This window comes from Cnephaeus nilssonii, assembly GCF_951640355.1.
Source record: "Cnephaeus nilssonii genome assembly, chromosome: 2".
Taxonomy (NCBI): Eukaryota; Metazoa; Chordata; class Mammalia; order Chiroptera; family Vespertilionidae; genus Cnephaeus; species Cnephaeus nilssonii.
In genome coordinates, this window is record NC_137073.1 from 32,974,197 (window position 1) to 33,087,766 (window position 113,570).

The following is a 113,570-nucleotide window of genomic DNA, read 5'->3' on the forward strand; positions in this document are numbered from 1 at the left end:
ACTGCTGCTCGTCAGGGGTCCGCTGGAATTCCGTGCCCTGGGCATCCCCAGCACTGCCTGCGAACATGACGCGTGGAACAGGGACACACGTGTTCTGAGTTTCCCCTCCGTTCCCATCCCTGCTCATCGTCCTCTGGACTTCCCTTACAGAACACGCATTCAGAGATGAAATGATTAAGACTTTCCAAACAGCAGAGCGTTTAACCAAGCGTGGAGCCCTTCGGAGCACGAGGCCCTGTGTGGCCCGAGAAGCCAGGCCTGCCAAAGGGAGCAAATTTGCTCATCCGCCCGATTACACATCCAGCCCCAGGACTGCGTTTTTCTGCCAGAACCCTACGGGCCAGCCCAGGACTGCCTGGGGCCCCCACCTGAGGCCGGTCAGAGTCATTACCCCGAGCCTGGCCTCCCTGGCTCAGGGGCCCGAGCTTCTGCTTCCAGGGCCCGTTTGCTATCCTGCCTCCCCTCCCCAACCTCCTCCGGCCCGGAAGCCAGAAACCGGCCTCCCCTCCCCTGCTGCTCATGATCTGTGCGACCTTGGGTGGGCACCTCCCCGCTCTGAGGCTCAGACAAAGGCGGTGCCATGGGCTCCCTGACTCGCTCCGTGAGCTCACCATCAGGTGGGGGGCCGGGGGTGGGGGGGCGGGCGGGGGCAGCTGTCCTCTCTCAGCCACCTCTTTGCCATACTTGGGGACATTTTGGGGAACTGTCAGTGTGTGTGGTCACGCAGATTTCACTGTCCCTGGGCCTGGGGCAGCCTCGCCCCCTTCCCAAGTGGGGTGTTCATCCCCTCCCCCCCCGGCGCATTGGTTTCCTTCCCATTTGGAGTTTCACTGGCACAGCCGTATGTTCGGCGCTGGCACTGTGTTTGTATTTAGGTCAGGCCTGTTTTAACTCCTCTGGGACTGGTGCCGGGCTGCGACCGCCTTCCCTTCCGGGGCTGACACAGAAGCACTGGGTTGGTTCAGCCCAGCTGGGCTGCTGAGAGTTTGGGGAGGTGGTAGAGGGAGGGAGGAAAAAGGCAGGAAGGGAGAGGTGGCTTCAGCCCCCAAACTCTGGCCCCTCTGCGTCCCCTTCACCCTGTCCCTCCCTGGTGGAGACCCCTGGCCCACACACCGAGCTGCAGGGGAGGGGATGCAGCTGGTGCTCCCCAAGGTGCAGTGTGACTGTGGCAGGTGACACCCTCCCCTGCCTCAGTTTCCTCCCCGGTGTCATGAAGGACTGCTTTGATGACGTCAGCCAGCCTGTCTAGGTCCTTGTGTCTGTGTGGTACTGCCACTTGCTGGCTGTGTGACCCGGTAAAGTTACAAAACCTCTCTGTGTCCAAATGGCCCCAGCTGCCAAGCGGGGATAAAAATAGGACCAATCTCCAGAGGCTGTGGGGAGGAGACAGAGGCACGTGTAGGTGGTCACATGGCCCCTGCCCGGTGGCCCGGGGACTTCTCGGCAGGAGGTAACGTGCCGATGATGTTGTATTTGTTACTGGTCATCCACGAAAGGTGCCCCTCACCTGCCAGCCCTCCTCGGCCCAGGCTGAGCCGTAGAGGCCGGTGCTCATTGACATTCTGACCGCCCGGATCTGTCCCCAGCCTGAGTAAACCGACCCTGCGTCTATCGCCAGATCTGGTAATTAATACCCTGGACGGCTTTTATTGGAATGAAGCGGGACCTGCACATGACTTGCTTTTTAATTAATAACCAGCCTCCGCCCCACTCGCCTCTCCTCTCCCCGTTGTCCTTGAGGACAGGCTGGGGTGGGGCCCAGAGTTGCCCAGGCCTGTTCTACTACCTCTGGCGGGAGGGGTGCAGGGCAGGCACAAGAAGGCGGCCTTGGTCATTCCCCCACATATACCCCAAATCTTCCCTGTGCAGACCGGAAGAGGCAGCTCTGAGTGGGGCCAGGACGGGGGCGGCGGGGGGGGGGGGGGTTGGGGGGAGAGGTGTCCAGATGTGGCCCCTGAACTCAGGGAGCAAGTAGCTCAGGGTGGCCAGACCACAGACACATCGATACCAAGAGCAGGTGCTATGGGAGAAGTCTCTGGAAGGACAGAGCCAGAAATAGCCAGCTTGGCCTGGAGGCACTGGGGAGGTGCCTTTGAGCTAATGCCTGAGAGATGGCTGTAGCCAGGCCGGCGTGGCTCGGTGGTTGAGCGTTGATCTATGCACCAGGAGGTCACGGTTCGATTCCCAGTCAGGGCACATGCCTGGGTTGTGGGCTCGATCTCCAGCTGTGGGTGTGCAGGAGGCCGCCGATCAATGATTCTCTCTCATCATTGATGTTTCTATCTCTCTCTCCTCCCTTCCTCTCTGAAGTCAATAAAAATATATTTAAAAAAAGGAAGATGGCCGTAGCCTTCCTGGTGGAAAAGAGGAGGCACTGCTGTTCCAGGTAGCAGGAATGGCTATGCAAAGGCTCAGAGGCTCAGAGTCCAGAGTCGGGGCGCGGCCGGGCTGATCAGAATGGGTGTTACCTCAGCTCGAGCAATGGGGAGCTCTGGGGGCAGGTGGGAGATGAGAAGACCAGGCAGGAGGGGCCTGAGCACAGGGCTGAGAGCCTGGCTTTATCGTGAAGGCCACGGGCTGGGTACACACAGAGGAGCGATGTGGTCAGATCGGAGTTTTAGAATCACTGCTCAGGGGTCCAGTGTAGGAAGGGGACTAGTGGGAGCAGGACCCCTGGCTGTTAGAGCTGGGGTCCACGATCAGGCTGTGAGGCCTGCTCACCCCACCGGGGGCCCAGGAACCTGGACCTTCTTAGGGCAGAGAGCCGGCAGCCTCCCTCCACTCCCAAACTTGTCGCCTTCCTCCTGCTGTTTTTAAGGTAGCACCTTGCTGAGATTCAAATGAGCATCTCTAGCCTGGCTTCTTTGCATAATTTCCTTCCGTTAACACTTCCCAGAGGCCAAAGAAGACAGCACAGCCCCCACGTGGGGACCCCTCACCCTGGAGGGAGAGGAGCACACCCCATCTTCGATGAGTGCCCTTGGGTGGGCCCCTGGCACCTACGGGCCTCGCTTTCCCGCTTTTTGAAGTGAGGGAGCTGGCAGCGTGCCCCCTGCCCACTCCTGGCACAGAAGCCACACACGGTCCCCTCTCCTCCCCGCACACGTGGGAGGGTGATGGACCTGCTCAAAGCGGAGAAAACCGCGACCCAGAGGAAGGAGGGCTTCTCAGTATCACTCAGGGCTTTGGTGGCGGGACGAGACCTGGTCCTTTCATTTCACACAGTAGGGGCTCCTGCGCTCCACAGGCTCCCGGTCATTGGGGAGATCAGACACCACTCCCTCCCTCCGCCAATGGGAAAACGATGAAAGGAAAAGTGAGGCAAGCAGGGTCACAGTCCCCGAGGGCCGGGGCAGCCAGGAAGCCTTTCCTCTTTGTCCCCCAGGTCTCAGCCCTGACTTGCCTCCTCCAAGAAGTCTTCCCAGATCTTCCGGTTCTTTGAGCTACTTTGTCCCTTGCTGTCCATGTTGCCCACCATCACCTGATCCCCTTAGGCAGCCCTCTTCTCCCAGGATCCTCTGCTCTCCGCCCTGGGCCAAGGCCTCCCTGAGGGCAGGGATGGCATCCCTTTGCTCAGGGCCTTCCTGCCTCCTAGTCCCCTGTGTGGCTCAGCAAACAGGGCTGGCTGACCCTGCACGCCTGCCTTTCCAACACCTGTCAGGACACGCCACGTGCGCTGGCCACGCGAGTGAGCGCCTGGTCCGTGGGCGCTGACACGCCACCCGTTCCTCGGTTGGGCTCACGTCTCTTTTTGGCAGACAATTCCTGCCCCGCAGGGCTGTTTATTGCCGGTGCTCAGGAGGCATTTGGGGACTGCGGTCACTTTGCCTCAGGTCCAGGTCTCCTCACCGGAAAGTGAGAATTCACACGCGTTTTAGGGAGCGCCTGCTCTGCGCAGGGCACAGCGACAGACCCTGGGACCCACAGAGGAAGCCGAGCTGACCATCCCCGTCCTCTTGACACCTGTTTGGTTGGGAGCCGGGCACATCTAGGAATAAATGGCAGGTGATGAGATTGATGCTCTGCGGAGGGCAGGTAACAGGACGTGGGGACCTGGGGATGGGGGGGACACTAGTGTGTGAGCGGGACCTAAATGATGGGGGGAGGGAAAAGCCTGAGCACCACCCAGGAGACAGAGCAGCACTTTGTCCAGCTTGATCCAAATGCGGGAGAAACGGCAGGAAGGGGAAGTGGGAAGGACCCTGAAGTGGGGGGGCTCAGCTGTAATGTTGGGGGGACATGGCATAGTTCGTGGCGCTTTTACCCACGCGGCTGAGGCTGTTCCCAACCTGAAGTCACCCGCCTGACTCTGTGGCTCTGCCCGAGGGCGATGTCTGGCCCCAGGTGAGTGCCTAAATGCCATGGGGACCCTCAACCGTTAAGGAGTGGGAGCTGGTGACCTAACCCCCAGCTGCCCCCATTCGGGGGGACAGTCCTGAGGCACGCTGTCCCAGCTTCCAGAGGGTCCCTAACAAGACTGGGCCCCAAAGGTCCCCCCCTCGCTAACGCATTCTTCGCTGACTTTCCTCCCTGTCCCACCCCTCACGGGCACCCTAGTGTCACCTCCCAATCACTTGCACCCAAACCTTTGGGGAATCCAAGTGAAGACAGCCAGACTGCCCTCTTTCCCTGGGATTGACTGGGTCAGGAAGGGAAGAGACATTGCAGACAGGGTGGGAGAAGCAGCCCAAGGGGGCGGGGCCGCAGGAGCCAGGGGCAGGCTGGTGTCTGCTGCGGTAAGGTGGAGATGCCCCAGACGTGAGGGTCTGAGGGAAATGGTGGCATCTTCACCCCTTCACTCATTCAGTGCTCTGGACTGCACCTCGTTTCAGAGAGGACTTAGAGCCCCTTTTAACCACATATATTTAACACTCACGTCGCTTAGTGTCATTCTGCACATTATAAAGCGACTCTGTCCCATGCAGGGTTTTTAAGGCCACCACTTCAGCCTCCCGTTGTGCACACAGAGGCTCAGTGTTAACGTTGCTGGCTTGTCTGGCACCCCTGCCCAGACCAAAGCCATCCTCTCTGGTCTCTGTTGGGTGTATGAGGGGAAGTTTCATGTACTGGGTTTTTATCATTTTCTTATTGATTTGTAAGAGTTCTTTACATATGATAGATCCCAATCCTTTGTGAGTTGTCTGTGCTGCAAATCTTTTCCCAAACTCAGACTTATTTTTCATTTTGTTTTCAATATTTACTTATTTATTAATAGAATTTAAATATTTTATTTATTAGGAGTTTTAGATTTTAATTTAGTCACATTGTCAATAGTTGCCTTTAACATTTGTGCCTTTTTATATCTTGTTTCAGAAAAACTTTCTATGGCCAATTCTGTTGGTGGTGTCCAATATCCATTCTACTCATCTTCCTTAGTGACAAAATTCCAGGTTTTATCTGAACATATTGCACTTAGCTGTAAGACTACATTTCCCAGTCTCCTTTCCAGCTGGGTGTGCCATTGGACGGACATCTGACCAATGGGATGTGAATAAAAGTGTTTTGTGAGGCTTCCAGGACAGTCCCTCCCTCGCCTTCCTCATTCTGCCACCCAGGAGGTAAATGTGATGGTTGGAGCTCCAGCAGGCATCTTGTACTCTGCGGTGATTTCTGCATGAAAGCAATATGCTGATAATGGCAGGGCAGAAAGTCAGAAGCCTATTTCTTTTTAATTTTATTTTAGAGAGAAAGGAAGGGAGAGGGATAGAGAGACAGAAATACTGATGAGAGAGAGAGAGACATTGATTGGCTGCCTCATTCATGCCCTACTGGGGATGGAGCCTATAACCTGGGCCTGGGCCTTGACAGGGAATCAAACTGTGTCCTTCTGGTTCATAGGTTGATGCTCAAACACTGGGCCACACTGGTCGGGCTAGAAGCCTATTTCATTCTTTCTTTCTTTCTTTTTTTTTTTTTTTAAATTATTGATTTCTTACAGAGAGGAAGAGAGAGGGATAGAGAGTTAGAAACATCGAAGAAAGGGAAACACCAATCAGCTGCCTCCTGCACACCTCCTACCGGGGATGTGCCCCCAACCAAGGTACATGCCCCTGACTGGAATGGAACCTGGGACCTTTCAGTCCGCAGGCCGACGCTCCATCCACTGAGCCAAACCGGTTTCGGCTAGAAGCCTATTTCTGGATATCACTGTGAACCAGTCCTAACAGTTTTTCTGGTTTTGTTGTTGTTGCCTACCTCTAGAATGATCACACCTGAGATAGAAATGATCATAAATAAGAGAGGACTTACTTAAGCCACTACTGCTTTGCGTTTTCCAATCTAATACACTTCCCTATTTTACATTTTCTTTAAAAGTGTCACAACCTTGCCCAGCCGGTGCCACTCAGTGATTGAGTGTTCACCCATGCACCCAGAGGTCGCTGGTTCGATTTCCACTCAGGGCACATGCCTGGCTTGCAGGCTTAGTCCCCAGCAGAGGGCATGCAGGAGGCAGCCAATAGATGCTGATGTTCCTCTCTCCCTTCCTCTCTCTCTAAAAATCAATAAAAACATATTTTTAAAAAAGTTTCACAATTTTACTTTTTACACATAGCTCTTTAACTCCTCTGGAGTTGATTTTTGCTTATGTGGGAGGTGGGAATCTAATTTTATTCTTTTCCCATATGTACAGCTAATTGTCTTAGCATCATTTATTGAATAGTCCAAAACAAAATAGAAGGTATTTTGGAATAAATTTAGTAAAATTTGTTCAAGACCTTTATAGATAACATTGTAAAATTAACTTAGGGATGCAAATTTTTAAAATGTTTAGATAAATAGAAAGACGTACCATGCTCATGGATGGGAAGATAATTCTTCCCTGAATCCATTTATAAATTCAATACCTCCTCAATCAAATCCTGCTGTGGGTTTTTCAAATGATATATGAAAAGACAAAAACAAAAAACAACAAGTTAGGAAATGAGGGAGAATAAGGGCAGGAAGATAAGATGAAGTCAGAGGTGAGGGCCGGTATATTTGTCAGAGGTGAGCCACACATTTTCCATTGAAACTTTTGGCAACTGATGCACAGAGGGGAACGTGATGAGTTTTTATTTAAAAGATAAAAACATGTCATTACCAGATAAAGAGCTGTTCCTGGGATTGGTGGAAGGATTGGGGGGTGATGGCTAAGGGGCACAAGGTTTCTTTCTGGGGTGATGAAAATATCCTAAAATTGATTGTGGTGTTTGCACAACTCTGGGACGACACGAAAAACCTTTGGATTGTATGGCATGTGAGTCATATCTCAAGAAAGCTGTTAAAAAAATAAAAGGGGGACAAAGAAGAACACACAGGAAGGCGTCATCGGGGCCTGGGTGTGAGCGAGGGACTTCCTGGCAAGCCCTCCGCGATAAACTGGCTCTAACTCAGGCCCGGGAACGCAGTGGGCCATTACCTAAAAGTCTGTAAAATCTAAGCATTTCCTGGTCCCGAGCTGGGATGGTGCGTCTGAGCCCTCTGATGGCCGTGACTAGCAGGCAGGCCCGCCCGGGGCCAGGCCTCGGGAGAGCCTCTCCTCTCCTTGGTTTGTTAAAGAACTGGTTTTGAGGCATTACATACAGAAACATACACAAACCTTCCGTGGGGACTTCACAAACTGAACAGTCCCGAGTAACTGGCACCCAGGTCAGGAAACAGAAAGTGCCAGGCCCCCAGAAGTCCCCTCACACCTTCTGCTGGGCATCGGCTTGGAGGAAAAGTACCTGGACCTCCAACGGCACAGATACCATTGTCTGTTATATTCTGTAGCCACGTGAATCCTGGCAGCTCTCAACTGTCTATAGCTGGGGGTGGAAGTGGGGGAAAGAGCTGGACAAGCTTAACAGAGGGACATCCCAGGGGGTCTTGGTGACCAGGGTTGGTCCTGGCAGGAAAGTGCTGGGACAGGATATCGTACTGGAGGCTCCTGGTACCCTCCTGGCATAGTCTGCCTTGACTCCATTGGCGATGGGTATCAGAGACCACAGATCCTAAAACATGCAGGGTCTGGAGGAAGCCTGGGTGCGTGAGATTTTAGGCAACCACGTGCTTCAGTAAATCAAAGACACTTACCCTCCTTGGGTCTCATTTGCTCATCTGTGAAACAGGGTTGATGATATAGAACATGGGCTACATGTGTAAGGACTGAATGTCTAGACAATTAAGAAGAAGTAATGACTGAGAAAAAATAAGGATTTTAAACTAAGAAAAATCAAATGCCAGCAAAGACTTAAAATCAAGAACTTTCTTTTTTTAAAAAAAAGGTATTTTATTGATATTTTACAGAGAGGAAGGGAGAGGGATAGAGAGTTAGAAACATCGATGAGAGAGAAGAAACATCGATCAGCTGCCTCCTGCACACCCCCTACTGGGGATGTGCCCAAAACCTAGGTACATGCTCTTGACCGGAATCGAACCTGGGACCCTTCAGTCCACAGGTTGACGCTCTATCCACTGAGCCAAACCGGTTAGGGCAGAACTTTCTTTTTAAATAATGAAAAAATGTTAACATGAAAGAAATAAAAGACTAGGACCAATGAGATGACAACTTTAAAATATAAAGATGAGGAAAAGTAATCTGTAATGCAAAGTTAAAATTAGCCAATACAAAATGAAAATAAAAAACCAGAAAGTTGGGCTTACAAATTACCCTTAACAAGAGATCAAAGTTAAGAGGCTTAAAATATTGATAAAATAAAGTGACAAAATGAATGTAATTTAATTTAGAAGATCAAAGCCTAAAGGCTGAGAGTTAGAGACTAAACAAAGGAAGGTTAAAGATGTAAGAGTTTAAGAAGTTTTGGAGGACCACCCATGAGATGAAGAGGGATTTTCAAGAGGACAGGACTGTGTATGAAAAACTGACATTAAGAATGAAGACAATTATGTTTATCTTCTAAGTAAGAATTAAACTTCAAAGACAAGAGAAAACCTATTTTACAGGAAACAATAGCAAAAAGCTTGAAGATTACAGATATAGATGGTCAAATAAACTCAGATTACAAAAAAAAACGAGGTCAATTATGTGACTAGTAAAAGGCTACCAGAGAAGGAATTAAAAAAAAATTTTTTAAATTGATTTCAGAGAAGAAGGGAGAGGGATAGAGAGATAGAAACACCAATGATGAGAGAGGATCATTGATCGGCTGCCTCCACACTGGGATTGAGCCTGCAACCCAGGCATGTGCCCTGACTGGGAATTGAACCGTGACCTCCCGGTTCATAGGTCGACGCTCAACCACTGAGCCACAGCAGCCAGGCATTTATTTATTTGTTTATTTATTTATTTTAGAATGGTGGGCCAATATAGGAATGTTTGGAGCTTAGGGAAGATGGCAAAGAAGAGGACAAGATAGAAAGTTGTGTGTGTGTGTGTGTGTGTGTGTGTGTTGTGGTTACTGGAAAGGCTTCTCTGAGGATATGGTGTTTGGGCCAGGATCTGAGGGCTGAGCCAAGAGAAGGGGGCTGGGGTACCCCAGGGAGGTCCAGGCTGGAGGGTGGTGGCGAAGGATATAATGCAATCCAGGGGTGCACCTATTGAGGGGGAGATGAAGACATCCCTGATAAATTTCAGGCTCCAGCCTTCTGGGAAATCAGATCCCAAGTTGTCTGCGTGGGTCAGAGGGAAGGGCGGCCCCTGCAGCTGGGGAAGGGAGGCTGTAAGAGGCTGTAGGGGCGTCTAGATGGATGTTGGGGCAGCTGGTGAGATAGCAGGTCCCTTCCTCCTTGGTATGTTTGAGGGAAAGAGCAGAGAGCTTTGCAGAAAGTTTGCCCAAGTTTCCAGAGAAGATTCTAGAACTAAGTCTTTTGTTTTTTTAATTCTCACCCAAGGACATTAGAGAGAGGAGGGGGGGGGGAGAGAAAGAGAGAGGTGAGAGAAACATCCATCAGTTGCCTTTACTGGGGATGGAATCTGCAACTCAAGTATGTGCCCTGACTAGGAATGAAACCAGAAACCTTTCGATGCACAGGACGACACTCAACCAACTGAGCCACCCCAGCCAGGCCTGAATTAAGGCTTTTGGTTGTTTACCCCATACAGGAGGTTATTTGCCTTCTGAATTTTACACCAGACCCCAAACTGCTGTCTTTTGACATTTTCAGTCACTCCTGGGGAGAAGAGGGGCCAGGGTGAGTGCCCAGAGCTGGGGTTGGCCAGGGGGACATGAAGATAGAGTTTATGACAGAGATCCACGCCCAGGAGGCAGCCCAGGGAGGGGAGCAGATTCTGGAGTCGGGAGGGGCATACCAAGACCCCAGGTCAGGCGCCCTCAAACTACGGCCCGCGGGCCACATGCAGGTGTTTCTGCAGTTTTGTTTTTTTACTTCAATATAAGATATGTGCAGTGTGCATAGGAATTTGTTCATAGTTTTTTTTTAAACTATAGTCCGGCCCTCCAACTGTCTGAGGGACAGTGAACTGGCCCCCTGTTTAAAAAGTTTGAGGACCCCTGCCCCAGGTCCTGCAGGGTGGGGAGGCCACCATGCTGGGAGGAGGGATACTGGGTCAAAACCTGGTCTATGGGGTCCTGGTGATGGAATGAAAACCCACCCTCTATTTGGCCTCTGTCCCAGTGCATACTCATGTACAGGCGGGGACCAAGTCTGGGAGGCCACAGGGACAGTGAGCTCTAGGGCTACGAGCTCGGATGCCTGGGTCCCCATCTGGTTCTGGCCTGTGAACTTAGTCAGACGCCATCTGCGCTGTGGGCCTCTCTCCCCTCTGCATCTATGGATGGTGGCTTGATACACAGCGGTGAGAGGGCTGAGGGCGACACCTGGTGGTGAGTTGAAAGCATCACAAGCGAGGCTTGGCTGATGAATCACCTTGGAGCCCCCGATGCCTGTTCCACCCTCCAGCTTCACCCCCAGTTCCCTAGGAGGAGAAGGCCAGGGCGTCTCAATGGACCTAGATGGTCCAACCGATGTCTCCCAGGGCAGGCAGAGCAAAGAAGGGAAATGGACAAGAGAGGTCCCAGTGTCTGAGACAGCCGGCCCTCCGTGAGATCGACCCTGCGTTGTGGGGAGGGAATGAGGCATTTGATGGCCAGGACCCCATGCAATGCGTTTCACTGTCCTGACCATACCGGAGGCGGGAAGCAGGGGCTCAGGGAAGTTTAAGGGTCTGGCGAACGTCATAAACCAGGAAAGTGGCTGAGCTGGCATTCAAACCAAGATCGTCTCATTCTTAAGCCTGATCAGGTGCCTTTCCCGTGGGTCCCAAGGGGCGCCCTCCAAGGGCCAGTGAGCATCGGGCAGAGCTGTGCTGAGGACACCCCACTCTTCACTGCAGTCCACAGCGACTCAGTGCCACAGCTGAACACTGCGGCTCCAAGGTCTACTTAGTCTTCCCTGGGAGGGACCTGCCTGAGCCATCCCCGGAGGGGTGACGGTGCCCCACATTTCCCCCTGTGACCCTCCCCTCACCTGGGGATCGCACCCCACGTTGCAGATGAGGAAACGGAGGCCGTGCCCAGGGCCACAGGTGGGCTAGTGAGTCAGGGGTGGAACCTGGGCCGCAGCGGCTGCATAGCACTGCCCCTTGAGGATGAAGGCAAGGCCCTGTCAGCCAGCTAAGGCCCCCCACCCCCTCAGGCGGCTCACCCCATCAGGAGTATAAAAGGGGGTGCTGATGAGGAAGAATCAGAGGAGGGCTGCTTCGGAGCAGCATTTCTCAACCAGGCCCGGCTGACCTTCTGAGCTGGATGATTCATTGTTCTGGGGGGATCTGTCCTGTGGATTGCAGGCCACGAAGGAGCATCCTGGTCTCTACCCACTAGGTGCCAGTAGCATCCCCCAGTCGTGAGCACCCAAGGTGTCTGGAGACATTGCCAATGTCCCCAGGGGAAAGGCAGGTTGGGTTTAGATCCCCCGGCTTGGAGAGAGCTGTGTCCCACCCGGGGCGTGAGGTTGCCACCTCCCGACTAAAGCCGTGTAGGTGGGGCTTTAAGAAGACCCCCTTGGAGAGCTCATTATGCTTTCCTCGAAGTTGGGGGACACAGTGGACAGGTGTCCAATATTTTAGGTCGTGAATTGAGACTATGCTTGCAATCAAAGTGACCTTGGTACTCTGACCTTTGAGTGCCTGCTGAGGTGGAGGGGTCTGCCCAGGCTCTGGGGCAGGAGCACCCCCACTTGAACAGGTTTCGTGACAAATTGGAGACAGAAATAAAGTTGTGTTATGATTCTATCCTGTGAGTTCTGCTTGGATCTTTAGCTTTCACGTTCTGCAAATGTTAAGGAAACGTGCCTAAGCATGGATTTCTTTTTATTTATAATGCTCGTGATTCTTTGTATTTCACGTTTACACCTTTTGTCAATTCTGGTAATTTCTCAGGTGTTTCCTCTTTAAACAATTCTTCTGTTCAATTCTATTTTCTTTTGGAATCCAATTAGACACATATAAGCCTTTCTTTTATTCTCTTTGTCTCCTATTTATTCAGCGAATATTTATTGAGCACTATGCCAAGCACTCTTGTGGATCTTTCCTTTTTTAAAAATTGGATTGAGAGAGAGAGAGAGAGGAAGAGAGAGAAAGAGAAATATTGATTTGTTGTTCCACTTATTTATGTATTCATTGGTTGATTCTTGTATGTGCCTTGAACCCACAACCTTGGCACATGGGGACGATGGTCTAACCAACTGAGCTACTCGGCCAGGGGTTCCTTGTGGATCTTAACCAGTCTTTTCCATCTTTTACCTCTAGGTAATCTTTTCCGATCTAGCTCTAGTTTTCCAATTTCCCAACAGCTTTGTTTAATCTTTTGCTTTAAATATCTATTGAATTTTAATTTCAGTAATGAGATTTTCCATTTTAGAATTTCTAATTAGATATTTTCAAGCCAGTCTGGTCTTCTTTCTTTTCTTAATAGTATCATGTTTCCTTGCCCCTGTCTTTAATTCAATCTTATTTCCTTAAACCTCAAAGATAAGCATTTTGTATTTTGTATTAAATAATCCCCGTATCTGAAACACTGTTTCTCCTGGCTTTTGCTTTGTGTATGGAGTTTTGGATTGTGAGCTTATGTTCGGTGGGAGTGCTGGAGGCCAGGGATGAGGGCACATTCCTTCAGAGGGGGTTGCACTGGCTTCTGCCAGGTGCTCTGTACCGGGACCACTTGAAAGTCATTTGCCTGCTTATTGTTTCCTGAATCACCCCAAGGGCATAGTCAGACTCCAATCTCTTACGGGGCTTGGCTTGTTAGAAAGTCTGTGAACCGCCCCCCGCCCCCCCCCCCCCCCCCCCCGCACCCAGAGATTAGGCCAAGACACTCAAGTTTCCTTGTCACCTGCCTTGGCCAGGGCAAAGCTTTTCTAGTCCATACTTGTAAGGAGGTTGTAGCTCTGTCGTTTTTGACTTTCGCAGGAGTCTTGGTTCCAGTTTTCCAAAGCCCAGTCGTCGGAGCCCCTTGTGGCTGCAAAATCCCCAGCCTTGGGGTTTCCGATGTGGGCAACAGCCTGGGCAGCCACCGCTCACGAATCAGCTTACCACTCCGGCTTCCAGCCTTGGTTTTCAGCCCTTGGGGATTTCCTGTGCTTGCCTGCAGGCTCAGCATGTGCTTAACAGCATGTGTGGTATATTTCATCTGGCACATTGTATCAGGAGAAGTTATATCGAGGTGTTTTTAAAAATGAAGTTTAGCCTGCTACATTGCCCGACACAGAAACCTCACCACGCCTTCAGGCACACGTGTGTGATTCTGGATTCTGTGGTCGACTGTTTTCGGAAGTTCCGTCTTTGCTCCGAGTCTCCCAAATGCCTTCCCCTCCTTTGTTCTGTGGTGTCTTTCCAGGTCCACACTGCTGAGGTTTGTCCCGCTCTCTCCTGACTCTCTGGGAGCAGCTCGGTCCGTGCAGACAGACAGAGTGAGGGCTCTGTTTGCCCAGCCCTCTGTCCAGCCTTTGGTTCCCAGGGGGAGCCTGCGTGGCAGACTTCAGGGTGTGCCTTCGCCTGGCCTCCCGGCCTGGCACCTCCTGTGGGGCTGCCATGGTGCTGGCCTCCCGCCCCAGCACACGTGGAGTTAGTTCCCGAGGTCTGGATCAGGGGACCCAGAGGCTTGATTAATGTCGCCAGACCTCCCAGGTCCTAGCGTCAGGCTGTCTGTCCATCTTACTGTACAGTGTTATTGGGAACCTTCATCGTTTCCTATGTCTCCATGGATAGAGTGCACAATATTTCTAACCCAGCTGTGTATCAAGAGAAGAACAGATAAAGACAAATACGGTATGCTCTCACTTATATTCGGAATCTTAAAACAACCCCAAAACAACCAAACCACAGACACAGAGAAGAGATTGGCGGTTGCCAGATGTGTGGGGTGGAGGGTGAGCGGAATGGGTGAAGGGGATCAGAGAGTACAAACTTCTAGTTACAAAATAAATGTCATGGGATCTAATGTACAGCATGGTGACTACAGTTAATAACGCCATATTGTACATTTGAAAGTTGCTAAGAGAATGGACCTTGGAGTTCCCATTACAAGAAAACACACACAACTGTGACTAGATGAGGTAATGGATGTAAACGAGACTTACCGTGGTGATCATTTCACAATATATACAAATGGGCAATCATTATGCTGTACACTTAAAACTAACATAATGTTCCGTGTTAATCATACCGCAACTTAAAAAATGACAAACAATGCCAAAGGGTGGAGAATAGGTGACTAAGCTGTGGTATACTATCCAATGGAATACCACACAGCAGTGAGAAGAGAACGGATTATTACTACACACAAGAAAGAGGTGGATCTCAGACGTGCAATGTGACCCCAAACAGCACACAAGCAGCACTCGCCTATGAGGACAGAGGCAGAAATAATCGTCAATCGTAATGGGGCGGCCTGAAATAATTGCGTTTCGGCTCCTGCTTATTTCTTGGGGAGAAGGGGTGAGTATGGGCTGGGCGGGGCATAAAGGAACCTGCTTGGAGTTGGAAATGTTCTTTTTTTTCCATCTTAGCGGTGATTCCACTGGTTCACACTCAGATTCATCAATCTGGGCACAAAGTTTTTGCACTTAGTTTATGGAAATTAATCCTCAATAAGAAAAAAATTTAAAAAGTATTATAAAATATTCCTAACACCCCCCAAATTATGAAGGATCATTCCTGTACAAAACATTTAAAAATAACGACCTCAGTGCGGGGACACCCCCTGAAGTCCTAGGTGTTGCTGGCTCTCTCCCGCTCCATCCATCTTTGTGTTTATTACTTTGGAAAGTCAGCAGACGCTGCGTGGTGGGTTCTCCACTAACCTGGGAGTCATTGTTTCTTTTATTTGAAACTAGAGGCCCGATGCATGAAGATTTGTGTAAGAATGGGCCTTCCTTCCCCTGGCTGCTAGCACCGCCTTCACTCTGGCCGGAGCTGCCTTCCGCCTTTCCATGCTGCCCAGAGGCCCCAAGTGGCTGGGGGTGGTGTGGAACACCTTCGTCCCACCCCACCCCCGGCCGCTCAGTGCCTGCATATGCAAATTAACCCGCCAACTTTGTTGGGTTAATTTGTATTCTCACTCCTGATTGGCTGGTGGGTGTCACGAAGGTACGGTCATGTTTCTCTTTTATTAGTGTAGATTTTATGGTCAGTTTATGAAGTTTGATGATGAATGTTATGAGAAGAATATTCTCCTAAAATTATTTTTTTCTCAGGAAAAAAAGAACAGAAAATAAAGACCCTCTCAACATAGCCTCAGAAGCCGTGCCATCGACCTGCCGATGGGGACGGGCCATTGTTTACTCTGATCAGCAGGATTGTAGCCTGGACCATCCTCCTCGCCCTCTCGCTCCAAGTCACCCGTTTCCTGGCACAAAGCCGCATCGTCCTCCACTGTCTGCAGCACCTCCTAAAACTGGGTATCAGGTGGGTGAAACTCATGATCTGTTTTATTTATTTATTTATAATATATTTTTATTGATTTCAGAAAGGAAGGGAAGTGAGAGAGAGAAACATCAATGATGAGAGAGAATCATCAACTGGCTGCCTCCTGCACTGGATTCAAGCCTGCAACCTCTGGGTTCATGAGTCGATGCTCAACCGCTGAGCCACGCTGGCCAGGCGGTCATGATCTGTTTTGAATCGCTGTTTCCCACCTAATTACTTTTTTCCTTCTTGTTCTTCTTCCACTCACTTCTTTTTTAATTTCCAAGAGTCCTGCATCAAACCTGGCCTTCCAGCTTTAGAAATCGTCAATCGTAATGGGGCGGCCTGAAATAATTGCATTTCGGTTCCTGCTTCCTTTCCATTCTGTAGCTGCCTTTTTTCTTCTGGTTTCTATTTAATCTACTATTGCATTGAATTTTCTTGCACAGCCGGCATTGAAGTAAAGATCATCACCCTGCGAGGGTTTCTGCTGCCCATAGGGCTCATTTAAAAATGTCTGAGACGTCTTGTCTTCTGGATTCCATTCTAGAGAATATTGTGTAAAAGGGGAATGCAGCGGGGTATTTTTCACTGCATGTCAACTTGAGTGTGATCTGGACAGCTTTGTCATTAGATGTCAGAGGAATGGTGAAGCTGGGGGATTTCTTGGTAATTCCAGATAAGGACACTGTCAAAACCCTCTTCGCTCACCCCCTCACATCCTTACAGCATCCCAGAGAACTAGAGCAGGCCTGGAGCTGGAGGGAGGCAAGGCGAGCAAACCCCAGAGCCTCCAGCTCACGGCGCTGCTCCCCGCCGGAATGTGGCATGGTGGCCCTCACTGCTGCCCGTGGATGGCCTGGACACCACGGCGGGACCGCGGCCACGGGCTCAGAGCCAGGCCAAGTCCACTGAACACCAGCCCTTGCTGCATTTGACTCCCTCATAATTTTTTTTAAATTACTTTTTATTAAAAATTATTTTCCAAAAGGAGCATTGTGTCTTAATTTCCTCCTCAGCTTCACTGAGATATAATTGACACATAATACCGTATAAGTTTAAGGTGTACAATATGATGATTTGATATATGTATATGTTGTGAAATGATTACCATCCCTATAACTTTTTTTAAAATTTGTTTTTTATTGATTTTTTTTTTTTTAGAGAGAGAAGAAGGGAGAGGGAGAGAGAGATAGAAACATCAATGAGATATAAACATCAATGGGCTGCCTCCTGCACATCCCTCCCCCCAACTGGGGATTGAGCCTGAAACCTGGGCATGTGCCCTGACCAGGAATCGAACTGGTGACCTCTTGGTGCATGGGTCAATGCTCAACCACTGAGCCACACTGGCTGGGCATCATCCCTGTAGCTTTTAAATCAAGTGATATCAAAAAGATTCACTTGGGAGACCTAATGTACAACATGAGGACTATAGTTAATAGTATTGTATTGTATGCCTGAAATTTGCGAAGAGAGTAGATCTCAAGTATTCTCACCACACCAAAAAATAGTAACTATGATGTGTTTAATTAGCTCGATTGTGGTAATTATTTCACAATATATACATACTAGAGGCCCAGTCTGCACCCTCTCCAATCTGGGACCCCTTGGGGGATGTCCGACTGCCTCTCACAATTCGGGACTGCTGGCTCCTAACTGCTCACCTGCCTGCCTGCCTGATTGCCCCTAACCCCTCTGCTTGCCTGCCTGATTGCCCCTAACCACCTCTGCCTGCTGGCCTGATTGCCCCTAACTGCCTCTTCCTCGCCCCGCACCCGGGACCCAGGATTCCCTCCTCTGGCCAGTCGCAGGCACCCAGAACCCCAGGCTTCCCTCCTTCTGGCTGGCCACAGGCACCCAGGACCCTGGCTGGCTTCGCCTGGGCTGGCCACAGCCGCAGGGGACTGTGGGCAGGCGGCTTTGCCCGGGCTGCAGCCGTAGGCGCTGGCACTCAGGACCGCAGGGTGGGTGGCTTGTCCCTCTCCCGGGTCTCAGCCCCAGCACTGGCACCTGGGACCGTGGGGCATGCGGCTTGTCCCTATCCTGGGCCGCAGCCTGGCTGGTCCCCATTCCTCTCTCGTGAGCTCATTTGTGCCTGGCTGGTCCCCATTCCTCTCTCCCCAGTGTTGAGTGTCTGAGCCGTTAAGGCGTGACCGTGTGAGGGCGTGACAACCATTTGCATATTAGCTCTTTATTATATAGGACTAGAGGCCCAGTGCATGAAATTTGTGCTTGGGAGGAGGGTGTCCCTCAGCCCGGCCTGGACCCTCTCCAATCTGGGACCCTTCTCACAATCCGGGACTGCTGGCTCCTAACCGCTCGCCTGCCTGCCTGCCTGATTGCCCCTAACTGCTTCTGCCTGCCAGCCTGATCGCCCCCTAACCACTCCCCTGCTAGCCTGATTGACACCTAACTGCTCCCCTACCGGCCTGATCGCCCCCAACTGCCCTCCCCTGCAGGCCTGGTTGCCCCCAACTGCCCTCCCTTGCTGGCCTGACCTTGCCCCCAACTGCCCTCCCCTGCCGGCCTGATCACCCACAACTGCCCTCCCCTGCTGGCCTGTTAGCCTCCCCTGCAGGCCATCTTGTGATGGCCATCTTGTGGTGACCATCTTGTGATGATGTGAGGGCATCACACGAGGGCACGAGGACCACCTAGGCTTTTATTAGTATAGATATTAAAATATTGAATTAAACATATATAATTTTTTATTTGTAAATTATACCTCAATGAAGCTGGGAAAAAAGCAAATGATAGGTAGTGGCAAATAAAAAAAGAAAAATGGCCCTAGCCAGTTTGGCTCAGTGGATAGAGCATCAGCCTTTGGACTGAAGAGTCCCGAGTTCAATTCAGGTCAAGGGCACATACCCCAGTTGTGGGCTCAATCCCCAGTGGGGACCATTCATGAGGCTGCCGATCAATGATTCTCTCTCATCATTGATGTTTCTATCTCTCTCTTCTTCTCCCTTCCTCTCTGAAATCAATAAAAATATTTTTTAAAAATTAAAAATGGTATATATACATATAATGGAATATTATTCAGCCTTAAAAGGAAATCCTGCCATTTGTGACAACATGGATGGACCTTGAGGACATTATACTAAGTGAACGAAGCCAGTAACAAAAGGACAAATAGACTGTGATTCCACTTATGTGAAAATATACAGTATTCAAACTTATAGACACAGAAAGTAGAATGGTGGTTAACAGGGGTGAGGTGGGGAGTAGAGAGCTGTTGTTTAATAGGTACAGAGTTTCAGTGCTGCAAGATGAAGACATTCTAGAGATCGGTTACAAAACCGTGTGAGCATAGTTAACACTAGTGAACTGTACACTTTTAAATTGTTAAGACACAGCCCAGCCGGTGTGGCTCAGTGGTTGAGCGTTGACCTATGAATCAGGAGGTCATGGTTTGATTCCCAATCAGGACAGATGCCTGGGTTGTGTGCTGAATCCTCAGTAGGGGACATGCAGGAGGCAACCAATCAGTGATTCTTATTGATATTTCTCTCTCTCTCCTTCTTTAAATTTTTTTTTTTTAAGAAAAAAAGAGGTTAAGATGTGTTGCACAGTGGTTAGAGCATTGGCCCAAGCACCATAAGGTCCCGGGTTTGATTCCTGGCCAAGGGCATGTACCTGGGTTGTGGGTTTGCTCCCCACCCCCGGTGGGGGTGCATGCAGGAGGCAACTAGCTGATGTTTTTCTCTCACATTGATGTTTCTCTCTCCCCGCTCCCCCCTCTCTGTCTCTCTCTCCCCCTCTCTTCCTCCCTTCCACTCTCTCTGAAAAAGCATTGGAAAAAAACACCCTCAGGTGAGGATTAAAATGGCTAAGGCATTAAATCTATGTTGTGTGATATTTACAATTAAAAATGAAAAAATAAAATATTCATTCACCCCCTGCCCAGCCCGCCTCAGTTACTGAAATGGTTCCTGGTACCCACCCCCTTTTTTTTTCTGTTAACATGATAAATTGCATCAATTGATTCCCCCCCCCCCTAAGAGGTTATCTGAATAAATGAAAATATGCACATATCATTATTAGCAAAGATTCTAAAACAGTTTGGTGTTAATATTAACAAATCTCACTCTTTCCACAATCTTACTGGCACACACGTGGATACATGGCAATTATCATCATGTACACTTTCTTTTCTTTTAAAAAAAACAACTTACAGAGGTGAAAATTACGTAACATAAAATCAGTCATTTAAAGGAGGCACCCAGTGGCATTCAGCACATTCCTCACGTTGTGCAACCACCGCCTCTGTCTAGCTCCAAAGCATCAGTGGGCAGTTTCTCTCCATTTCCCCTTCCTTCAGCCCCGGCAACCAGCAACCTGCTTCCTGTCTGTGCTGTATCTGTTCTGGACATTTCCTATAAATGGAATCATATGGGACGCGGCCTCTCGTGTCTGGCTTCTTGCACTTAGCATAATGTGTTGGAGGTTTATCCACATGGTAGGCGGATCAGTACTTCATTCCTTTCTATGGCCAAATGACGTTAATTGTGTGAACGATTTACACGTATCCCTTCCTCCGCCGAGGGACATCCGTGCCGTTCGCACTTCCTGGCTATTGTGACTGCGGCTGCTGTGAGCAGCTGTGCACACGTCTTTGTGTGGACACTGGAGAACCCTACGCTCATCGGCGTAGTGGTCATCGCTGGTGATGAATGACCCAGGAGCAGGCTCCCCTGGCACGGTGCGCTGGAGGGCACGTCACCCCTGCACGTCACCCCAGTCTACTCATGAGAAAACACCAGACAAACCGAACTGAGGGACGTGCAACAACATCGCTGCTGGGTGCCCTTCAGATGCGTCCGGCTGTGAGAGACCAGGAAGGCCCGAGAAGCTGCTCCAGATTGGAGGTGGAGGAGAGGGATGCATGCGTGCCGTGTGGGATCCTCGATGGGATCCCGGGACAGCAGAGGGACGTCGGAGGAAACACTAATGGAACCCAAAGCGTGTGCTTTCGCCAGGTGTACCCTATCCATGTCCGTTTTCTAGTTCGGGTCACTCAGCTGTGGTGGTGCCAGAGAGGAACGTGAGGGGAAGGTGGTGAAGGGTACACAGGAATTACACTATTTTTGCAATTCTTTTAAGTCGGAAGTTATCCGAAAATTTAAAAATTAGAAGAGTCAACGCAGGGCTGGTGTGGGGACACCTGTCCGAGTGGCCGGCTCCGAGCCCCATCCCAGCGTAAGGCAAGCCCTGACCTGCGGGCGGCTCCTGAGCTGTCAGTGCCGGGGTGCCTGGGCAGGGGCGAGGGGCTGCGCCCAGCTCCCGGGCTCCTTCCACGTTGTGTGAGCAATCTGCCGACGCCCGACGGACTGTCGAGGGGCCCACCACGCTGGGCTGAGCCGTTGGTCCAAGGGCTTCTCTGGGACCCCGACCCACGTGGCGGCCAGTCCATCTCGCCCATCCTTCGGACCCCACCTGCCTGAGATGGGTTTTGTGTTTTCCATTCCACAAGCAAGCGGAGCAGTGGGCCTGGCCTGCACGGCCAGAGCGTGGCAGGCTGGCTGGACCCGGTGTCCAGTGCCAGCTCTTACCAGGGGGATCCTGGCAGAGACGCCTCCCCCAGGGTGACCGCTCTGAAGGGTGGCGCTGCCCTCCAGGCCTTTGGTTTTGTCCACACCTCCCTGCAGCGGCCCACACCACAGGCCTGGGGCTTCCGCCTGGCGGCCGGAGCCGTGGAAGGTGCTCTGGGTGGTGGACTGTCATGGCCACCTCGCGCCCCTCCCCCCCTCGGAGGCCTCCCCTCCTTCCTGGTGCTTCCCTTCACCCTGTGCCTCCTGGATGCGCTCCCTGGGCAGACGGCTCAGGAAGCTCCTTCCGTGGGATCCAAGCCCGTGGCCACCTGGCCTCCAGTTTCTGGCCCTCAGCCTTGGTGACAGCAGGGAGGCCCTGCCCACCTGAGAGGCAGCCCCCTCCCCCTACGGCAGTCCTGCCTACTCCCCTGCTCCGTCCTCCCCCACCCAGCACCCTTTTCACAGAGTCCTCCCCCACCCAGCACCCTTTTCACAGAGCCCTCCCCCACCCAGCACCCTTTTCACAGAGTCCTCCCCCACCCAGCACCCTTTTCACAGAGTCCTCCCCCACCCAGCACCCTTTTCACAGAGTCCTCCCCCACCCAGCACCCTTTTCACAGAGTCCTCCCCCACCCAGCACCCTTTTCACAGAGTCCTCCCCCACCCAGCACCCTTTTCACAGAAGCTGACGCGGAGTCAGACCGCTGGCCTGGGAGCCACACGTGGGCAGGGGCCTGGCTCTTCTCTGACCGCAGCCCCTGGCCCGGAGTTCCCACGAACTCGAGCTAATTCTCTCTCCTGCATCAAGCAGTCCCTGGGGGGGGGGGGGGGGGGTGCGGGGGCATATTTGGTGTCATCACCTCAAGTGACTGGACTCAGTGCCTCGGGTGAAAGAAACCACAGGCCACCATGGTGTTTGGTCTGAAGAGGAGAGAACCTTGTTCGCAGCAGCTCTTTGAATTGCAAATGCTGTGCTGGTAAGAAAGTTCTGGAAGGACAGAGACCATTTATATTCAAGGCAGCAGAAGCCCAGAGAATGGGGCACTGTTTAAATCCATCTTGTGATGGATGCTGTGTTGATCGCACTCCATTCCTACCCGCTCTGCACTCCCTCCCTCCTGGCTGTGCCCAGGGCTGGCCTCTCGCCTGCCCGCCCGCCTGCCCGCCTGCCCACCTCCCCACCCCCCCATCCCCCACCCCCCACCCCGCCCGGACCCCTGGCCTTGGCTTCGGGTTTAACTAACAGGAGAGGCATCAGGAGGGCAGGAGGAGGCCAGGGTGTTTCCTCTTCCAGCTCCTTGGGCCACCCCACTGCTGGAGTCCCCCCACAGCTGCAACGTTGGCCCCATTCCAGTCACAGCCCCTCTGCTTTGCCCTTTGGGTAGGAATGGCTCCCCAGAGTCCTTTGTGGGTTTCCTTAGTCCTGTCCACACCTGCACACACGGCCCTTCCCTTCAGGTCCTGTCCCCCCCTGAGGTCCCACTGCTCGTGCCGGGACGGTGCCCTGAGAAATGGCCCGGTGCTCCTGGACCCTCAGCTGGGAGCCTCGAGGGCCTGCTCCGTCTCCCGGGGAGGCCACCCCAAGGGCAAAGCCTGTAAGTGGACCACAGGCTGCAGACGCTGACTGCTCCTGTGATCTACAGACAGCTTGCTGTAGGACAGAACGAGCTCCGAACTGGAAAGTGTCCTCACCTGACTCAGCAAGCTGGTGTTGGCTGACCCATCACTATTTCGCACATTGGGAGATTTTTCTTTTCTTGCAGGCCCACTCATACCTCTAACAGATTCAAGTTCAAACCTCCGCCTCTCAAAGAACTGCTGCAAACAAGATCCTTTCAAGGCCCAGATTCAAACCCAAACAAGGCAGCTCAGCCCCGGATGTCTTCAACACCAGGCCCTCTGAGGTCCTCACCAGCCATCCACACCCGAGTCCAATCGGCAGGCAGCCCACCAGAAGCAGGACCGAGACCAACTCCTGGCACCAGCGTGCCCACCAGCTGGGAGAGGCTGGGAGCCCAGGGCACCCACAGAGAAGCAGACAACGGCACAGGTCCTGGACCTCAGTCACAAGCTTTATTGTCTCGAGCACGGACTTGCCACACTTCAACAATTCCACTTTGGGGAGGGGAGGGCGTGGGGGGGACTTGGCAGGGAATGGCTGAGTCCACACGGGTCAGGCGGACATGCTCACTGGAAACTTCTTTGATAACCTGCCCCCTGCAAACCCATCCGGGGCTCAGCCCTCCGGTGTGGGCCTTTGGCTGTTAGTAGACTAATCAGCGCCTCCTTGGGGAGGCCGCTGCCTGAATTTGCTGGAAAGAGTAGTATTAACTCTGGGTTAGGCCACTAAAGCATCGCTCCTACTGTTGTTAATAAAACAGCATGCGAGAGCTACCAAAAGCCAACGGGGAGGGGAGGGGGCTGATGGGACAAACTGGCTGCCCGCCCCCACAATGGCAAGGTTGATGGCAAGGTCGTGAGCACCACCCACCTGCACCTGGGAGCACTTGCAGGCTCCCTGGGCAGACTGCACACCCGTCCTGGTGCACCTTGGGAACGCCATGAAGGGGCGCTAGGCTCCGCCTGTACCCCCCAGCAGTGGTGCTGCGGCACAAGGCCATGGCCTGCGGGCCCTCCAGCTCTAGAGGCGGGCACTGCTGGACCACAGCTGGCTTCTCCTGCCACACACAGGCCTGGAGAGACTCAGCAGGGCTCCAGGTGCTGAGCTTTGTCTTGCCAACTATATGCCTTGGGTTCCCTTTCTGGAGACGAGGCTTAAAAGGCTCCGGGCCGGTGCCTGGTAAGATTGAAAGGGGCTGTTGGTGCCTGTGCATTCTGATGCCTGTGCCTGACACACACACATCCATGAACGCTCACTGCGTGCCTGGGTGTGTGTGTGCACTGCCAGGTTGCAGGAATGTCTGTGGTGTGTGCGGCCACTACCTTGCCTGGCCTGGGGCTCAGTCCTGGAACCCAAGTGTGTGCGCCTGTGTGGCCTGAGCATGGCTGATGCAAACACCCCACCTGCATGGCCGTGTGTGACCCCTGTGAGTGTGCGTGAGTCAAGGGTCAGTGGGTGTGTCCGTCAGGGTGCGCACAAGTGCACCTGCAGGTGGGAGGCCCAGTTTTGGGACGGCTGGTCAGCCCAGGGGACACCGAATTACCGACCAGTTAAAAGATGCCTGGACCACTGGTCTGAACGCCCCTGCAGCCACCCTGCCCCAGCTCCAAGCCAGGTCGATGTGGGGGTGAGGACAGGGGCTCCCACTTTCCTAATACTGTGCTCCTGGCCTTGGCGGCCACCGTCTGGCCAGCAGCTTGGAGTTGTGTATGTTGGTGTTGGGGGGAAAGGACCTTGCACCCCAACACCTTGAACCTGGGACTCGCTGGGCAGACAGGCTAGGGGAGCTTGTACCAGTGCGTGAAGGAGGCTCACGATGTGGGGACGAGCAGCCCTGGGCACTGCCTTGCCAGGAAGTGGCTGCAGAAAAGGGGGTCCTCAGTGGCTCCTGAGGCCCGGGCGTCGCTCCTTGGTGCCTGCAAGGAGACGCTGGGCCTCCTCTGACCCTTTCCTGGGACAATGGCTCTCCGGGATCCGAGGGGGACCCTGGAGAAGGAAGGGAAGAAAGGGAGGGGAGGGACGTGCTCAGGGTGCCAAGATGGTCCCCAGCAGCTCGTTCTGGGGAGCGGGCTGGTCGGACAGCCTCAGCCTCCCCACACGAATTCCAGAAACTGCTGGGTGTCCTGGCGTCGGGGCTGCAGGTTCCGGGCCAGGTCAGGGCGGTACCGCTCTCTGTGGAAGTTCGTGCTTGAGGAAGCCTCCTGGTCCGGCAGGGGGTTGGGGGTGGGGATTGTCCAGACGGTAGGTACATTATTGTTACAAATACTGTTCTTGTCTCCAAAGTAACAGTCCTGGCCGCTGCCTGGAGGGGGCGCCACTGGGGCAGAAAAGAGTGGCTCTGGTGTGGACGGGGCTGCTCCATGATGGCCCTCAGGGTCAGTGCTTGTCCTGGAGAGAGCAAGGGCTTGATCAGCAAGTGGCAGAGGGGAGGAGGTAAAAAAGGAGGGGCTGGGGGAGGAGAACCCACCAGTGCCAGGTAGAGGGAACAGCATGGGCAAAGGCCCTGGGGTAGAAAAAAGTCTCTTTGCTGTGTGTTGCAGAATGGTGAGATAAGAGGTAGGGTGGGAGCTGCTTAGGGGAAGTTGAGGAGAAGAGGCAAGAGCAGGTGGGTTTGCAGAGCCCTGAGTTCCTGTGTGGAGGCTGGATCCAAGAAAATAAAAATTGGTGGCGAGACTCCAAGCCCTGGTTTTCATGTCTGCAAACTGGGATGACCCCTGTGCCTCAAAGGGTTGATGAAGCCACACAAGGGTTGGCTATCAGCACCCTGACACTCCCCCCTACAGCTCTGTGCCCCTCCCCACCCATTTCTCTCTTTGGCCCTTGGCAGGTTCTATGTCCAAGGTTCTATCTCCAGGGGAGCACGTGTGCCCAGGGGTTCTCCTGTCTGGGGTGGAGGACACTCCAGCCTCTCTTGCCCGAGGTCACATGGCAAACCAGGGACAGAGCCAGTGCTGGGCTCTCCCCACCTATTAGGCTGGCATCTGGGCCCCAGGTGGGTGCCCGTAACACTGTGGGCAAAAGCAGGTGTTAACTGTGGGGTGGGGCCACCAGGCACCCTCTTAAAACACAACCGTCTAGCAAAGACATGACAATCACAGGGGTCACAGGCCCCTTTAGGCCCACAAAGTTCTAGAAAACCAATTTTATACCCATAATGTTATAAAACATAGGCTTAACAGATTGCTTAAGAAAGAGAGAACATGCTTATGTTTAAAATATTCAGTGAAAAATACAGGAGGTGAAATTGAATATAGTGTGAGACTTACTCAATTAAAATGATGTATGTGCTGCTTTGCCACCATCACAGTAAAGATTGGCTCAGGCTAGAGTCATCCCCGGATGCTAATTCCAGGGGAGGGGTTCAGTGAGGAGAGGGTATTCACATGGCCCTACTGTCTCCACAGCCTGATTGTTAAAAAACAGCCAATAACTATGCAGCAGAGAAATCAGATAACTCCTTGATGAGGTGATCGCAATTCACATCAGGAGGGAAGGGCAGATGGGCATCATGTCCCCAGTCGGGATGCCAAAAGCACGGCATTGATGAAGTGTTCCCGCCCGAGATGCAGGACCTGGCTCAGATCACAGGGACCCACCAGCAAACCTCAAATGAGGAATCTTCTATTTAATAAAGCGGGGGGGGGGGGGGGGCATGCAGTAGGCAGCTGATTGATATTCCTCTCACATTGGTTTCTCTCACTCTCCCTTCCTCTCTCTTTAAAAATCAATACAAATATACACTGAGTGGCCAGATTATTATGATCTCTGATCACATAATAATCTGGCCACTCAGTGTGTGTGTGTGTGTGTGTGTGTGTGTGTGTGTGTATGTGTGTGTGTGTGTGTGTATGAGGCCTGGTGCATGAATTCGTGCATGGGTGGGGTCCGGCCAGCCTTGCTGGTGGGGGGGGGGGGGGTGGGGGCAGGGCCTGGGCGGTTGGCCGGCCTGCCTGCTGGTTGAACTCCTGGTTTGAGGGGACAATTTGCATATTAGCCTTTTATTATATAGGCTATACACTGAGTGGCCAAATTATTATGCATTCAGAGATCATAATAATCTGGCCACTCAGTGTATATATTTCCAAAAGGAGTGGGGACTATATTTCAAAACTGCCAATGTCATAAAAATCAAAGAGAAATCGAGAACATGTTCCAGATGAAAGGAGACTAACGAGACATAACAGCTAAATGCAATAAGCTAACTTAACCTGTGAAGAATCCTGTACAGAGGGGAAAATGAGTATGGAGGGTAGAGTGGATATAAATCTTAGATCAACGTTCCATTTGCTGAAATTGATAACTGTACTGTTGTTATGTATAATCATGTCCTTTTACTCAGGAAATACAGACCCAAGTGTTAAGGGCCAAGACATGCAATTACACTAAAATGGTTCAGAAAAAAACTACAGGCATTACTACACACACAGCTACACATACAGAGCAAGAGATGAAACACACAGGGCAACATGCTTACAATGCAATGTGGGAAAGGACAGATGACATGCTAGGTACTATTTTTATTCTTGCAATTTTTTGGTAATTTTGAAATGATTTCCAACTGAAGTTAATGTTTACACACATGCATATACATATACATACACATATAACAGCTTCTCATTATTCACAGTAGTTATGTTCTATAAAGTCATCACCTGCGCTGAATTAGCGAATACCGAGCCACTGCTCCCGGCGGAAATATGGGTTTAGGTTCCCTCAAACCTCTGATCAGGACGTTTTAGTCAACTGGTCATACATAACCATGTTTTGTGTGTGATTCTGTGTGAAGACATCTTATTTAACACATGCTGTTGACTCATTAACAACTCAAGGCCAACAGTACAGCAGGTCTTTGAATAACATCGTTTTGTTCTAATGGTGACGGGGAAAAAATCGATTCTTGGCCGGGACCACTGTGTGTGTGACATTCGCACATCCTCCCCATGTCTGCATGGGTTTCCTCTGGGGACTCTGGCTTCCCCCGACATTCCAAAGACCTGCATGTGAGGTAAACCGGCGTGCCCACACTGTCCCCGTCCGCGTGGGTGTGGGTGTGAGTGGCCCTGTGATGGAAGGGCGTCCTGTGCACGTGGGTCCCACCTTGTGCCCTGAGCTGCTGGGAGACACCCAGCCACCTGTGACCCTGAACTGGAATAAGCAGGCTGGAATAAAATGATCTTACCTATTTTTATTCTTCTTAAATGTATGTATAGCTCACATTTATTTCAATGTTTAATATTAGAAGTGTTTGGGGTCTTTATTTAGAAGTTTGGTGATGTTTTTGTGACCAGAAATATGCCATGGGAACTTAACTCCTGTTTATATCAATTAGCTAATCGTAAAGCTGTTTTTGTTATATGTCATTTCGCTTAAAGTTGCAATCTCCAAGAACCCATCAGTGATCTTAAGTGAGGACTTACTGTATAATTCATGCCTGAACAAAGCTTATTTATTTTTCAAATATATTTTCATTGATTTCAGAGAGGAGGGGAGAGGGACAGAGAGAAACATCAATGATGGGAGTTACTGATCAGCTGCCTCCTGCACACTCCACACTGGGGATCGAGCCTGCAACCGGGACCTGGAATCGAACTGTGACCTCCATAGTTCATAGTTTGACACTCGACCATTGAATCACATCGTCCAGGCTGAATGAAGCTTATTTAACACACAGATTTTCTTTGTAGAGCACATAGCCATCACTTGGGGGTCACTGTAAACAGCAGAAATCACCAAGTAAAAGCACAAAAATGTGGAAAAGGTGGCACTAAATAGATTTCAAAAAGGACAGGTTTGCAGTATGAGAGCTGAAACGAGAAGGGAGAGAGCAGCCTTGTTACCCCTCGGCTGGGAACATGCAGGTCAGGCAACTCAGATTTTTCTCTGCTCTGCGCATGTCCACAAATGACCACAAAATTGTTGCAAATATTGATTTTGGGGTTATAAACACGTTTTTAGTTGCAAATTTGCGAATATGGAGTCTGTGAATAATGAGGCTTGATTGTACATATCCGTGTGCACACACACACACTTCGGAAAGCTCAGGAAGGCTACCACTTGCAAACACTAACCTTGGCCATCTCTGAGTAAGAGGGCTACTAGTATTTTCTTCTTTATGTATTTTTGTTTTTTTCTCAAAAGTTTCCCAAAAGGCATGTATTACTTTATAATAAACATTTCTTTAAAACAGGGAAACAAGGTTAAAAAGCAAGAGGAATTCTGAATCAAGATGGACTGCGTGGGTTCCTCTGTGAGAGACCCTACTGTGAAGCCTTTGCGTGATGCATCTTTGTTTGCATTTCTGGTGGCTTTTCAGGTTTTCCTGCCTGTGCAGGAGTGCAGTGGGAGTGCCACGGTGTCTCCCGGGACCAGAGAGCTCCTTACCTCTTGTTTGTGGGTCTTGTCTTGCTGGTGGATGCCGTTCGCAGAACCCGAATTGCCAATGGCCTGTAAGAGTCATGGGCAGATGCTGAGCGAGGTTCACCAGACAACAGTTCCTTGTTCGTCCACTAGATGGCGTTGTCTTCTTGATAGGATCGTTCGGGCTCCAAACTGATCAGAGCTGTTCGGAATGGGGGTCCCAGGACCCGTAGACCAAAGCTCTGGGGCAAGGTTGCGTCTCTCCCCTTGGTCTGAGATCCTCGTGGCAAAGCCATGTACCCTTGGGCGGGGGCTCTCAGAGCACATGCCTATGTCTCTCCCCCCTAGACCAGGGTTCCCAGGATCGATAGGGCTGCCTCCCCCTTCAGACTAGGTTTCCGAGGACAGGGCCGCCTTCCCCTGACGATGGGGGTTCCCAGGATAGGGCCATGCTCCATGAGGACACTGCCCACTGGCTTGCCTGGTCAGCCCAGCCCTGGCCCATGGCTCACCGGGGGCTTGTCAGGGCTGCTCCTCAGGGCCTCCATGAGCTTCTCCACCTGCTGAGCCTGGTCCAGTGCATCCCGCAGTGTGTCCTCTGTGCTCATCAGCTGGTGCTGTAGCCGCAGGAGCTCCGGTGCCGAGGACGGGTCAATGAGGGAGTAGCGCCTCTGATCCGACAGCGACTTCTCTTTGTCCTACAAGTGGCCGGAGAAAGGAGGAGCATGCGTGAGGGTGCAGTGTGCATGTGTGTTAGGGGAGGGGGAAATTCTCCTGGCCCCGCCCCACCTCTGGGCCAGGCCCCCCTCCCTCACCTGAGGGCCCCCACTGAAGCAGGCTCTGTCAGACGCTTCATGTCCTCCAAGTCGCAAAATCCAGACACCTTCCTCTTTCCTTCTTGATTCTCCCTACTCCCTCCACACTGTCTTATGTGGGTCCCTCCTCTTGACCGCCAGACCCCATCCTATAGTGACTTCTCTACTCCTCCTCCCCTACCCAGGAGGACACAGCGGCCCCACCCATGATGGTCTCTGGAGACACACCTGCCTTTACACAAACTTGCCCCCTTCCTCCTGACACTCATGTGTGAACCCCCCACTGCAGGACCCTTTTCTGGTTGATTACTTCTCTGGGTGGGGAGCTCACCAGCCTGCATAGCCCACCTTACCTCCGGACAGGTCAGATTCTTAAGACAGTATTCCTTAGCATTGCACCCCTACACGGCCACACAGCAGCCAGCACGATGCTGCTAAAGCAGCTGCCTGTGACCTCCACCAGCTGCATCACGGACCTGTGGTTCCAGGGGCTTGGCGGTTCCTGGGATGGCTCCAGGTCACCACTCTCCTGGCCTGACGGCAGGGCAGCCTCAGTCCCACCCTAGCGTTCCCTGCCCCCACATACCAGCCCAGTGAGCTTTTCACGAAGGCCCCGGATGTCATCCTTGAGTTTCTGCTCCTTGATCCGCCACTCAGCCTTGTGGACCTCACGGCTCAGGTCCCTCTCGGGCCCCGGGGAGTGGCGATTGGCTTCCAGCAACAATACCCGCAATTCGTTCAGGCTCCTGGGGGAGGGAGTTGGGGGGGCGTGCAAAGAACAGCTACAGTCACTCCCACACTCCAGCGATCTGCCAAATGCCTAGGAGACGGCCACTCTGTGGGGGAGACCGGCTATTACAACAGCACCTGCGCCAGAAGGGGCCAGAGTGGAAACATGAGGCATGAAATCATTCAACCACCGCCCAGGAGGGACCAGGATTTAGGGACGAAACACTGAAGAGGACTTGGCCTTTCCTAGAATGTTTTTAAAGTTGTTTATTTTTTTTATAAAGAGAATATTTATTTAACTAAAAAATTAAGCAAAGCAAACAAAATATTCATCCAAGGGCACCCATGAGACAAGACATTTTAAATGGCTGAAATCAGATGAGGTTTCTTTCCTATGTCAGCCCTTAACCAACTGGCAGTAGCTGCCTGGAATGCTGTGATGAGAACGATTCTCAGGCACAGCCAGGCTGTGCAGAAAAGAGTGCGGTAGTCAATGAGCAATGTCTGCAACAGGCACAGGCTTAGAGAATAGGACACACTCCTTCTAAGCCTTTCCCCTTCCCTGCAACTACTACAGAGGAGAGGGAAATTCCCTCACTAGGTGGCCATGGGTAGTTGAGAACAAAGTGGAAGTCCCTTTCCTCCTCCTTCCTGCTGTGGATGTGATGGCTGGAGCTCCAGCAGCCACTCTGCAACCATGAGGAAGAGTCCAAGAAAACCAATCACTTAGCACTGGTATTTTTAGCTACTGACAGTCATCCATGGCTACTCCCAGATTTGTTATGTGAGGAAAGCAAATCTACTGGTTAATCTGCCAAACATTCCTAGCTGATCTCCCACTCCCATCCTTAGCATCACAGGAGCGTGGAGGAGCTCATGGTGGCCTACTTCAATAAAGGAAGGCTTCAAAGAAGAGATGGGCTAAGAGCTAAGCCTCAAGCATGGACTGGACAGAGTGAAATGTCCAAAAAGAAGAAGGTAGCAATTGAGTAAGTGATGAGGGACAGAGGAAGAAATGAGCCTGTTGATAGCAGGAAGACAGACTCCTCAGAGGAGGCAAGACCGGGCTGAGCCCCGAGAATAAAATATCTGATTTGGACAGGGGAGGGTACGGGGAGCAAGACAGCAGTGGAGCCTTGCCGGAGCACCTGGCTGGCGGTGAGTGCATGCTGGGAAGGAATGTTCCCCAGTTGCACCTGTTTCACTCCCTCCTGGGAAGGGCCACATTTTCTAGAGAGGTGCTAAATTTAAAGCAAATCTAGCACAGAAAGTCCCAGTGTGTCACCAGACTTAACAGGAGGGGAAGGGAAGAGACACCATTTCCTTTATAAAAAGATGTTTGTACTTTAACAAGATTCCTTTAAATCAGAGGATGAATCTCAAATGTTTATAGGGGCTGGTAAACCATGCCCATAAGTGGGTGTAAGTAAAACAATGAAGAGGAGTGGACGACTTGGGACACGTGACCTCCCTGTCCACCGAGAGAGGGTGCAGGTACGCCCCAGCAATGACTGGTTGTTACTATGCTGGGAGTCAGCCCATTGATGTCAGATCTTCTGGAGAAATCTAGATTTTATGTGTAATCTTCTGACTTTTTAAATGTTCATCTAGGTGTTCTTTTCCCCCTAAAGCCTCATATGGGTTACACAAACCATGTCTATAAACTGGAACCAAGTGGTTCTCAAAGTGTGGCCCCTCAGGGGTCCCCAAGACTCTTTCAAGGGATCTTTGGGTCAAAATTATTTTTACTATCATTTCTCATGTGCATACAATGAATTTTTTTCTTGGGGTCACATAACATATTAATGATCTGAAAACAATATTAAAATACACTCTTTTCTAACTACAAATCACTGTGAGGCCAGATTTTCATAATATACTTCAACCAACTGCAAAGACTGAATACAAAATGTTAAACAATGCCCCTCTTTTCATTAAATATCTTTTTGTTTTGGAAAACAGTCACTTTTTATCAAAAGCATGTCATTTATGGTACATGCAATTGGTTTATTATTTTTAAATGAGTTAATAAATATTTTTACATTCCTCAGTTTTAATTTCTAATATGACAAATATAGAATAAACAAACGCAAGCTCCTTGGGAATCCTCAATAAATTTTAAGAGTTTAAAGGTAGCGATGAAGACCATTAACTTTGGGAGCCACTAGTCTTCCCTGTAAGTTCTGCTTGGAGAAAGAACTGTGTTAGGGAGGACTCTGAGGCCTCATCTGAGCTTAGCAGAGGAGAGCACAGCGACCCCTGGTGATGCCAGCTACCTATCCTACCCAGTCCATCCTTGCCCACCTCCGGAGAAGACTGGCTAATGTCAGGTGGAGTGAGGGTCAGGGCAGAGGGAAGGCAGCTGGTGGCAGGGCCAGGCAGGTCTGAGCACCCTCCCCACGGCTACGCACCGCTCCTTCCTGAGCAGCTCCTGGCTGATGAGCACCAGCTGGCCTGAGGCATCGTGGGTCTTCCGGGACACGGCCTCCAGCTCGGCCTCCAAGCGCCGCTTCTCTTTCTGGAGGATGTCCACCTTCTTCTCCCCCGACTTGCACTTGCTCTCCAGCGCTGAGGGTCAGCCAGCAGGAAAGAAGGCGGGGTCAGGATCGCCGTGGGAATCTGTCCCACCAGAGGGCCCGGGCCCAGGCAGGGAGCCAGTGTTCTCGGAGGGTGTGGGGGGGTGTTCACAGTGACACACTCCACTGAGTGGGCCTCTCAGGTCCTGCAGAGCCAGGCAGCCAGGGGCCGAGAGAACAGCTACAAGAGGCAGACCAGGACCCCGAGCACAGAGCCCGGGCCCTGGGTGGTGGGAAGCAGTCGCCCCTGAGACATTCCACTCCTGCCTGAACAAGCACAGGCTCTAGCTTCACCTCTGCCTTGGAGGAGCTGAGGTCAGCTGACCTTTTGGAACCAATTAGGCCCTGTGAACGTGATGGGAACTGGAGAGAGGTGGGGTGGGAACCGTTTCCCAGCACGGGGCCGTCTCACGGACACCACCCCTGACAATGTGGCGGACAAGCAGCAGGGCCCGTTTGTCACCACGTCACAAATTCCAGGCACCCTGCCTCACCCCAGGCTCCCCCTGTCCTCACTTCCCCTGTGCCTTGCTCTCTGCTGCAGCCCGTGCCCTCCCCCGATTCTAAAACCCTGGTATTTCCTCCAGAGGCTGGGGCGGAGAGACTGTGTCAAAGTGGCCTGAGAAACCAAAAAGTCCCGGTGGTATTTCAGAACAGCGAGGCCGCTGGCGAGAGAAGCTGGCTGGGGCCCCTGAGTCTATTATGGACCATGAAAGGGTACTATTCCCCCACTCACTGCTGTCCATGGAAGTCCAGTGTAGGTGAACTGGCCCAGGCCACCTCCTCCTCAAGGCAGAGTGTGGGCGGGCACCCGACCCAGATGCCAACCCTCTCCACGCTCCCCTGGCACGTGGCCCTGAGGAAAGCCCCCGCATCTGCCCTGCGGGAGGGAGACTTACCACTTACTTGGGCCCTGAGCATCTCAGTCTGGTTCGTCAAGGCTGTCACCTCCTTGTCCCTCTTGTTCAGCTTGTCCTGCAGGCCTAGGGGAGAAGGGAGAGGCGAGGGGCCATTAATACTCCAGGTCCAGTGCTGGGGTCCAGCGGTTGCCACCCATCCCTCTGGGTAGCTTACTCTGAATTAAAGGCTCCAGTACTGTGTGGTCTCAGGCAACTTAACTCTCAGAGTTTCCTCAAGTGAAAAATGGAGATGATAATAATGGTGCCCATGTCACAAGGTCATGTGCCTTCAATACTGGATAGACAAACCGGGCTGGTGTGGCTTGGTTTATTGAGTTCTGGGCATACCTTATTGTTTGTTTGATTTTACATTGTTTTTAAAATAGGTATAAACTACAAATGGTTGAGCGTCGATGTATGAACCAGGAAGTTGAGGTTCAATTCTCGTTCAGGGCACTTACCTGGCTGTGGATATGATCCCTGGTTGAAGCGAGAATGAAAGACAACCGATAGATGTTTCTCTCTCACATCAATGTTTCTCTCTCTCCCTTCCTCTCTCTAAGCATGTCCTTAGGTGAGGATTTAAAAAAAAAATGGCCAAGAGAATTTTGAAAGAGCAGAGTTAGGCAAGGGTAGCCTTGCCAGTAATTAAAAACCAAACAGAGCTTGGATAATTAAAACATAAGCTGCGGCCTGAGCGGTTAAGTTGGTTGGAGCATCCTCCTCCGCAGCAGAAGGTCATGGATTCAATCCCCGGTCAGGGCGGGTGTGAGAGGCAACCGATCGATGCGTCTCTCTCACATCTCTCTCTCTCCCTTCTTCCCTTTTTAAAATCAATAAAAAAATTTTTTAAAAATTATAGAATTGGCACATGAACAAATAGAAAGGTCATTGGAAAGGAATAGAAAATCCAGAAATAGAGTCAGTTACATAAGGAAAGTTAAAAATAATAAGGTTGGCAATTCAAATCAGTAGAGAAGGGGAGATAAGTTTTTCAAATATGGGGTACTCTTTTAGGAAAATATAAAAATGGATCCTTATTTCACACCTTCTAGAAGGATGAATTCTAGAGTGATCAGAGATTTAAACATAGAATAAGGAACTAAAAAGTACTAGAAGAAACCATAAGATAATTAATAAATTAATTAATAAAGACCTCCCCCCCCCACACACACACCCAAAGAAAGATAGATTTGAGAAAATCTGCAAATACCATTATAAGAAAAGCCAAACCACAACTTGGGGGATATGTTTGCAATGTCATAAATAAGGAATTTCTAAAAAACGAACAAAAAGATCACTAACAATAGGAATAAAATGGATAAAGGATGCAAGGAGACATGGAAATGGCACTTCATTCACAGTGAGAGAAAGCTAAATGGAAATTACATCAGGCAACATCTTTTACTCTTCCGATTGGCAGAGATCACAGTTTGCTGAAACATTGTTGGTGAGGCCTCTGAGGAAACACGCTTTTTTTCTTATTAAAAAAATGTTTTTTATTGATTTCAGAGCAAGGAAGTGAGAGGGAGAGAGTTAGAAACATCAATGATGAGAAAGAATCACCGACTGGCGGCCTCCTGCACGCCTCCTACTGGGGATCAAGCCTGCAACTTGGGCATGTGCCCTGACCCGGAATCAAACTGTGACCTCCCGGTTCATGGGTCAATGCTCAACCACTGAGCCATACTGGCTGGGCGAGAAACACTTTCAACCACAGCCAGTGCGAGTCAAAATTGGTTGAGCCCAAGAAGGAGGTAATTTACTGCAGCGGTGTCTGCAGCAGACAAAGACTAAAAACGACCTACACTCCATCAGCAGGAAACTGGCTAAATGATGGTAGCTCCACACAAGGGCGTATTCTGCACCACAGAAAAGAATGTAGTGATAAGGAAGAGTCTCCAAGACACATTATTAAATGGAAGAAAGTGAGGGGCCGACCAGAGTGGGAGGCATGGCACCATCTGTCACCTGTTTGCCTGTAGGTGCAGAAACGCTCTCTGCATGGGGACAGAAGCTGACCAACTTTGTGCCTTTGGGAGGGGAACAGGGGGTAGGACCCTTCACCTTATGCCCTTTGAACCACTTGTAGTTTACACCTATTTTAAAAGCAATGTAAAACCAAACAAACAAGCTATGCCCAGCACTCAATAAACCGAGCCGCAGCCCTCCTCACCTGCGGGTGGGGTGATGGCTCGTGCATGCAGAAGGCACCTCCCCCCAAATGGCGGATGACGCAAAACCAAGTGGCACCCAGCTCCAAGGCAGAACCAACCAGCCTGTCCCCAAAGCCCGTGTCCCGCCTGCCCAGCGGCCACTCACCCTCCACAGTCTCCTTCATCCTCATCTTCTCCCCTGAAATGTCGTTCGACTCAATCATCTGAAAGAAGAGGACTGTAAGGGGGACGCTCGCCTCCCCTCTCTGCCCCCAGCCCCAGCCAGCCCATCAAACTCCACGCCTACACTAATGAGGGGACTTGCTGTGGCAGGGAGCACAGACGTCCTTGAGATGACCCCCCTGACAACAGAGGACCCCTCTCTGTTCCCATCATCCCAAGGCTGCTGTGTGGCTCCCATTGAACACCTCCTACCCCTACCTCTGTGGGAAATGTTTATTATATTGATCACATATCTCCTTCCCTGGGATGCCTACAGAGGTTGGTCCTGGGAATCTGTTTCATCAACATCCAGAGGCAAGAGTCCAGCCTCTGTTTCCCTCCACAAAACAGGCATCGACTGCCCTGGGGCAGTGTGTGCAGAGCATACTCAGGGCTGGCTCCCAGAGGGACTTCAAGAAATGCTCCTTCCTTTCTCTCTAACCCTTCTTCTAAATAATAAACTCAGAAGCCGAAGATCAGGGGAAAAAAATCTGGGCAAACATCAACTGGCTCCTTACTGCTTCCTTCTCCAAAAGTCTCTGGCCTCCTGTCCAAGCTGGCTGTCCTCTGAGCTTGCCGTTTGTCAGAGTCTAACACTGCGGATCAGGATGGCACAGAGCTGAGCAGGCAGTCAACTCCATCAACCTGCCCTTCATACTTCTTCTCATACATCCCAAGCCCTGTTTTGTTCTCAGCTAGTGATAACTAAGCCCCTAGATCGTTATTTACAAACACTGCAGGGAAAATGAGGCACACACTAAAACATCTTTCTAAAATTCTCATACTTATTAGACTAAAAATCCAGTTGTACCTGGACATGAGGGTCCAGACTGAGACCCCGTGTGTGTAGAAGTCGAGAGAGGTCTTCTTGAGGTCACTACCCACGCCTCCACCCGAGGACTGTGACTGAGGAGCAGGAGGCCACCCTAGACCTCTGTCCCCATGCTCTGTGGAGCTACAGCAGCCCCAAACCTCTCCCGCTAAGGGAGTCCACGTGTGGGGTCCCGGCCTGACCCCCTCTCCCCCCCGAGAAGCCAATCAGGACGTATGCGTCTAGGCTAACCTGGGGCTCTTCCTTCCCCTCTGCCCAGGATCCTGGGAGAGCACTTCCTAGCAGAAGGGGGCCGGGAGGCTGCTACCGTGGGACCTCAAGGCATGACGGGCACCCTGTACTCGGACCTCCTGAAGACTTATTGCTGGAATGCCGAGTTCTAGTGTAAAAGTACAAGGGGAACCGGAAGCCCAAGGGGCCTGTAAAAAGGCAACGATTGTGCTGCTAGCTGTCCCTTCATATCAGACTTGACGTCTGTCATCCTGGGCACCCTCTGGCAGCCCTCTGGCACCAGGGCTGGGCACCACCTCCGCCACCGGTGGGCAGAAACCCTGGGAAGGTTACTCGTCTTGAGGTCTTGGTTGGATCATCTATGAAATGGAGCATCGACCTCGTGGGAATGAAGTTGAAATGGGGCAACATAGGGCTTGGCAGTCCCACTGGAGTGCCTTTGGGAAGGGAACCGGGGGTAGGACCCTTCACCTTCCCAGCCCCACTGGAGTGAACACAACCCACCTGGGCCTCCCTAGCCTGCTCAGCCGGGACGTCTGGATTTGGAGCAAAGCTGATACTGGTGGCAGTAGCTTCTCCAGGGCCACCCGCTCCAGCCTTCCAGACCCCACACCCGGGAGCCCCACTCTGGGAAAGTGACCACTGGACTGTGGCTCGTCTCGTTAGGACCAGCAGAAAGAGGGCGCCCTCAGGTCCCCTGGGTCAGCGCTCCAGGTGGAGATAGAACCCCGGGGATGGGCAGGGCTTGTCCACATCAAGGCCAGCCCACGGCCCAGGGGACTCTCAGCAGGACATGTGTGGGCACATCAGGGACTTGGGGACTTGGAGGAAGCCTGTTCTCTGCTCTGAGGAACATTTCTCTCCAGGCCTGGTCTGTGGGGGCCCCAGGCAGGTCAGCTCAGACCATTGTGGGTCCCCACAGTCACCGGGCCAGCTGCCCTTCTCACAGAGGGACGAGAGGCTCCCTCCTCTGAGCCTAGTGCCCCATATCTCAATGGACATGTACCTGGGGCAACGAGAATGCTTCCCTGGGCTGAAAAAAGAGGTCAGTAAACCCTAGGCCCGCCCCAGCCCGCTCTCAAGCCTGAGCTGCTGTTGCCCACGGCCCCGCACAGCCCACAAGAAGGTGCTGCGTACGTTGGCGTGCTGGGACGAGCACAGGGACTCGACAGCCTGGAGTCTGTTTTCAGCGACCAGCAGCTTCTCCCGCAGCCTCTCGGCCTCCTGCTTGCTCTGGGCCTCCGACCGCTGCAGCAGCTCGTAGTCCAGCATCTTCTTCTCGGCCAGGGAGATCTGCTCCTTGAGGAACTCGATGGCCTGCGCCTGGCCCCGGTACTCTGCGTCCAGCTTCTCCAGCTCGTGCACCCGCAGCTCGGCGTCCCGGCGCTGGTCCTGGGCCTCCTGCAGCTCCAGCCGGTGCTGGCCAGCCTGCACCTCCAGCTGGGCCCGCCAGTGCTGCTGCAGCCCGGCCAGCTCCTCCTGGGCCTCCTGCAGCTTCTGCCGCAGGCCCTCCTTCTCCTTCACGTGCATGGCGGTCTCGATGTCGTGCTTGGCGCGCAGGTTGCCCAGCTCCAGCTGGTGCTCCATCTTGATGCCCTCCATCACAGCCTTCAGCTCCCCGATCTCCTTCTGCTGGGCGCCAGGGCCCGAGTTCAGGGTGGCCTTGAGGTCCTCCAGGGACTTCTGATGGTCCGAGGCCAGTGAGTCCAGCTTGGACTTCCAGTTGTCCATGAGCCCCATGTTCTCGCTGGTGGCCTGCTGCACCTTGGCCTTGAGGTCCACCACCTCCTGTGCATACTTCTCGTTGGCGGCCCGGAGCTTCTCCACCTCAGCCTGGTAGGCCCTCAGGGCCTTCTCGTACTTGTCCCGCAGCACGCCGCTCTCCCTCTGGTGCTCCTTGCTGGCCGACAGCAGCCGCTCCCGCAGCTGCAGGGTCTCGGCGGCCTCGGGGTGGTCGGCGGGCGGCGGGCCGGAGTGCAGCAGGCACTGCTGCAGCTCCTCGATCTCGCCCCGCCGCAGGTTCAGCTCCTCCTCCAGCTGCAGCACCCGCGACTTCTCGGCCACTGTGGTCAGCTACCGGGGAGAGAGGGAGACGGTGAGCAGGCCGGCTGGAGAGCAAGGGGATGCAGCAGGGGTGCGGGGGCTTCCTCTCCACTCAAGGGCCCCAGTCCCTGCGGGGTAAGGTCATGAGAAGGGAAGGGCGTCTACTCCTACCCAAGTGTGGCTTCTCTCAGGGGCCTTGCCCACCACACCTCCCAGGAAGAGCCCCCTGACTGGTACCCCAGCGATTCAGGGACTCAACAGTCTCCACGGCACCAGGCGTGGGGCAAATTGGTGGTTAAAAAACCCACTTATTTGAGGTTACGGCTTTCTTTTAGTTCACGTTATTTTTAAAGGGCAGGGACGACAGGGAAGTTTGCAGGTCCCCCAGCGGGAATGGGTGGACTCAGGGGCTGTCTGCAGGGGGTGGCCAAAGGGCCGGCTGAATGCCTAAAGCAGAACAAAATTAATGCTCCCAGACCTGCCTCCTGAGGGAAAACTCCGAGATCAGAGGTTCCATCCTCCAAAAACCCACACCTTGATCATGTCAATGGTCACAGATTTGGAAACAAAAATACTTAAACATTTTAAATCTGTTAAAAGCTTAAACATTTTTGTTTCTGAAGCTGACCTTTATTTTTTTTTAAGATTTTAAAAAAATACGTATCTTAATGATTTTTTACAGAGAGGAAGAGAGAGGGATAGAGAGCTAGAAACATCGATGAGAGAGACACATCGATCAGCTGCTACTGGGGATGTGCCCACAACCCAGGTACATGCCCTTGACCGGAATCAAACCTGGGACCTTTCAGTCCACAGGCCGACGCTCTATCCACTGAGCCAAACCAGTTAGTTCAATGAACCTGTTTTTGTTTTTTCAATCAGGTTGAGCCCTGGGTTAAGGTGCCTGGGTGTGGAGGGGTGCAGCCTGTCAACTGCGACTGGGTCAGTTTCTGCCAGTAGCCTCTGTGCACACGCGTGTGTACTGCACAAGCACACGGTCACTGGGCAACGCTTAGTGTGCAGTGCCCTGTGCCTCCCAGATGCCCCCGCATGCGCACACTCCCTGGTGCTGAGGCCGACATGCAGAGACTGACGGCTGCTCACCCCACACCCCATGCTATTTACGCCCCAATCACTGCTCGCTGGCTGTTAGCGCCGTTGCCAGGAGAAGGGTGGCTGCACTGTCCCCTGGGCTAGGCCAGCCAGCTGTTTGGACGTGTGTCCCTGCACAGGGGGCCAGTCCCAGGACATGCACGGGCTGTGGAGGGGCCAGCTGGGCCTGGAGCCCGGACTTGGAACCAGGCCCTGGGACTTGGGGGGAACCACCCCCAAACAGAGCTTTCCCTAGCCTAGGAACCACTCCCTGGCCCATCCTATCACAGCAGCCACACCCTGGACTGACACAGAAACCCATGTCCTGGGGACACCCCTCCTCCCCCAGCCCCAGGTCCTCCAGGGGGGCCCTCCTACCACCATATTTAAGACCTTCCAGGCTAGAGAAACTGGACCTACAGCCCCCAACCTCCACCTTCGCAGCCGGGAGAAGGGAGGCATGGATAGGCTGTCTCCGTGACTGCCCGCAGGAGGCAGACCTTTCCCAAGAGACCCCTGATTTCTGAACCTGACCGAGCCTTGTCATGGCACTGCATGGGGAGGGAGGGCGGCGGAGGGTCTCACAGGACATTCCCAGCCAAGGGGACCGGCTGGGGAGCAAAGTCCCAGAGAGCCAAGCCCCCTCCTCCCCAACAGGCATCCGTGTCAGTGGAGCGGAGGCAGTGTCTGACCCTCCACTTCCCCCCTAGAACGGGCACAAAAGGGAAAAAGCAATGAGGACAGCAGCCAAGGACAGAGGAAACAATCCAACAGCGGAGCCCCCGGGGCGGCCCGGGGCAGGGCGCTGGCGGGCGGAGGCGGCAGGCGTGTTACCCTGTTGTCGGCTAATTCTCGGAGCAGGCGCTCGGCCTGCGCCTTCTCCAGTAGCAGGCTCTGCTCCAGCTCCCCAATGCGCGCGTGCTCCAGCTGTGTCTGGGTCTGGTCCACCCGTGGGGGGCGGGGGGGGGGGAGGGAGGGGGAGGGCGGAGGGCACAGGGAAAGGAAGCCGGAGGAAGAGAGAGGGAAGGAGAGAGAGAGAGGCGGCGTCATCTACCATGAACAAGACAGGAAAACAGGTCGAGGAGAGGAGGTGGCTGAGGGAAAGAGAGGAGGTCTGGTGAGGTGGGCCTGCCTCCTGCCCTCGTGTCCTGGCTGGGTTTCTTTACGGGTACCCGGGGTCCCCCTGTCACCTCCAGGTGGCCCTCCCCTTTGCAGCTCTGGGGAGGAGCCCAGCCTTCTCCCCTTCCCCACGGGGACTCAGGCACAGGATCCTGCACACAGCCCCCAGGATGGAGGAAGAGTAAATGACCCCAGGATTCCTGGCCCTCAGGAACCCACACCACCATGGTTCTCCCAGCCTGGCCTCCCTGGTGGAGGCTGAGCTGTGCCTCCCACCGCCCAGCTCCAAGCCTGTCGGTGCCCAACCCCAGGGCCCTGCAGAGACGGCCAGTCTCCCGAAAGCACAAGGGCATTTCTGTCCCAGCCTCACAACTCCCACTTCACACGCTAACAAAGCCCGGCATTCTCCGCGCACCCAGGCTGGCATTTGGGTTTCCCATAACAGATCGGTGAGCACCCAGACTAGCATGGAGGCCAGTTCATGCTAGGGAGAGGCATGGTCCTCCTTACCCTCCTGCCTGTCCCAGCCTCAGCCACGAGAAACAAGGTTAAAGCAAGTCTGGGGGGCAGTCCTGAAGAGGCAGGCTCAGCAACGCAGCACATATTTGTAAAAAGAATACACGCCGGACACCAGCAAGGCTGAAGGCAACAGTGTAAACTGGTACCTCCCGTCCCTGAAATACGTTTGCAGTTCATCAAGAACTACAGAGATGTTCATGTCCGTTGGCCTGTGACCGTATATATTTCTGTGAGTTCCTAAAAGAACTATAAAGGTCCCCTCTTTCTCTCTCAAGAGGGCAGCATGCTGCAATGCTAACAAGCAGCTACGCTCAGTCTCTTCCAGAAAATCACAGGCTGATGATGGTGCCTCATCCCAGCCTCACAGGCCATGTCCCCGTCCTCTTCTCCCTAATGGTGGGCACAGTACACCGCCCGAGACCCAGGCTAGACGGAGCATGATCATAAATGCCCTACTGGTGGCCCCACAGGCAAGGAAAAGCCATGAGCGTTACAATTTTAAGGGCAATTTCACTTGGTGTCCCCCAAGATGACTCTTCTCCATCACCTTCAGAATGTCTAGCCTCCTGGTCCATGGACTGGGGTCTTTGTTGGGGGAGCTCAGTGGAATTGCTCTGGTGCTCGATTAATTAAGGTAAATTCGATGTACTAGTAGGAGCTTGAGGGGCAGCCTCAGAGGCTAGATTTTAGGTGGGGTGGACGGTTTGGCCTTCCATTCTGCTCCAGGGACGCTGCCCAGGGCCTGTGGGGGGCCACCACACTCCTGTCTCAGTCACTGTCAGGTCCCCTGGAGTTAATGTTCTGAAAACCACCATCAAGGCCGTCTCCCCCTCCTGCGGGAGAGAGGCCACTCCAGGCAGAGAGCCTCGGCTCAGAATCGCACAACTTCGGGCAGCGCAAGGTCCAGACTCAGGCCGCTGGACCCCAGGACGGGCGCCTTTCCCGGACCAGCTGGACTCCGAGGGGAGGCGGGGTTCCTTTCCGTCAGCAACGCGGGCAGTGACGGAGACTCCTGAGATCCCTATCCTGGAGCCCTGCCTGAAGGACCTGCGGCTCATTTCCTTCTCCTCACATGGACCGTGTCACCCCCCTCCAAAGCACACAGCCACGCCTGGCACATTTTTATTATTAATTAACTGGCGAAGGAGCTTCCCCAACTGCACGAGGGGCTCCTGAAGGTCATGGGCACATGTCACCCCTCTAGATGTCCCTTCAGGCCTCGCACCAAATCCTCCTCAACCAATAGCTGATTCTGTGTTCATAAAACTGGCTCTTTCTGTCGCATGAAAATGAAAAATAACACTGAGGGGAGAGACAGGAACAAACGGAGAGATGTTTGGGACATGTTACATGTGGGCTCCTGTACTGGACTGAGTAGCATCCCCCCAGATTTCATACCCACCTGGAACCCCAGAACGTAACCTTGTTTGGAATAGGTTCTTTGCACGTGTAATTAGTTAAGATGAGGTCAGATAGATTCAGGTGGCCTGAAATCCGACGACTGGTGTCCTAATAAGAAGGTCATGAGAAGAGACGCAGGAACACACAGGGAGGGAGGCCATGCGATGAGGGAGGCAGTGAGGCAGCTACAAGCAAAAGTCATCGGGGGTTTCCAGCAACCCACCAGGGCTGGGCGGGAGGCATGGAGCATGCTCCCCGAGGCCTCCAAAGGGAATGACCCTGCCCACACCCTGATTTCAGACTTCTGGCCTCCAGAATTGTCAAAGAACAAATTAGTGTTGTTTTAAGCCACCGAGTTATAGTGATTTTTTTTCACTGCAGCCCCAGGAAAGTGCTACAGGTGCCTGTCACCTACCTGTCCTGTGGAGATGTCCGGGTGGCACGCTAGTGCAGGGCTCGGGGAAGACCCGGGGAATCATGGGCTTATTAAGGACATTTAACGTCACAGACCGGAAGCTCTCAGGGAGAGTGCGGACCAAGAGGCAAGTGAGCCTGGACTGAGCCCTTGGACAGGCCAACATCAGGGGCCAGAAGGAGGCTGAGGGTGGAATGAGGCACCTCCTGTGGTTGGGGAGTGAGGTCAGGAGGAGGACAAGCGGAGAGATGGGGTGATAGAGCTGGAAGGGGACAAGGTGTTGAGTTTTATTTTTGACTTTTAAGATGAGTGGGGATGAATGGAACTTTGGGTCAATTTGTCTTCTGGCGACCATGAATATGGTCACAATAAAAACAGCAGCAACCGGACTCTACTGCCCTTGGACTGAATTAGCTGTCAGTCATTGTCTGTCCCACCCCCTGCCTCTCCCAGCCAAGACCAATTGGATCTGGGATGGAAGCTGACCTAAAGTCAGATAGCTCATTGGCTATCCTGGGATCAATCAGATTCTCTCGAGAGGACAGCTAGTAGCTGGTGGATGCTGGAGCCTGAGTGGGGCCAGGAGGCTGGGTGGGTGGTGGGGAGAGGGAACAGATGTGCCAAGGGACATGGAGACACGTGAGAGAGACAGACAAACACGAAGCCTGACCACATACCATGAGAAGAAGGAAATCCCTGGGTGGGAGAGAACGGGCTTGGATCCTAATGCTGTTTCTGTTCCAGTTCCCTGAACTGCCTTTCCCCCGTTGACTGGAGTTGGCAGGAGGGGGGGTCTCTGTTCTTTTCACCTACAGGCACTTTTCCCAGAAGCCCACGCCAAGCCCTGCAGGAGGCAGCCACCCAGTGGGAAAGCCAGCCAAACATAACCACATAACCACATGACCTGCCCCTTGGCGAAGAGGGAAACATCCATGAGAACACCCTGACACTGGCCTGGGGCTCCTACACCACACCGTGCCCTGACACTCATCCTTTAAGCATGAGAAGGAAAACCTGCCCCAACAGGGGCAGCTGGCAGTGACCCTATGCAGATCATACATGTCCTCCCCAGCGGAGTCATCTAGGGGACAGGACAACCATTCGCACGCTTTTGCTATGCACCGGAACTTAAAAGGATCTTACTATGGCTCTTTTACAAAACCAGAAACTGCAACTTCCAACCTGAGCTCAGAATGACCTGGTGCAGTGATTCCCGAAGTGTGACCCCTCAGATCACCTGGGAGCTTGTTAGCAATCCCAGGTTCCACCCAGACCAGCTGAATGAGGCTGGGCCAGCCTTCTGTATCTGAACAAGCCACCCAGGTGATGAATTCTCAAGTTTGAGACTCACTGACCTATTCGACCTCTTCATTTTACAGTAGAGCAAACTGAGGCTCGAGAAGGGAAGAGGCTGCCCAAGGCCAGATGGGGCAGCTCGGCATGTGGGGAGGGACTGAACGCACTGCGGTATCTGCATGGTTTCGTGAGGAGGGCTGGGATGGGGAGGGGTGGGGTGCTTTACTAATTGACGTGAACACCCCCGTCCCTCAGCTTAGAAAGGGTGGGTTGGGTTGAAGAGTACAAGGTCCACCTGTGTCTAGACCACGTGTCCAGACGTTATAACAAGGAGGTGCTATAACTGGCCATCCTTCCTGGCTGCACTCAGGGGTCAGGAGTCCTGGCCCCTGGTCCCAGGGCTGCTGACTTGCTCTATTACTGGGTGAGTCCATGTGCCTTTCTGAGTCTGTTTTCCCATCTCTAATTTCTGTGACTCAACAACAAGCTAATTTTAGCCAAAATTTCACCTGGAATCTAAGATGAACTAAGGGCCCAAGGGTCACCTTTAGGCTATTGCCCAACAATGCAGGGCTGGGGAGTCCAGCCAACATGTCCTCAGGCCCAGCCCTGTGGATGCCCTGGTCCATCCCACCCAGTGGCCAACACAGCAAGCATGGCCCCTCAGGCTCCTGGAGCTGAGCCATTCCCACCTGTGACATCTGAGTCTCTCGTGACCAACCCCCTCCCCACTCTCCCGGAGTATGACCTTTGACCCTTCTTCATTTCTCCCTCAAAACCCCCAGAGCCGCTCCGAGGGGGCCTGGAATTGCTGCCTGGACCTCATGGCCATCTGCCCCACAAGTGCTGGGCCTGGGGTGCCAAGCAAGCCAGGGTGGTGCCTTTGACTGTTACCTCCAGGTCTCCCTTGGTGATGGACTCCTCCTCCACTCGGAACTGCAGGTCCTCCACCTTCCTGTGGGGGGAGAGGGAGCTGAGTGGGCTTTGCCCAGACAGGTGGGCTTCCCCAAGTCAGCAATGACAGAGATGAGGCCACAGATGGCCCAGAGTCTGAGGTCAGACCACACAGAAGGTGCTGTCCCCGTCTAGGGGACACCTGCCCAGAGCCACACGGCTGATGGGGCAGAACCTCCTGCAAACCTCCAGCCCTCCCAGCTTCCCGGCCTGTGCTCCACGCAGAGACCACCGACTTTCCTAAAATGGGAGTGCTTAATGCCACATCCCTCCTCCCCAGGGTGGCTGTGGGAATAAATTAACACAGAGTGATGCTAGTGACCACTCTGTTTTCATCACTGCAGGGGACAGACACTGCCACATGGAACAGTGGAGGGTGGGAGGTGAGGTGGGGGGAAGGCAGGGCAGGAGGGTAGGCTTTTCCCTGCTGACCCACACTCATTCACAGGCCTCAAAACTGGGGGCTAGAGTCCCAATCCCCACTGCTCCCTGATGTGGAGGGCACCACCCTCAGGGAGACACAGTCACCCACCCATGCGCAGACACCACAGGGAGACACAGGCACATTACAGCTCACAAAGCTGCTCTGACTGGGCTTCTGACAGCTCCCAGCAAACACATGAGGAAAAGAGGCCCAGAAAGGGCAAGTGACCTGCCCAGGCTCACCAGGGCAAGGCTGGGACTGTACCCAGGCCCTTCCTGAACACAAACCCCACAATGTCTTTAAGATCTGTTTTTGTTTTTAGGCAAGCAGGCGTGTTGCCATGGGAACCAGATGTGTGGGCTCTGGCAGATATAAGTAAGCTCTCCCCTCCCCAGTCAGATGGTAACAGCCTGTGGGGCACATGCCTGGCTGAAAGCCCCCAAACAGACCCATGGTGGGGGGCTGCCTACTACATGGGGGAGGGAAGGAAGCCACAGAAATCTGTGTCAGCCAGGAGACAGAGAGGCTCCTGGGCCAAGGGGAACCCTGTCCCCCAGGCGACCCAGGACCAAGCCAGGCCAGGGTACCCACAGAAAGGAAACCACAGCCCCACTAGCCACCGAGCCCGGGCAGAAAGAACCAGCGAACAATGGACAGGCTGGTGGCCTGGGACAAGTCCCTTCCCTGCCCTGAGCCTCAGTTTCTTATTGGTGACATGAATTAATACCTGCCTAGGCCCGTGGTCGGCAAACTCATTAGTCAACAGAGCCAAATATCAACAGTACGATTGAAATTTCTTTTGAGAGACAAAATTTTTAAACTTAAACTTCTAATGCCACTTCTTCAAAATAGACTCGCCCAGGCCGTGGTATTTTGTGGAAGAGCCACACTCAAGGGGCCAAAGAGCCGCAGTTTGCCGACCACGGGCCTAGGCTAATGGTAAGGCTAAGACGGTGCAGGTATAGCACTCAGCATGGGGCTGACACCAGGTGCAAGGCGTTTCAAGCATTCCTTTGCTGCTGCTTCTCTAAGCCTCAGTTTCTTGACATGTGAAATGGGAACAGCTTCTGCACAGGAGCTGGCCCAGAGGGGCGCTCCACGGACCTGAGCTGGTTCAAGGGGTGAGGGCACTGGGTCTTCCTCATGGTGCATATCTCCCTAGGGGCACGGGGCATGGCAGCCACCCCCTCCACGGGGCATTCTCCTCATGATAGGCTTCCTGAGCCGCGTGGGGCAGGAACAGTGAACCCCGTCCCCATGTGTTCAGCACCTTGCCGGGCGCTTTACTGGAATTATCGTGTAAGTCCTCCCAACAGCTTGTAGATATGGGGATCACCAGCCCACGTTACAGATGAGATGACTGAGGCCCACAGAGCTCATGCCACTAGTCCAGGTGGCACAGCCTGTAAGTGGTGGAGGCAGGATTTGGACCTGGGTCATCCTACGGAGGCGCAGAGAAAGTGTGTTCCCAGGACCAGGGCAGGGGCAGCACATACCTCCTCTCCTCCTCCAGCTGGTTGGACAGGTCTACCTTCTCCTTCCGCACGCTCTCCACCAGCAGCCGGGCCCGCTGCAGCTTCTCCTCTGCTTCTGCAACATACTGGGCCCCCAGCAAGGGCAGAACAGGGTCAGCTTCCTTCTGGGGACTGGGGGCCAAGTGGGGGAGGGGGGCAGGTAGCAGGAGTGGTGCAAGGAGTCAGGCCTGGAACCCTAGCCACTCCTGCTCCCCTGCCAGCCTTAGGTGAGCATGGACTGTGGGCCTGATGTGAGGGGTAGGCCCAGCTGCGGCCTCACCAAGTGGGAACCTCAAGTCCACCTGCCCCCATATCTAGCACCCCAATATCTGCCACCTCCCCAACTCCCAAGGGCCTAAAACACATTGTCTTGTGAAGGCCCCTGCCACAGCACACACATGAGCTTGGCTTTATTTTTTAATATGTTTTTATTGATTGCAAGAGGAAGGGAGAGGGAAAGAGAGAGAAACATCAAAGATGAGAGAGGTTCATTGATCGGCTGCCTCCTGCAGGCCCCCTATTGGGGATTGAACCTGCAACCTGGGCAAGTGCCCTTGGCTGGAATCAAACCCAGGACCCTACTGTCTGCAGGCCAATGCTCTATCCACTGAGGCAAACTGGCTAGGGCTGAACTTGGCCTTATTAAGTCCAGCACCCCAGAGAGGGGTGAGTTGGCCCCAAATGGGGGCCGTGGCCCGGGAGGGGGCTCTCATGCAGGTGACAAACATGAGGGAAGAGTAGACATGCGACAGCAGAGGACTCAAGCTGTGGGCAGGGGATTACTTCCCTGAAGCCCAACCCACGAATCTGCCAGAAAGTTCAATCTGAAACGAGGACAGGTACACACACAAAATGTGTACACGAGCATTATTCTGAAAAAGTGAGAAACTGGAAACAATTTAAACAATAGCAGGGACTGGCCACGTCAGCAAGGACACAGCCCGTGACAGACGGCAACGCAGCTGTTCAGATGGGGAAGGATTTTCCATGACCGAGGAAAGGCTCACACTGAGGAGGTAGGAAAAAGCAGGGACAGTTTATTTCCAGGTTCTTTTTTCTAACTTTGTTTTTTAAAAGATGTTTTTATTTATTTTTAGAGAGAGAGGAAGGAAGAGATAGGAACATCAATGAGAGAGAAAGATCAACACTGATCGGCTGACTCCTGCTGGGGATCAAGCTCGCAACCCAGGCATGTGCCCTGACCGGGAATCGAACCGTGACCTCTCAGTGCATGGGTCCACACTCAACCCGAGCCACACCGACCGGACTAAATCCAGCTTCTGAAAGTGTGTGAACCTATCCACGGAAGGACTTCCGCCAGTCGGAGGAGGAGTCTCTCTGCACATCCATCGTCTGCACTGAGTGTGAGTGACCTATGAGCCTGGCCTGGGGAGGCTGCCGGTGCCCCTCTGGTGCCCACTGCCCCGCCTGCCCACCCACCTGCTCATGCTGCGCCTTGAGCAGGGCGATCTCCTTCTCCACCTCGCAGATGTGGCTCGTGGCCTTGGCCACCTCCGCCCGCTCCAGGTCCCGTTCAGCCAGCAACTGCTCGATGTGCTGCTGCTTCTCCTTCAGTGCCTCTTGCAAGGCGGTCGTGCCAGAGATCTTGCGGGCGTAGCGTGAAGAGGTCTCCGTGAGCTGCAGGAGGGCATGGGTGCAGGCAGGACTCAGGGATCTGAGCACCATCCAGATAACCCACAGCTCCCCAGCAGGTGGGGGCCAAGGACCTGGACTCCCAGGGTCCTGCTCCTCCCCTGCTAGTGCCCCTGCCTACTTGTGCAGGGGGAAGCGTACTATTTCCGATTCAGGAAACTCCCCGCTCCCAGGAGAGTCACAGCTGGGGCTCTGCCTCACGGTAGGCTCCCTCGCCGGGGTCACCCTCTCCTGGGTCAGGAGGAACCTTTCATCCTAGACTGAGCTTGGATAGCAGCTCACTGCCCAGAAGGACAGCTTCACCTTTCCCCTCAGCCAGGACGCCTGTGGCAACCTTTTTGAAACCTGCACCTGTATGACCTGCCCTGCATCTGTATGACCCTCAACTCCCAGGAAAGGCTCAGGCTATTGACAAATTAGTAATATAAAAATAACAATAATGTAAATGGATCAATTTCCCTTGTTGAAAGATAGGCGCTTTCAACTTTCCTCAAAAACTCCAACCTGAGGATGCCTGGCGCTAGTGCAAGTCAGGGGCACCTGTATCCCTCTGTCCTCAATCCCCATACATACATCAGGACACCCCTCCCCAGCCCCACCCTCACCAGGCCACTGCGGCTGGGCCGGCCGCCCACGGAGGAAGCCACGGAGCTGACGGAGCTGATGGAGGAGCTGCTGGGACTGTGGGTCAGCGCGGAGACACCCATGGCCATACGCTTGGTCTTCTTGGCTTTGGCTGGGCTGGTGGATGGGAAGCCGATGCGGATCACCTTGTGGATGGGCGCGAAGAGGCCAAACTTGGGTGGGCACTGGAAGTACCTGGGGAAGCAAGAGGGACCCATGCTGGCATCATGGCTGCGGAGCCTGGAGCTTCACCTGCCCCCCCTACCTCCTCAGAACCCAGTAGAGAGGCTCATCCTTGGGGTCCAATCACCCATATCCCAAGACCAATAGAAGAGACTCCCAGAAAGGGATTAGAGTAAGTAGGGCCTGAGATTCTTTGCAGCTGAGAACAGCTGGAGCTGGGGAGGGGTGTCTAGTGTATGTATGGGGGTTGGGAACAGCTGTTGGGCATAAGATAGGCGAATAACAATTACTGAGCACATGCTCTGCCCCAGTCCCTTTTCATGAATGCTCATTTTAAGCCCCCAACCACTCTACTATTGTCTACATTTCACAGATGAAGAGACTTAGGTTCAGAGAGGTTAAGTAACTTGCTCACAGTCACACAGCTGGTCAAGTGGCAATGCTGGGCCTGGAACCTCTAGCCTGCTGGGCTCCAAAGTCGACTATGCTTGGCTCCCACACACCATTCAGAGGCCACCAGGCATATCTGCAGCCCCACTCTCATGGCTGCCCTTGGTCCACCCCAGACCCACAGAACCCTATCAATTCTCTGTCATGGAACTCCCTGAATGGAGAAGCAAAAGTGTGAGGGAGACACTGTGTGTGGTTGGGGTTGGGGCTGCCACCCAACCTGCCCCTGAAGTCAGAAAGCAGGAGTAAGTTGAGAGAAATATCGGTCTTGAAAACAGGAAGGCAAAGTATTGTTACGGAAACTCTGGGTGATCTCTTGGGATCTCTCCGGTCAAGGATTCTACACGGGACCAGGCGAGCTAGTTCTGTCCAGTTTCTGACTCACTTTGAAACGACCACCCGACCCCTCCTCTTCCTACATTAAGGTCTTTGCTCGGCTGTCCCCCAGCCTAGCATACCTTCCTTTTCAGAGCTGTCACAGACTCATCTGGGCCTCAGAAGCTAATCCAGGCACAACCAATGCAGGAACGGAGGCCATCTAGCCTGAGCCCCACATCCCTGACCCTGCTCACCCATATATCACCCAACCCCATCCCCAATGATTGAGACACAGTCTTAGACCCTCTTGACCCAGCATTCTCCACAGCCAATTCCCTTTAATTGGAGATGGCATGGAGCCTAGAACCAGTTCTGACCGCACCCTTGACTGCAGAGCTCACAGTCTGATTTCCGGTGTTGCCCAGAGAAATCCCAGGGAGGCAGGGACCACTGCTTCTCCTAGCGTTTGCCCCTGACTCTGTGTGACCTTGAGCAATGACCTCTCTGGCCTCCGTTCTCTCATCTGTAAAATGGGGATGATAGCCCCACCATCTGCCCTGCCCACTGCTGTGACAGAAGGATGGAGGCAGCATCTATACTGTGGTGTCTGGCACAGCCACCCACACACTCAACGCTGGCTTCCTCAGATGCCCCATCCTTGTCCACTGCACCCATCCCAGGCAAAGACAAGCCCCCTCCCACACTCCTGGGGGAAGCCCACCGTACCTGGTGCCCGCCACCGCCCCATCGTTCTTCCCAAGGGGCTCGTCCAGCTCCACGCCACACCACTCGCCCTTGGCAAAGTCCGTCTCCCCCACATACCGCACCACGCCAGTCTTTGTCCCGCCAACCTGTTGGCACACGGAGAGACTCAGGGCTAGAGCATACAGTGGGCATCTGGTGCAGGGACCCGGGTGCCAGGCTCACCCCACCCCTCCTTTCCAACATGCAGGAGAGAAGAGAGCCAGGGTGAGGAAGGATACAGGTGTAACCAGTACTTCTCAGGGCTTCCCCAGGCAAGAGCTCTGAGACGGACAGATAGACCTGCATTCGAACTCTGCAGTGTGAGCTTGAGCAAGTTACCTAACCTCTGAGCTTCAGCATCTTCATCTGTGAAAAGGGATTTTGTGAGGGCTAAGTGCTATGTGTGCAGTACATACTAGAGTCTCAATCCATTTTACCCTTAAAAATGAGTGTTTCAAATGGTGGTTGCCAGGGGCTGGCAGGAAGAGGGAAACGAAGAGTTATAGTTTAAGGAACAGTTTCAGGTTTGCATGATGAAAAAAACCTGTAGATCTGTTGCACGACAGCGTGAATGTACTTAACATACTGAACTGCACACTTCAAATGGTTAAGAAGGTAAATTTTCTTTTCTTTTCTTTTTTAAAATATATTTTATTGATTTTTCACAGAGAAGAAGAGAGAGGGATAGAGAGTTAGAAACATCGATGAGAGAGAAACATTGATCAGCTGCCTCCTGCACACCCCCTACTGGGGATGTGCCCGCAACCAAGGCACATGCCCTTGACCGGAATCGAACCCGGGACCTTTGAGTCCGCAGGCCGACGCTCTATCCATTGAGCCAAACCGGCTTCGGCAAGAAGGTAAATTTTCTTATGTGTATTTTACCACAGTTAAAAAGCTCACAGGATAGACTAGTAAGTGTGACTATTACTGTAAAAATAGTTAAGTTTTTTAAAAAATTAAAGTTATTTATACAAAGAGAGTCAGATACTTCTAAAGCCGCCCTGGAAGTTTCTCTACTTCTCCCCAGAAGCAAAACCTTAACTCTTTAAGCTGAACTGTTTGGTATTTTATATATTTCTAACTAACATGCTTACGTTGCTACTTTTTGCCTTTTCAGTTTTGGGTGCCATTCACTGAGTTCCCATCAAGGAAGGGGAGGTGTTAGATCCCCATCACCACTGCTTCACTCCTACTTCCGGGCTGGCCACCCTCTGCCCCCTGGTGAGGTTGGTCAGATCCGGGTTTACAGAGCTATGGCCAAGCAAACACTACTCAGGGCCCCGCTCCCCTCGGGTGGGAGCCTGGCTAGAGCACTAACAAGCCTGCCCCAGCCCCAGCCCAGCCCCAGCCCAGCCCCAGCCCCAGCGAGGGGCTGCTGCAACCTTAGTCCTCAGCTGCCTCCGGAGCGGAGTCCTCTGTCCCTTCCTGTCTTCAGCGGGATGAAACCAGGCAGGTATCCTCAGAGATGGGAGCAAAGCAGAAAGAGTGGGACAGTCTCCAGAGGGGACGGGTCTGGTGCCTGACCCCGCTCAGGCCAGCACAACCTGGGGAAGCTCACCGCCCTGAAGCCCCAGAGATTCCGCAGCGGCTCCCTCACGTGTGTGCCATGCCCCTTCTCTATTGACTATTTTTTTGAAAGTAAAATATTTAAATAGATTTCATTGATTTTTTAGAGAGAGGAAGGGAGAGTGATAAGAGAGTTGAAACATCGACAAAAGAGAAACATCGATCAGCTGCCTCCTGCACATCCCCTACTGGGGATGTGCCCGCAACCAAGGTCCATGACCTTGACTGGAATCGAATCTGGGACCCTTCAGTCTGCAGGTCGATGCTCTGCCCACTACCAGTGATGGGCAACCTTTTGAGCTTGGTGTGTCAAACTTCGCCAAAAAACTGAGCATAACTCGGGTAGCATGTCACTTTGAGGAAAAAACATTATTTCGCGATATTTATAGTTTAAATAACATAAATGTTTCATCCTCGGCATGAGGTGGCCGCGTGTCATCAGAAATGGCACTGACATGCGTGTCAGAGGTTCGCCATCACTGCGTGACTAAGCCAAACCGGCTAGGGCTCTATCTACTATTTTTATTATGCTGCCCAGGGTCAAACTGCTGTCAGGGGCAGAGCTGCGCTCACACCCAGGCGTGTACAACCCCTAAGCTACCTTCCCACTTTGCCACCTCGACACCCCCTGCTGGGTGTTGACCCAGGGGTTGTGGGGCAGGACTGGTAGAGAGAGAACCTCATTCTTCACCTCTCAGGACCCTGTTCCCGTACCTAACCAGGCCAGCTGCCAAGGGGACGCCGGGAGGGACACAGCCCTGTGGAGAACCTACTGGCCCAGTGGGGAAGAGTCGGCTGGCCAGACTGCCTGGTGGGCTGGTACACTCTGGTTATCTGCATGGTAGGTTGGCCTCGGCTGTGAGCTTTAAGATGTACTGGGAGCCTGGCCGGTGTTGCTCAGTGATTGAGTACCAACCCATGAACCAGGAGGTCATGGTTCGATTCCCAGTCAGGGCACATGCCCAGGTTGTGGGCTTGATCCCCAGTGTGGGGTATGCAGGAGGCAGCCGATCAATGATTCCCTCTCAGCATTGATGTTTCTATTTCTCTCTCCCTCTCCCTTCCTCTCTGAAATCAATAAAAACATATTATATAAAATAAAAATTAAAAAAGGTGCTGGGCGAGGGTAGCAGGTGGTTCTGGAAAGGTCCCACCCTTCTTGGGGTGCCCCTGCGGCCACTGCGTGAAGGAACGTGGTGGGCCGGAGCCTTCACCTACAAGGAGCTGCTCCACACAGACCTGCTCCAAGGACGGCCTGGCTGCCCTGCTTCGAGCCCCTGGACACTGGCCTGTGTTGCAGGCCCCCCTCACCTGAGCTGATGCCTTTCCTGGGGCAGCCACACCAAGTGACTGAGCGAGGCAGGGGCAGAAAGGTGGAGACCTTGGCTCAGCACGGGCTGCTGTGATGGACAGTCTCTCTAGAGCTCCTGATTGGCCAAGGCTCTGTCCAGCCTGCGTGCAGTCTGACTTCTCCTTCTGCCCAACCTCCCATAGATACTAAAACTCTTAATAAACATCTGCACCGCAAGCCCACTTCAGCAGCTACTTCTGGAGAACCCCACCTGTCACGGCGACCTTTCTGCCATTGACGTCTTTGGGGGTCAGAGAGCTCTCCCACCACCTCGCATCTGTCTCCACGGCTTTGGCCCTGGGGGCGCCTCCTGGAGCCACAAGCAGCTAGCCAGGCCTCCTCCTTCCTGAGACAACGTTCTCTGTTCCTTGCTAATTATACCCCACATGGTCAATGGTAGATGACCAAGACATTTCTGCTCCCCCACCAGGCTACTGGGCACACTAAAGGTGGAGGATACAGGGAACGTTCCTGGGCTGATAGGTAGAAGCCCAAAGGCCCCATCTCAGCCTTGCCCATGCCCTGCTGTGTGACTCTGAGCTAGTACTTGCCCTCTCTGAGCCTCACTGTCCTCACTCAAACAACAATCAGGCAACAATCAGGGCCTGGTGGTCTCTGCCCCAGCAGGCCCCTCTCTGAGTCAGGATCGGCTCTCACTGGTCAATGACCCTCAGGTGGGGTTGTCTTCCCAACCCCTCCTGTCACCAGGTCTCAACCTGCCCTCTCGGTTCCTGCTGCTCTGCATTTCCAACCTGGAATATCTTTTGTCTTCAATGACCTCAATCCTACACTGGTGGTTGCGTGGCTGGTCCCTGAGTCTGCCACACCAGCCATGCTGCCTCTGAAACCGACTTCCCTAAAACCCATGCAGACAGACCACCTCCTCGGCTATGGAGGGGGCAGAGGGTGGGAAAGCAAGGCAGGCCAGCCAGCCTCTGGGCCCAGCTCAGCTGCTTCCACTGCAGGTGCTGTGGGCAACTCAGGTCTCTCCGTCTGTGAAATGGGCGACTGTGAGAACAAGAGGTGACCCACGAAACCCAATGCACAGCTCCAAACAGCATCTGAAAACCGTGTCAGACAGGCACGTAACAAAACTTCCAGTGTTTGAGGAACACGGGGAAGGGGAGGCATGTTTCTCCTGTGGTCTCCAGGTCTCCCTCTCACCCTCCAGAGACCAGGCCCTCTCAGGGCTGAAGAGGAAATACATTGTGGATGTAAAGTTTTCGGCTCAGGATTCCATTCACAGCAAGCGCTTGACCAATAGAAGCCAAGGGCATTCAGGCCATCGTGAGCCACTGGCCGAGAATGCCCACCCATCAGGGAATTTAAAAAAAAAAAGTTTTTATTGATTTTCAGAGAGAGGAAGGGAGAGAGAGAGAAAAAGAAACATCAATGATGAGAGAGAATCATTGATTGGCTGCCTCCTGCACACTCCCTACTGGGGATGGAGCCACAATCAGAGCATGTGCCCTGATTAGGAATCGAACCGTGACTTCCTGGTTTATGGGTTGACACTCAGCCACTGAGCCACACCGGACAGGCCCAACACGGACTTTAATGCTGACAACAGCTAACACTTCAGAGAGGTTACACAGAGCCACCCAAGACAGATGAACTATTATCCCCATTTTACAGTCGAAGAAACTGAGGCAGAGAGGATAAAAAACTTGCCCAAGATTACTAATCTAGTACATAGACCTTATGGGGTAGTGTTGAGGCCCAAATGAAACCAGGATCCAGGGGTATCTTTAAAGCTCAGCACAACTTAATAAGCATAAATACTGTTACTTATGTTCATAAATAATGAACACAGCTCAGGCCTTTGACCCAGGTCAGAAGCAGACTTGTGGTTGGTGAAGCTAACAGCTTAGGCATCAGGGACCCTCACCTGCACTGGCCTCTTCCAAGGCCCTGACAATGCATTCATGGGAATCACATGATTTATAAAATTTGCAAAAGCAATATTTTCTCATATAGTTTTTCCTAGAGTCCCTCATCCTCAAATTGTATAGGTTCGGGCCTCTAGAGTCACCCATGTCCAGGATATAATTTTTTAACCTTTTGCATTCGGATGTCGAGTGTGACTCGACACGGTTAGCATTAGAATAAAGGAATCGAGAAAAAAGCGAGTGCAAAGGGTTAAGGGTGGGATAGGGGCTCGAAGGAGAGGTGTCAGGTGTTCACAGCAGGTCCAGGGGAGAAGCAAGGTCCAGGGTCAGCAAGCCAGCTAGGTCCTGGCAGTGCTGGACCAGCCAGGAGGACCAACCCAAGGGAAGCTGCAGGCAAGGGTGGGGTGGGGGCAGGTGAGGCCCAATCCTTGTGGTAGAAACAACCCCCTCGTTCAGATTCCTCTCCCCCACCCAGAATCCAAGGGCATCCAGGCAGGCACAGTTGATGAGTGAATAAAGGGATGAATGGCCCATCAACTCCTGGCTGAGAGTCCTGGGGAGGCTGTTTCCCAGGCTGAGCCCAGTTTCCTCATCTGTAAAACGGGGGGGATAACCCCTACCTCGTCAGGCAGAGGGGGAGGACCCACAGGGACAAGGTACAGAAAGTGCTGGGCAGGTGCCCAGCATGGGGTACACCCCCAGGAAAGCAGTGCCTCAAAGTGAGGACTCAGCCCACTCGTGGGCTGGGAACTCAATGGGGCGTCTGCTGCTACTGCGGCCAGCTCTGTGAAGGCTTGAGGTTTCAATGGGGCAATGGGTATAAACATTTCGTCTCATTCCAACCCAAATGCTCTTCCCAGAAGCCTCCAGGAGAAACCATGGCCCTGTGTGAGGTCTCTGGAGTGGGGAGGGAGGATCCCAGTGATAACTTATTGGGATCCCCACATTGGGACTCCAGAGCCTGCCAAACCCTTCCCGGCTCAGCCTTAGAGCTCCGAGCATGTGCTCCCTACCTTGAGGTGGGAAACCCCTCCACTCTCCCCCACCTCCCTGAGCACAGGAACCTCTCCCTCCACCAACTGAGACCTGTCCTTGACTCCTCAGACCCCAGGCCTGCCCGACACCCTTCAGGTAATTTTTTTATTTTTATTTTAGAAATTATCTCTTCTTTATTGCTACATTCATATAAAAAGTTTGATATTTGGGGGCTGGTAAAAGAAAGCCACACTATATTAGAAAGAAAGTTGTAGCCGAAACCGGTTTGGCTCAGTGGATGGAGCGTCGGCCTGCGGACTGAAGGGTCCCGGGTTCAATTCCGGTCAGGGGCATGTGCCTTGGTGGCGGGCACATCCCCGGTGGGGGGTGTGCAAGAGGCAGCTGATTGATGTTTTTCTCATCAATGTTTCTAGCCCTCTGTCTCTCTCCCTTCCTCTCTGTAAAAAATCAATAAAATATATTTTAAAAAAAAAAGAAAGAAAGTTGTAGGAAGTTAAAAACATATGGCTTTAGTGTTTGGAAAAGCAGTTATGAAGTGCTTCCTGGGTTCCGTATCCAGGCAATGGAAATTCTGGGTTTGGAACTCTTGGAAGTCCTCTGGGATGGTGTCACGGCAACGATACCTGAGGTTGGACCAGATGCTGTTGGCTTGGGAGAAGCAGAAGACGCCGAGCCGGCCTCCTCGCGTGGTGTGATTCCCACCTGCCCACAACCATGGTTCTTGGGTCAGCCTAGAGGTACCTGGGTCCTGGATTTGGCACAGAGGTCTTGGCCCTATCCTGTGCACCTTGCCACCCCAGCCCAGGTCTGGCTCACAGCAGGTGCCAGGAAAACACTCCCACATTCACACTACGGAAGGATGAAGCCAGATTCTGAAGGACCTGAGGGCAACTGGCCCCTCTTACTCCTGCCCCAACAGCTGGGAGTGCCGGGGAAGAGGGACCCCCGGCAGGTAGACTTGCCTAGAGAGCCCGTTGGCTCTTGTGACCCAATTCTCTCCTCCACAGCAACATGATTACTCTCCGTCACGGTTAGTTAGATATCTGAACCAACCACCCGACCCTGGGCCAGGGATCTGGAGCACTCTAGTCCCTGGCCATTTCATGATGTGGCCCAGATCAATGGATAGCATCAATAATAGCTAACATTATGGGACACTAAGTATAGGTACCATCTAAAGGCATTATACATATTAATGCATTTCAACTTATGAGGAAGGTACTATTAAAATTCCCATTTTATAGATGGGAAGACTGAGGCCCAGAAAGGTTAAGACACCTGCCCAGGGTCACACAGCGACAGTCTGCAGAGCCCACTTAACCTGTCTCCCTGGTCCCTCTGTGTGGTTCTACAAGGAGTGGGTGACCCAGCCGGGACCCCACCCGAGCCTCTTGAGTCCACTCCCTGCCAGCCCCCTTGTTCCAGCTTGCCTAGTGGGGTGCAGCAGTGGGGGGAAGGGACTCACCAGCACACGGTCTCCCAAGCGCAGGTCCTTGTCACCCCGCTTCACAGAGCCGCTGTCCGAGAGGTTGGAGCCGGACTCGTTGCCGGTCTTGACGGAGCTGTTGAGGACGCTCTCCCGAAGCGGGATAACGCGGCTGGTCAGCGGGGGGGTGGCGGTGCCCGAGTGCAGGGACAGGTTCTGGGCGGTCAGCGACTCCACCGAGTGGGTGTCGCTGCCCGAGCCCTCCGCCGTGGGCTGCCGGGTGAGCTTGGAGGGCCGCGTGAAGATGCCCTGCAGGGCCGGGCACTCGAAGTAGCGCACGCCGCCCACAGCGCCATCGTTCTTGCCCACGGGCTCGTCCAGCACCACGCCGGCCCACTGGCCGGGTGCGAACTGTGTCTCGCCCAGGTACTGCACCACACCTGGCTTCACGCCATTCACCCATACCCGCTCGCCGACCTCAAAGTCCCCCAGGAAGTCATCGCCCACCTCGGCTGCCTTCGGGCCAGGCTTCTCGGGGGCGGCGGGCGCAGCCGCAGAGGGTCCCGAGGCCTGCTTGTGCAGGGGGGAGCCTGGAGAGTGAGGAGAGAGGCAGCGGTTAGGGCTGAGTGAGAGCTGGAAGGTGCCAGTGCTGGTCACCTGACGGGGAAACTGAGGCAGGTGTGGTTGGCAGTGTGGGCTTGGGCAGGTCTCATTCTTCACGGACTTTGTGCCCCAGCAAAAGGCTATTCCTTGAGAGCTGGCCATAGCCACAGACACTTGGGGGCAAAGAAAGAGCCAGGAAAAATATCTTACTCCACCCCTAAACCTCCCCTCTGTCCTCCTCCTTCCCAAGTCTGAGCCTCAGGTTGTGCAGACCAGAACAAGTGGGAGGGAGGAGGAAGCAAGTGTGTAACCTCATTCCTAGGACTGAACGTGGGGTTCTCTGGCCTGAACTGGGTCCCCTAATCCAGTCCTCCTTACAGGAAGGAGGACCCTGAGGCTGAGAGAGACAAAGGCCTTGCCCAAGGCCACACAGCAGAGATGGGACTCAAACTCTGGGAGGGGGCCTACCTCCCAGCAGGTAGGGAAGGGAAGCAACTTGCTCAAGGTCACTCAGGAACGGACAAAGCAGAGCTGGCCCCACCAAGCTTTGTGTGTGTGTGGCTCCTGAGTCCTAGGCTCCTGGGAAGGTGGGAGCTCAGAAAGCCTTCCTGTTTGCACCTCAAGGTCCGGAGGCTGCCCCTCCTTCCTGCCGGGCCACCCTCTTCCCGCCGGACCACGCTCCTTCCTGCCGGGCCACCCTCTTCCCGCCGGGCCACCCTCCTTCCCGCCGGACCACCCTCCTTCCCGCCGGACCACCCTCCTTCCCGCCGGACCACGCATCGAGCAGAGGAGAGCTCGTCCTTCTCCTCTATTCCAGAGACGATGGCTTGTGAAACACAGACAGAGACAGGGGCAAGCAGGTGTTTCTGACACTTTCCATGGGCAGCAGCTCCAACCTGAGTCCTCCTTTCATCCAAGGCCAAGGAACCCTGGGCCCCGGACTGGCTGGATGCTGTCTCGGGGCTGGAAGCCAACCCTGAAGGACAGAGCTTCCGGGACGAGGAAGCCACACAATTCCAAGGCAGGCCCCACACACGAGGCCAAGCAAGCAGGGTCTCCCTCCGGGCTCTGGCAGCGGCGGTGGGAAAGCACGTGGCCACCCAGGCCCCAGCAGCCAGGAGGGGGGTCCTGACCAGGCGGGAAGGGACACCTCTCACCTGTGAGCTAGGCTCCGGGAGGTCAACAAGCTTTAATGCCGAATTTGATTAACATCCGAGTCATCAGACCCATTGATGGCTGCTCCGTGCACAGAGGCTGACATGCAGCAGCCCAGCTGGCCCTCACAGCTAACCCTGTGCAGTGGTTTTGTTGTCCCAGTTTTACAGCTGAGGACATGGACTCAGAGATAGCAGGTGCTTCATCTAAGCTCCCAAGCAGTAGGCAGCAGAGCCAAGCCCTGGCCAAAGGCCTCTGGCTCTTGGTGCAGGGCACTTTCAAATCATCTAAAAAACGTATACACAATGCCCAGCCCCAAACTGCCATCACCCCAAATCTTGGACTCCTCTGAATGGACCTATTTCCCAGAATCTGGCTAAACCCTACGGTTCCCTACAACCAGGAAATAATCTCATCTCTTACTTCTTCGTATGTAAGGATGTCCCCTTCCGTTTCTTGTGTAGATGAGACCGCCAAGTGGGACCCTGGTTTGGGGCCCAAGGCGCTCTTCCACGACCGAGATCCCAGGAGGCGGAGGTCACAGTGGCTGAGGGAGCAGGCCCCACCTGTGTCCCTCACCCGCACCTCTCTTCTGGGCTGTTGTGTGACGACAGGGACAGTGCCTGCCTGGTCCATGCGTGTGCCCACGAGTGCTGACTTTTGTTATTTTCATGAGAATGACTTATACAAAAAGTAAGGGGCTAGAAAAAAATTAAAAACCACAAAAGGCCCAGGCGGCAGAAGAAGGGCTTCCAGGCAGGTTCTGGTGATCTTGGGCAAGTGGCTCCACCCCTGAGTAAAATAAGGGGCTGGGGGAGGGGGGGGGTCCGAGTCCTCTGAAACTGACATAAACCACCGAGTGTAAGTCTGCTGACACAGACCCCATCCTGCCGGTTCCTTGTGCCTGGGCCGAGCTCCTGGGAGTCCTCAATCTTGATTTAGGATTTAGGACAACCCTGTACCACAAAGAGCTTCTGCTGGGACCTAGGACCCAGCAGCATGGCTGTCTTCCTCACCGGGTCAGGCAGGCACCTCCCTTAGGCGAAGCTGCTTTGAAAAGCAGGCAGAAGGGAAGAAGCCCCCTGCCCCCTCCTAACACTGCCCCAGGAGCCGGTGGGGCCCAGCAACAATGAGGTGTCAGTGTTATCAGCACTAAAACAGCAACTAGCATTTATGAAGTGCCTAGTGCATGCCCCCAATAGACTGAGTACTTTTAATATATTGCATTCTTATCTTGCAGATGAGGGAACAGAGGTTATGGAACTTGCCCAATGTTACCCAGGCAGGAGTCGGGCTCAGCCGGTCTGGCACAGCGCCCTCCCTCTCGATGACGCCCCGGCAGGGCACGCATGCCTAGCAGGTGTCAGTGCCGTCTCCGTACCCATTTCTACAACACTTCCCTGTGCCAAGGGCCTGCGTGATGCCTGTTGACTGAACAGAACGGTGGTGGTCCAGGTGAGAGCCTTCTCTACCTGTCCTTCGCTTACAGAGAGTCCCAGGTCGAAGGGAACCCAGCTATTCTTGGCAAAAGGCTGCCTACTCAGCTGTCTTCCTCCCCAGCTGTCCCGGCCCAGGCAGACCCTCAGGTAATATTTCTTCCCCACCCGCCCCTTCCAGGGGCCACAGGCCCAGGGACCAGTTGTTTCAACAGCTGCTAAAATCCAGGTCAAAGCCTGTGGCAACCGCACTCCGGCATTTTGCTCCATTTTCCCTCTTTGGCAAACCCTCATCAAATCCCCCTCTCACACTGGGGAGCGTTCAGCAGCCTGAACTTGGGGAGGCAGGGAAAACCCTTCCAGGGCCAAAAAAGAAGGAACGCTTACCTTTTGCAACAGCATTGTGCTAAGTGAAATAAGCCAGCCAGAGGAAGACAAGTGTCACATGGTCTCACTTTTATGTGGAATCTAATGAACAAAATAAAACTACGAACAAAATAGAAACAGAAGCATGGATGCATGGAAGAGACTGACAGCTGTCAGAGGGGAGGGGGCTTAGAGGGCTGGATAAAAGGTGAAGGTATTAATATATATATATATATATATACACACACACACACACACACACACACACACACACACACACACAGCAGTGTGGTGATAGACAGAAGGAAAGGGGGTGGGAGGGGAGGTGGAGGTGGGCAAAGGGGGAGAAGGGACAGAAAGAGATGCTTGGGGCGATAGCACGCAATGCAGAGTGCAGATGATGTTTTGTTGAGGTGTACACTTGAAATCTGTATGGTTTTATGAACCAATGTCGCCCCAGTAAATGTTTTTTAAAACTCACTAAAATAAACAAACAAAACAAAACATAATTTAAAAAACAAAACCCTTACAGAGTCCCCTTCCCTCCAGGGAGCCATTGTAACACACTGGCTAGGCCTGGCCAAGCCCCTTCTCTTATCTGGGCCTCAGTTTCCCCACGGGACAGCTAAGAACTGGGTCAGAATAGCCAGAGACCCGGCCAGCACTGATATTCTATGGCCCCCATCTCTCCTGGAGGAACTGCTGTGAGTACACCAGCTCTCGGACCTGGCCCCACCCCTCGGACCGGCTCTGAGGCTCTGAGGCTCTGAGGCAGGCTCTGGAAGCTCGCTGAAGCCAGGACCGGGGCCCTGCTCCCTCCAGGTTCCTGCACAGAGCAGCAGTGGTCTCAGCAAACCCCCAAGGCAGCCACAGACTTACACCTCACAGGAGCGGCTGATCCTTTCCTAGACGCAGGCATGGGGACATTTATTGCCGGTTTCAAGTTCAAAGTAGAACTTGGGTGGAAAGGGCTAATGGACATGGTGAAGAGTGACAGCAGCTGGTGGCCTGGTCCACAGAGGGTGGGAGGCCCAGATGAGAAGGCATCCTCCCCTCTTTCCACAAGGACTCAAGTCCTACCCTGCCTGGGGAAGCAGGCACAGGTCCTTTCCACACCCGCCGCATCGCAGCCACCAAGGGTGAAGAGGTCAGTGCCCCTGACTAAACAGCCAGGTACAGTATGTTTTAAAAATTCGTATGGCACACCAGTGTGCTGCAACACCCCGGTTAAAAACCACTATTCCAGAGGAAAGCTAAGAGCCCTCTTCTCTTTTTAGAGGCAAACTCCTATTCCCTTTTGGTCTTCCCTGGGAGCTGCCTCCCCATCTCTCCTCTCTCCCCCGACTGGCTCTCCAACAGAGCCCACCCGTGGCCTCCACACCCCGGCCCATAAAACTGCAGCTTCTCTTGTTGTCCTCCACTCGCCTTCCCACAATCAAGCTTTCCTCTCTCTATTTAAACGTTTATCACAAAGATCATTCATGTGCCCACTGAAGGAAAAGTAGAAAACATAGGTTAGCGATTTTTTAAAAAATTAAAGCACTTACAGTTGTATCATAGACATAACACAGTTAACGTCGTGGTGTATGTTTTCCTAGACCTTATATGTACATGCATATATACTGCATAGTTAAAAGCACAAGCGAGGCCATATATAGATATGACTTGGTCTTCTGCACTTGGAGAGGTGGGTACTCTCCCATCCGGCACCATCCAGAAGGAAGTGGCTCCGTCCGCTGAGGAGACTCTGCTTCCCAGGCCCTCCCTGACCCTCAGCTCCCGACCCCTCCCCATGGACACTGCTGGAGGGGGGCCGACAGTGCCCCTTCCCAGACCTGTGGTTGCTGTCCCTGCTGTCCCCCCTCCTCGGAAAGCGCCCTGTTTCTGTGACAGGACTGGGGGCTCTCTGCCTCTTCCACCCTGGTGGTCCTTCCCAACAGGGCAGCCTCTGTTCATTCCTCCTCCCACCTGCGTTCCAGCCAGTAGTTGCTGGTAAAGGCTTAACAACTAGCTCTCTGGGAGAAAATAAATAAATAACTCTGATTTGTAGCATTTGCCAATTTCCATGGTGTAAATTTTCCCAGCATGGCCAATTTCAAACTACCAGCATGATATCACTGGACATGGTGTTGGAAGATATAGTATTTCCACCACAGAATAAATAACCTCAAAAACACAGATATTACAAATCTTACTATTAGTGAAATAATAGCAGTATAAGGGTACAAACACTATTAGAAGTGTACCCTAGAAGTACCACTAGAAGTCATGAGTTTTGAACATTTATTACCTTTGTTTTTTAATAGAATTTATTTAATTGTAAATTTACACAATCTGCTTTAAAAAGAATAATGGCTGTGATTAACATCTGACTGGCAAAATTCCTGAAATTTCACAACTGGTCCTTGTGAGCTGGCATGGGTTGGCACTACCACACCACCAGTTCCAGCCCAGCCCACACCCTGGATGGGTGGCTCATCCAAGACCCATCTACATTCTCTCTATACCCCACAAATGAGAGATCGGAAGGGGATACAGAGAAGCACCAAGCCCCTGATAGTCTCCACTCAGAGAGCAGGTGGGGAGAGGGGGAGAGGCAGGAGAAATGGCCTCCTTCTCTGGTCAGTGCCTGGGGAACCCTGACCTACACTGTGACTATGCTCCCCATATAACCCTACCCTCTCCTGAAGCTTCAGCTACTGCCTGTAACTGACATGCTTCTGCTTTTTAAAAGACACCAGTAAATCCTCCTTGTAAAAGATCTAAATGACGCCGGAAGATATAGAATGAAGTTGGGCCCTAATTGCACTCTCCAGCTCAGAGTCCTCCCCTGGATACCAGACCTGCCCACCTAGCAGCTGCCTCCTCCAGGATGTCCCCCAGCATCTCACTCGACATCCTGAACCAAAGGACCCCCCTCTCTAAGAGCTCTTCCTCTGCCCTCCCATCTCGGAAGTGCCCCCTACCCCTTCATTTACTCAGGCCCAGACCTTCACTGCTCCTTCCCCTCCTACCCCAACAAGCCAGTTACCCATCAAGATCCAGCAATTCCACAGAGGAAACAACTCCTAAGTCCACATTTCTGTCTAGGGCAGTGATGGGCAACCTTTTGAGCTTGGTGTGTCAAACTTTGCCAAAAAACTGAGCATAACTCGGGTAGTGTGTCACTTTGAGGAAAAAACTAACTCCAAGACTCTAGTCGCAAATGTTTCATCCTCAGGAGCAGCAAATGTTTTACCCTCGGCATGCGGCCACGTGTCATCAGAAACGGCTACGGGTGTCAGTGCTGACACGCGTATCATAGGTTCGCCATCACTGGTCTAGGATCTCAAAGGCCCCTCCCAAGATCAGGCCCTTGAGAGTTCACACCTGGCTCAGCACAGCAACCTCCAAAATGGTCTCCCAGCCTCTGGTCGCCCCCCTTTGCTCCAGGCCCTCCTCCAAAGCCTTGAGAGGGAGGCCTCTGCAAGGCAAATCTAACCACGCATCAGCCCTCCACCCCGTCCATTTGAAATCTTTGGATACAGATCACTTTTTATGTCACCTTTTTGCTTTTGTAATGCTACTTTTGTAATAAAATACAATAACAGTGAAATACAATGTTTTCAAGAAGGAAAACTAAAATAAGGAAGGTAATCTGTGCCCCGTTTCCCAATGAAATAATTTAGAAAGTAAAAAACTAACTCCCCGTCTTGTCATTCACAAAGCCCACAAAAAACAAAACCTGAATCTAAGTGCCCCAAAAGAGGGGACCGGGGGAGCAGTGATGTAAATTATCAAGTCACCTTTAAAAATCATTCTCGCAAGGAAACGTGTTTCTGATGTGATGCTTGATGAGAAAGCAAGGTTTCAGAGTGCCTCAACACATAGCACTGAGGCACGAATGCCTGGGGCTGGGGGGATGGAACACAGGGACAGGACAGAAAGGAAGCAATTTGAAAAAGCACAAGCAGGGGCTTCGCAGGAACCCCCAGAGACAGATGTGCTGTGAAGCCTGCTCCCTGCAGAGGGAACAAAGCGCGCCGTGCCGATGCTAGGATCTGGTCCCTCCAGGAGCTGGTCAGTTTCCTAAACGCTCCACAGAAAACAGTTCCACAGGGTGTTACGGGTGTAACGAAAAGTAAAAATTAATCTCAAATTGCAAACAAGCTTGAGAACCAGTGGCTTAAACAAAGTTAGGGTTACGTTGCTGCAGGACTTTTCCGAGCCTTTAAAGTGCACTGTGACCACTTAGGAAGGGCTATAAATAAGGTAACCGCATGATTCATCAGCCAAAACCAGGCACCTTGGAGAGAAAGGAGGTGTTATTAATCCAGCATCATGCCAAGACCACAGGTGTAAACTAGGGCTGTCCCAGGCAGAACGGGGCCGCCCTGGCCTTAAAGTACAGCCTTTTCCTCTCTGTGTCACTAAGGAAACGCTGCCTGCCCATCAGACCAGCTCCAATAGCCCTCACCGGCAGCCGCCCCCCAGGGCTCCATTCTTCCTTGGTTTTGCACAGTCTGCCTTCCAGGATACGCATCTGCACCCCACCCAGAACCCAAGCCCTGGGAGGTGGAGCCCATACCAGCTCCTCTCCCCATCCTTGGAGCCCCAGGACCAGACGGAAATGCAGGCTGGCCATGACGCCGACCTCCCCTCCCTGGTGGCCCCAAAGCAACATACAAAAATGCCCACAATCCCTGAAGCGGCTTTCTGCTCTAAGCTCCCGCTCCTCAGCAGCAGGTGCTCGAGGCATAGGTCACGAAGAAGGGACGAGGTTTCCATGCATTCCTCAAGGGAGCCTGGCTTTGCCACCATGAGCCCCCAGCCCAGTTCACCCTGAGGTCAGTCCTGAAGGTACCCACCAACATGGCCTTCAGGAAGAGCCGAGTCCACCCGTCCCAGCACAACCTGACCAAGGTAGCCTTCTGGCTACCACGGGCCCTGCATCCCCTGCTGCACTGCCTCCACCACGCATCCCGGGAGAAGGGACGGCTCTCAGCCACTACGGGGTGGGCCTCCGTCCCAGGGATTGCTCATCACCCTTCCAGAGCCACATGGAACTCAGAAGCCCCTGCCACTCCCTCTACCCCCAAATCAGGAGGGGAAAGCCACCTCCCAGCAGACTCGGCCAGGGACCCAGGGAAGGAAGAAGTGGGTGGCTTACCCTGGAAAGAGCAGAGCCAGCTGCCCATGGAGGAGCCCTCTGCGGCCACACCGGGGCAGGCAGTGCTGGCAGCTGGGCCCCCGCCCCTGGATCAATACCAGCGACGTCAGGAGCATTAGGAGGCTCCGATGCCCCTCCCCCCCCACAGCCCGGCCACAGAAAAGCTCGGCCACAGAAAAGCTCGGCTTGGCTTTCCCCATCCTGATGCCATCAAAAAGTTTAGGATGTGGTCAGGGAGAGCCATGGAGGTTGACCTTGAAGGGAGTGAGTGCTGCTGAGGGCTGTGCTGGCTGGTCTGGCTCTGCAGGGCCGGGAGCCCTAGTTCTGCCCGGGTTTGCACAGCATCTGGGACAAGTCGCTTACAACGGGGATGATGCCTCCTGCCCTCCCAGGGAGCAGGGGTACCAAGGTGAAAGACAACCCTTTGGGGTGGGCTGGGGTCCGTGTCTAAGACTAGAGGCCAGCTCTGGGGCCCCGCTGGGGCAGGGCAGGCTGGCTGCCACGTCTGGAACACCCAGGAAGTGCAGGGGTATCCAGGCCCAACTCAGTAAGCCAGAACTAAAAGCGCTGGGACCAGCCCCAGGTGGGCCCTTTGCGGGGATCAAGACAGAGGGGTGAACCCCACCCCGAGTAGCCCGCCCCCTATCTGAGGGGAAATCCACGCATTCCTCCTTGACCTCCTGTGTCCTGGGTCCCCAGCATGAGGAATGGCTGCAGGCACATTAGGGGACAGTTGTGACCAGCTTAATGAGGACAGCCCACTCCTCCCACCCTGCCCACCTGTCTGGGGTCTGAGCTGAGTGTGTAGAGCTGGGACTGAACTTGGGGCACCAGCCACCCCCTCAGATGCCAGTGGCTTGAGCCAGCTTTAGACCCAGCCTAGCCTGAGTCTCAACTCCAGCCCCATCGCTCTCTGGCCCTGTAACTCTGGGCAACATAGCTGAGAGCTCCAAGCCTCAGTTTTCTCATCTTTAAAATGGAGAGAAGAGCAGCTACCTCACTGGGTTGTTAATGAGAAATGTGATAAGCTGACTGCTGCAGAGCCTGCTTGTGACATAGCAAGTGTCAAATTTTGTCCCTCCTAGAGAGGACATCTCTGGGGCTGGACCACTCTGTGAGGGATGGGAAAGGTCCTTCCAGACCTGCCTGCCCATCGGAGCCAGGGCAGAGGGGAGCGCGACAGTGGCTGTGGTCTGTCCCTTCACTCAGCAGCCGAGTCCTCCCCAGGCCACTGCAGTCAGCCCTTCTTATTGGGGCAAATGGACACCTGGCCTGGCCCGCCCTGACCTGGGGCTCAGAAGGGAACCCCATGGAAGGGCTAAGGGCCCCTTCTCCTCCACAACTGCAGGGCAGTGTCGGACCCTGCCGACCACTGCAGGCTGCTCCTGAGCCCAAGGGAGGGCTGTATGCCAGCAGCAGTCTTGGGCCGCCAGCCTGGAGGCCTGAACCCCCTTCTCCTTCAGGCCCAGGATAGATTCCAAAGCCCCCAGGTGGCCCCAGGCACAGCTCCCCGACTTCCATCTGGGGCCCTGACTCATGCCCTGGACCTTAGTGACCGCCCCCCTTGCCCACTCAAGCTGCTCTCTGGTTCTCAGACATCTCAACCCTCAGGGCCTTTGCAACCACTGTTCCCTCTGCCTTGATGTTCTTTCCCTAACCTCAGCTGGGCTGGCTCCTGTCACTCAGGTCTCTGTACCCATGTCTCCTCCTGAGCAAGACCCTCCCTGCCTCCTGATCAGAGCAGCCTCCAAGTGCTCTGTCCTGTCCAGCTGGGATGCCCCGGATCTTGCTCCTCACTCAGGCCTTTGCCCACAGGTATGTCCCAGACACCCTCCGCACACTTGCTCGGACCACCTCTGGGCCACCTCCTAGTGTGAGAGACCCCCTGCCACGGCTCCCTGGCTCTGCTGCACCCAGTGTGTCACAGCGCCTGGGACCCACACAGGCCCTCCATCTCCCGGGGCAGGGGCATCAGTCCAGGCCCAGCCCTTGGCTAGACCCTCTGCCAGGAAGCTGAGCTCATGCTTTGGGAGGCAGCCACGGCCGATTCCCAAAACAGATTCCAGCTTTTTCCTGTCCCCATCCCCAACCGGCTCGTCTCCTCCAGGCTCATCTTTCAGGGGCCCCTGCCCCTCATACAGGGTCCCAGCCTCCGATGGGGGCAGCACCCCCAGCACCTCAGAGAGCAGATGGCCAGTTCTAGGGGGTGGGGAAGGCAGTGTGAGGGGCCCACAAGGTGGGGTGCACAGCCCTGCCCTGCTGCTCCCACCCGCCCCTCCTCTCCAGAGACTCTTGTTATGAGCAGGGACAAAAGCAGCTCTGGGTGGCAGAAATCGCCCTTCCCCTCGCACAGGGTTTCCCTGCCTCTGCCAGCTCTCCCCTAGCCCGGGTGTCTGCAAAGGCAGCTGGTGCCAGAGGAGGGAGGGCACCACCAAGCCCAGCTGCAGCCCTTCACGCCCACGTGGAGTACAGGGGCATGGCTCTGCCATCAATCAGACATTCATGGGGTGGCACCTCCTCTCTCTGGAACAGCCCTGCGGGGTAGGGGGGCCCAGGCCAAGTCAGACCACGGGCCCCCACCCTCCGGGGCTCCCAGCCCACTGTGCAGTGTGACAGGAAGCAACCAGCATGCCACACCGTGTGCTCCATCCCCATTCCCTGGAGGGACCACTACGCAGCTGTTCTAAAGGACGGCAAAGACACTGCGGGCACCACCCGAGGTGGGAGAGGAAGATGCAAATGTGGGCACGACCCGTGATTTAACTCCTAAACAGCATGTGCAGTAGGAAAAGACTGGGAGGGAATACGGCACAGTGGCGGCTGTGATTACGTTCAGGGGAGGGCTGTTTCTTCTTTTATCACTCTCCAGTTTTTCTGTAATGAGATTACAGGTGGGTGGAGGGAAAAGAAATTACTCTTTAATGAGTTCTGTACCTGCAGGCACTTCACATTCCTTCACTGACGTGATCTCATCAGAGATGCTATGGCCCCATTAGTGGCTCAGAGAGGTTAAGTAACTCAGGGGCAGAGCACATTAGACCTGGATCAGAGCCACATTCAGGCCCCTCTTGACCAGGAGGGAGCAATGAGGAAAGGACCCAGAGGTGCCACGGGGCTCTCTCCAGGAGAGAAGAGGGTCAGGGTCAGGCTGGCTGGTGCCCTTCTCCAGAGAGTGGGCTTCCCACCGCCACTGCCATCGCCCCCCTGCACCCGACCAAGCTCAGCCCACTCGGTGCCTGTGCCCACGCTCTACTCCACTGCCTGCAAGTCCTCCTCTTCGCCAATCCATTCTCCCACTGTCAAGGCTACGCTCTTTTGGGCTTCCTCCTGAGCAAGACCATCCAAGAAGTCTTCCCTGATGACCCACGTATGGTGGTCAGAGCCCTGGCAGTGAGTACAGACATCCTCGCCTGGGTGACCAGTTGTCACTGATCTCCCCAAGCCCTGTTCCTAACCCCCGCAGCCCGTCCTGCACATGGCGGCCGGGGGTGTATGTGCATGCTAACACCCTCAACAGCTCCCATCACACTGAAGCCCTAAGCCCCTGCCCTTCACCCACTGCCTCTGCCACCCTCCCCAGCCTCGTGCACACTCCTCTCTACCAGACCTGCCTTCCTTCTTAACAAGCTCAGTCCATCCCTGCCTCAGGGCCTGCGCTCCGCTGGTTCTCCCGCCCAGAACGTCCTTCCACCTTGTTTTCTCTGCCCTGGCTTCTTCTCACTGCTCAGGAGAGCCGCCCAGGAGTCAAGGGAGGTTTGCCGCCTCGGAGGGGGAGTCTGGACCTTCAATGAGGACAACGGGGCAGACCTGGCTGTGTAGGTCACCCGTGGCCACACGACACAGCTTCCTCACCTGTCATGCTGGTTGTCTGGCTTTGCCAGGGACCTGGTTCTGCCAACCGCCCAAGCCTTTGGCTCAAACTCTCCCCAACCCAGGACCCAGATTTCCCAGTCTGGCCTCCGGCTATTTTTTTTTTTATCTCCCCAACTTCTGTGCCAATCAGATGACATGGAAGCATCACACCTTGATGGCTGCAATACACTCAAGCAAGGATCTGTGCCCAAAGATGTCCATCACAGCATCTTTTTATCAAAGTGAACATAAAAATCAATCTCAATTTTCAACTGCAGAGAATGGGTTAAGAAAAATTTTCCAATTCCTTCTATCCTATTCCTTTTGATTCACAACCCTCCAGTGGCATCCCGCTGCTATTAGGATGTCAGTAAACTCCTTGCATAACCCCAAGCTGCCCCCGCCCGGTCCACCACCTCACCAACACGCTCCTCACTGGTCATATTCCAGCCTCACTCACTTGCTTTCCCTCCCTTGTACTCACCATGCTCCCTCCTGCCACTGAGCCTTTGCACGTGCTGTTCCCTCTGCCAGGAATACCCTCCCTTCCTCATCTAGGAAACCCATCACCTTCCAGACCCCAGCTTACCTGTCCCCACCTCCCAGACCTGGGCAGGCCCCCCTTACAGGATATCACGACATTCAGTCTCCCCACCAGACTGGCAGCCCCGAGGGCTGGGACCACATCCAGTTGTGTTCAGAATAAGAGTCCAGCGGTTGGGGGTTAGGACTGTGTCAACAAAGCAGGCCCTTGACTTATATTTGTTGAATGAACAGGATATGTTCCAGCCATTAAAAATGATGAGCATCTGAAGTTTTAATGATATGAAAAATTCACCTAATCATATTGAATGGAAAAAAAGCAGATTTTCAAGTTGTAGATGCAGAATGATTACAAATAGGTTTAAGAAAAAAAAGAAAAATAGAGTAAGGACATAAACCACAATAATAGTTGCCTCCAGGGGATGGCAATTTTACTCCTGCATCGAACTGTCCACAGATCCCACAGGGGCCACCTTACTTTTATGATCAGAAAAAGCAAGTCACTAGCATCAGTTCTCTACTACGTGCCCCCAGATCTGGTTCCTCCAGCCAGGGTGCCCTCTGCCCACCAACAGAAAGACCAGGGTCGGATAAGGAAAGGTTAAAGGGCACGGGTCTGGGTGGCAGACAAGAAGGCTGGTGGGAAAATGGGGCTGGCTCCACGAGGACAAGCTCAGATCCCAGAAGGGGAACGGATGGGGCAGAGCGGCGGTGGAGTCTGAGTGACCTTGGGCAAGACGCCAGGCCTCCCTGGAGCTCCATTTTCTCATCCGCAGTGGCACCCGCCTCCCGGGCTCGGGGAGCACGAACAGGCCCAGCGCACACAGAGCGTGCATCGGTGCTTGTCACTAGTTAGTTGTTCAAGGGATCACGGCCAGACAGAAAGAAGACCTTCCACGCGCCGCTGGCCTCTGGGTCGGTCACAGAGCGGCTCTCCCGGGAGATCCCCGCCCCACCCAGCCCCTTACCCTTGGCCCTGCGCACCTTCCTTGGAGCCGCTGGCTGCCGCCGTGGCAGAGGTTGAGGCTGACCCAGCAGACGTCCGGCCCATGGGGCTCGAGTGTTTTCCCCCACGGCCAGGGGGCTTCAGGCCGCTGGGCTTCTGCATGGTGGTGCCACTCAGTGGGTGGGAAAGGGCCCGTGCAGGTCACGTTCTCCCTGCCATCGTCACTCACCTGCCGGTAGAGAATGAGAGTGATCACATCAGAACGTCACCCTGATGCCAACACCGCAGGACTCCAACACTGCCAACGCTGTGAGGCACAGACCACCATCACCCCCCTTCTCCTACACGGGAAACTGAGGCACGGGGCCGCGGCAGCAAGAGCGGGCCCAGTGTGGCAGTGGTGTTGCCAGGACAAGTGACCTGGCCCGCTGGACTCAGCGGTTGGCCGCGTTCTCTTTGCCCACCTCCTGGGCCTGGAGGCGAGAATCAGGAGCAAACTGGTTTCGGGTCTACAGCAATGCTCTATGAACCCCAGAAACCCCAGGGCAGGGCCACGAGGGCCTGCACAGCCCCCAACAGCTGAGCGTGTCTCTCACTACAGAGCACAGGCTGGTGTGGATTCTGACATGCACGGCAACCCAGTGAGTTCCCCTCCATCAGCCCCAGACTCTCCAGGACTAGCCAATAACTCACACCCCTCCTGATGCGGGCTGACAAGGCATCTAATTTCATCAACCAGCTGACTGCTCTGCCTCGCCACCCAGGCCTCACTCGGCTCCTGGGCTCACCCTCCCGCACCTGCCCACTCCACCGGTGCGGGGACATACACACTGAGGCCTCACCCCTCACCAGGATGGACTCACGTGCCCTCTGCCTACCTGTCACCGTTACAGCTCCCTGCCTACATGACTAAAACGGGAAGGGTGCGACGCACACGGTGTCTGGGTGCACGGGGCACTAGCGTTTTACAAAGGGGACCCTTGAGAAGGGAAGCTCCAGTCTCCAAGGCCTAGAGGACAGGCCACCGTCCCCTGGCCTCCTCCCCACTGTCCTGTGTGCACACCTTCTCCTGCACCCACGTCTACAGAGGGCACCCCATGGGCCCGGCCCCGTCCTGCCCGAGCCGCGGGCCTCTGCCTCGGAGCACACCATCCAGTGGGGAGAGGGAAGGCAGGGCACCACGGACGAATGGAGGATTCTGATGAGAGCTTTCCCTCCTCAGGACCTTGAGAAGGAGAAATCAAAGCCTTCTGGGCCCTCCACTCTGACAGTCAGGGATGCCAAACCCTGCGCCTGTCCAGCCGTATTCCTATCCCCCCCGCTTGGTCCCGGAACATTATCCCTTTGAGAGAACCCTTTTCTCCACTCTGGATCCACATGACTTATGTGGGCTGACCCCGCACACACTCCTGGAGTAGACACGACGGGGACCTGGTCAGAGCCCCTAGTGGTTAGTTGAGGGGAAGTCACGTGACCTAAGGAGCATCAGGGCCTGGACTCTGGCTGGAACCTTTAGGAAGAGGTGCTCTCCTTGCCCCGGGGCTGCCTGGGTGTGGGATGGACGCCAGTAACTGCAGGGCCATCCCAGTTACCACCTGGGAGAGCTGCCAGGAAGGATGCCAACACAGAGAAAGCAGAGCTGAGTGGCTGGATTTGGAGGGCCAGGATCCAGCTGAGCCTGAAGACGGTCACTTGAGCCCCTCGCTTACATCAGCCAACACATCCTCACACACACACACATGCATCGTTTTCTCTTTTTGCCTAACCCTATCTGGGGACACCATTGCTTGCAACCACAGAAGTCCCGACTAATACAGAAGCCAACTACAATGCTCACGACAGGAAAACACAGTGTCCTCAGAACGGCTCTCAGGCCAGCAAGATGAGCCAGCAATACCACTACCTGTCCTGGGAAGATCGGCCACGGGAAGGACCGGCTCCTTACACGGGGCTGCCAGCCATACGAACCGAGAAAAACAAGCTCCCCCACGGCACACAGTGCTGCCGCCGACACGCCCAGGTGAGCCGACAGGAGCACGGGCATTCTTGCCGGCCCTGATCTAGCCCTGGAGCCTGCAAACCCAACACCACAGTCCCCTGACCCATGACTCTGACACCCCGGGAATTCTGGGGCCTGGAGACACTTGGCCAGGCTAGAGCTCCCCGGAATCTGGCCCTCCAGGAAGCTCGTTCACTGGGGAACTGCCCCATAGTTTGTGACGTCTCTGTGAGCCTGGTTAGGCTGCGTTGGCACCCCCGAGCCTGACAGGGACGCGCTGAGCCAACAAGGGCATGTGAGGGTGGTCTCTGGTGACAGCGAATGGGTGGCCACTCTGTGGGTGGCCAAACAGGCTTCCTGTTCCTGTGGCTTATCCAGGGAACCCCCTGACCTAGGAAATCTTGATGCAGCCCACATGCCTGAGGCAGAGAAGAGTGTGTTGCTGGGACTGAAGCCAGGTGCAAGGACCCCCCCATGCCCATGGCCCCATCTCTGCCCAAGACCCTCCAAGAAAAAAAAACTACAAATCATGTATCTAATAGAAGACTTGTACTCAGAACATATAAAGAACTTTTATGACTCACTGATAAGATGACAACCTAATGAAAAATGAACAAAAAACGGAACGCCATTTCACTAACCAAGGAAGATACGCAAACAGCAATAAGCACATGGAGATAGGACCAACATCCTCAGTCGCTAGGCAGTAAGGACCAAAACCTCAAAGAGATACCACTTCACACCAATTAGAAGGGCTTAACAGCAGGGAAACAGACAATATCAAGTGCTGGTGCGGATGCACAGAAAGTGGCACACACACATTGCTGGTGGAAATGAAAAACGGCCCAACCACTTTGGAAAACAGTTTGGCAGTTTCTTAAAAAGTTGAATACATACCTACCATACGACCCAAACACCCAAGAGAAATAAAGACATATATCCATACAAAGATTTATTTTTAAATGTTAATAGCAACTTTATTCATAATAACCAAAGAATGGTAAAAACCCAAAGGTCCATCCACTGGGGAATGCGCAAACATGGCGTGGCTCAGTGGTTGAGCGTCAACCTGTGAACTGGGAGGTCCTGAGAGGTCTTGGTTTGGTTCCTGGTCAGGGCATATGCCCAGGTTGCAAGCTCAATGCCCACCCAGTGTGGGGCATGCGGGAGGTGGCCGATCAGTGATTCTCTCTCATTGTTGATGTTTCTTGCTCTCTCTCCCTCTCCCTTCCTTTCTGAAATCATTATATATATCCTATAAAATAGAGCTAATATGCAAATGGTCATCACACCCTCATGCCTGAACAGCTCAGACACTCAACATTGGGGAGAGGAATGGGGACCAGCCACGCTGTGGCCCAGGAGAGGGACAAGCCGCCTGCCCCGCGGTCCTGGGCACCAGCAGCTGCACCTGTGCCTGCGGCCCGGGAGAGGGACAATCTGCACACCCCGCGGTCCCGGGCGCCAGCAGCTGTGCCTGCGCCTGCAGCCCAGCCTGGGAGAGAGACAATCTGCATGCCCCGCGGTCCTGGGCACCAGCGGCTGCACCTGCGGCCCGGGAGAGGGACAAGCCGCCCGCCCCGCACTCCTGGGCACCTGTGGCTGCGGCCCAGGCAACACTGCCTGCCCATGGTCCCCTGCGGCTGTGGCCGGCCCAGGCGAAGCCAGCCTGGGTCCTGGGTGCCTGCAGCCGGCCAGAGGGAGGGAAGCCCGGGTCCCAGGTGCCTGCAACCAGCCGGAGAAAGGAATCCTGGGTCCTGGGTGCAGGGCAAGACAGAGGCGGTTAGGAGCGATCAGGCCAGCAGGGGAGCAGTTAGTGGTGATCAGGCAGGCAGGCGAGCAGTTAAGAGCCAGAGGTCTTGGATTGCGAAAGGCAGTTGGACATCCCCTGAGGGGTCCTGGATTGGAGAGGGTATAGGCCGGGCTGAGGGACCCCCCCACCGCTCCGTGCACGAATTTTGTGCACCGGCCTCTAGTATGTATATATAAATTCAAACAGTCCTATATCTATACAATAGTACAGCATTCAGTAATAGAAAATACTGACACATACAAAAAATATGGATGAACCTCTAAATGCATTATGCTAAGTGAAAGACATCAGACAAAAAAGAATACATATTGTATGATTCTATTCATACAAAATTTCAAAAGTATAGACAGAAAGCAGATCAGTGGTTGCCTGGTGGTGGGAGCAGGGATTGACTGAAAACACACGAGAGAACTTCCTGGGTGGAAGAAATGTTCTAAAACTGGATTGTGGTAATGGCTGCATAATTGTATGTTTAGATTAAAAGTCATCAAACCGTCTGCTTAAAATGAGTAAATTAAACCTCAACTTAAAAAATACATATTTAAAAAATCCTCGAAGTGTCTCCATAGTAGTGCAATGGCCTTCAAAGCCGTCAGCAGCTCCTGCATCACACTAAGCACGCTTTAGCTTCAGGGCCATTTGCACATGCCGTTCCCTCTACTTGGAATGCTTTTCCCTCAAATGCTGTTCATCTCTTTCAAGTACCTGCTCCAATGTTCCCTCCTAAGATTGCAACCCCTACCCAGTCCTCCCCACCCTGACCCTGTTTTGTTTTTCTCCACTGCACACAGGCAGGGATTTGGGTCTGTTTTGTTTGCTGTGGTACCCTTAGTTCTGACAAGGGTGCCTACAGGAGCTCAACAGATCACCTTTGAATAAATGTATGATGCTAGCCCGTGGCGGGAAGAGGCCCAGAAGATCCCCCTCACCTCTGCAGGGCCCACTACTCAGGACTGAGTAGCTTGTGGCCATGGCGTTTCATGTAGCTGGTCTGACCTCTCCACTAGCCAGGGTGCCCTTGGAGACAGTGACCAGGTATTATAACCATGTCCCTGCATTAGAAGCTCCCCAACTGGGTGTGCTGCTGATGACCACACAACTGACACTTCCCCACCTCCCAGACTCTGCCTGCGCCTTTTCTCCCACCTGCACCACCTGTGAGAACACCTAACCTTATGCCTCCTCCTCCTCCTCCAGGAAGTCTCCCAGGATTTTGCCCTACAAAAACCTCAGGACACACACTGAGCTAGGAGAGAAGATACTGTTCTCATTTGCCTCCTGAGAGCTCACGGACCACAGGTGGGGCCACAGTCTCTCGAGAACTCAGCCCCTGCAGGATGTCTGGCACAGAGCCCATGATCCGGAAACTCCCCGGAGAGCACACCTGCGGTGGCCCAGAGGACAATCCCCATGGACACGCCTCCCAGGAGAGGCTTCCGGAGGCTCCCGCGGTTGCCCTGATGATCCCAGCAGCCTCCAGCATGAAGAGCCCATTATGTAGCAGGCCTCGTAGGAATGTGGCCTCAGGAGTCCTCACAAGCCCTGAGGAGGCAGTGCTCATCTTAGAGGTAGAGCATCTGAAGCTCAGAAAGTTCAGGGATTCACCCAAAGTCACACGCAGCTCAGTGGCTGAGACCAGATCCTGTGCGGCCCTCCACGCACACGGCCCGGCCCAGGCCTGGGATAACATTTGTGAGACCCCTGGCCTCTGGAGAAAGTGCCCACGTGCCTCGCGCCTCGCCCCTCGCCGACAAAGGAGAAAAGAGGAGCTGGTGGGAGACGAGAACCAGAACCAGGCCGCACTGACTCAGTCCCAGCCACCACTGCTGAGGGTGTGGGGACGGCCAGGGAGCAGAGGCAAGCAGCCCACTCCCCACCCCCACCTCCCCTAGGGCCTCCAGAGCTGGGGGAGCAGGGGGAAGGGGGGATGAGAAGAATGGTGAAGAGGAAGAGGGGGAGGAGGTTTCGGGCAAACTTGCCTTTGTGACTCAGCTCGGTTCCTGGGAGAGAGGAAGAGAAAGGGTTTCTTGGAAAAAGCTGGACATGGTGATAAATTGGCCCTTGGCCACACTGCGCTGATGGGGGAGGCCTGGGAGGAAGCAGATCTAAGCTTCAGGGAGGTCCAAACCCCAGACTCTCCGAGTGGCTGTGGGAGCTTGGCCCAGTGCCTCGGTTTCCTCACCTGTGAAATGGGGTAAAAGTGCTGCTGCCTCAGAGGAGCGGTCCACAACCGCCCCTCCGTGCCTGGCACTCAGGAGCTGCTGGGAAGGGCAACTACTGCCAGGCCTCTATTGTGATCTCCGAAGGCCCGGGATGCCCACACCTCCCCCAGGGACGCCGGCCCAGACGACGGTGCGGTGCGGGAGAGGCGGGAGAGGGCGGGTGGCATTCAGACCAACAGGCCCCCTTTGTGCTGCCCTCAATTACCATTTACTGAAGACAACCCGGGCTGCATTTCAGGGTTTCCATTTCAGCTGCCCGCCCCCGGGGGCGGGGGGGCACACCGAAGTCTCAGTGCAGATGAGGACCAAGAACTTTCTGCCAACCGGCGGCCCAGGGTGCGGCCCCGACGGAAGGGCAGGTGTGCCAAATAGGGCATGGAAAGCCCATCTCTGCGTGCCAGCCTGCCCAGAGGGCAGCAGAGGCGGCACCCGGAAGGGGGCTCCCGGGTCAGACTCTGATGGGGGACTGGGCCATGGCTCCTCCCCCACCAGGGTCTCCTGCCGGGAGGGTGGTGCTTGGGTAGGACGCTGCTGCTGGCTGAGGCCTCAGGGACACTCACCCCCCGACAGTGGCAGCTCTCCCTGTGCGGCTCCTCCTTCCCCATCAGGGGTCCTGGCGGTCAGGGTACCCATGCTCCCCGCCCCCCTCCTGAGCCTGTGACCAGAATGCAGGGACTATAGTGTCCAGAGGTGAACTTACACCATGGGGTGGGGTGGGGAGGGGGCAGGGAGTGGTGGCAGGGGGAGGGGGAGCACGTGGAACAAGCCAGGCACAGACCACACCCTGCCAGGTCAATCGAACAGCCGAGGATTTAGTGGCTAAAATGTGTGTGGAGGGGTGGGATTCAGGGGCTGGAAGGGACGGTGATGGGAGAGGGGTCTTCCAGTGCTGGCCACCAGGCTGAGGCTACCTGAACTAAAGGTGAGCCCTTATGTGGCTGTGGCATGGGCTCCCCTAGTCTTGCCCCACTGGGCACCCTAATGCTCACACCTACTTCCAGGCATCAGGCTGGAGGGGTGAGGAGCCATGGGGGACATCAGCAAGGGACGAGACAGACCAGATGTGCACATTAGCAAAGCTGCTCTCGGGAGCTGAGGGGGGTGATGGAGGGAATGAGGGCACGAAGGCTGCTGTGATGACAAGGGGCAACATGAGGCCTGCACTGCGACAGAGGCAGAGGCTGGAGGGGACGGAGAGGGGAAAGGCTGGGTAGGGTTTGGTGGCAAACAGCGAGGGGCAGGGGCGCCAGGGTTCCAGCAGGTGGTAGAGGTCTCTCAGACTGGGAGGGACCCACTGGGAGAGACCCAGGAGAAAGAAGGCAGGGGCTGGAAGTGCGAGGTGACTAAGGGACCATGGTGGGGGGGGCATGAAACAAGTTGTGCCCTTGGGGGAGTCACTGGGGACAGGTGAGGCTGGGGAGAATGAGGAGCACAGGCCTGGGGCACCCACGGGTATGCAATGTGAGAGGCTGAAGAGAAAGAAGAAAGGCATCACACGGTACACACTTGAGGGCACCCCAATAACAGAAGGGCATGAATGGGGCAGCATTCGAGGAGAGAACGTCCGGCTGGGCCGCTGGGCCTCCCAGTCTTCAGGGAAATGCACGACTAAACCGCAAGAAGCTCCCATTTCCCACCCAATCAGATGGGCGAAAAGTCAGAAAGCCCGGTGATGCCAAGTGCTACAAAGGCCACGGAGCAAGAGCTTGTGGGCCGGGTGGGCACAGCCTGGGGAAGAAGACCCAGCCAGGAACCGCGGCCCTGCACCCTGGGAGGCACCTACAGGGTGCTAATCGCAGCCCTCCATGCAACAGCCAGGAAATGCGGTTTGGGGATGGGAAGAGGACTGGGCGGGGTAACTGGGGCTTCATTTCTATTTATAAGACTTGTTTCTTAAGTCCTGCAGGATATACATGGATGTTCACTGCATGCTCTCTATTCCTTTATCGAATGCCTGAAATATTTCATACTCGCTTCTTAAACAAAAAACAAGACAGGCACAAGAGGAGGGGAGAGCAAACAGTCCCCAAACAGAAGGACCCCCACAGATGCTGGCCACCAGGCCAAGGGTACCCAAACGGAAGGTGAGTTCTTATGTGAGCATGGCATGGGCTACCCCTAGCCCTGCTTCACTGGGTACCCCAGCAGTCATGCCTGCATTAGAAACACAGTGCTATCCCAACCCCCGGACCCAGCAGAGACCCCAGTGAAGTGTGTGACTGTCTCCACGAGCCTACTCCCAGCTGGCACCTCCTGCCCGCCCCATCCAGCTTGGAAGGGAGGTTTATTTAGTCTGCATTTGACCCAGGCTTAGGAACTTGCACCAGTGGTAACGCTAGAATCCCCAAGCACAAGCAGAGTGCAGGGCAGGGCTGGGACGGGCTCCCTTGAGTCCTGCCAGCTTGAGTCAGAAGCCAAAGCTCTGAGCCTCAGGCTAGCGGCCCCTCCAGCCAGGGAGAGCCAGGAAGATGGTGCCCGTCTGCCTAGGCCCCTGTCCCAACACCCACCCTCTGCTCACTCTGGGTCAGTGAAGCCTTGTGGGGAGCTGCAGCCAGGGCCATACACACTCAGCACACTCGCCAGCTGGGGTAGGGACAGGGGGCCCCAGAATGGGGTGGTGATGGACCCTGCTTGGAGTCCCAAGTTGCCCTGGGAGTACCAAGGGGCCTGGATGGCAGCCATCCAGAGCCAGCCATTCCTTACCTTGGGAGAAGGGACCCTCCCAAGCCTCAGAGCAGAGCTGGGCTGGCACCCGGCTCCAGCAGCAGATGGGGCTTGGAGAACAGGAGGGAGCTGGAAGGACGGTGGGGCAGAGCAGAGCACACCGTGCCAGCAGCGTGGACGAGAGCGCAGGGACACTCATGGTCTACCAGGGAAGGACAAACCAGCCCAAGAGCCCCATCTGCTCTGGCACCTGCAGCTGGGACACAAAGCAGGGCCTGAGTCCAGCGTCCGGCTCCAGTCCCACAGGCTCTCCATCGTCAGCCTCCGAGCTCAGGGCTGCAGCTCCACTCTGTCAAGTCAGCACCTTCCCTGTCCTACCAACAGCCTGGGGCCACTGCAGAGCCTGGGAACGGCCAGTGCGGCCTGGGCTGGACACACGGGACTTGACCATCTTCCCTCAGGTTTGGAGGGATCCTGTCTCCCAGCCAAGAACAAAGGGGATCAGGAGTGTCAGGTCCAGGGAGGGGAAGGAACATCAATATATTTCCCTGCCTTATGCAGGCGCACGCCTGTGCACGCATACACACACACACACACACACACACACACACACACACACAGTTGGCACGCTCAGAACTAGGGCACACCGTGGCCCAGGAGCCTGCTCCTGGCTGTGTGGTAGCCCATAGGCCTGCCAATCACACAACTGGAGCCCTCCTGCCACTGGCCCAAGATGCTGGTGAGGCATCAGCCTGGCTCTGACAGGTGGAGTCTCCCACCTTTCCCAATGGAGAAGGGCTTGGGAACAACACTTTCACGTTGCCCTCTGACCCATCTTTATTCCCATTTCAAAGAATGAGAAACTGAGGCCCAGAGCAGACTCGCCCAAGGTCACAGAGCAAGTGAACAGCACACTGAGGTTCAACTCCCAAATGAAGAAAACCTGTGTGGGGCAAGAGGCTCCCTGCTGAGATGACCCAGCAGCCAGGACAAAGGAAGGAACGGGCTCCAGTGTCCTGCCCCCCAGGCCAGGATAGTGACCCAATCGTCCTTCATGACTGCCCCAATCCCCTTCGGATTTCTGTGGCAGCTCCATCCAGTACATCTAGACCCGGTGGCTGCAGGAAAGCCACCTCATCTCCTGGGTTCTCTCCAACTCAGCCTGCACCAGTAACCAAAAATTACCTGTGAGCAAAGAATGGTCTTTACAATAAGTGGTGCTGGGTCAACTGTATAGCCACGCAGGAAAAATATCCTGATCCTCCGTGGCAGAATAATGGCCCCTCCCCAGGAACGGCCCCCCACAACTTGTGAACATGTCTAGATGGCAAAGGGCAATTAAGTTACTGATGGAATGAAGGTTGCTAATGAGCTGACCTGGAGATGGGAAGATTATCCTGTAACATCCAGGCAGCTCCAATGTAAGCACAAGGGTCCTTACCAGTAGAAGAGGGAAGCAGGAGCAAAAGAACCAGAGAGAGGGCAGTGTGCAAAGGACGCAGGCCAACACTGCTGGCTTTGAAGACGGAGGCAGGGGCCACCAGCCAAAGAGCGCAGGCTGTGTCTAGAAGCTGGAAAAGGCGAAGAAACAGACTCCCCTTGAGCCTCTAGAAGGAACGTGGCCCTGCTGATATCGGACGGTAGCCTAAGATCCATTTCAGACCTCCGACCTCCAGAATTGTAAGATGTTGTTCTAAACTACTAAGTGTGAGCCCGGCTGTAGTGGCTTAGTGGATTAAGCATTGACCTACGAAGCAAGAGGTCCTGGGTTTGATTCCAGGCAGGGCACATGCCCGGGTTACAGGCTTGATCCCCATTAGGGGGCGTGCAGGAGGCAGTCAATCAATGAATCGCTCTCATCATTGATGTTTCTATCTCTCTATCTCTCTCTCTTCCTCTCTGAAATCAATAAAAATATATTTTAAAATGAATAAATAAACTACTAAGAGTGTGGTCATTTATTATAGTAGCAAAAGGAAACTAATAAACTTACTTCACATCACACATACAGATCAATTCCTCATGGACAGCAGATCTAAAGGTGAAAGTTAAAAACAATCCAGTCTTTAGAAGACATGGAAGACCTTCATAACATTGGAGTAGGCACAGATTCCTTAAACAGGACACAGGAAGTGCTAAAGATAAGGGAATGATGGATAAATTGGACAAGATTAAGAGCTTCTGTGCATCAAATGAAACCACTGAGAGAGGGGGGATGGGAAAGCCACAAAGGAGGAGAAGACATTGACAACTCCTGTATTCTACAAAGGACTCATATTCAGAATATAAAGAGAACTCTGACAAGCCGAGTTTGAAAAACAGCAAAAGCACTTCACAAAAACGGTATCCAAAAGACCAATAAACATATGAAAAGATGTCCACCTCTAGTAGTCATCAGGGTAACACCATACATGCACCAGCCTGTGTAACAACAGAAATGTGTACACGTGTGTACCAAAAGACACGTTCTTTTCCTAATACTCCCAAACTGAGCATAACCCAAATATCCACCACCATTAGAATGACTAAACAAGTTGTCACTCAGTCACGTGTATAAATAAATTCACACAATTGAATAAAACACAGCAATGAGAATGAATGAACTGCAACCACAGGTAACAATGTGTATGAATCTTGGGATTATAATCTGGAGTGGGGGAAAAGCTGGATATAAAGTAGTGCATGAAGTATGACTGTATGCTTCCATTTAAAATGAAGTTCAAGGGCAGGCAGGTGTATTTATTGGTGGTGTTGGAAATCAGGGAAGGGGTCATGCTGGGCCAGGCATAGTGACTGGAAGTAATAACAAGAGGGGCTTCTGGGAGCTGGCAGGTTCTGGTTCTGGGTCTGGCTGCTGTTTCACAGTCATTTCACTTTGAGAAAATTCCACAAGCAGTGCGCTGAGGACAGGTGCACCCTTCTGCATGGAGGTTGTACTGCAATGAAAAGTTTTAAAATTTTTCCTGGGAAGGAGCGGAGGACGTAGGGAGGTCCCTGCTGCTCTGGGACCTTCCCACCCACCAGACTGTCCCTGCTGGGGGCACCTAACCATGTGGACCTACTTGAGCATCTGCCTCTCCCCAGTTCTGTGAGCTCCCTGGGGAGGGCCCGAGCCCCTTGGACTTCAGGTGCCCAGGGTGTGGCCCTCAGTGGTGCTGCGCTCACTGAACAACCTTCCCAGGCACCAACCTTCCCTAAAGAAGGTCAGGAGTCAGCACGGGGCCTCCTTTCACACGGGAGCCGTCCCCTGCAGGGGGCGGGGAGGCTGAGCCCACTGAGGTCCCGGCGTGGCCCCTCTGAGGCATGAGAGGCTCAGCCAGCTCTGGGAGGGGCTGTAAACCAAGGCCCACAAGGAAGAGCCTGGAGAAGGCATGACCAGCCAGGGGGATGAACCAAGACCAGGGCACCATCTACACCTCTGAAGGGCAACCCCAAGCTGCCGGAAGGCAGAGGAGGGAAGTGTAGAGAAGGAGCCGAACTCGATGGCCCTTGATGACACACAGGAGGTCAGTCACTGACAAGCCCTCAAAGTTATGTGGTGGTTGTTTTTTGTGTTTTTTTTTTTTGCTTCCAGAAAGGCAACCCCTGCCTTCCATTATCCCCAGCCACCAAATTCTGGCAGCATGCCCAACACCTACCCACACCCGTACAGACTGTCACATCTCCAGCCTTTACACATGCTGTTCCCTCTGCCTAGAAGGCCCTTCCCCTCAGCCTCTGGCAAACCCCCTCCGTTGTCACCGGCAGCAGCTTAAGCCAGCAGCTTAAGCGGGCAGGCTCTTTGCATATCTTGTTCACCGCGGGGCTCTCGGTACCTAGGACAGCGCCTAGCACACACACAGCTCAGCATGTTGAATCAATAGACGAATGAATGGAAATGCCCTCCTCTGCCACCCTTATCCTCCCCACATTCAGTTGGGAGGCACCCCGGGCAGCTTGTTCACACCCCAGGCGGCACTCACCGCTGGCCTGAAGCCATGTCTGGGAAGGACAGAGAGGAGCAATTCAAGGTTCTAACGGCTCGCGTCCTGCAGAAAAGCCAGCACCAAGCACATCTGACGCACACAGCACACAGAGGGTGCTCACCCGCTATGGGTCCCAAGAGCAAAGAGGCAGTGAGCCCCCACCACTGGAGGGGATTGAGCAGAGACTAAGGCCTGCTCTAGGAGCAGGGTTCTGCTCCAGGTGCCACAGCTGCCATAGGAAGCTCTCCCAAATGCATGCAACTATTATTACTGTCCAAAACCACATTAACAGGGACCTGCTGAGCACCTCCACCTCCCAGGGCCAGCCCACCACAGGGCAAGGGCGGTGGTGCCCACACCTCTCTCTGTCAAGGGCTCTGCTTCCTCACTGTCCTTGACTCTGAACTTGTGTGCTCGGGGTGGGATGAGACCCTCCCCAATGAACTGCTCCAGCGTAAGCAGCTGCAGATCTATCATGTTTGTTCTGCTCCAGGCACCAGTCTAAGCGCTTTATAAAATTAACCCACTTGCCCTAACTGGTTTGGCTCAGTGGATAGAGCGTCGGCCTGTGGACTCAAGGGTCCCAGGTTCGATTCCAGTCAAGGGCATGTACCTTGGTTGTGGGCACATACCCAGTAGGGAGTGTGCAGGAGGCAGCTGATCGATGTTTCTCTCTCATCGATGTTTCTAACTCTCTATCCCTCTCCCTTCCTCTCTGTAAAAAATCAATAAAATATATTTTAAAAAAAGAAAAAAAATTAACCCACTTAATCTGTGCAACAGTCCTGTGAAGAAGATACTACTATGAGACCCAATTTACTAATGGAGAAACTGAGGCCCAGAGAGGTCAAGCCACTTGCCCAGGGTGATGCAACTGATGAATGGCAGAGGCCTCATGGGAACTCGGGCCCCCTGGCCACGAGCCTGCGCTCTGAACCACTTCTCTTTACTTCCTCAGAACCAAGACCAACTCTCCTCCAGGTACCCAGGTCGGGGGGACAAGGGCAAAGATTTAGGCGAAAGGTTAGGAGGACAGCCCACAGCCCTCAGTGCCAAGGCCACAGTCTGCAGCACTCCTGCCCGCTGACCTGGCCCTCACCTGCCCTGGCCTTGTTTCCTGAGCCCTGCATTTCAGCCCCCCTAAACTTCTCAGTACTCCCTCAGACACCCTACGCCATCTGCCAGGAATGCCTTCACCCCTCTTCCATCCCTTAGCCAACTCCTGGGATCAAGTGGGTGCACATAGTCCTGTATCAGACCCCCCACACCTCCTCGCAAGGTGGGGTTCTCAGGGCAGGGACCAGTCTGCCTCCTGGCTCACAGGGTCTCATCCACCTCTAGAGCCCATGAGACACTTGAGGGGCTGACTGCAGGCAGCAGCCCAGCCACAGCTGCTGGCTGGACCCTCCAGGAGGAGGATTAGAAGGATCAGAGGCGGCTGCTGCCCTCCCTCCCACCCTCTGCATCCTGGACATCTGTGTGTCCCAGGACCACACTATCCAGCTCCTCCTTGGCGGTGCTATCCCTCGCTCAGGCTGTTTTATACATAGCATGGCCTTACACGAGCCAATGAGACACTACAAAGCCACACTACAAAGCCACCCCGAACTTGAGCGTCCCCTTCAGATCCAGCCGCTGGAAAGCTCAGGGTCAAATTACCTCCAACCGAGGGTGCCGGGGTCCCCTTGGGCATCATTTGGCTTTTGCTACCCTGTGTTCCCTCTGGCCCCCATTTTCCCGTCTTTTTCATCTCATTACACTGCGTTTATCTTTGCAAATCGCCTCAAGTCCTTTCTGGAATCAGACAAAGTACACACAGGACCCTCTCGGATGTCTCCCTCCTCTGTTCCCAGCTCCCTGAGCCCAGCACCTCTGGTCTGCAAGAAGCTGAATGCGAGCTGAGTGACCGAAGCTACGAACAAGCGAATTTATGAAGGGAATAGTCTACGTTAGAAACGGACCTAGGCAGAATCAGGGCAGCCCAAACCCAAATGTCCCTCCTTTCCTCACCACAGGTCCTACAACTAGATGCAGACTTGGCTCCTTCCTGAGCCCCCCAGCCAGACACTCTCCTTCACTTCCCTCCTTTGTGCCCTCAGAAGGCCCTCCTTAACTCCCCCAGTTCGCCCCTCCTTCCAGACATGGCCCAGTCCTAGACCTCCAGAGAGCCCTAGGCCACCTCACCCGCCCCGTGCCTGTGGACCTGAGTATCACCCAGAACGACTTGCAACCCTCGCCAGGGCAATGACCCCACTGGGCACGGAAGCAGCTCTTCTACCCTGGTCCTCAAATGCTCCTCAGAGGCGCTGGTCTTGTTTACCTTTTCAGGCAGGGTGCTGACGTCTTCCTAATGCAGTAGAAGTTTCTCAAAGGCAGGGTCCAAAACTGAAGTGCACTGTGCTCCCTACACACTGAGAGGCAGGTTAATCCTCACCGGAGGACATCTTTTCATTGATTTTTAGGGAGAGTAGAAAGGAGGGGGAGAGACACAGAGAGAGACCGGGGCCGGGGATCGAGCCTGCAGCGGAGGTATGTGTCCTTGATGGGAATCAAACCCGGGACCCTTCGGTCCACAGCCCGACGCTCTACCCACCGAGCCAAACCAGGTAGGGCTGGGAGGCTGGTTTCTGCACAGCCACCCACCCATCCTTGATGCCACATGTTGGGGGCGAGGGTGGGGCACCCCAGGGAAGAGCTGGGGCCAGGGTGGGTCCAAGTAGGAGCAGATCAGCCCTGGACACGCACAGGACTGCCGGCTTAGGGAAGGGGAGCTGGCAAACCAGGCACTCCTTGTGAGCCTGACATCCCACCCTCCCGGGGCAAAGAGGGCAAAAGGGCAAAGAAGGAAGTGGAAGAGGAGTGGGTGTCTTTCTGGCTGCAGCTGGGGTCAAAGGTAAGATTCCAGGGACAGAGTAAGGGCTGCTCAGTGAAGACGGAAGCCAGCAAGTGGACAAGGCCCCGCATTTATGCCTTGTTAATAAAAACCACCTGCTGTGCTCTGCTTTCTATTCAGAAGGGAACCATTTCACTCTCATTTTGAAGCATTTCTTCTGAAAACATGGGTTTTGTATTACTGTTTCTGTGTACTGACCCTGGCAGCTCGGCTCAGAGCAGGGAGTCGGGGGACAGGGTAGGTCCTACACTGGAAATAGGAACCCAGCCTCCAGGTCCCGAAGGGAGGAGCCTCCTCAGCTCCAAGCCAGGGCTGGGGAGACGCATGAGGCACAGCCATCCCGTCCTCCCCGGAGATCAGCGAACTCCAGTTTCTCCCCAGGAATCCCAGTGCCAAGTGGTAGAGACCCACACTTCGTATCCTGTGGCATTTTGGTAAACCAGCTGTGGGTCTGCCTCTCCCACCATACCGAGCGCTCTCAAGGAGGGTGATACCCCATTTGCCCGTCCTTCCCCAGAACATACCACGCATCATAAACGCAGTGGACATTGTAGCATCTGTGCCCAGCACTGCCTCCCACCCCGTCCCAGAGACCACGGGGCCTGCCTCCCCCAGCTGAGTGGACAGGGCGGACACCCTCACCCAGGCCAGGCCAATCGGTTTCTCTGGCACCCCAAGACCAAGGACAGTGCTCCTGGGAGGACCTGTGGCCTCAAGCTGAAGCCACCATTTGGGGCAGCCACACCAACAACCCAGAGACAGTGAGCCTACAGGGAGAGAAGGGACAGATGCACCGGGAGAGGTGGAGAAAATGAAACCACAGCCGAGAGAGGAAAGCCGGAGGAGGGGGTGCTTGCCAGCTTCCCGAGTCCTGGGGGAGCCAGGCTGCCTGCAATTGTTTGCTACAAAGTGCCCTTTCCCTCCTCTTAACTCTCCTTTCACTTAACCCTGTGGTCCGGCAAACTTCGGCTCTCGAGCCGCAGTTTGCAGCTCTGTTGACTAATGAGTTTGCCGACCACTGACTTAACCTAATTGGAGGAGATTTCTGACCCTGGCAACAAAATGACCCCAGAGACATGGTCAGAGCCTGCTCCCCTTCCCCATCAAGGGCAGGCCCATCAGCAAGCCATGCCCACTACTCAGTTTACAAGGTGAGGCAGGTTTGGGTAGGGCCAGCACCAGAGAGCATGCTGGGAAGGCAAGGCACCGCCAGCCGGGGCACTGAGAGTCAGAGAGCATTTGAACTTTGGACTTCAGCAAATGAGGTGGAGGTGTCTGCAGATAGCATGGCCAAAATCGTGCTTTCGGGTCAAATGGCGAAGGGGGCATGTCTTCTAGGTACACAGTAGGTGCCTAACAAATGCATGGAGGGCAAACAGGAAAACCTCTCTATGCCTTGATTTCCTCATCTCTAAAATACAGGGAATGTGATGAAGATATCCAAAAACTAACACATTTAAAGAGCTCAAAAAAGGTCCTAGCATACACTCAATATATGTTTTGTTTTATTTTAAACCTACACACAGACTGATGTTCTCCCCTCAAGAACCCCCGGCCAGATGCTATGGTCAGAATATTTGTGTCTCCCAAATTCATACATTGAAGCCTAATGCCGAATGTGATGGTGTTAGGAGGTGGGGCCTTTGGGAGGTGATTAGGTCATGAGGATGGAGCCCTGATGAATGGGATTAGTGCCCTTATAACAGAGCTCCCTTGCCCCTTCCACCATAAGATACAAGGAGATGGCTGCCACCTGGAAGAGGGCCTTCACCCGACCATACTGGCAGCCTTCCAGCCTCCAGAACGGTGAGAAATAAATTTCTGTGTGTATGAGTCTGTAGTATTTTGTTAAAACAACCGGGACTACGATGGCAGGGAACTAGGAGGATCAAGAACGAAGCTCCCCCCCCCCCCTCTGGGCATAGAAGCAGAGGTAGAGTAGATGGCATCAAAAGGGCGAGGTCAGTCTTTAGGGTGGCAGGGCCAGGGATGGAAGGCCAAAAGGGAACTGTCCCCTACATGTGGATCAGAGTGGAGGGAACACGGATGGCTGGAGCTGTGGGGATGGTGGCCTTCCCATTGCTAAGGGACGTTACCAGAGTGGGGGGGGGGGGGGGTGGAGAGTGGAGAGCGGGTGGGGGGTGGAGGGGAGGAGGCTGCAGTGAGGCAGAGAACAGGGCCTGGGCGGGGCTAACAGGCAGGACTGCCTGACAGTGGACAAACAGATGGAGAGGGAATAAGCGTGCGAGTGCACGCGTGTGTGTGTGTGTGTGTGTGTGTGTGTGTATAGAATGTATGGCCATCAGGCACAACCACAATAGCAGCATTGGGCATGTCTCCATCAAGTGAACATACTTCACACACATGGATTCAATTCTCTCAATAACCCTAACAGGTAGATACCATGAGTCGCCTCATTTTTATAGATGGGAAAATTGAGGCAGAGAGAGGTATAGTGATTTGTCACTAGTAGGTGGCAAAGCTGGGATTTGAACCCAGGCTGTCAGGCCCCAGTACCTGAACTCATAACCACTAAAGTGGTCAGGAGATGCTGGAAAAGAATTGGTGCCCCAGGGTGAATCCCCAACTTGGGGTTTCAGGCTCTGGGTGCAAAATTCTAGGCACCACCTTCCCGGCCTGCTGGGTGGCCCTGGGGGCTTGCAGGTGCACCCTTGTGTGCCTAGGTTCCCCCAGGCGCCCTCTGCCAGGCTCTTCTGCCTTGGAAACTCCTCTCCATCTCTAACCCCCTCCACAGAGATGCAGCCCACCATCCCTTGTAGGCCAGGCACTGCAGGTGAAACGCATCCTAGCTCACCGCTCATGGAGGAAGGCGTCTGAGGGGCCCCACCTGGGAAAGTAGGAAGGACAAGACAATCCCTTCCCTCAACAGAACTCCGCTGCCTTAAACCCCACGCCCCTCACCTAAATCCTTCACTGCTCCTCTACCAGGACTCCTGCCCCCTTCTCTGACTCCAGGCCCTGCCCATGCCATTTCCCTGCCTGAAGCCCATGTGGCATCCTGGCAGCAAACTTCTGCAATGGGCTCCATCAAGCTTCCTCTCCACCCCACCCTCCACCACTTCACTCGGTGATGGGCGGTGCTCCCTGGTGGCAGCGATGCCCCCAGTCCTGGGTACCTGCCAGCCCCTGGCAGAGCTGGGCCAGGTGACAGCAGCTGGATGAATGAAGGGCTCATTGTTTACATTACAACTGGTGGGGAGTGTGTGGCACACAGGAGATGAGGCGGCCCCACGTGGTGCTCCCAGTACCCTGCTCCTCCTCCGTCAGCAGCCCTAGGCCAGCCCACTAGCCTCCTTGGGCATCTTACAAGGGTGAGGACAGCCAGCACCCCTCATTTGGACTCCCATTTCTCACCCAGAAGGGAGAGGTAGGATCTCAAAGATTGGGGGATGGGCCGCTGCGTGTGTGACTCCCCACAAGGTGCCCCTCAGCCCATCCTCTCCAGGGAGGGGGTGGGGCTAGAGCCAGCGTGGCAGTGCCCAGTGAGCACCCGCCCCACCCAGGCCCCGCCTGAAGGGCCCAAACGGGCGGGTCCTGGAGGCCCAGCGAAGCATCCTTGGCGGCTGCGGCCCCTCCCTATGGGGAGGGCAGAAAATCTGCTGCCTCACCAGCCACCAGCGCCAGCTTAGGGGGGACACCCGCTGCGGGAAGCCGCCCTGCCCCAGTCTCCCCCTAACCTCCTCTGCTATGCACTTCAACCAAGTTTTGCAAAGGGCATTAGCCAGGCGCTTCCAGCCCGCCGGCGGGGGCTCCGTGTTCTCCCGGACCCCGGGTCTGCAGAAGGGGGTTGGGGGGCCGCGCCCACCAGGATGTGCCCCTCGGGCCAGTTAGTCCAGAGCCCTCGCCCTGCCCTCGGGAGAGGCGACGGGCGGCCCCCCCGGCAGATGTGCCGAACCCCCGTCTGTAGATGGGGGAACGAGGCGCTGACGATGCCCTCGCCACGGGGACGCGCAGCCCGGCAAACGCCTCCCAACGCCAGAGCACCCCCTCCTCGTTTGCAGGCAAAGGGAAGTTGGGGTGCATCCCAGGATCGGCTCCGCTCACGCCCACCCACCAGCCCTGGCCGTGCGGCCTCTCCCACGCCCGACGATGTCCCCGGGCCGGCCCGCTTCTGCCGAGGCTGGGGCCACCGCCGCCTCCCGACCCCTCGGTCCTTTGTTGCCCGGCAAGCCCCCTCCTCCAGGGTGCCCGCGGCTCCTACCTTCGCCCCTCCGGCAGCAGGCTGAGCGGCGGCGACCGGGCGCCGGCCTCCTCCTCTGCGGGCCGGCCGCCGCGGGGGGAGAGGATGCCGCGGCCGCTCCCCGAACCCGCCGCCCCACCCCGGCTGAGCCCTGCGGCGCCCGGACTCCGCGCTCGCGCTCCGGACCGGGCCTCGCGCCGCGTGTGCGACGGCCGGCGGCGGGAAAGCAGGAGGAGCAGCCCCGGGCAGCCCCGCCGCCGCCTACGCGCCCGTGGCCGAGCCCAGCAGCCGAGCAGAGCGGAGCGAGCGGCCCGGCTCCGGGAGGGAACAAAAGGGGCTGGCGCTGGGGAGGGCGCCCGAGGGCGGGGCCTGGCGCGGCGGGGGCGGGCACGCGGCGCGCGGCCTTGCGGTTCTCGGGCCCCGTCGCGGAGCCGTCCGTGCGCGGGCGGGCGGGCGGGAAACGCGGCGAGCCTCCTGGTCTTCCCGCAGTAGTCAGTTGGAGGTGTCCGGGGTGCGCCCGTACCCCCTTCGGCGCTGGCCCCCTATTGGTGCTTCAGTCGCGTTTGGCGAAAGAACCCTCGTCAGCCTTGCTCTATTCTCCCAGACCTTTGGAGAAATGGAAGCCTGGGAAGCTGGGGGAGGGACGGGGAGGTTCCAGGAAGCCTTCACGGAAGAGGTGACTCGGACTGGACAGGAAGAGATGAGGAGGGGACAGTGTGACCGAGGTTCGAACTCCGGATCCTACTGAGCTGTCCTGAGGCCAAAGGGGATGGTGATCAATGACCCAGGGTTCTTTGGTGATTTGCTCCCAACATGTCTTTGCAAAAATTGGTATCCAAGACAGATGAACCCTGAGCCCTTCTCCCGGGGGCAGGATCTCTCTCCTGCGACATCAGGGAGCTGCGCGGTCCAGCCCCCTGAGTGGGGGAGCAGAGGCTAAGTGGCAGCCAGAGATAAGAAATAAATGAATCCCAACACCCGTAGGAGCCTGGCTGTGGTTGGCCTCTGTGCCTTTGTGCCCCCTTTCCCCCTTGGTAAACTAACCTCTGAGCCTTTGCCTTGCTGGTTTTTCTACCAGTAATGCTGCCCCCTCTCCCCGCTCACACAAACCATCCTTCCCCTGGCTCAAACTCACCTTCATTTCCCCTGAGCCCGGGAACCTGGCTGTATTGGGGGGAGGCTGTGATTTCTGCAGGGAGACTCACTCCGGAGGGCAGGCACCCGCACAGTCTTGTTTATGTCCCCGAAGGTACCCACACAGTGCCTGGCCCAGGGTGGGCATTCAGTGACACTTGTTGAATGAATAAATTTGCTAAGTTGGCACCAATCATCCTTCCATTGCCCTAGTATCCATAATCTTTGAGAAATGAATTAACCTCTGAAACGCCGTTTCCCCGCCGATAAATTGAGATAGTGTTTCACTTCAGTTTGGCAAATGTGTAATGGCATAATGATGGAGGCTGGGCCTGGGCCAGTCCTGAGGAGGTCCCCAGCTGGTGAGGGTGCAAGACCTGGAGACCAACTGGGGAGGAGGGTGCAGAGTGAGCCCACAGGAGAACCGGCTTCCGGAAGAGGTGCCAACCTGATAGGAAAAGAGGGGATCCGAGGTGGGAAGGGCTGTGTTCAGGACAGAGGGAGCATGGGGCTGGGGTGAGTGGTCTGATATCTATATATATAAAAGCCTAAGCGACCGTTAGGACCAACAGACCAGAGTGACCAGTCGACCAGTCGCTGTGACGCACTGACCACCAGGGGGCAGACACTCAACACAGGAGCTGCTCCCTGGTGGTCAGTGTGCTCCCACAGCCAACCTCCCCCAGTCCCTCCCTCTGGCTGGCAAACCTCCTGCGGTCCCTCCCCACCCCCCCATCCCTCCCTCAGTCCAGCAGGCCCGGTTGGGCATCCAGCAGACCCCAGCAGGCCCCTGGCTGGAAGGCCCCAACAGGCCCCCAGGCCCCGACCAGCCAGGCCTAGGAACCCCCCACCCACCTGCACGAATTTCGTGCACCAGGCCTCTAGTTAAGAGATAAGACAAAGGCATCAGGCAGTGGTAAGAATCCAGCTCCCTCACCTCCAGCTGATGGGCAATATTCTCTGGGCCTCTGTTTCCCCATCTGTAAAATGGAGCAGGTGTTACACTGCCTCCTAGGGTTGTTGTCAAGGCTGAAGGCGTTAATCTGTGGGAAGGGCTTAGAACAAAGAGTGTCTAGTGCACAGCTGACATTCGAAGAGCAAGGTCATAAAAGGACCTTGTCTGTTAGGAGGCTGGGTTTTCTCTGTGAGCTGGAGATGTCTAACAAGGACCTCTCTCCCACGGAGAGGGGGAAGCACAGAGAGTGGGGTGCGGGGCTTTCCCGGCTGCTCTCCTTCGAAGATTCTGCCCGCTCCTCCCTCCCTTGGGAAGAGCGGTGGGCAGGGAGCCCAGGATGGCTTTGAAGGCCACGGGGGTCCTGATGATGGAAAGCAAGTGAGGCCCAATCAGAAGCCATTCTGAAAGCTCTCCTGGCAGCTCCTGGGGGCAGGCTGAGACCCTGAGAGACCAGCTGGAAGGCTGTGGGGGTCCAAGCTAGAGCTGGGGTGCTGGGACACTGTCAGCAGAGCAAACCAAAGGAGAGGCCAGTCCAGGTCAGGTCTTAGGGACACCCCTTTGAGACTGAAATCCATAAGGACTCTCCCCAGAAACATGTGATATGCTTATGCACACATGCTTGTGCACACACACACACACACACACACACACAGTTTTGCAGACAAGTTCAGACAGTTCACAGACCCCCTGAAGTTCTGGGGCAGGAGAGAGCGCTCAGAAAAAACAGAGCAGATAGGGTGTAGCTGAGAGTGGGATTTGCCCAAATGAGTGGTTTCTGACCCAGACCCAACGGTTCGTGGGCCCTGGACGCACTTCTCCCTTCTCTGGCACCTGAGGCTTCTGGAACCAGGAAAGAGGCCCAAGTTCCTAGGACAACAACCCATCGGAGATGGATTAGGAAGGTTCCTCATTAGAAAGAAACCATCATTTCATCCTGGTCCCTCCTTGCACAGGTGGGGAAACTGAGGCCTCAACGAGCAGCAGGGCTTTCAGATCACACAGATCCTGCTGTGATGCACCTGAGCTCACCTGTGCCCAGCCAGCACGTTCAGCCACCTTGCACCCTGCCTGCAGCAGGTGGGGGGAAGACCCACCAGCCGCCTCCCTCCCTGCCAGCTCCCAGGTCCTGCAGAGTACTAGCCTCTCCTTACCTGAACTGGGTGGGCAGTGCTGCAAAGGCACGACTCACCGGGAGGAGCGTCGATGGCCCCTGCGGCTGCGGGGCTTGCTCTAGGTGAGAGGCTACAGGCTTCTATCTTGTTGGGTTTTCTGCTTCCTGCAGCCAAACAAATGATGTAGACATGGAAGGTGGAGCCGGGCACGATGCTCCAGCATCAGGCCTGTGGATGGTGCGGGTGGTGGGGGGCGGGGGGGGGGGGGGGGCTGGGATTACAGGGAGGGGGACTTTCTCACTCAGGCCTTTGTCTCCATGGAAAGTGCTGATTTGACCATTTTCTTGCTGACACTGGCCATGACCAGCAGCAAGGTGGGGGAGGCAGCTTTTGGGAAGAGCATATCAGGAATAACGGGGCAGGGCAGAGGTCTCAGAGGCCTGCGGTGGGGCAGCCACAGGCGAGGCCTGGCTGCCCTGCAGGTTACCGCCTCTCTGGTATACTTTCTATTGTTTTATTTTCATTTTAAGGACCAACAGGACATCCACATGATGGAATATTTTATATTCTCTGAATCACTATGTATAATGTATTTGTAATAAATGGGGAAACACTCCTATATTTATGTCAAATGAAAAGCGCACATCCAAAACTTGTGTATAAGGTAGACTCTCAACCGTGTAAACTGTAGAGGGGAAAACTGGTCACTACGATGGGCTTTGGGTGGGGGAACCCACCTTACACAAGAATAAGCTCAAAATGGATTAAAGACTTAACTGTAAGACTCGAAACCATAAAAATCCTAGAAGAAAACCTAGGCAGTAAAATCTCAGACATTTCTCCTAGCAATATTTTTTATGATATATTTCCTTGGACAAGGGAAACAAAAGAAAAAATTAACAAACAGACCTCATTAAACTAAAAAGCAAAAGAAACCACAGCAAAATGAAAAAACAACCCACTGAATGGGAGAATATATTCGTCAATGATACATCTGATAACAGGTTAATATCCAAAATCTATAAAGAATTTATAAAACTCAACACCAAAAAAAAAAATAAATAAATAAACAATTCAATTAAAAAATGGGCAAAGGACCGGAATAGACACTTCTCCACAGAGGACATACAGATGGCCAATAGACATATGAAAAAATGCTCAACATCACTAATTGTCAGAGAAATGCAAATTAATACCACAGTGAGATACCACCTCACACCTGTCAGAATGGCTACCATCAATAAATCAACACACAGCAAGTTTTGGTGAGGATGTGGAGAAAAGGGAACCCTCGTGCACTGCTGGTGGGAATGCAGATTGGTGCAGCCACAGTATGGAATTTCCTCAAAAAAAAATTAAACTGCCTTATGGCCCAGTGAGTCCACTTCTGGGAATATGTCTGAAGAAACCTGAAATACTGATTTGAAAGAATATACGCACCGCATGATCATTGCTGTGTTGTTTACAATAGCCAAGATTTGGAAGCAGCCCAAGTGCCCACCAGTAGATGAGTGGATAAAAAGGCTGTGGTACCTTTACACATGGAATAGTAAGTACTCAACTGTAAAAAGGAAGGAACTCTTACCTTTTGCGACAGCATGGATGGACCTTGGACCTGTAGAGCAATATGCTAAGTGAAATAAACCAGTTAGAGAAAGACAAATACCATATGATTTCACTTACATGTGGAATCTAATGAGCAACATAAGCTAACAAACAGAATAGAAACATACTCATACAGAGAACAGACTGACAGCTGTTAGAGGGGAGTGGGCTTGGGGCTGGGTGACCAAGGTGAAGTGATTAGGCAAAGAATAAAAAAATCTTAAAGGCATAGAAAAGAAAAAAAGAAAAGAAAAATTTAAACCCAAACTCTTTTCTGTTGAAAACACACAAAAAAGTTACTGTTTGGATGCTGTCCGTGGCCTGGCGCTGGAGTAACATCACCATGGAGATATCAGCTGAGTCCATCGCTCTCAAGGCCACACCCCTACTTTCAAACACGTGGTCTTTGCCTGAGTCCTGCTCTTCCTTCCCTGGGAGAGGAAGCCCAGGCACGCCCTCCAGTTGATACAAGTGGACACAGCCTGTGGAGGAGGGAGCCCAGCAGGGACAAGTGTCTGCTACTGCCCAGCCCAGCCGCGGGGCTCAGTGGTTGAGTGTCGACCTATGAACCAGGAGGTCACAGTTTGATTCTGGTGGGGGCACATGCGCGGTTGTGGGCTTGATCCCCAGTGTGGGGTGTGCAGGAGGCAGCCGTTCAATGACTCTCTCTCTCTCATCATTGATGTTTCTCTCTCCCTCTCCCTTCCTCTCTGAAATCAATAAAAACATATTTTTTTTAAGTGTCCGCTACTGTGTGGATTCACAAGGTCCTGGGGTCCTTTTCCGTGCAGCCTCCTCCATTTCCTATGGGCTGCTGAGTGACCAAAAGCTGGCATTTGTGAGTAAACTCATTACAGGGTAGGTTTCAAGCTAAGAAGGGTGTGCGGATTATGGAAAGGAAGACCAGCCGGGTGAGAAGAAGCAGAGGCAGTGTAATCGGAGCTTGCTGAGGTAGGGAGTCAGGTACCACCTCTGCGATGGCCCAGTCACACTAAGCAAACCTGGCTTTCTGGAAAGGAAGACCAGCCGGGTGAGAAGAAGCAGAGGCAGTGTAATCGGAGCTTGCTGAGGTAGGGAGTCAGGTACCACCTCTGCGATGGCCCAGTCACACTAAGCAAACCTGGCTTTCTGGAAAGGAAGACCAGCCGGGTGAGAAGAAGCAGAGGCAGTGTAATCGGAGCTTGCTGAGGTAGGGAGTCAGGTACCACCTCTGCGATGGCCCAGTCACACTAAGCAAACCTGGCTTTCTGGAAAGGTCTTGTTTTGTTCACCTTGCCGCTGATGGAGGAGCGCTTGGCCAAGGTAGGCAGCTGTTCCTGGAACATTTGGGAAGCAGTGTCCTAAGGAGGCTCACTCTGGCTCAGAGGCATGACTTTCCTAGTCCCCCGCTCCCTCCCCATGCTCTCAGCCACCTTGGTTTCCTGAGAGAAACACACGGATCTGTTTGGCTATTCTTGGACCAATCCACACGCCTTTCCATCCCCCCTACACACACACACACACACACACACACACACACACACACACACACACCCCTCCTGGGGCCCCCTGAGCCTTGGATGTCTGTGAGCCAGATGTTTGGAGAGAAGCTGGAAGGTCATTTGTCCAATCCCTGTTGCTTTTCAGCAGGAAAGACAAAGCACCATTAGGAAAGCTATTAAGCCCTCTTGAAAACCACAGTCTCCTGTCTCTACAGCTTACCCCTGTGCTTCCTTGTTCATAAACTGCCCCCTCATCCCACGGATGTGGTCCATGTGTGTATAATACACAAAAGTTAGAGCTCATATTCAAACTGCTGGTGTCCTAGCAACAAAACCCCCTTTACTGCTTCCAAATCCTTTAGCTCCTTTTCTGCCCAGTGTATGGCTACAGAATACGTTGACAAGACAGGCACACAGGCTTACACAGTGTGAGGCGGTAAGCGCTCTGACGGAGTTGCCTGTGATGCTTTGGGTGGTGCTTTGGGCCACATTCCTTCTCAATGTGTGGGATCAAGGGCAGCTTCCCGGAGAAGGTGGCAGCCCAGATGTGTCTTGACGGCTAAGTGTGTGGCAGGCAGAGGGAGCAGCCCAAAGGTGCTGTTGTGAGGAGCCTCGAAGAAGTCGGGCCACCAGAGCACGAGGGAATGGAGCTGAGATGAAGGCAGGGGGCAGCAGGCCTCTGTGGAGAGGGATTCACGTGGCTGGGCTGTGGAGGAGGGCTTTTGGGACCTGACTGAAGCCTGGCTCCCTAGGTCCTAGAGGGACAGTGTGGTGACAGGTTAGAGGAGCAGGGACCAGGGGCTGGGAAAGCTCATGTGGACGGAGAGAGAAGTATGGCTCCCAGCCACCCCAGCCTCTATGCCTAGCAGCGTGTGGCCTGAGAAAGAGCAAGTCGTGGGAGACAGGACCCCCACATTCTAGGCTCCCAGCTCCTCCCAGCGAGAGAAGGGACCCCAGTGCCTGATGCCTCTGACGCTGAGGGGAGGGTTTTGCTGCCTACAGCTGGAGTGAAGGATGGATCTCAGCTGCCTGCCTAAGAAAGCAGGGCCAGCCCTGGCCGGTGGCTCAGTGGTTAGAGCATCGGCCCACGCACCGAAGGGTCACAGGTTTGATTCCCGGTCAAGGGCACGTACCTGGGTTACAAGTTCTATTCCCAGCCCGTGCAGGAGGCAACCCATTGCTGTGTCTCTCTCACATCGATGTTGTCTCTCTCTCTCTCTCTCTCTCCCCCTCTTTCCCTTCTACTTTCTAAAAATCAATGGAAAAAAAATATCCTCTGGTGAGGATTCAAACACACACACACACACACACACACACACACACACACACACACACAATGCAGGGCCAGGGACATGAACATACTTGTTTTCCAAACCCGCTGCCCCGCGGTGAAAGCCTGCCTTCTCCACACGCTCCTGCGGGGACGTCGTGTTGGAATCTCCCCCTCTGTGGGCAGAGCTCCTGTGATCCTCAGGAATGGAGGCGGGGTCCAAAGAAAAGCGAGGCCACAGACAGGCTGATTCCAAGGGGGCCCTGTCGGGGGGAGGGGGCATCCAGCTGGGTGCCCTCCGGAGCGGTGGTGACAGCGACGCCGGTGCACCCTCGGCTCGGACGCAGCTCTGGGCGGGGTACGTGTGGAGGAATGGGCACCGGCTTGGGGAGCCGCAGACCTGTGGACCTGGCGCTGCTTTCCGTGCGTGTGATGCACCAGGTACGGGGCCCTGGATGAGGGACTCAGGCCCCAGCCTCCGTCTCCCTGTCTGCCGGACGCAAACGGCAGGCCCCACCTCACACACAAGGACAGACAGACAGTCCAGAGCCATACTGCTCCGATGGAAGCCTGGCCAGGGGCCCGGCGCCACGTCTGCCTCTCACCTGTGGGAGAAAAGGTGTGCCGGGCAGCTCAGGGCACAGGGCTGCTTCTGCACCAAGCGTGGTCACACCTGTCTTTCCTCCTCGGGTGGACGAGGCGGGGCGGAAGCAGAGACGTCAGTCCAGAGTGGTCAGCTCTGGCCAAAGCGTTAGCAAAGGCGTGAGAAGGAAGGAACCAAAAGGACCCTTTTTGTCTCTGGCAGGAGGGAGGGTGTCCGTGAATGTCATCAGGGCGCTGGCTCCTCTCCTCCCCGGCCTGGGGCGCTGAAAGCAGTCTCTGCAGCCTTGCATAGGGCCCATGAAGACCTGTCCTTGCTGCGTGCCTCCATTCCCATCACTACCACTCTCCCTTTCTCCTTTAGCTCCGCCCCAGCCTCCCCACAAGCTCCCAGGCCGGTGGCCTGCACAGCCGAGCGTGCTGCAGCCTGTGCAGGGGGAGTGCTGACGTGGACCCCTTGTCCCACGGCGCCCAGCCGATCCTCTCCACTCCCCAAAGGCGCTCCAATGCTCCTTTTCCTCTGCATCTCCAGCCTCCCACGCGGCCCTGGGAGGTCAAGTCCCCGGAGCCAGAGGGGCCGCACAAATCTGAGGGTATTCTCTAGCAGCCAGCCCCTCGGAAGCACAGGCAATAACCTGGACTGTGACTGGCGTCGGAGGTGGAGGGAGGGGGCGGGCTGTGGCACTGAGCCCTTTAGCTGTGAGGTCTGTGCAGAGAGATAGTGTCAGAATTGAATGACATTGTAGGTCGCCCAATAGTTGTGGGAGATAATTGCTTGGTGTGGGAAACCCACAATCTGCTGTCAGAAGTGAAGTAGCTTGTGCAAGGAGACACAGGAGTTTTCCTATAGTGGCGGGGTCTGTATGTCAGAGTGGGGGGTGGACGGGGGTCTGTAGGTCAGGGTGGGGCTGGGGGTGGAAACACTGTGTGACTTTGGGCAGGGTTCTGCCCCCACCATCCTTAGTTCATGGATGGGAGAGCTGTGGGGTACATTGCTTTTGGTTTTGATTATAAAATATCAGGCATATAAAGCACATTGATAAGCATGACTTAAAGATAACACAATGGGCAGCGATGTTAAGAACATCTGGCTTAAGAAATAAAACCTTGCCCTGGCCAGTTTGGCTCAATGGATAGAGCATCAGCCTGTGGACCAAATGGTCCCAGGTTCAGTTCCGGTCAAGGGAACGTACCTTGGTTGCAGGCTCCTCCCCAGCCCAGGCCCTGGTTGGGGCTCGTGCAGGAGGCAACCAGTCAATGTGTTTCTCTCACATCAATGTTTCTCTCTGTCTTTTCCTCTCTCTTCCACTCCCTCTAAAAATCAATGCGGGGGTGGGGAGGGGGAAGAGAAGAAAACTTTACCAGGACCCTGAACCCCCTGCACGCACCTTTCCATCCCATCTCCTCCCCAAAGGGACCTGCTGTCGTGAATTTGGTTTTCCTCCCTTTGCTCTGCTTCTCTGTACATGTGCACCCCCTCAAACAGTGCTGTGTTCCTATTGCATGTAAATGGGAGCCTGCCGTAGGTATTCTTGTGATTTCTCTTGTGCTGCAAACGGGTGTTCGGGATTCAGCCACACAGATGAGGGTGGCCGCGGAGTGTCCCATTGTGTGCTGTCCCTCAGCACACTCCTTCTCCTGTTGACAGAACCTTAGGTTGCTTCCAGTTTGGGGTCGTGTTTAGTTTTGTTGCTTTTGCAAAGCTCATGGTGTTCCTTGCACAGGAGTCTGTTGGGTGCACAGCTGGGAGAATACACGTTCTTTTGGCCCAGTGTCCGTAATAACACCGTGTGTTGTCAGACCTTTTAATGTTTGCTGGTTTGATTGTTGTAAGAAACAAAAGGAAAGCAAAACAGGCAACCAGAACCTGACTACAAATGCGGCAGCTTTCAAAGGGCTCCTCTTCTGTGAAATAGTTACCCAGGCATTTGTTTGCTATTGGGTGGTTTGTCTTCTTGCTTTATGATTTGTAGGATTATTTACATATCTTAAACACTATTTCTTTTTTTAAATATATTTTTATTGATCCAGAAAGGAAGGGAGAGGGAAAGAGAGATAGAGACATCAATGATGAGAGAGAATCATGGATTGGCCGCCTCCTGCACGCCCCCTACTGGGGATCGAGCCCGCAACCAGGCATATGCCCTTGACCGGAATCGAACCCAGGACCCTTAGGTTGCAGGCCGACGCTTTATCCACCAAGTCAAACCAGCTAGGACATTAGACACTATTTCTTTGTCAGTCTGAAGAATCGCCAAGACCTCTCCCAGTTAGTGACTTGTCATTTAACTTTATCGTGTTCTGTGAAAGGACAGGAATTTTTAAGATGAATGTAGTAAAATTCATTATCTTTTTCCCCAACAGTTTAGGTCTTTGGGAACTTGTTTAAGTCAGAGATTTTCAATTTACTTTTTAGCAACGTGGCTCTTTGTTCAAAAGAACCCACATGTGGATCCCCACACAGAATGCCCACCCTCTTACAGGGCCAGTTCTTTCTTTAAAGAACATTTCCTGGGCTAACTATCATAAATCAAAGCTCTAATTGCCAGGGAGATTAATGCTACACATTTTTCAATAGTTAACAAAATAAACATGCGACGTCCGTGTTTATTTTGTTTCAGTAATTGAATCATTATTGCAACAACAGCAATGAAACCAAGAAAAGTAAAGACAAAGAAATCAACGACGGCTCTACACAAGCCGCCCCATGTCACCCAGCGCTCAGCTCGGAAACCAGGCCAGCCACACGCCACCAGGCGGGCTCCGGCGGGCTCTGACTCCGTGGCCACTTTTTTTTTTTTTTTCCCAGATAAAGTTAAGTTAATTTACTTTACAAAATGATTCTTTGTTTTGGGGAAGTAATTTCAGAACATTGGGAAATAAGTTCTGGTTGTGCAATTAAAATATAGATATATTTTTCACCCAAGTTTCCAGAGAAAGTAACTGAGTAAAGCTTAGTACTTGCTTTAAGTAACAAATGTATAAATGACACAAAAATCACAGTCTTTTAGCCTGGCTGGTGTGGCTCAGTAGTTGAGCCTCGACCTGTTAACCAGGAGGTCACGGTTCAATTCCTAGTCAGAGCACATGCCCCAATCCCCAGTGTGGGGCCTGCAGGAGGCAGCCTATCAATGATCCTTTCTCATATTGATGTTTCTCTCTCTCTCTCCTTCTCCCTTCCTCTCTGAAATCAATACACATATTTTTAAAATCACAGTATTTTGGAATGTTATAGGATCCTGGAACATTTTGACCAAATTTCCTCCTTTTATTAAGTAGGAGACAGAGGTTCATTTTCTGGAGACCTTGAGATGCAAGAAGCCCAGAGCAGGCCCCAGGAAGAGGAGTTGCCTAGAAACAGAGAGTGGTACCAAGGGAAGCCCCTCCCCTTGGATGGACTCCTCAAACCTGAATGGCTGCGGCAGACTGACACTCACCTCAGCCACCTGGGCCAGGGACCTACATCCAAGTGAGGTGCCTGACCTCCTGTCTCCCTGGGTCCTGACAGTGGGCCTGGCATGGACGGCCACCAAGGTGCCCTTTGGGCCGGTCTCCCTCACCTCCCTGGCCCTGCCAACAGCAGCACCTCTAGCAGGAAGGTGAGGGTGCCCACCAACCTCACCTAGACTTTCCTTCCACCTGGGTGATGTTCTGGCCGTTACAGTGGGGACGCGGCCATTTGTCTTCCAACTGGATGCTCAGCCTTCATGCGGCAGCAGCCAGGGGTGGGCTGGGGTGCAGAGGGCACTGCCCCATGGGCCCTGCCAGCTCTCCAGCCTCGAGGCCAGCCCAAGGAGGCCAAGGCTGGGAAAGAATCCTGAATCCTGTTTCCCAGGAAGCCTCTGTCCCCTGGCTGCTCATTCCTACCGTCCAGCCCGACTGAGGCCACAGACATCTGGAACCCCTCATCCCTGTTCCTCAATTTTTTGCCCCAGGTAGGAGATGAGATGACACCTCAGGCCCATGTCCGGCTGTACTTTCTGGGGAGACATGGGAGGTCTAGGGTGTCTTTCCAAACACAGAGGCTGCAGGGCTGAGTAATGTAGCCTCAGGGAACGGTCAGCCCCCCTTAGCATTCTGCTGCTCACTGTCTCTGTGGCCTTGGACAACGACCTTCACTGCTCTGTGCCTCGGTTTCCCTCTCTGAGATAACATTTCCTCTAGGGCTCTTCCCACAGTGCCTGGCATGCTGTAAGTGCACGTAATTATGTGCTCCCAGAGAAGGGGCTGCTGGGAGGAAATGCCTACAGTGCACTCCCAGGCAGGCTCGCCAATGCCCCTGAGGTTAACTCATCTCCCCAGCCCTCCCATCTCTGCCTCCACACACACACACACACACACACACACACACACACACACACAAACACACACACATACACACACAAACACACACACACACACAAACACACACACACACAAACACACACACACAAACACACACACACATACACACACACAAACACACACACAAACACACACACACACAAACACACACACACAAACACACACAAACACACACACACATACACACACACAAACACACACACACACAAACACACACACAAACACACACACACAAACACACACACAAACACACACACACACAAACACACACACACAAACACACACACACAAACACACACACACAAACACACACACAAACACACACACACAAACACACACACAAACACACACACGCACACAAACACACACACACAAACACACACACACAAACACACACACAAACACACACACACAAACACACACACACACACACACACACACACTGCTTCCCCATCGGTGAGTGGTGTCGTGCTCCTGCCGTCCTTGCTTCTCTTCGATGCCACCAGCTTCAGCCCAGATGTTGCCCACGGACCACCCTGACTCCCACCCCATGGGAGGCAGATCTGGCCCCGGGCTGTTTGCAGACTCTCACCCCTCTCCCTGAGCCCAGGGTGAAGCCTGCACAGCCAGGCCTACGGCAGGGCTAATGGAGTATATTCCCAGATGGTCCATTTACGCTGGAATGCTTGACTTCCTGTGTTGTTTTCCATAAGCAATTCTCAACCAAAACTTTCTTTCCCATACAAAGTATTTCTTTAGATAACTGACACTCATCCCACTCTGCAAATGAGGAGAATTTTGAACACTTTTTATTTGGATAAAATTTTTATTAAAAATGTTTAAATCATTTTTATTTTTTTATTTTTGCAGGTTTTGCCAATTGTACAGTTTTATTCATTTTTAAAATTTAATTTAATTTTTTATCACCATTTATCCCCTCTATACCCTCTTACACCACCACTCCCCACAACCACCACACTATTGTCCATTGATTTTTAGAGAGAGAGAAGAGAAAGAGAAACATTGATTTGTTGTTCCACTTATTTGTGCATATTGCCAAGCGAAAGAAGCCAGTCTGAAGAGACTAAATAAATCCATTTCAGAAGGCTAAAGAGTGAAAGTCTACCTGGCAGGCGTGGCTCAGTGGTTGAGCATCGACCTATGAACCAGGAGGTTAAGGTGGATTTCTGTGGATTCTGGTTGAGTTGGGGTAGATGCAGGGGTTGGGGGCTCGGGGGCGTGCAGGAGGCAGCCAATCAATGATCTGTCCCATCATTGATGTATCTATCTCTCTCTCCCTCTCCCTATCTCTCTGAAATCAATAAAAATATATTTTTAAAAATTTGAGTGAACGTCTGAGTTTCTCAGGAAACAGGGAATGTGCGCTGCAAGTTTAGTACCAGGGACCCCCCCCCCCCCCCCCCCGCCACACCTCCCCAGTATAGAAAATGCCAATCCTCCTGCCCTGTCACCTTGACGAACCAATTTAAATTTCCCCAAATTCCACACGGTCGGCGACAACAACCGAAACACTAAACTGCTTCTGGTCCCTACCAGCTGGCGGGGTTTCTTCCCTTCTTGGCTCGGCCTAGAAACTCATATTTTATTCATGAAAATTGAGGCCCTGGGAGGCCTCGGCATAAACAGGATGTAAATATTTGCGGGTGGTGGCCGAGAGGTGGTATTTGAGCGGGGACTGTCCAATGTGGGGACTTCCAGGACAATGCTTGCTTGGGACCCGCCCACCTCGATCTCCTCTATTGGTGGGGTGATGGGGGTGGGGGCGAGGGGGAGGCTGTACCCCTGATTGGAGACCGGGTTTGGGACTCCAATTCCCTTAAGTGAGAGGGGATGTTGCTTCACCTTTCACCTTCTGCCTCATCCCACTTCCCTAACCATGGGGTGGGGGGGAGGTGTCCTTCCTCAGCTTGAGATTTAGGTTTGGCTTTCCTAAGTCTAAGAGAGAGGACCCGGCCTCCTCTCTAGCCCCTCACCTGCCCTTCCTACATCTGGGCACCTCTTGTTTCAGCTTTGTGGAGTGCCCTACCATTCCCCAAATTATACCCTCTCATGGTGCTGTCCCTTTGCTTATTCCAGTTGCTCCACCTGGTGTGAACTTACCTCTGTGGCTCCCCCTGGTCTCTAAGACCTCCTCCAGATGTTTGCGTGGACAACACCCTTTCCTGGAACTCAGGGCCTCCCCATCTCTTGGGCTACCTCGGGAGAATATTCCTGCTCAGCTCTCAGGGCCTGGCTTGGGTATCACTTCCCCCAGGAAACTGTCCTGCGGCCTCCCCTCCAAACCTGGGCTGGAAGCCCCTCCTCCGCCTCCCTATGTTAGCACCTGCAATGCAGAGCCGAAGCCCTCCCCGCTCCTTATCCCACACTCTTATAGGGCCCAGAGTCCCAGGCCCTGTTCACTGAGTCAACACTTGTTGAATAATTGAATGGATAAATGGATGGATGAATGGGTGGGTGGATGAAGCCACGACTGCCTGTGTCTGTGGCTCTCTTAGACTTGCCACCACGCCCAGATGGAACCCTTCACTCCCACAAGGAGGTCAGACCCACTCTGTTAATGCCTTATGCTCACTGTGCATTAGTCCCTTGTTTCTTGCATGTGTCCCCCCCCACCCTCCCCCTACAGCCTGCGCACTTAGGACACTTCCTGGAGCATAGTAAGTGGCAGTCTTGGAATCTCCCAGGGAGAGGAGGATTTTCAAAGTTACACCCTGCACCCAACAGCCTCAGGTATGAGGAAAACATAAGCTTCTTGGAAATGATACCCTCTGGGGATTCCCAAAGAATGTGGTGAGTGTGTATGTGCATGAGTGGGCATGCTGGGACTAAGCTTTGTTCAGAATGTTCATGACACTCTTCAGATAATGAGACCACACTTGGGTACTTCTGAGATTAGGAAAAACATAAACTACACCCCCAAAGGTGGACTACCAGCCGACCAGATTGGACCGAGCTGAACTACCCCATTCCCAGTGAAGGTGGCCTTGAAATAGTAGGTGGGGCCTCAGGCTGAGAAATAATGTCTTAGGGAGATTGCTATTGAAAGAAATGTCAACCGGCTTAGGCGAGGTTTTTTAAGTTTAATCAACCCCTACTAGATCCTATGTGCACATGTAGATTTTTTCCCCAGTACCTATAAGACTTCTTAGCTTAAAGTGGGCTCCGTGATCTAGCAGTTCAAATATCCTACAAAACAGAGAGCCCAACAGGAAGCAAAACAACAACAACCAACACCTATCAAACAGCCTAGTTCAGTGGTCGGCAAACTCATTAGTCAACAGAGCCAAATATCAACAGTACAACGATTGAAATTTCTTTTGAGAGCCAAATATTTTAAACTTAAACTTCTTCTTTTTTTTAAAATATTTTATTGATTTTTACAGAGAGGAAGAGAGAGGGATAGAGAGCTAGAAACATCGATGAGAGAGAAGCATCGATCAGCTGCCTCCTGCACACCCCCCACTGGGGATGTGCCCGCAACCAAGGTACATGCCCTTGACCGGAATCGAACCTGGGACCCTTCAGTCCGCAGGCCGATGCTCTATCCACTGAGCCAAACCAGCCAGGGCCAAACTTAAACTTCTTCTAATGCCACTTCTTCAAAATAGACTCGCCCAGGCCGAAAACCGACGTCTGCGCATGGGCCACGAAATTTCAATTGCACTGTACGTGCGCGCCCGCACGTGGTATTTTGTGGAAGAGCCACACTCAAGGGGCCAAAGAGCCGCATGTGGCTCGCGAGCTGCAGTTTGCTGACCACGGGCCTAGAGGATCAGCCCGCCACTCACACTGTCCCTGCATTCATCACTTACTGGATGTCTCAGAGCAGAGGTGCAGCCCTACTGTGTGCTCAGGCTGCCAGACCTACCCCCTCAGAACCTCTGCAGTGTGCTGGGCCTCAGCATTTGTGTGGAACTTTCTGGGACATTCGTCAGACGGGCTTGAAGCCTTGGCAGTGCCTAAGAGAGACTGCATTTCTAACCCGCTCCCACGGAAGCTGGGGCTGCTGGTCCCTGAACCATTTGTAGTCTTGAAGACACAAGACTTTAGGCAGAATAATTTTTACTTGATACAAAAATTTTAGGACACGAGTAATTCTCCTTGTAGAAGACTAAAACAGAAATGCGTGGCGTGAACCATGAGAGAAAGTTGACCTCGTCCCCCTTACAGCCCCTCCACACGGCTGTCCTCCCCACAGGGAGACACAGCTAACACTTGTTGCTTCGGGCAGAGATACAATGAGATTATGTGTTTTCTGCGACTTTTTTTTTTGACCTGGAGTCAGTGTACATAGATGTCCTTCATATTCTAGTGACTATGTGGTACGAATATGCCATCACTCACCTACCCATTCTGGTACAGATGGACATCTCTATCACTTCCTGTTTCTCCCATTCCAGCTGGCTGCAGGGAATATCCTAGTCTCTGTGCACATGTGTAAACACTTCTGTAGGATAGTTTCTAGAAGCAAATTCTGGGTCAAAGAATGTATACTTCTAAAGGACTGCTAGAAACTGACAAATAGCTCTCCAAAGAGCTTTACAATTTGTACGGAACAGAAAAATGGGCAAATGCACACAAGTCACAAAGGAGGGCAACATACATTCAATGTAAAAGGTCCACACACGTTAAAAAATGTGCTTATCAAGAAAAGGAAAATTAAAACAGCAATTATATATACATACATGTTCTATAGTACATGTAATGCACATGTTACATGCAATAGCATATTTATATGCCCACCAGACTGGCAAACAAAGAAAAATATGCCCTCCCATGTCTCATCTCCGCTGATGGAGTGATAACTGGCCATAACCGGAATGAGCTTAGTGTGCTGGCCCCCATCCCTCAGCAGATTAGAAGTGGCCACATGGACACCAGGCCAGATGTGCTGACGGAGAACAGGAAGCAGGGAAAGCTTGGATGAATAAGCAAACAGAACAAAATTAGTAGTAAAGACTCCAACAGCATAATGATCCTGCTCTAGAGTGTGGGGGCAAACAGTACACAGATCACGTGGCCTCTGCAGCAATAACCCTAAAGCATCAGGGAGATCCTGTACCTTTGTTTTTAGGAGGACAAGGAAGCAGTATTCAAAGTTTCTCAATTGTTAAAAATTAACAGAACCGTTAAAATGCAAAATTTGCATGCAGAGGGCACTTAACCGGGACCATCTTCATGTAGAGTAGCTTGTTCTCTGGGAGGGTTACTAAAGTCTTACTGTTCAGAATTTGCTTAAAGCGGGGCAGGCTCTCTTTGAAAGCACCAGCCTCACCCACTCTAAAATGCCACCTTGTGAGAAAAAATAAATGTCTTTTAAAAGATGCATCTTAGGGTATTTTGTAGCCATCGTCCATGGCTCTCAAAATAGAGGTGTCAGGGGACGGGACCAGAGCTGTTCTGCTGAGAGGTGTGAAAATTTTTTTTAAATATATATATATATATATATATATATATATATATATATATATATATATATATATATATTTTTTTTTTTTACAGAGAGGAAGGGAGAGTTAGAAACATCGATGAGAGAGAAACATCAATCGGCTGCCTCCTGCACACCCCCTACTGGGGATGTGCCCGCAACCAAGGTACATGCCCTTGACCGGAATCGAACCTGGGACCTTTCAGTCTGCAGGCTGATGCTCTATCCACTGAGCCAAACCGGTCAGGGCAAAAATTTAAAAAACAAGAGTCCTCTTGGACACAATGGAGCACCGAATTCACACTTCAGCTGTGCTTCCTTTCAAGGCCTAGGTCACAGGTCATTTCTCTGTAGAGCCTGGGCCACTGCAACCACAATGACCCTTCCCTCCCTGTGCTCCTCAGGTGTCACCAGTGGCGTGTGGGATCCTGCCGGGATTCTCGGATCATGGACTAATATTTATATCTATAGGAGTGGCTGTCCTTGTCAAAAGGGCTGTCCTCCCCGGGATGGATGCCTGTGGAGACATCCCCTGGAGGTCACCCTGTGACCTCGTTATCTGGAATGATAGGAGCAAGAGACACACTCACACATTCAGGGAGAGGCTCCGAGAGGCAGAGACAAGCATGGAGGGAGGACCTTCCAGGTGGCTGGTGTGCCTCTGCCGTGGGCAGAATGACCTTCACTCTGGGCCACCAAGGCCCCGGGGAAGCTCCTGGAGAGGCCAGATGTCCTTAGAGAGGCAGACACGAGAGCAGCTGCTCAGACACGGCAAGGAGCACAGGCTCAGCATCGGACCTCGAGGTTGGATCCCAGCCCCATCTTCTCATGGAGATGTACCATGTGCCTCCGTTTCTAAATCTGTAATGGAGATAGTAACAACCTCACAGAAGGGTTTCAAGGAAACGTGTAAAGCCCCTTCACGGGGGCCAATTGTTAGTTACTGTTACTGATCCTCAGCAGGGCCTGAAGACTGTCAACAGCCCCAGACTCATTGAGGGGGTGCCAGGTACCACAGGGGAGAGGCCGCCGTCCGAGGTGGGAGGAGCAGGCCCGAGGTAGGAGCTGGGGCTTGAGACCCGCTGACTCGGCGTGCATTTGCGACAGGGCCTCACTGAATCTCAGCAGCCCTCGGGTTTCTCGCCTGTAATAATAATAGTGCTTGACCATTGAATCGCACTTTAAAAATTACCTCCTGATACTGCTGGTAGGAGTACATGGTAGCACAACCTTTCAGGACACAAGTAGCAACACCCACCCTGTGCATTGAGACGTTTATTGGAAAGTTACTTTAAAAAATTTGTTTTGCCTTGTGAAAGTCACACATTTGAAAAACCTCATTCTTCCTCAAGGTTTCAAGTTCACTCTACAAATCTCATTTTTCTCTTTATAACTCTGCCAAATTTTGACAATAACTTTTAAAGGTCTTTTTAGATAGAATATAATTAAATTCTCGGAAACATGTGAAACTATACTTACAAATTTAATATGCTTGATTTCCTTTTTAAGTATCTCAGTTATCTGACAAATCTTCCAAGTACTTAAATATATCTTATAAAATCTAATAAATTAAACTAGTAGTGTGTTGAATCTTTTTAAAAAAATATATTTTATTGATTTTTTTACAGAGAGGAAGGGAGAGGGAGAGGGATTGAGAGTCAGAAACATCGATGAGAGAGAAACATCGATTCAGTTGCCTCCTGCACACTTTCTACTGGGGATGTGCCCGCAACCAAGGTACATGACCTTGACCGGAATTGCACCTGGGACCCTTCAGTCTGCAGGTGGACGCTCTAGCCACTGAGCCAAACCGGTCAGGGCGAATCTTTTTTTTAAATATATTTTTTTTTATTGCTTTTTACAGAGAGGAAGGGAGAGGGATAGAGAGCTAGAAACATTGATGAGAGAGAAACATTGATCAGCTGCCTCCTGCAGGACCCCTACTGGGGATGGAGCCCACAATCCAGGTACATGCCCTTGGCTGGAATTGAACCTGGGACCCTTCAGTCTGCAGGCC

At 53.5% G+C, this 113,570-nt stretch overlaps 1 protein-coding gene and 1 long non-coding RNA gene across 5 annotated transcripts; one reads left to right on the forward strand and one right to left on the reverse strand.

Moving 5' to 3' along the window:
- Nucleotides 1-5,363: 5,363 nt before the first annotated feature.
- Nucleotides 5,364-23,267, forward strand: LOC307108989. The gene is made up of 3 exons (XR_013814366.1): nt 5,364-5,649; nt 15,634-15,844; nt 23,142-23,267. It is a non-coding gene; the product is annotated as an uncharacterized lncRNA (long non-coding RNA).
- A 224-nt stretch (nt 23,268-23,491) lies between these two features.
- On the reverse strand, nt 23,492-94,208 carry CLIP2 (CAP-Gly domain containing linker protein 2). 4 transcript variants are annotated; one of them, XM_079787413.1, is made up of 17 exons: nt 93,625-94,207; nt 73,885-74,075; nt 59,836-60,386; nt 52,548-52,672; nt 50,852-51,065; nt 50,034-50,231; nt 48,576-48,679; nt 46,596-46,656; nt 41,786-41,890; nt 38,954-39,889; nt 36,698-36,755; nt 34,376-34,459; nt 33,312-33,468; nt 30,758-30,917; nt 29,869-30,054; nt 29,381-29,443; nt 23,492-25,387 (listed from the first exon to the last, which is right to left on the reverse strand). In XM_079787413.1, the coding sequence occupies exons 2-17, from the start codon at nt 74,006-74,008 to the stop codon at nt 25,376-25,378; spliced, it is 3,138 nt and encodes a 1,045-aa protein (XP_079643539.1). In that variant the 5' UTR covers nt 74,009-74,075; nt 93,625-94,207; the 3' UTR covers nt 23,492-25,375. The 4 variants fall into 4 exon arrangements, with proteins under 4 accessions (XP_079643539.1, XP_079643536.1, XP_079643537.1 ...); XM_079787410.1 differs by lacking the exon at nt 41,786-41,890 and having other exon boundaries at nt 23,495-25,387; nt 93,625-94,205; XM_079787411.1 differs by lacking the exons at nt 23,492-25,387; nt 41,786-41,890 and adding an exon at nt 27,071-28,709 and having other exon boundaries at nt 93,625-94,206.
- Between the last annotated feature and the right edge of the window lie 19,362 nt (nt 94,209-113,570).

Excerpts from the sequence above, each read along its gene's own strand:
- CLIP2 (XM_079787413.1), bottom strand. The coding sequence starts at position 74,008 with ATGCAGAAGCCCAGCGGCCTGAAGCCCCCTGGCCGTGGGGGAAAACAC. Across the intron at positions 46,657-48,575 it reads CAGCTGGAGGAGGAGAGGAG|GAAGGTGGAGGACCTGCAGT; the intron begins GTATGTGCTGCC and ends CTCCCCCCACAG. Across the intron at positions 39,890-41,785 it reads GAGAATTAGCCGACAACAGG|CTGACCACAGTGGCCGAGAA; the intron begins GTAACACGCCTG and ends TCTCCCCGGTAG.